The 144,179-nt window shown below is 47.9% G+C and overlaps 1 protein-coding gene across 1 annotated transcript; it reads right to left on the bottom strand.

The window, feature by feature from the left end:
- Positions 1 to 83,967: 83,967 nt before the first annotated feature.
- LOC142311220 (uncharacterized) lies at positions 83,968 to 133,142 on the bottom strand. Its single transcript, XM_075349431.1, has 7 exons — positions 133,068 to 133,142; positions 120,240 to 120,381; positions 110,770 to 110,958; positions 100,062 to 100,173; positions 95,820 to 95,920; positions 95,548 to 95,647; positions 83,968 to 85,142 (listed from the first exon to the last, which is right to left on the bottom strand). The coding sequence occupies exons 2-7, from the start codon at positions 120,315 to 120,317 to the stop codon at positions 84,256 to 84,258; spliced, it is 1,467 nt and encodes a 488-aa protein (XP_075205546.1). The 5' UTR covers positions 120,318 to 120,381; positions 133,068 to 133,142; the 3' UTR covers positions 83,968 to 84,255.
- Between the last annotated feature and the right edge of the window lie 11,037 nt (positions 133,143 to 144,179).

Raw genomic sequence — 144,179 nt, 5'->3', positions numbered from 1 at the left:
GGATTATGGAGGCTACTGTGCTCTCAGGAACCTTGAGTATTGCAGAAATTCTTTTGTAACCTTGGCTAGATCTGTGCCTTGCCACAATTCTGTCACGGAGTTCCTTGGACAGTTCCTTTGACCTTATGATTCTGTCATTTGGTCTGACATGCACTGCGAGGTCTTATATATAGTGTTGAGTGGATCCAAACTGTAAAAATCCGGATCCTCGTGGTTTCAGCATCCGATCCGGGTCCGACCCGGTCGCGGGAATCCGGCTGCACGATCCTTAATTTTTTTTTTCTCTCTCTCTTTCTCTCCTTCCCATTCACATACATTGGTCCGGATTCCGGATCGGATCCGGACTTCTTTTCCAACCCGCGACGGATCCGCCAGACCCGGATTATTAGAAATCCGCTCAACTCTACTTATATAGACAGGTGTGTGCCTTTCCAAGCCAAGTCCTATCAGTTTACCTAAACACAGCTGGACTCCAATGAAGGAGTAGAACCATCTCAAGGAGGATCACAAGGAAATGGACAGCATGTGATTTAAATATGAGTGTCTGAGCAAAGGGTCTGAATACTTATGACCATGTCATATTTCAGTTTTTCTTGTTTAATAAATTTGCAAAAATTTCTACATTTCTGGATTTGTTCTTTCAAGATGGGGTGCAGAGTGTACATTAATGAGAAAAAAATTAACTTATTTGAATTTACCAAATATCTGCAATGAAACAAAGAGTGAAAAATTTAAAGGGGTCTGAATACTTCCGTACCCACTGTATATAATATATAGTTATACAATAAGGGTGCATACATCCAAAGTGCCTAATTACTCAAAGACATCAGAAAACCTGAAGGCCATGTGGACTCCATAAGTAAAACCATGGTACCATAATCATGACCAAAATATACCCATCCTGAAGAAGATAGCGCCTAAACACACGTGTCGGGGTGGGCGTCACAGTCACTGACCTGGTGCTTCTGTCGTGCTTAAATATTTGCTGGTTATCTATACTGCTACTGCATGCCGTCTCTTGTGTTGTTATCTACCATCACATACAGTACCTCCATTGATAGTCTGCACAGTTACTGTTATCTGCCAGGGGTTAATGTCCTCTGCCTTATATACTGCCACTGTGAGGGATTCTAGCCACTGTACTGATGTTTATGCCCTCTACTGGTACACTGTCACTACGTATCTGTATATTAACCCTATATGGGTATATTTCTTTAGGTGTATGATTCTGTGAGTGTGTGATATACTACTTACAGGGGAGGCTGTGAGAAGTGGCTGTTATCCAAAAAGGGTTCAGAACATACGAATAGGGGCCTTCTGGTTCCGAAAAGTGACCCATGGGTGGAGCTTTCGGCCAGGATCTGTTACCTGTTGTTGTCAATAAATACGGACACCCACCGAGACTGATGTGTAGAGTAGTTGAAATTGAAGGTCTGAAACTTTCACATTCATGTACAAAGACCTACATGGATAGATTGGGTTTATTGCCCTCACTGGGGGGCCCCTGGAGCATGTGCTTGAAGGATTTGATAGACCAGGTTTGTCACTTTCATTTATGTGCAAAGAACTGCTCGGCCAGATTGGATTTATTGCCCTCGCTGGGAGGCCACATGGCATGTGGTTATTGAGCTTCAGAGACTAACTCAGAAGAGACTGAGGTGAGTATAAGATCTAGATACACATCAACATAGGCAGAATAACGATCATACACTATTTCAGGGTTCCACTCAAAAGGAACAAAACTGCTGGGTACTAGCCAGGAAGCGGATCATCATGGCCATTTCTGCATGAATGACTGAATGTTTTGCTGACAGGTTGTGATTCCTGTGAGGGGGGTGTCTTAGAGAGTGTCACAACGATGTGCAAATGCCTTGTCATTTGTGTATGAGCACTATCACTTTGGTGAAAGCACCTCATTTGGGACATATTTTTCTTGGCGAGGTCATCCGATATTTTCTTCATCCATATTACTAGGTTGCATAGACATCATCATAAACTACCATGCTCTAGTCCCCAGGTTACTGGATTGGCAGACGATCGTATGACATTGAACAATTTGCCTTTGACGAGACTGGCAGATATTCTGGACATAGTAGCATAAGTGAGGACGAGTTGGACCCTGGCTACTGACACTGACCTCACAAAACTAATGTCTGAGAGTTGCATGATTTGTGAGTTTGAAAGAACTGACATTGCTCACTCTGGAGGAAGACAACCCTTTGTTTGCAAGCAAATGCTTGACTTGCTCCAATTCACTTTTCTTATTTTACAATACCCTGCTCATGCTCACATCCTAAAAGAAATTGAGAGATATAACCTTTCTGTGCACACATCATACACTGTGTGGGCTCAGTTGTACTACGCAACCCTAACCAGCCTATCTCTAGCAAAGAAATTCAATTTACCTACAGACAGATGCTAGAATATGTTGAGATCATAACATGCATTTTGATAACACACTGCTTGTTATAGTCTTCTTTTTAGCTCATTTTGGTGCTGTCCTGGTGTTATGCATGCAATATCTTTAGGCGCTGTTTATTATCCTTATCTTGGTCTGCTGGAAGTGTGGGTCCTTTTTTGACCATTTTTGGTAAAGATGCACTGTGTCTTTAAGGAACTCAACTTTTGAATTGGGGTCTGGAAATCGTAGTATAGCTCCGTCAGGATGCCCTGATAAGATTCCAAGGGTGTTTTTGGCAAATTGTGGGGATTTTGCTATAGGTGCGCTCTTAAACTTTTGAATTGGGGGCTGGAAATAGCAGTGCAGCTCCATTAGGTCACCCTGCTAAGATTCCCAGGGTGTTATTAGGGATTTGTGGGGGTTTGCTTGTTGAGGTCTTCTCTTTAGCACTTTTTGCTGCTGTCTCGGATGTATTCAATACCTAACATGTCTCCTGACTGGGCATTGTTTATAGTCATTACCTGCAAAGCAATGTTTGCTTGCTTCCTGTGCCATAGGAAAAACATTGAGAGCTTTAAAAGTTTTTCTGGTGTAATGCTCTATACAACTGCTCACGTGAGAAAACCAAGGGGTAGAAGGACCCTAAATGATTTACTCTGTGGTACTGGTATCCTCATTACAAGAAATGAAACTACTGCAGTAAAAGTTGAGTGGCAGCTGCTTTGCCCCAGACGTGAGGTACCGGAGTAGCAGTAACTGTTTTACCTTGCGGGGTTCTGGGTGATGCAGTGTCGATTGACAGAGCCCGCTTGGAGGTGTATCCAGCTCTGTGGGGGGGTATTGTGACTACCAGACACCTTAGGTGTTGGGTGATGCGGTGTTAGTCGGCAGAACCTGCGAGGAGGTGTATCCAGCTTGGTTAGCGGTACTGTGACTGCTGGATACCTTGGTAAGCCAACATTCTACCCTCTGAAAACAATTTGTTGTTTGGGTAGAGAATTCTCTCCTGGGTATAGAGAATTGTTCGTTCCCAACCTACTCGGTGGAGATGGGGACTGTACAGAGTATACGCTCCTCCAATAAGGCCATGTGCCCATGAGAAAATGTACATGCAGAATTTTCTGCATTTATTTCCGCAGGTTCACACAGCAGCTCCCCTGAATCCGCAGCTATGCGTTGTTGCGGAATTGATGCGTAAAATGTGCGGAATTCGTGCGATTTTCCTACAAACATCCTCCCCTGTATCTCCATAGTAGAAAGGCAGGAAATCCGCAGTAAATTCTGCATGAATAATTGCAGTTCTTTGTGGCTGCGGAAAATCCGCAGCATTTTCCGCAGGTGCAAATTCGACAGCATTGAAACAGCACTCCGCAAATCCCATAGGATAACATGGTGAGTGTCTGTACTTGCACAAACCTGCGGATTTATCTGAAAATCTAAAAGATCTGCAGGTTTTCCTCAACAAAATCCGTGGGTATTTACTCCCGTGGGCACATAGCCTAAGGATACAGAGACATGGCTCCCCACAATAAACATAGAACAACATGTTAAAGACACAGAGGCAATAAGTGGATGCAGACCAATGCTGAAAAAGCTCTGAATGTAGGTGTGAATGGACCACTGGATGAAAAAACATGGCAGAAGTTTCTCACTAACTGCAAGGGATGGCTGGAGGACTAAAATAAGCATGACCAGGCCGCAGTGTGATATGAAGTAACCCAGGGAAGGACTTTCATAAAAATCACGAGAGACGCACAGAGGGACAGAGTATGACGTAAGGGAAGCTATCAATTCACCAGAAAAATGACCCATTATTCTTACTAATTGTGAGGCAGCGGGTTCTTAAAGTCAGTCAAGTGAGGCAGTGACCCAGGTTCTTGTTCACACCAACAGTCTTTTTATTCACACCAAACAGTTGTTACAAACCTGAAAACCAGGAACCCAGCCGGTTCACGTAGATGCAGTCCAATAAATGTCCAGATCGCCTGCTGCACCACTGTAGGAATCCTGGGTGAAGGGGTCCACTTATACCACTTATAATGTCCAGGTTTCTTAGTGCTTGCTCCACACAGCCAGTTCACACAGTACCAGCTATTCCAACAGCCTGGATCCCAAGTGAGACACACAGAATTACACAGAATTCTCCAAAAATAAAAGCCCTAACAGGTTCATTTAAACCCAATACTTGGTCAAAGAGCTTGACCAAGTTCAAACTTTTATTTTGCAAAAAAATCTACAATTTTGGTCACTACTCAAAACAATGAGCCACCTGACTAATCAGAAAAGAGTAATTCACAGTGACATAAATATAAACCTACAAGAACTACTCAAAAATTCATAAAAGCATATAATCTTTATTAGAACATAATAAAAATCTATATATATAATTGCCTTATTCTGTCTGTCTGTCTTGCTCCAAAATTGTGTCCTTACGGTGACACAAAGCTGATTGGCCGCTGGGCTCGCCATGGCCCCGCCCCCCGCACAGATTGGCCGCTCGCCCAGGCTGCGCCCCCACACGGATTGGCCGGCCGCTCGCCCAGGCTCCGCCCCCCCCCACAGATTGGCCTCTCGCCCCGGCACCCTGCAGGCATTGGCAACTCGGCCACGCCCCGCCCCCCTCACGCAATGCACGCTAGCTCTGGCCCCGCCCCCCCCCCACGCATTCCTTGAACCGACACGGTCAGGGAGCCACGACTACCAGGTGAGTACTGTACCCCTGGGAGCCCACATCAGCGTACGCCGCCAAACCAGCCAACACATACCCTCACATTGCTGAGGCTGGCCGGCGTATGCTGGTGTGGGCTCCCGTGCGAGCGGGGGACGAGATATGCTGGTAACCATGGTAGCATAGTTACCAGCGCATCAAGGTCCTGCAGCGGCGGAAAATACACACACGCACACACATAACAGCACACACACACACACCAGATCACACTCGCTCTCACACACACACACACCTCACACACACACACCTCACACACACATCACATCGCATCCACATACTCACAACATCCTGGGATATCGCTTGCTTCTCGGCGGCGATACTGTGCTGTGAGCTTCCAGGACCTGCCGGAGGATCACATGGCCAGAAGCATGTGGTATCTCCGGATGTTGTGAGTATAAGCGCGTATGTGCGATATCGTCAATGTGTGTGTGCGTGAGTGTATGCGATCGGGTGTGTGTGAGTGTATGCGATCGGGTGTGTGTGAGTGTATGCGATCGGGTGTGTGAGTGTCGGCAGAGGAGCACGGCGTGCTGGAGGAGGCTGGGAGGAGAGAGGCTGATCCTGGGGAAGGCTGGGATGGGGAGGCTGAGAGAAGAGAGGCTGATGCTGCGGGAGGCTGAGGCTGGGGTAGGCTGGGAGGAGAGAGGCTGATGCTGGGGACCGAAAAGGCTGATGCTGGGGGAGGCTGAGGCTGGGGTAGGCTGGGAGGAGAGAGGCTGATGCTGGGAGGAGAGAGGCTTATGCTGGGGGAGGCTGAGGCTGGGGTAGGCTGGGAGGAGAGAGGCTGATGCTGGGAAGAGAGAGGCTGATGCTGGGAGGAGAGAGGCTGATGCTGGGGGAGGCTGAGGCTGGGGTAGGCTGGGAGGAGAGAGGCTGATGCTGGGAAGAGAGAGGCTGATGCTGGGAGGAGAGAGGCTGATGCTGGGGGAGGCTGAGGCTGGGGTAGGCTGGGAGGAGAGAGGCTGATGCTGAGAGGAGAGAGGCTGATGCTGGGGGAGGCTGAGGCTGGGGTAGGCTGGGAGGAGAGAGGCTGATGCTGGGAAGAGAGAGGCTGATGCTGGGAGGAGAGAGGCTGATGCTGGGGTAGGCTGAGGCTGGGGTAGGCTGGGAGGAGAGAGGCTGATGCTGGGAAGAGAGAGGCTGATGCTGGGAGGAGAGAGGCTGATGCTGGGGGAGGCTGAGGCTGGGGTAGGCTGGGAGGAGAGAGGCTGATGCTGAGAGGAGAGAGGCTGATGCTGGGGGAGGCTGAGGCTGGGGTAGGCTGGGAGGAGGGAGGCTGATGCTGGGAGGAGAGAGGCTGATGCTGGGAGGAGAGAGGCTGATGCTGGGGACAGAAAAGGCTGATGCTGGGAGGAGAGGCTGATGCTGGGATGAGAGAGGCTAATGCTGGGGACAGAGAGGCTGATGCTGGGGACAGAGAGGCTGATGCTGGGGACAGAGAGGCTGATGCTGCGGGTAGAGAGGCTGATGCTGCGGGCAGAGAGGCTGATGCTGGTGCAGCATGGGGGATGGAGCACGATGGGAGGTGCGCAGCATGGGGAATGGAGCACGTTTGGGAGTGCGCAGCATGGCGGATGGAGCACGTTTGGGAGTGCGCAGCATGGCGGATGGAGCACGTTTGGGAGTGCGCAGCATGGCGGATGGAGCACGTTTGGGAGTGAGCAGCATGGCGGATGGAGCACGTTTGGGAGTGCACAGCATGGCGGATGGACCACGTTTGGGAGTGTGCAGCATAGCGGATGGAGCACGTTTGGGAGTGCGCAGCATGGCGGATTGAGCACGTTTGGGAGTGCACAGCATGGGAGATGGAGCACGATGGGGGGTGCACAGCATAGGGGATGGAGCACAATGGGGAGTGCGCTGCATGGGGGATGGAGCACGATGGGAAGTGCACACCTCCCCCCAACACACACACACGCGCGCGCGCACTGCACAACACACCACACACACACACTGGGAACCACAAACAACTGCCCTACACAGACACCCACACACAGACAACGCTGCACACACACAACACACAAACACCGCGGCACACACAAATATACGCACATACCGCACAACACACACATTGCACAAAACATACCTCCCCCCAAAACACACCACACACACACAAACCGCGCAACACACACACACAACGCTACAGACACACAGCGCTCCACAAACAACGCAACACACATACAACACCGCTCTCACCCCCCGTCACACCCAGACAACACCCAGAACATGTACAGCCCCTACACAAACACTTGGTAACTACACACAACAACATCTATATATATATATATATATATATATAACAAAAATCATACATGAACTACACAATACATAAATTCTAGAATACCCGATGCGTAGAATCGGGCCACCTTCTAGTCTATATATATATAATTGCCTTATTCTGTCTGTCTGTCTGTCTGTCTTGCTCCAAAATTGTGTCCTTACGGTGACACAAAGCTGATTGGCCGCTGGGCTCGCCATGGCCCCGCCCCCCCGCACGGATTGGCCACTCGCCTCGCCTCGGCTCCTCCCCCCGCATGGATTGGCCGCTCGCCTCGCCTCGGATCCGCCCCCCCGCACGGATTGGCCGCCACTCAGACGCACACTCAGACTCACACTCACTCAGACTCACACTCACTCAGACTCACACTCACTCAGACTCACACTCACTCAGACTCACACTCACTCAGACTCACACTTAGACTCAGACTCACACTTAGACTCAGACTCACACTCAGACTCACACTCAGACTCAGACGCACACTCAGATGCACACTCAGACTCACACTCACTCAGACTCACACTCAGACTCACACTCACTCAGACTCACACTTAGACTCAGACTCACAGACTCAGACTCACACTCACACTCAGACGCACACTCAGATGCACACTCAGACTCACACTCACTCAGACTCACACTCACTCAGACTCACACTCAGACTCAGACTCAGACTCAGACTCACACTCACACTTAGACTCAGACTCAGACTCACACTCAGACTCACACTCAGACTCAGACGCACACTTAGACTCAGACTCACACTCAGATGCACACTCAGACTCAGACGCACACTCAGACTCACACTCACTCAGACTCACACTCACTCAGACTCACACTCAGACTCACACTAAGACTCACACTAAGACTCACACTAAGACTCACACTCAGACTCACACTCAGACTCACATTCAGACTCACACTCAGACTCACACTCAGACTCACACTCACACTTAGACTCAGACTCACACTCAGACTCACACTCAGACTCACACTCAGACTCACACTCAGACTCACACTCAGACTCACACTTAGACTCAGACTCACACTCAGACTCACACTCAGACTCACACTCAGACTCACACTCAGACTCACACTCAGATGCACACACAGACTCAGACTCACACTCACTCAGACTCACACTCAGACTCACACTTAGACTCACACTTAGACTCAGACTCACACTCAGACTCACACTCAGACTCACACTCAGACTCACACTCAGACTCACACTCAGACTCAGACTCACACTTAGACTCAGACTCACACTCAGACTCAGACGCAGACTCAGATGCACACTCAGACTCACACTCACTCAGACTCACACTCACACTCAGACTCACACTCAGACTCACACTCAGACTCACACTCAGACTCACACTCAGACTCACACTCAGACTCACACTCAGACGCACACACAGACTCACACTCAGATGCACACACAGACTCACACTCACTCAGACTCACACACACTCAGACTCACACTCACTCAGACTCACACACACTCAGACTCACACTCAGACTCACACTCACTCAGACTCACAGACTCAGACTCACACTCACACTCACACTCAGACTCACACTCAGACTCACACTCAGACTCACACTCAGACTCACACTCAGACTCACACACAGACTCACACTCAGATGCACACACAGACTCACACTCACTCAGACTCACACTCACTCAGACTCACACTCAGACTCACACTTAGACTCAGACTCACACTTAGACTCAGACTCACACTCAGACTCAGACGCAGACTCAGATGCACACTCAGACTCACACTCACTCAGACTCACACACACTCAGACTCACACTCAGACTCACACTCACTCAGACTCACACACACTCAGACTCACACTCAGACTCACACTCACTCAGACTCACACTTAGACTCAGACTCACAGACTCAGACTCACACTCACACTCAGACGCACACTCAGATGCACACTCACACTCACACTCAGACTCACACTCACACTTAGACTCAGACTCACACTCAGACTCACACTCAGACTCACACTCAGACTCACACTCAGACTCAGACGCACACTTAGACTCAGACTCACACTCAGACTCACACTCAGACTCACACTCAGACTCACACTCAGACTCACACTCAGACTCAGACGCACACTTAGACTCAGACTCACACTCAGACTCAGACGCACACTCAGATGCACACTCAGACTCACACTCAGATGCACACTCAGACTCACACTCAGACTCACACTCACACTTAGACTCAGACTCACACTCAGATGCACACTCAGACTCACACTCACTCAGACTCACACTCACTCAGACTCACACTCAGACTCACACTCAGACGCACACTCAGACGCACACTCAGATGCACACTCAGATGCACACTCACACTTAGACTCCGACTCACACTTAGACTCAGACTCACACTTAGACTCAGACTCACACTCACACTCAGACGCACACTCAGACGCACACTCAGATGCACACTCAGACTCACACTCAGACTCACACTCAGACTCACACTCACACTTAGACTCACACTCAGACTCAGACTCACACTCAGACTCACACTCAGACTCACACTCAGACTCACACTCAGACTCAGACTCACACTCACTCAGACTCACACTCAGACTCACACTCAGACTCACACTTAGACTCACACTCAGACTCACACTCAGACTCACACTCACTCAGACTCACACTCACTCAGACTCACACTCAGACTCACACTCAGACTCACACTCACACTCACTCACACTCACACTCACACTCACTCAGACTCACACTCACTCAGACTCACACTCAGACTCACACTCAGACTCACACTCAGACTCACACTCAGACTTACACTCAGACTCACTCAGACTCACACTCACTCAGACTCACACTCACTCAGACTCACACTCAGACTCACACTTAGACTCAGACTCACACTTAGACTCAGACTCACACTTAGACTCAGACTCACACTCAGACACACACTCAGACTCAGACGCAGACTCAGATGCACACTCACACTCACACTCAGACTCACACTCAGACTCACATTCAGACTCACACTCAGACTCACACTCAGACTCACATTCAGACTCACACTCAGACTCACACTCACACTCACACTCAGACTCGGATGCACACTCAGACTCAGACTCACACTCAGACTCAGACTCGGATGCAGACTCAGACTCACCCTCACAGACTCACACTCAGACTCACACTCAGACTCACTCACACACTCAGACTCAGACGCACACTCAGACTCACACGCACACTCAGACTCACACTCAGACTCACACACACACTCACACTCAGATGCACACTCAGACTCACACTCACTCACACACTCAGACTCACACTCACACGCACACTCAGATTCAGACTCACACGCACACTCAGACTCACACGCACACTCAACGCCGCAGACACACAACACCCAACACACAAACACCGCGGCACACACAAATATACGCACATACCGCACAACACACACATTGCACAAAACATACCTCCCCCCAAAACACACACACACACCACACACAAACCGCGCAACACACACACACAACGATACAGACACACAGCGCTCCACAAACAACGCAACACACATACAACACCGCTCTCACCCCCCGTCACACCCAGACAACACCCAGAACATGTACAGCCCCTACACAAACACTTGGTAACTACACACAACAACATCTATATATATATATATATATATATATATATAACAAAAATCATACATGAACTACACAATACATAAATTCTAGAATACCCGATGCGTAGAATCGGGCCACCTTCTAGTCTATATATATATAATTGCCTTATTCTGTCTGTCTGTCTGTCTGTCTGTCTTGCTCCAAAATTGTGTCCTTACGGTGACACAAAGCTGATTGGCCGCTGGGCTCGCCATGGCCCCGCCCCCCCGCACGGATTGGCCACTCGCCTCGCCTCGGCTCCTCCCCCCGCATGGATTGGTCGCTCGCCTCGCCTCGGATCCGCCCCCCCGCACGGATTGGCCGCCACTCAGACTCACACTCAGACGCACACTCAGACTCACACTCACTCAGACTCACACTCACTCAGACTCACACTTAGACTCAGACTCACACTTAGACTCAGACTCACACTCAGACTCACACTCAGACTCAGACGCACACTCAGATGCACACTCAGACTCACACTCACTCAGACTCACACTCACTCAGACTCAGACTCAGACTCAGACTCACACTCACACTTAGACTCAGACTCACACTCAGACTCACACTCAGACTCAGACGCACACTTAGACTCAGACTCACACTCAGACTCACACTCAGACTCAGACGCACACTCAGATGCACACTCAGACTCACACTCACTCAGACTCACACTCACTCACACTCAGACTCACACTCACACTCCGACTCACACTTAGACTCACACTTAGACTCAGACTCACAGACTCAGACTCACACTCACACTCAGACGCACACTCAGATGCACACTCAGACTCACACTCAGACTCACACTCACACTTAGACTCAGACTCACACTCAGATGCACACTCAGACTCACACTCACTCAGACTCACACTCACTCAGACTCACACTCAGACTCACACTCAGACTCACATTCAGACTCACATTCAGACAACAGACTCACAGACTCACATTCAGACTCACACTCAGACTCACACTCAGACTCAGACGCACACTCAGATGCACACTCAGACTCACACTCACTCAGACTCACACTCACTCAGACTCACACTCACTCAGACTCACACTCACTCAGACTCACACTCAGACTCACACTAAGACTCACACTCAGACTCACACTCAGACTCACACTCAGACTCACACTCAGACTCACACTCAGACTCACACTCAGACTCACACTCAGATGCACACTCACACTTAGACTCAGACTCACACTCAGACTCACACTCAGATGCACACTCAGACTCACACTCACTCAGACTCACACTCACTCAGACTCACACTCACTCAGACTCACACTCACTCAGACTCACACTCAGACTCACACTAAGACTCACACTCAGACTCACACTCAGACTCACACTCAGACTCACACTCAGACTCACACTCAGACTCACACTCAGACTCACACTCACACTTAGACTCCGACTCACACTCAGACTCCGACTCACACTTAGACTCAGACTAACAGACTCAGACTCACACTCACACTCAGACGCACACTCAGATGCACACTCAGACTCACACTCACACTCACACTCAGACTCACACTCAGACTCACACTCAGACTCACACTCAGACTCACACTCAGACTCACACTCACACTTAGACTCAGACTCACACTCAGACTCACACTCAGACTCACACTCACTCAGACTCACACTCACTCAGACTCACACTTAGACTCAGACTCACACTTAGACTCAGACTCACACTTAGACTCAGACTCACAGACTCAGACTCACAGACTCAGACTCACAGACTCAGACTCACACTCAGACTCACACTCAGGCTCACACTCAGGCTCACACTCAGACTCACACTCAGACTCACACTCAGACTCAGACGCACACTTAGACTCAGACTCACACTCAGACTCAGACGCACACTCAGATGCACACTCAGACTCACACTCACTCAGACTCACACTCACTCACACTCAGACTCACACTCACACTCCGACTCACACTTAGACTCAGACTCACAGACTCAGACTCAGACTCACACTCCGACTCACACTTAGACTCAGACTCACAGACTCAGACTCAGACTCACACTCAGACTCACACTCACTCAGACTCACACTCACTCAGACTCACACTTAGACTCAGACTCACACTCAGACTCAGACGCACACTCAGATGCACACTCAGACTCACACTCACTCAGACTCACACTCACTCACACTCAGACTCACACTCACACTCCGACTCACACTTAGACTCAGACTCACAGACTCAGACTCACACTCACACTCAGACGCACACTCAGATGCACACTCAGACTCACACTCAGACTCACACTCACACTTAGACTCAGACTCACACTCAGACTCAGACGCACACTCAGACGCACACTCAGACTCACACTCACTCAGACTCACACTCACTCAGACTCACACTCACTCAGACTCACACTCACTCAGACTCACACTCAGACTCACACTCAGACTCACATTCAGACTCACATTCAGACAACAGACTCACAGACTCACACTCAGACGCACACTCAGATGCACACTCAGACTCACACTCAGACTCACACTCAGACTCACACTCACACTCAGACTCACACTCAGACTCACACTCAGACGCACACTCACTCAGACTCACACTCACTCAGACTCACACTCACTCAGACTCACACTCACTCAGACTCACACTCAGACGCACACTCAGACGCACACTCAGACGCACACTCAGACGCACACTCAGACGCACACTCAGACGCACACTCAGATGCACACTCACACTTAGACTCAGACTCACACTCAGACTCCGACTCACACTTAGACTCACAGACTCAGACTCACACTCACACTCAGACGCACACTCAGATGCACACTCAGACTCACACTCAGACTCACACTCACACTTAGACTCAGACTCACACTCAGACTCACACTCAGACTCACACTCAGACTCACACTCACTCAGACTCACACTCACTCAGACTCACACTCACTCAGACTCACACTCAGACTCACACTTAGACTCAGACTCACACTTAGACTCAGACTCACACTCAGACTCACACTCAGACTCAGACGCAGACTCAGATGCACACTCAGACTCACACTCACTCAGACTCACACACACTCAGACTCACACTCAGACTCACACTCACTCAGACTCACACTTAGACTCAGACTCACACTTAGACTCAGACTCACACTTAGACTCAGACTCACACTCAGACTCACACTCACACTCAGATGCACACTCAGATGCACACTCACACTCACACTCAGACTCACACTCACACTTAGACTCATACTCACACTCAGACTCACACTCAGACTCACATTCAGACTCACACTCAGACTCACACTCAGACTCACACTCACACTCACACTCAGACTCAGACTCACACTCAGACTCACACTCAGACTCACACTCAGACTCACACTCAGACTCACACTGAGACTCACACTGAGACTCACACTCACACTTAGACTCAGACTCACACTTAGACTCAGACTCACACTCAGACTCGGATGCACACTCAGACTCAGACTCGGATGCAGACTCAGACTCACCCTCACAGACTCACACTCAGACTCACACTCAGACTCACTCACACACTCAGACTCAGACTCACACGCACACTCAGACTCACACGCACACTCAGACTCACACTCAGACACACACACACTCACACTCAGATGCACACTCAGACTCACACTCACACGCACACTCAGATTCAGACTCACACTCACACTCACACGCACACTCAGATGCACACTCAGACTCACACTCACTCAGACTCACACTCACTCAGACTCACATTCACTCAGACTCACACTCAGACTCACACTTAGACTCACACTTAGACTCAGACTCACACTCAGACTCACACTCAGACTCAGATTCACACTCACACTCACACTCAGACGCACACTCAGATGCACACTCAGATGCACACTCACACTCACACTTAGACTCAGACTCAGACTCAGACTCACACTCGGATGCACACTCAGACTCACACTCAGACTCAGACTCACACTCACTCACACACTCAGACTCACACGCACACTCAGACTCACACTCAGACTCACACTCAGATGCACACTCACACTCAGACTCAGATGCACACTCACACTCAGACTCAGACTCACACTCACACAAACACTCAGACTCACACTCACACTCAGACTCACACGCACACTCAACGCCGCAGACACACAACACCCAACACACAAACACCGCGGCACACACAAATATACGCACATACCGCACAACACACACATTGCACAAAACATACCTCCCCCCAAAACACACACACACACCACACACAAACCGCGCAACACACACACACAACGATACAGACACACAGCGCTCCACAAACAACGCAACACACATACAACACCGCTCTCACCCCCCGTCACACCCAGACAACACCCAGAACATGTACAGCCCCTACACAAACACTTGGTAACTACACACAACAACATCTATATATATATATATATATATATATATATCAAAAATCATACATGAACTACACAATACGTAAATTCTAGAATACCCGATGCGTAGAATCGGGCCACCTTCTAGTCTATATATATAATTGCCTTATTCTGTCTGGCTGTCTGTCTGTCTATCTGTCTGTCTGTCTGTCTGTCTTGCTCCAAAATTGTGTCCTTACGGTGACACAAAGCTGATTGGCCGCTGGGCTCGCCATGGCCCCGCCCCCCCGCACGGATTGGCCGCTCGCCTCGCCTCCTCCCCCCGCATGGATTGGCCGCTCCCCTCGCCTCGGATCCGCCCCCCCGCACGGATTGGCCGCCACTCACACTCAGACTCACACTCACACTCACACGCACACTCAGATGCACACTCAGACTCACACTCACTCAGACTCACACTCACTCAGACTCACATTCACTCAGACTCACATTCACTCAGACTCACACTCAGACTCACACTTAGACTCACACTTAGACTCAGACTCACACTCAGACTCACACTCAGACTCAGATTCACACTCACACTCACACTCAGACGCACACTCAGATGCACACTCAGATGCACACTCACACTCACACTTAGACTCAGACTCAGACTCAGACTCACACTCGGATGCACACTCAGACTCACACTCAGACTCAGACTCACACTCACTCACACACTCAGACTCACACGCACACTCAGACTCACACTCAGACTCACACTCAGATGCACACTCACACTCAGACTCAGATGCACACTCACACTCAGACTCAGACTCACACTCACACAAACACTCAGACTCACACTCACACTCAGACTCACACGCACACTCAACGCCGCAGACACACAACACCCAACACACAAACACCGCGGCACACACAAATATACGCACATACCGCACAACACACACATTGCACAAAACATACCTCCCCCCAAAACACACACACACCACACACAAACCGCGCAACACACATACACAACGATACAGACACACAGCGCTCCACAAATAACGACACACAACGCAACACACAAACAACACCGCTCTCACCCCCCGCTACACCCAGACAACACCCAGAACATGTACAGCCCCTACACAAACACTTGGTAACTACACACAATAACATCTATATATATATATATATATATATATATATATAACAAAAATCATACATTAACTACACAATACGTAAATTCTAGAATACCCGATGCGTAGAATCGGGCCACCTTCTAGTTGCATAATAATAGTCTACAAAACAATGCACAGTAATGGGAAATGAGATAAAGGGTACAGTAGGACCGGCCCAATTATAATGTGATAAGAAAGATGTGGTGATAATATAAATAGAATAATATCAATGATGAATATCCAGGTATACTAAAGGTCTCCTCCTAAGAAAAAAAATATAAGGGTGCACAGTACAGTGTCACAAATATAAATATAAATAGTACCCCAAAAAGAATTTTTTTTCAAAGTGAAGTAACAATAATTGAAAGAGGAAGAGACAGTATATACACTGGGATAAACTTGCTCTATAAAACTGTCAACCACAAATATTGTAATTAATGGAAAACCGGTACACATGCTGAGGCTCTTTACCAATAAAGCACTTTGACGAGTTTCATCGTGGCTTTCTCCAAGGACGTCTACAACAATGAAAGCAGGGTAGGTTTTTATAGCCAAAATTCAATTAATTAATTAATGTTCATAATATGTAATGTAGGATTCAAGCAATAAATGCGAAGCATATTTACATAAACTCACCCCTGATAGTAATTAACACGGCATCTGTAACACATAAACGGCATCCGGAAAGAGGAAGTAAATAATGAGTACCGCGCATGTGCAGAGCAACGTCAAATAACCTCCTCCGGAACACGAAGCCGATGGAAGTCTGTTCTGGGTGAACCGCGCATGTGCAACGGGGCACCCGGAATAACCTCCCTGTAACGCAATTGCGCCTCACCCAAAGGATATTACAAGTAGTAATACATATTTATATGAAACGCAATGCGCTCCACAGGTGCGGAAACAGAGTACCATATTGTATCTATACTCACACTCCTAAAAATACCGTAAATACTATAAAAGAGAAGTATGGAATAAATCCCTTGAATCTAAACAGATAGAAAAGGAGAGAAAATCAGAAGGAAATCGCACTATACCCAGACGCTATTAAATATATAGAAAACTAGATAAAAATGGGGATATATGAGAAAAGTGAAGGTATACACACAATCATGATAATTTACAATAAAAATATATACAGTGTAAGGTGTCGATTCATATTGAATTGATGATGCCCTACAACTTTGTAATTCACTTTTTTTCCCTATCTCATTCAGTTTTCGAAATAAAAATGCTAACTGTGTTGTTTTCCACCAGATGGTGCTATAGGTGGTTTCATTGCGTAGCGCATTGCTACTTTTCTATACCTAGACAATATATATATATATATATATATATATATATATATATACAGTACAGACCAAAAGTTTGGACACACCTTCTCATCTCTAGAACAACTGTTAAGAGGAGACTTTGTGCAGCAGGCCTTCATGGTAAAATAGCTGCTAGGAAACCACTGCTAAGGACAGGCAACAAGCAGAAGAGACCTGATTGGGCTAAAGAACACAGGACATTAGACCAGTGGAAATCTGTGCTTTGGTCTGATGAGTCCAAACTTGAGATCTTTGGATACAACCACCGTGACTTTGTAGAAAAGATGAACGGATGGACTCTACATGCCTGGTTCCCACCGTGAAGCATGGAGGAGGAGGTGTGATGGTGTGGGGGTGCTTTTCTGGTGACACTGTTGGGGATTTATTCAAAATTGAAGGCATACAGAACCAGCATGCCTACCACAGCATCTTGCAGCGTCATGCTTTTCCATCCGGTTTGCGTGTAGTTGGACCATCATTTATTTTTCAACAGGACATTGACCCCAAACACACCTCCAGGCTGGGTAAGGGCTATTTGACTAAGAACGAGAGTGATGGGGTGCTACGCCAGATGACCTGGCCTCCACAGTCACCAGACCTGAACCCAATCGAGATGGTTTGGGGTGAGCTGGATCGCAGAGTGAAGGCAAAAGGGCCAACAAGTGCTAAGCATCTCTGGAAACTCCTTCAAGACTGTTGGAAAACCATTTCCGGTAAATACCTTTTGAAGCTCATCAAGAGAATGCCAAGAGTGTGCAAAGCAGTAATCAAAGCAAAAGGTGGCTACTTTGAAGAACCTAGAATATAAAGACTAGAGTTGAGTGCGGTTCGTGGTTCGTGGTTCTCCAGTTCGCGGCTCGAGTGATTTTGGGGCATGTTCTAGATCGAACTAGAACTCGAGCTTTTTGCAAAAGCTCGATAGTTCTAGAAACGTTCGAGAACGGTTCTAGCAGCCAAAAAACAGCTAAATCCTAGCTTGGTTTCTGCTGTAATAGTGTAAGTCACTCTGTGAATCAAACTATTATCACATTTCAGTGTATAGTGTGCGTGAACAGCGCCTTCAGATCACTGCTGTTTCTATAATGGCGATCGCCATTTTTTTTTTTTTTTTCTTGTCTTCCTTCCCTAAGCGCGCGCGTCTTGTGGGGCGGGCCAGCATGTCAGCCAATCACAGACACACACACACCTAAGTGGACTTTGAGCCAGAGAAGCAACGGCATGTGTGATAGGATCTGCATGTCACATGTCCCTGCATTATAAAACCGGACATTTTCTTCACGAACGCCATTATCTGCCTTCTGCGTCTTTGGTGTCAGACATCAGTGTCGCAGCTCCGTCCTCCTGAGTCCTATAGCCGATACAGCTGTATGCGCTGCATACACAGCGTTAGACAGCTTAGGGAGAGCACATTCTAGCAGTCCTTTTAAGGGCTCAAAGCGGCAGGGTCAGAGAGCCATAAGTGACAGGTCCTGCAAACAGCAACAGCGTCTGTGTAGCCCAGGTCAGGGATTTCCTCCCTGCATTTCACCATTAGGAGGGAATAGAAAGGCAGGCTTCCATTCCTCTACCCAGAGCACCACAATCCTGCCACTGTACCCTCTTGTCCTCTGCACACTCCAACTCATTCTAAGTAAGCCATTATACTAGCAAACATTCAGTGTACCTAGTGGCATCCTATACGTGGCTATTGGACTTTGCTATAGTCCCACTAGTGCAAAGACATTTGCAGAGCACGTCTGCCTGCATTGCACACTACAACTTTTTTAAACTAAGCAATTTTACTAGCAAACACTCAGTGTACCTAGTGGCATCCTATACGTGGCTATTGGACTTTGCTATAGTCCCACTAGTGCCAAGACATTTGCAGAGCGCATCTGCCTGCGTTGCACACTCCAACGAATTATAACTAAGCCATTATACTAGCACACACTCAGTGTACCTAGTGGCATCCTATACGTGGCTATTGGACTTTGCTATAGTCCCACTAGTGCAAAGACATTAGCAGAGCACATCTGCCTGCATTGCACACTCCAAGTTTTTTAAACTAAGCAATTTTACTAGCAAACACTCAGTGTACCTAGTGGCATCCTATACGTGGCTATTGGACTTTGCTATAGTCCCACTAGTGCAAAGACATTTGCAGAGCACGTCTGCCTGCATTGCACACTACAACTTTTTTAAACTAAGCAATTTTACTAGCAAACACTCAGTGTACCTAGTGGCATCCTATACGTGGCTATTGGACTTTGCTATAGTCCCACTAGTGCCAAGACATTTGCAGAGCGCATCTGCCTGCGTTGCACACTCCAACTAATTATAACTAAGCCATTATACTTGCACACACTAAGTGTTTTTTAGTGGCATCCTATACGTGGCTATTGGACTTTGCTATAGTCCTACTAGTGCCAAGACATTTGAAGAGCGCATCTGCCTGCGTTGCACACTCCAACTAATTATAACTAAGCCATTATACTAGCACACACTCAGTGAACCTAGTGGCATCCTATACGTGGCTATTGGACTTTGCTATAGTCCCACTAGTGCCAAGACATTTGCAGCACGTCTGCCTGCGTTGCACACTCCAACTAATTATAACTAAGCCATTATACTAGCACACACTCAGTGTACCTAGTGGCATCCTATACGTGGCTATTGGACTTTGCTATAGTCCCACTAGTGCCAAGACATTTGCAGCATGTCTGCCTGCGTTGCACACTCCAACTAATTATAACTAAGCCATTATACTAGCACACACTCAGTGTACCTAGTGGCATCCTATACGTGGCTATTGGACTTTGCTATAGTCCCACTAGTGCCAAGACATTTGCAGCACGTCTGCCTGCGTTGCACACTCCAACTAATTATAACTAAGCCATTATACTAGCACACACTCAGTGTACCTAGTGGCATCCTATACGTGGCTATTGGACTTTGCTATAGTCCCACTAGTGCCAAGACATTTGCAGCACGTCTGCCTGCGTTGCACACTCCAACTAATTATAACTAAGCCATTATACTAGCACACACTCAGTGTACCTAGTGGCATCCTATACGTGGCTATTGGACTTTGCTATAGTCCCACTAGTGCCAAGACATTTGCAGCACGTCTGCCTGCGTTGCACACTCCAACTAATTATAACTAAGCCATTATACTAGCACACACTCAGTGTACCTAGTGGCATCCTATACGTGGCTATTGGACTTTGCTATAGTCCCACTAGTGCCAAGACATTTGCAGCACGTCTGCCTGCGTTGCACACTCCAACTAATTATAACTAAGCCATTATACTAGCACACACTCAGTGTACCTAGTGGCATCCTATACGTGGCTATTGGACTTTGCTATAGTCCCACTAGTGCAAAGACATTTGCAGAGCACGTCTGCCTGCATTGCACACTACAACTTTTTTAAACTAAGCAATTTTACTAGCAAACACTCAGTGTACCTAGTGGCATCCTATACGTGGCTATTGGACTTTGCTATAGTCCCACTAGTGCCAAGACATTTGCAGCACGTCTGCCTGCGTTGCACACTCCAACTAATTATAACTAAGTTACATTGTCAGGGATATTTATTCTTTATTATTCTGCTGTTAATAAAGCTAGACCACCACTGCAATCTTCACCACCTCTCAATTTTTACTACCACATTTTCAGTCCACAATCTTGTCGCAATCAACATGAGTGGCAAAATGACAGATGCTGGTGGAAAGGGGAAGAGGCGTGGTGGAAAAGGAAAAAAAGGTTTTGTCAGTGGGGAAGGTGCCAAAGCTCCATTATCATCTGCTGAAGATAGACCATCTACTAGCAAAAGTAAGATGTCTACTACTTATTGTGGACAATCCGATGTGCTCCCTTTTTTACGGACACGAACAAGAGGAACAAAGGTAGATGATGGGCAAAAAAGGAAAATGCTTGAATGGATCTCAAGTGGTCCAACAAGTGCCCTCTCAGCCACTTCAAGTACCGCATCCAAAAAACACCATTCCTCTGAGTTGTCATCCCAATCACACTTGATTTCTCCCAGCTCTGAAGTCTCCATCAGCCCTGCACAGTATGGTGGAACTGAGATGGCTGAGTCTGCAGAGCTGTTCAGTCACACTATAGCCTGGGAATCAGAGGTCTGCTCCCAAGCTACAGTGAGTACAGAACAGGAAATGGTCTGCAGTGATGCCCAGAACCTTTGTGACTCAGATTCAGGCCGTGAGGACCAAGTTTCTGAGCATAATGTTGACCCTTTGTCACAAACTGTAACACCTGTGGTTATAGACAATGAGGAACATACTGATGAAGATGAGACGCAGATACCCGATTGGGATGACAACTTAAATATTCGGTCAGGGCAAGAAGAGGCTCGGTCTGAGGGGGAGGGGAGTGCGAACACAACAATTGATGATGACGTTCTAGATCCCACCTACTGTCAACCCCCAGTCAGGCACTCGAGGAGGTCAACAGAGGCGGTGGAGGAGGATGCAACCGACGACGAAGTTACCTTGCGCCTTCCTGGACAGAGTCGGAGCACTGGTAGCACGTCTACAACTGCATCCTCAGCCACCACTCTGCCTATGAGCATTATTCGGGGTGGATCAACAGGTCGCATGGCCTCTAAGCCTTGCCTAGCCTGGGCCTTTTTTCACATCGAAAAAGATCGCCCAACTCATGTGATATGTAACATTTGTCATGATTCTGTTAGTAGAGGTCAAAACCTCAGCAGTTTGACAACTTCTTCCATGAATCGTCACATGAATAAATATCATAAGTCCCGGTGGGAAGCTCACCGTGCTGCAATGCCGGCTAGCGGAGCGAACCATCCACCGCCCGCCCCTTCCAGTGCAACCGCGCGCTCTTCATCTTCTAGGACTGTGGGGACAGCTGTCACACCTGTTTTTCCACGCAAAACTTCCACCACTGTAACCGCAACAGGCAGTTTGCTTGTAAGGTCGTCAGTTGGTTTGGAAGGGGAAACAAGTGAGTGTGTACAGCTCTCTCAGACATCGATAGCACCAACGTTGGATGAAGGCAACATCATGTCTCCGCCTGCACTTTCCTCACAAACCTGCATTTTTCCAGGGACACCCTACTCAACACCGTCTACACACAGCAGCCAGATCTCTGTCCCTCAGATGTGGTCAAATAAAAGGCCACTTCCTCCGACCCATGACAAAGCTAAGAGGTTGACTCTATCCCTCTGTAAGCTGTTGGCTACCGAAATGCTGCCTTTCCGCCTAGTGGACACACAGGATTTTAGAGACCTTATGTCTGTCGCTGTGCCCCAGTACCAGATGCCTAGTCGCCACTACTTCTCTAAGAAAGGTGTGCCCGCGCTACACCAGCATGTCGCACACAACATCACCGCTTCCTTGAGAAACTCTGTGTGTGAACGGGTGCATTTCACCACCGATACTTGGACCAGTAAGCATGGACAGGGACGTTACATGTCGCTGACTGGGCACTGGGTAACTATGGTGATAGATGGTGAAGGGTCTGCTGCACAAGTCTTGCCGTCCCCACGACTTGTGTGTCAATCCTCTGTCTGTCCAAGTTCCGCCACAGCTTCTGCATCCTCCACCTCATCTGGGTCCTCCACCTCCGCCCCAAGCCTGCCTGGTCAGGCCACCAGCGTTCTCACTGCGCAGAAGGAATCACGCACGCCTCATTACTATGCTGGCAGCCGAGCGCAAAGGCATCAGGCGGTCTTTAGCTTGACATGTCTTGGTAATAAGAGTCACACAGCTGAGGAGTTGTGGTCAGCTCTGCGGTCCGAGTTTAATAAATGGTTGTCTCCACTCAACCTGCAGCCTGGTAAGGCCGTGTGCGACAATGCTGCAAACCTGGGTGCGGCCCTTCGCCTGGGCAAGGTGACACACGTACCTTGTATGGCTCACGTGTTGAACCTTGTCGTGCAGCAATTTTTAACACACTATCCCGGCCTAGATGGCCTTCTGAACAGGGCACGAAAACTGTCTGCTCACTTCCGGCGTTCAAGCGCCGCAGCTGAGCGACTTGCATCGCTACAGAAGTCTTTCGGCCTGCCGGTTCATCGCCTGAAATGCGATGTGGCGACACGCTGGAATTCAACTCTCCACATGTTACAGCGACTGTGGCAGCACCGCAGAGCCCTGGTGCAATACGTCATGACGTATAGCCTGGGCCAACGAGATGCAGAGGTGGGGCAGATCACCCTGATGGAGTGGTCTCAGATCAAGGACCTATGCACCCTTCTGCACAGTTTCGACATGGCGACGAATATGTTTAGCTCTGACAATGCCATTATCAGCATGACGATTCCAGTCATTTACATGCTGGAGCACACGCTAAACACTATTCGGAGTCAGGGGGTGGGACAACATGAAGGGGAGGAACTACAGGAGGATTCATATGTGCAAGGGACAACAACATCACCAAGGTCCAGACGTTCATCATCACCAACGCAGCAGGCATGGGACCATGGGGAACAGGGATCGACAAGGGCGCATAGTAGCAGGCGAAATGTTGAGCAAGGTGCAGGAGAACATGAAGAAATGGAGGACGAACTGTCCATGGACATGGAAGACTCAGCGGATGAGGGAGACCTTGGTCAAATTTCAGTTGAAAGAGGTTGGGGGGAGATGTCAGAGGAAGAAAGAACGGGTAGCACCTCTATGCCACAAACACAGCGTGGACTTGGTCCGCATGGCTGCGCAAGACACATGAGTGCCTTTTTGTTGCACTACCTCCAACATGACAGTCGTATTGTCAAAATTAGAAGTGATGATGACTACTGGATTGCCACACTATTAGATCCCCGGTACAAGTCCAAATTTTGTGACATAATTCCAGCCATAGAAAGGGATGCACGTATGCAGGAGTATCAGCAGAAGCTGTTACTCGATCTTAGCTCGGCTTTTCCACCAAACAACCGTGCAGGTGCAGGGAGGGAATCTCCCAGTTGTAACTTGACAAACATGGGACGGTCTCGTCATCTTCACCAGTCTACCCGTACCAGTAGGACCGTATCTGGTGCCGGTAACAGCAATTTTATGGAATCTTTTCATAATTTTTTTAGACCCTCTTTTGCAAGGCCACCAGAGACAACAAGTCTGACACATACTCAACGGCTGGAGAGGATGATACAGGAGTATCTCCAAATGAACATCGATGCCATGACTGTGCAACTGGAGCCTTGCTCCTTTTGGGCTTCAAACATAGAAAAATGGCCAGAGCTCTCCAGTTACGCCTTGGAGATTTTGTCGTGTCCAGCTGCCAGCGTTGTCTCTGAACGTGTATTCAGTGCTGCTGGCTGTGTGCTGACAGATAAGCGCACGCGTCTGTCCAGTGACAATGTGGACAGACTGACGTTCATCAAAATGAACAAGTCATGGATCCAGAAGGAATTTACTACCCCTGTGTCATCCTGGGGAGAGTAAATGCTTGTGGATTTGGAATGTGCTTGATGCAAATCAAAACATCCTGTTTGCAACTAGGGCCCAAGTGCTGCCACTGATGGGGTGGGTGTCTGTGTGGCCCAATTTTTGGAAAAAAGGGAGACTCCGCTTGGAGTAACCCTTGCTTACATTGTTTTTAAAAGAAGCCAAGATGAACAAGTCATGGGTCAGCAAAGACTTTGCTACCTACCCCGGTGTCATCCTGGGGACGGTTAATTATGGGGTATTTTTGAATGTGATTGATGCAAATGTAGCTGTGAAGTGTACAACTAGGGCCCAAGTGCTGCCACTGATGGGGTGGGTGTCTGTGTGGCCCAATTTTTGGAAAAAAAGGGAGACTCCGCTTGGAGTAACCCTTGCTTGATGTGTTTTTAAAAGAAGCCAAGATGAACAGAGCTGGGATCAGGAAAGACTTTGCTACCTACCCCGGTGTCATCCTGGGGACGGATAAGAATGGCGTATTTTTGAATGTGCTTGATGCAAATCAAAACATCCTGTTTGCAACTAGGGCCCAAGTGCTGCCACTGATGGGGTGGGTGTCTGTGTGGCCCAATTTTTGGAAAAAAAGGGAGACTCCGCTTGGAGTAACCCTTGCTTGATGTGTTTTTAAAAGAAGCCAAGATGAACAGAGCTGGGATCAGCAAAGACTTTGCTACCTACCCCGGTGTCATCCTGGGGACGGATAAGAATGGCGTATTTTTGAATGTGCTTGATGCAAATCAAAACATCCTGTTTGCAACTAGGGCCCAAGTGCTGCCACTGATGGGGTGGGTGTCTGTGTGGCCCAATTTTTGGAAAAAAAGGGAGACTCCGCTTGGAGTAACCCTTGCTTGATGTGTTTTTAAAAGAAGCCAAGATGAACAGAGCTGGGATCAGCAAAGACTTTGCTACCTACCCCGGTGTCATCCTGGGGACGGATAAGAATGGCGTATTTTTGAATGTGCTTGATGCAAATCAAAACATCCTGTTTGCAACTAGGGCCCAAGTGCTGCCACTGATGGGGTGGGTGTCTGTGTGGCCCAATTTTTGGAAAAAAAGGGAGACTCCGCTTGGAGTAACCCTTGCTTGATGTGTTTTTAAAAGAAGCCAAGATGAACAGAGCTGGGATCAGCAAAGACTTTGCTACCTACCCCGGTGTCATCCTGGGGACGGATAAGAATGGCGTATTTTTGAATGTGCTTGATGCAAATCAAAACATCCTGTTTGCAACTAGGGCCCAAGTGCTGCCACTGATGGGGTGGGTGTCTGTGTGGCCCAATTTTTGGAAAAAAAGGGAGACTCCGCTTGGAGTAACCCTTGCTTGATGTGTTTTTAAAAGAAGCCAAGATGAACAGAGCTGGGATCAGCAAAGACTTTGCTACCTACCCCGGTGTCATCCTGGGGACGGATAAGAATGGCGTATTTTTGAATGTGCTTGATGCAAATCAAAACATCCTGTTTGCAACTAGGGCCCAAGTGCTGCCACTGATGGGGTGGGTGTCTGTGTGGCCCAATTTTTGGAAAAAAAGGGAGACTCCGCTTGGAGTAACCCTTGCTTGATGTGTTTTTAAAAGAAGCCAAGATGAACAGAGCTGGGATCAGGAAAGACTTTGCTACCTACCCCGGTGTCATCCTGGGGACGGATAAGAATGGCGTATTTTTGAATGTGCTTGATGCAAATCAAAACATCCTGTTTGCAACTAGGGCCCAAGTGCTGCCACTGATGGGGTGGGTGTCTGTGTGGCCCAATTTTTGGAAAAAAAGGGAGACTCCGCTTGGAGTAACCCTTGCTTGATGTGTTTTTAAAAGAAGCCAAGATGAACAGAGCTGGGATCAGGAAAGACTTTGCTACCTACCCCGGTGTCATCCTGGGGACGGATAAGAATGGCGTATTTTTGAATGTGCTTGATGCAAATCAAAACATCCTGTTTGCAACTAGGGCCCAAGTGCTGCCACTGATGGGGTGGGTGTCTGTGTGGCCCAATTTTTGGAAAAAAAGGGAGACTCCGCTTGGAGTAACCCTTGCTTGATGTGTTTTTAAAAGAAGCCAAGATGAACAGAGCTGGGATCAGCAAAGACTTTGCTACCTACCCCGGTGTCATCCTGGGGACGGATAAGAATGGCGTATTTTTGAATGTGCTTGATGCAAATCAAAACATCCTGTTTGCAACTAGGGCCCAAGTGCTGCCACTGATGGGGTGGGTGTCTGTGTGGCCCAATTTTTGGAAAAAAAGGGAGACTCCGCTTGGAGTAACCCTTGCTTGATGTGTTTTTAAAAGAAGCCAAGATGAACAGAGCTGGGATCAGCAAAGACTTTGCTACCTACCCCGGTGTCATCCTGGGGACGGATAAGAATGGCGTATTTTTGAATGTGCTTGATGCAAATCAAAACATCCTGTTTGCAACTAGGGCCCAAGTGCTGCCACTGATGGGGTGGGTGTCTGTGTGGCCCAATTTTTGGAAAAAAAGGGAGACTCCGCTTGGAGTAACCCTTGCTTGATGTGTTTTTAAAAGAAGCCAAGATGAACAGAGCTGGGATCAGCAAAGACTTTGCTACCTACCCCGGTGTCATCCTGGGGACGGATAAGAATGGCGTATTTTTGAATGTGCTTGATGCAAATCAAAACATCCTGTTTGCAACTAGGGCCCAAGTGCTGCCACTGATGGGGTGGGTGTCTGTGTGGCCCAATTTTTGGAAAAAAAGGGAGACTCCGCTTGGAGTAACCCTTGCTTGATGTGTTTTTAAAAGAAGCCAAGATGAACAGAGCTGGGATCAGCAAAGACTTTGCTACCTACCCCGGTGTCATCCTGGGGACGGATAAGAATGGCGTATTTTTGAATGTGCTTGATGCAAATCAAAACATCCTGTTTGCAACTAGGGCCCAAGTGCTGCCACTGATGGGGTGGGTGTCTGTGTGGCCCAATTTTTGGAAAAAAAGGGAGACTCCGCTTGGAGTAACCCTTGCTTGATGTGTTTTTAAAAGAAGCCAAGATGAACAGAGCTGGGATCAGGAAAGACTTTGCTACCTACCCCGGTGTCATCCTGGGGACGGATAAGAATGGCGTATTTTTGAATGTGCTTGATGCAAATCAAAACATCCTGTTTGCAACTAGGGCCCAAGTGCTGCCACTGATGGGGTGGGTGTCTGTGTGGCCCAATTTTTGGAAAAAAAGGGAGACTCCGCTTGGAGTAACCCTTGCTTGATGTGTTTTTAAAAGAAGCCAAGATGAACAGAGCTGGGATCAGCAAAGACTTTGCTACCTACCCCGGTGTCATCCTGGGGACGGATAAGAATGGCGTATTTTTGAATGTGCTTGATGCAAATCAAAACATCCTGTTTGCAACTAGGGCCCAAGTGCTGCCACTGATGGGGTGGGTGTCTGTGTGGCCCAATTTTTGGAAAAAAAAGGGAGACTCCGCTTGGAGTAACCCTTGCTTGATGTGTTTTTAAAAGAAGCCAAGATGAACAGAGCTGGGATCAGGAAAGACTTTGCTACCTACCCCGGTGTCATCCTGGGGACGGATAAGAATGGCGTATTTTTGAATGTGCTTGATGCAAATCAAAACATCCTGTTTGCAACTAGGGCCCAAGTGCTGCCACTGATGGGGTGGGTGTCTGTGTGGCCCAATTTTTGGAAAAAAAGGGAGACTCCGCTTGGAGTAACCCTTGCTTGATGTGTTTTTAAAAGAAGCCAAGATGAACAGAGCTGGGATCAGCAAAGACTTTGCTACCTACCCCGGTGTCATCCTGGGGACGGATAAGAATGGCGTATTTTGGAATGTGCTTGATGCAAATCAAAACATCCTGTTTGCAACTAGGGCCCAAGTGCTGCCACTGATGGGGTGGGTGTCTGTGTGGCCCAATTTTTGGAAAAAAAGGGAGACTCCGCTTGGAGTAACCCTTGCTTGATGTGTTTTTAAAAGAAGCCAAGATGAACAGAGCTGGGATCAGCAAAGACTTTGCTACCTACCCCGGTGTCATCCTGGGGACGGATAAGAATGGCGTATTTTTGAATGTGCTTGATGCAAATCAAAACATCCTGTTTGCAACTAGGGCCCAAGTGCTGCCACTGATGGGGTGGGTGTCTGTGTGGCCCAATTTTTGGAAAAAAGGGAGACTCCGCTTGGAGTAACCCTTGCTTACATTGTTTTTAAAAGAAGCCAAGATGAACAAGTCATGGGTCAGCAAAGACTTTGCTACCTACCCCGGTGTCATCCTGGGGATGGATAAGAATGGCGTATTTTTGAATGTGCTTGATGCAAATGTAGCTGTGAAGTGTACAACTGGGGCACAACTGCTGCCACTGAAGGGGTGGGTGTGTGTGTGGCCCAATTTTTGGAAAAAATGGAGACTCCGCTTGGAGTCACCTTGCGGTGTTTTACATGATTTTAGAAGGGCGTGCCATGCCTATATCTGTGTGTCCTCCTCTTTTTCCTTGTCCAGCTGTTTTGTTTTCGCATGAGTATATGTCCTTGTCACTTTCCAATGTGTTTGAGTTGTTTGTCACCTTTAGGACACCTTTGAGGGTGTTTTCTAGGTGTTTTTCTGTGTTTGTGATTGCCTGCCATTGTTTCCTATGCAGTTCAAGTTCGGTTCGTCGAACGTTCAACGAACCGAACTCGAACGGGAGGTCCGTTCGGCGAACCAGCCTCGAGCCGAACCGCGACCGGTTCGCTCATCTCTAATAAAGACATATTTTCAGTTGTTTCACACTTTTTTAAGTATTTCATTCCACATGTTTTAATTCATAGTTTTGATGCATTCAATGTGAATCTACCTTTTTTAAAGTCATGAAAATAAAGAAAACTCTTTGAATGAGAAGTGTGTCCAAACTTTTGGTCTGTATTGTGTGTGTGTGTGTGTATATATATATATATATATATATATATATATATATATATTTATATTGTGTATGCAGATTTTGAGTTTAGCTCGTATAGATGGAGTAGATACTGGTCAATTCTGCACTGGACATGCTGCTGTTGTACAACATGAAGTAAAATAATCTGAATAAAAGCACTTTGCAGTTGCTGATTGTGTGTAATGGCAGAAGGATAAACTGTTCAAACGTGTATATAGGCTGTCACATTAAAAACGTAACAAAAAAAACTACAAAGGCCTACAGTTGAGTCTCCTACCAATTCAGATCGATGATATCTGTCACCTCTGTGGCATTTGTCACTCCTGGAGGATGAGGCCATGGAAGAAGAAAAAGGGCTGCCACGTATGGAGCAGCAGATCACTGTGGTGGGAGAAGTATGTATGCCACAGCTGATGACTAATCTGTGTTTTTTGTCAAATAACCTTCAGGGTATTGCAGAATAAAAAAATAATTTTCAGGCTCGACCATCTTTTTCTCTATGCCTTCCCAAGCAAAAAGCTGTTCAATATCCTTACCCATATGCATAGCCGGCTTTACCTATGTGCGAGTGGTGCGGTCGCATAGGGTGCTGGCTGGCAGACAGCAGAGGGGACGCCCAGGGAGCAGGAATGCACTTTCACTTTGCTGCTCCTTCTGTGCACAAGCTCCAGCAGGGAGTGCCCCACCCCCTCCTCTCGGCTATGCATAGTGTCTGCTTCCTGCACAGGCTCCAGCAGGGAGCGCCCTCCCCCTCCTCTCGGCTCTGCATAGTGTCTGCTGCTCCCTGTGCACAGGCTTAAGCAGGGAGCGCCTCTCCCCCTCCTCTCAGCTCTGCATAGTGTCTGCTCCCTGCACAGCCTCCAGCAGGGGGCTCTCTCTCTTGCTCTCGGCTCTGTGTCCTCTCTCCTCCCGACTTTACCAGAGAGAGGGGGAGGGGCAGCAGCACTGCCGGAGATGCTGTTACAAAAGCCCCACTGAAATCCTGGAGCCCAGGAAGTAACTGTATGTGAGTATAATGTGTTGTGTGTCATCTGTAGTGTATTATGTGCTGTCTGTGTGTGTTATACATAACATGTGTGTCCTGTATACTGTGCAATATCTGTCTGCCTATCTCTCTATTATATATCTGTCTATATCTAAGTATCTCTATTATCTATCTATCATATATCTGTCTATCCCTCTATCTATCTTTCTATTACTTATCTATTGATCTGTCTGATATGTATTTGTCTATCTATCATCTCTACAGCGTTAGTCTGGCACACAGGCACCAGTCAATGTCCCAGATGGCTCTCTAGAGCTATGTGCGTTTTTCGCGGTGGTTTTGCGCGTTTTTCGGGTGCGTTTTTGTGCATTTTTGTGCTCATAACTGCATGACTTTGCTTCCCCAGCAAAGTCTATGAGTTTTTATTTTTGCTGTCCGCACACAACTTTTTTTTTTTCAGCTGCGTTTTTGACCTTAAAAAAAAAAAGTCAATGACATGTCAATCCTCTCCTGCGTTTTTTTGCGTTTTTCCCCCCATGCAATGCATTGGAAAAATGCAGAAAAACGTAGAGATCAAAAAAGCCACAAAACGCAGCCAAAAACGCACCAAAACGTGGTAAAAAAAGCAGCGTCAAAAAAATGCTGTGTGCGCACATAGCCTAACTGGACATAAAAGGGACCCACTGGCAGGATTGCAGCTGGCATCAAAGATCCAGAACTCCGGCCCAGAACTTCTTGGCCGGAGCCCTGAATCTTCTGCAACCACCGCACTGAACTATGTCGGCGTCGCACCGATACAGTTCAATCCTGTGACAGAGCAGAGAGCTCCCTGCTCAATCACTGCCCGTCTCCTAAGCCACAGACGGCTGCAGACCTGTGTCTTAGGAAACCGAATATCAACAAGGGCAGAGCAGTGACATCATTGCATCGCGCTGCCTCTGCAGGCCACCATAGAAGAGAAGATGGAGGCTGCGGTTCTGGGAATCAGGATTAGATAAGTAGAATTTTTTTTATGTATTTATGGGAACTGTGAGGGCTCCTGTTTATAAGAGGCTACGTGGAGGCCACTGGTGTATATGGGAGCCTGTGTGAGGGCTCCTGCTGTGCATAGGAGGCTGTGTGAGGGCTCCTGCTCTGTGTGGAAGACTGTGTGTGGGCTCCTGCTGTGTATAGGAGGTTGTGCGGGGGCTCCTCTGTGTAAGAGGATGTGTGGGGGCTCCTGCTGTGCATAGGAGGCTGTGTGAGGAGTCCTGCTCTGTGTAGAAGACTGTGTGGGGGCTCCTGCAGTGTGTAGGAGGCTGTGTGGGGGCTCCTGCTGTGCATAGGAGGCTGTGTGGTGCTCCTGCTATGCATATAAGGCTGTATGGGGGCTCCTGCTGTGCATAGGAGGCTGTATGGGGGCTCCTGCTGTACATAACATGCTGTGTGGGGGCTCCTGCAGGTATTTACATATAGTTGTAGTGTGGCCTCTAGAGTTAACTGCTCCTGTGGACCCCAGACACCCCAGTCTGACCCTGCATCCATCTCTCTGTGTCTCTGTTTCTGTGTGTCTCTGTCTCTGTATTAGACTCTGTGTCCCCGTGTTTGTCTCTGTGTGTCTCTGTCTCTGTGTGTGTCTGTCTCTATATCAGTCTCTCTGTGTCTCTGTGTGTCTCTGTCTCTGTACCAGTCTCTGTGTGTTTCTGTCTCTGTGTGTGTCTCTGTCTGTGTGTGACACTGTGTGTCTCTGTCTGTGTGTCTCTGTCGACATCATATTATCTGACACATTACCTGTCTTATACTAAGAATGTTCTTTGTTGCCTATAGGAACCAATTACAGCTCCTATTAATGACCTGTAACTCCCAGCTCCATTGATTTTAACCCCTTAACGACCTTGGACGTACTGAGTACGTCATGGTGACATGGTGCTAAAGGACCCATGACGTACTCAGTACGTCCTGGCGAAATCGCGGTCCCGGAGCCCCGGGGAGTGAAATTTATTTACTTAAACGGTGGATTCGGGAAGGAGGGGACCTCTGCCTGACCTCAGGAGGGGTGGTGCCTCCTCCCCGAACCTACAGAGGCTGTGATTGGCTGACGAACGCCGCTCAGCCAATTACAGCCACTGTAATGTTCCAGCCATTGAAAATGGCTGGAACATTGAAATTCAGCCCTGATCAGTGCTGCTGTAGCACTGGCCATTGGCTGGAGCTGGGTGATCGATGCTTCACCCGCCCCCAGCTCTGATTGGAGAGACCGGTCTTGTGACCGCTCTCTCCAATCAATGTGGATCTGCGGCCTGTGACCGTCCCTGGAAGCCGAGGAGAGCGGTAAGTTGTTGTCCCCGCCGCCCGCCCCTGTCCCCGATCGCCCCGCCGCCCGCCCCTGTCCCCGATCGCCCCGCCGCTGCTCCCGCTTCACCGCTGTCCCCGCCGCTGCTCCCGCTTCACCGCCGCTGTCTCCGATCGCCCCGTCGCTGCTCCCGCTTCACCGCCGCTGTCTCCGATCGCCCCGCCGCTGCTCCCGCTTCACCGCCGCTGTCTCCGATCGCCCCGCCGCTGCTCCCGCTTCACCGCTGTCCCCGCCGCTGTCTCCGATCGCCCCGCCGCTGCTGCCGCTGTCTCCGATCGCCCCGCCACTGCTGCCGCTTCACCGCTGTCCCCGCCGCCATGCTCCCGATGCACCGCTGTCCCCGCCGCCATGCTCCCGATGCACCGCTGTCTCCGCCGCCATGCTCCCGCTCCACCGCTGTCTCTGCCGCCATGCTCCCGCTGCACCGCTGTCTCCGCCGCCGCTCCCGATCCACCACCGTCCCCGCCGCCATGCTCCCGCTGCACCGCTGTCTCCGCCGCCGCTCCCGATCCACCGCCGTCCCTACCGCCATGCTCCCGCTGCACCCGCCGTCCCCGCCGCCATGCTCCCGCTGCACCGCCGTCCCCGCCGCCATGCTCCCGCTGCACCGCTGTCTCCGCCGCTGCTCCCGATCCACCGCCGTCCCCGCCGCCATGCTCCCGCTGCACCGCCGTCCCCGCCGCCATGCTCCCGCTGCACCGCCGTCCCCGCCGCCATGCTCCCGCTGCACCGCCGTCCCCGCCGCCATGCTCCCGCTGCACCGCTGTCTCCGCCGCCGCTCCCGATCCACCGCCGTCCCCACCGCCATGCTCCCGCTGCACCGCTGTCTCCGCCGCCGCTCCCGATCCACCGCCGTCCCCGCCGCCATGCTCCCGCTGCACCGCTGTCTCCGCCGCCGCTCCCGATCCACCGCCGTCCCCGCCGCCATGCTCCCGCTGCACCGCTGTCTCCACCGCCGCTCCCGATCCACCGCTGTCCCCGCCGCCATGCTCCCGCTGCACCGCTGTCTCCGCCGCCGCTCCCGATCCACCGCCGTCCCCGCCGCCTCTCCCGATCCACCGCCGTCCCCGCCGCCATGCTCGCCACTGTCCCCGCCGCCGTCGCACCCACCTTTTTCAGCCGCTGCTGCCCCCGATCGGCGGCGGCCGCCGCCTCCTTCATCGGCTGCCCCTTCTCCATCGCCACACCACCTATCCCTCCATGTGCTGCAAGCCACCCTCCCCCCACGTGGGGGGAGGGTGGCTGGCTTGCAGCACATGTGGGGGGAGGGTGGCTGGCTTGCAGCACATGTGGGGGGAGGGTGGCTGGCTTGCAGCACATGTGGGGGGAGGGTGGCTGGCTTGCAGCACATGTGGGGGGAGGGTGGCTGGCTGGCTTGCAGCACATGTGGGGGGAGGGTGGCTGGCTGGCTTGCAGCACATGTGGGGGGAGGGTGGCTGGCTTGCAGCACATGTGCTGCAAGCCACCCTCCCCCTACATGTGCTGCAAGCCACCCTCCCCCTACATGTGCTGCAAGCCAGCCACCCTCCCCCTACATGTGCTGCAAGCCCCCCTCCCTCCCCCTACATGTGCTGCAAGCCCCCCCCTCCCCCTACATGTGCTGCAAGCCCCCCTCCCTCCTCCCTCCCCCTACATGTGCTGCAAGCCCCCCTCCCTCCCCCCTCCCCCTACATGTGCTGCAAGCCCCCCTCCCTCCCCCTACATGTGCTGCAAGCCCCCCTCCCTCCCCCTACGTGTGCTGCAAGCCCCCCTCCCTCCCCCTACATGTGCTGCAAGCCCCCCTCCCTTCCCCTACATGTGCTGCAAGCCCCCCTCCCTCCCCCTACATGTGCTGCAAGCCCCCCTCCCTTCCCCTACATGTGCTGTAAGCCCCCCTCCCTTCCCCTACATGTGCTGCAAGCCCCCCTCCCTCCCCCTACATGTGCTGCAAGCCTCCCTCCCTTCCCCTACATGTGCCATCTCTCTCTCCCATCAGACTCTGCCCCCCTCCCCGATCTGCTGCCTGCTCTCTCCCATTTTCCATCTACTGCCCCCTCTCACCCTCCTCGATCTGTTGCCTCCTTCATCTGCTGCCTCTTCTGTCTGCTGTGATCCTGCTGCCTAGATCCATCCTGTAAGGTAGGTATCCCCATCTCACCCCCCCATCCGCTGCGCCATTTCCCATCTTCCATCCGCTGCGCCCTTTCTCATCTGCCGCCCCGCCCTCTCGCATCGCATTATCCAGCGCAGTTGCTCGCTTCCAGACTGCAGTGGATGATGCGATGCGAGACTCGTGCATTGCTCTCACGTTTGGCACTGGTCTTGGCAGGCGCTCATTTTTTTTTTTTTTCTACTGATGTCTGTATTTTTTATTTCGCCAAACTAATTTTTTTTGTATGGGGGGGGTCTAGTTTCCAAAATGGGATCACATGTGGGGGAGCTCCATTGTTTAGGCACCTCAGGGGGTCTCCAAATGAAACATGGCGTCTGCTAATAATTCCAATCAATTTTACTGTGAAATGGCGCTCCTTCTCTTCTGAGCCCCGCCGTACGCCCAAACAATTGATTTCCACCACATATGAGGTATCGTCGTACTCAGGAGAAATTGCACAATACATTTTATGGTGCATTTTTTCCTGATACCCTTGTGGAAAAAAAGCTACCTGTTTGAAAAAACAATTTTGTGGTAAAAAAAATAAAATATTTTCACGGCTCAACATTACAAACGTTTGTGAAGCCTCCAGGGGTTCAAAGTGCTCCCTAAACAGCTAGATAAATTCCATGAGGGGTCTAGTTTCCAAAATGGGGTCAATTGTGGGGGAGCTCCATTGTTTAGGCACTTTAGGGGGTCTCCAAACGCAACATAGCGTCCGCTAATAATTCCAACCAATTTTGCTGTGAAATGGCGCTCCTTGCCTTCCGAGTCCTGCCGTGCGCCCAAACATTTGATTTCCACCACATATGGGGTATCTGCGTACTCAGGAGAAAATGCACAATACATTTTATGGTGCATTTTTTCCTGATACCCTTGTGATAAAAAAAGCTACCTGGTTGAAGCAACAGTTTTGTGGTAAAAAAAAAAATTTTTCTTTTCACGGCTCAACGTTATAAACTTCTGTGAAGCCCCCAGGGGTTCAAAGTGCACATAAAACATCTAGAAAAAATATTTGAGGGCTCTAGTTTCCAAAATGGGGTCACTTATGGGGGAGCTCCATTGTTTAGGCACCTCGGGGAGTCTTCAAACCCGACATGGCGTCCGCTAATGAGTGCAGCTAATTTTGCACTCAAAAATTCAAATGGCGCTCCTTGCCTTCCGAGTCCTGCTGTGTGCCCAAACATTTGATTTCCACCACATATGGGGTATCTGCGTACTCAGGAGAAAATGCACGATACATTTTATGATGCATTTTTCCTGATACCCTTGTGAAAATACTAATTTTTATGGCTAAAGTAACATTTTTGTGTTAAAAAAGTAAAATTTTCATTTTTTCGTCTACATTGCTTTGGTTGCTGTGAAGCTCCTAAAGGGTTAATAAACTTCTTGGATGTGGTTTTGAGCAGAGTGAGGGGTGCAGATTTTAGAATTGGGTCACTTTTGGGTATTTTCTGTCGCCTAGGTTTCTCAAATCACTCCAAATGTGATGTGGTACCTAAAAAATTTTTTTTTGTAAATTTTGTTGGAAAAATGAGAAATTGGTGATGAACTTTGAACCCTTCTAACTTCCTAACGGAATTTTTTTTTTTTTCAAAAATTGCGCTGGTGTAAAGTAGACATGTGGGAAATGTTATTTAGTAACTTTTTTGTGTGACATATCTCTCAGATTTATGGGCATAAAATTTCAAATTTTGAAAATTGCAAAATTTTCAAAATTTTCGCCAAATTTCCGAAATTTTCACAAATAAACGCAAAACATATCTGCCTAAATTTACCACTGACATGAAGTACAATATGTCACGAAAAAACTATCTCAGAATCGCCAGGATCCGTTGAAGTGTTCCAGAGTTATAACCTGTCAAAGTGACACTGGTCAAAATTGCAAAAAATGGCCGGGTCTTTAAGGTGAAAACAGGCTGGGGGCTGAAGGGGTTAATGTAAGCAGGTTTTTCGGCAAATAACTGTAAAGTGCGGGGTTAAGATTTCGCCTCAAAACATAGTCTATGATATTCCCTGAGTCACATGGGGCGTCTGTGCAAAATTTTGTGATTATAAATGCGACGGTGCGGATTCCTTTAACATACACATACACACACACACATACATACACTCAGCTTTATATATTAGACTAGCTGTACTACCCGGCTTCGCCCGGGTTAATAACTGTTGTTAACAAAATAGAATGTATTAATATTCCCGGGATAGAATGTATAAATAGAATGTATTAACGCCCGGGATAGTAACTGTCTCTCTGTTTCTTTCCCATTCTCTGTCTGTCTCCCCCTCTGTATATATCTCTCTGTCTCTCTCTTTCCCTGTCTGTCTCTGACTGTATCTGTCTCTTTCTCTGTCTGTCTCAATCTTTTTCCCTGTCTGTCTATCTATCTCTTTCCTTGTCTGTCTATCTCTGTCACTTTCCTTGTCTGTCTCTTTCCCTGTCTGTCTCTTTCCCTCTCTTTCCCTGTCTGTCTCTTTCCCGCTGTCTCTTTCCCTGTGTCTGTCTCTTTGTCTCTTTACCTGTCTTTGTCTGTCTCTTACCCTGTCTGTCTCTTTCCCTCTCTTTCCCTGTCTCTGTTTCCCTGTGTCTGTCTCTGTCTCTTTGTCTGTGTCTGTCTCTTTACCTGTCTGTGTCTGTCTCTTAACCTGTCTCTCTCTTTCCCTGTCTTTCCCTGTCTGTCTCTTTCCCTGTCAGTCTGTCTCTTTGTCTGTGTCTGTCTCTTTGTGTCTTTCTCTTACCCTGTCTATGTCTGTTTTTTTCCCTGTCTGTGTCTGCCTCTTTCCCTGTCTGTGTCTGTCTCTTTCCCTGGCTGCATTGTGACAAGCCAACATTCCATATAAGGCCGTGGCTGCGCATTCTTCTGAAGTTCTGGCTGCACTGTGGCTCCCAGCTCCATTCGCTTTAATGGAGGCAGGTATTTTGGTGAATAACTGTAAAGAGCGGGGTTAAAATTTCCCCTTAAAACATAGCCTATGACGCTCTCGGGGTCCAGAAGTGTGAGTGTGCAAAATTTTGTGTCTGTAGCTGCGACGATACAGATGCCAATCTCGGACATACACACACACACACACACACACACACACACACACATTCAGCTTTATATATTAGACTAGCTGTACTACCCGGCTTCGCCCAGGTTAATAACTGCTGTTAACAAAATAAAATGTATTAACAAAAATGTATTCTGCACACAAAAACCACAAAACAAATAGCTATAAATGTAATTATGTCTGTCTCCCCGTCTGAATATATATCTGTCTCTCTCTTTGTCTGTCTGTCTCTTTCCCTGTCTGTCTCTTTCTCCATCTGTCTCAATCTCTTTCCCTGTCTATCTATCTCTTTCCCTGGCTATCTATCTCTTTCCCTGTCTATCTATCTCTTTCCGTCTGTCTCTTTCCCTCTTTCCCTCTGTCTCTTACCCTGTCTGTCTCTTTCCCTTTCTTTCCCTGTCTGTCTGTTTCCCTGTGTCTGTCTCTTTGTCTGTGTCTGTCTCTTAACCTGTCTCTCTCTTTCCCTGTCTGTCTCTTTCCCTGTCAGTCTGTCTCTTTGTCTGTGTCTGTCTCTTTGTGTCTGTCTCTTACCTTGTCTATGTCTGCCTCTTTCCCTGTCTGTGTCTGTGTCTTTGTGTCTGTCTCTTACCCTGTCTGTGTCTGTTTCTTTCCCTGTCTATGTCTGTCTCTTTCCCTGGCTGCATTGTGACATGCCAACATTCCATATAAGGGTGTGGCTGCGCATTCTTCTGAAGTTCTGGCTGCACTGTGGCTCCCAGCTCCATTCGCTTAATGGAGGCAGGTTTTTTGGTGAATAACTGTAAAGAGTGGGGTTAAAATTTCCCCTCAAAACATAGCTTATGACGCTCTCGGGGTCCAGAAGTGTGAGTGTGCAAAATTTTGTGGCTGTAGCTGCGACGGTGCGGATGCCAATCCCAGACATACACACACACACACACATACACACACACATTCAGCTTTATATATTAGATTACACACCCTACATAGGCCCTGTACATATCACATATAGTGTGTAATAGAATGTAATTCTGAATATTGACCTGCCATATCCTAAAGGTGTGTAATATGCGCTCTGTTAGGATTTCACTTGTCGATTCGAGTAGTTGTCATCTGATTACTCATATGTGACTTGTTATGTATTATCATCTGCAGAATGACGTCTCCTCCTGTTTCTCTCAAATTGAAAATTATAACAATGAGAGACGCAGGAGGAGACGTCATTCAACAGATGACACAGAGTCTGCAAATCACTTGTGAGAGATCACGTGACCACTCAAATTGGCAAATGAAATCCAAACACATTTTGGGGGTTCGACCAGTCTATGTGCAGAATGTCACACAGGGGAGGTACCGGTCAGTCCAGGGCAGCAGAGCAGGGGGAAGCCGTTGGGCATCGGCCTCCCGGATGCCTCATCCTGACTGCATCGTCCTCGGCCAGAGATAAAATATGTTTTATCTTAAATGTGGAAGCATTAGAGTAAAATATACACGACTGCAATAATGGAGCCGGTGTCTGATTCCTTGAACTCGGAGGTCGTCCAGGAGGAATCAGCTGTCAGATTAATTACTCGGTAGCAAAATAACATTGGAGTCTCATATGTTACATGGCGTCACTGCCATCTGGACATCACATGGAATGGTTTAGGCTATGTTCACACGGGGCATCTTTTTTCTTACCACAAATATGCAGCGTTTTTGTCCCAAGAATGCACCAAAAAAGCACTGCGGCAAAAACGCATAAAAAAATACAATGTGTTTTTTAGGCGTTTTTGACGCGTTTTGCTCAATGCGTTTTTAAGTCTAATCTATTGACTGGAAGGGTTAAAAAACGAAAACGCAAAAAGAATTGACAGCTGCATCTTCAAAAACGCAGCCAACAAAAGATGCCCAGTGTGGACAGCAAAATCGAAATCCTATAGGCTTTGCTGGGAGGAGGAAATGCATGCATTGAGGGGGCATCTTTGTGACCTCAAAAATGCAACAAAAGTGTCCTGTGTGAACTTAGCCTTAGTGTCGTTATGAAGGCCATTCTATCAGTGTAATGCATCATCAGCAGCTGAGGTGTATTATGAGGTTCTGCAGCAGATGAGGTGTATTATGGGGTTCTGCAGCAGCTGACGTGTATTATAAGATTTTGTAGCAGCTGAGGTGTGTATGATGAGGTTCTGCAGCAGCTGAGTTGTGTATTATGGGGTTCTACAGCAGTTGAGGTATATTATGAGATTTTGCAGCAGCTGAGGTGTGCATTATGAAGTTCTGCAGAATATTACATTATTCGGCGTGGATTTATCTTACAAATTTTCCAACAAAATTATTTGCAGCATTGCCAAATGGGGTGAGCCCAGACTGGTTAATAAAGGGATTACAGTATATATGCCATAGTTCTTCCATACACCATGCCCCTCCCTCGGGTGTGTATGTGGTACTGCAGCTCAGTTTGTTCAGGTCATTTTAGCTGAGGGGCAGCGACACATACACACCATGAGGACGGGGGGGACACTGTGTATGTGGTGCTGCACCTCAGTCTGTTCAGGGTAGTAGAGCTGAGAGGCAGTGACACATACACAGCGCTCCCCATCCTTATGGTGTGTATGTGGTGCTGCACCTCAGTCTGTTCAGGTCAATGGAGCTGAGAGGCAGTAACACATATAACTTGAGAACTCTTTATTATGTATAAAACAGAGATTGTTTCTAATTTCGTACATTCCCCTTCAACAACTGTATTTTGGACTTTTTGGTCCAGAGTACACGCAGCATCGGATGCTGGCCCCATGGTGCCTTGTCTGGTATCATCTGTTACATTTATCCACAGAATTTATTAGTAGATGTTGATCCCACCATTGGGACCACAACCTGCGCGACTCTAAGGCGGGCTTTGCACGTTGCGACATTGCAAGCCGATGCTGCGATGTCGCACGCGATAGTCCCCGCCCCCATAGCAGGTACGATGTCTTGTGATAGCTGGCGTAGCGAAAATTATCGCTACGCCAGCTTCACATGCACTCACCTGCCCTGCGTCCGCCGCTCTGGCCGGCGACCCGCCTCCTTATTAAGGGGGCGGGTCGTGCGGCGTCACTGCGACGTCACACGGCAGGCGGCCAATAGCAGCGGAGGGGCGGAGATGAGCAGGATGTAAACATTCCGCCCACCTCCTTCCTTCCGCATATCCTACGGAAGCCACAGTGACGCTGGTAGGAGATGTTCCTCGCTCCTGCGACTTCACACATAACGATGTGTGCTGCCGCAGGAGTGAGGAACAACATCGGACAGTCGCGTCAGCGTAATTATGGATTACGCCGACGCTGCACCGATGATACGATTACGACGATTTTGCGCTCGTTAATCGTATCATCTAGGCTTTACACACTACGATGTCGCATGCGATGCCGGATGTGCATCACTTTCAATTTGACCCCACCGACATCGCACCTGCGATGTCGTAGTGTGCAAAGCCTGCCTAAGTATATAGGAATTTATACCATCTCTCCGCGAAAAGCGGCAGCGCCTCATTCTGCAGATACATGTGCGCCCCATTGGGGGGATCCATATGTACAATCTGTGACGCCCTGGACTAGCCAGGTAGTCACAGGTAGGCCCTTACACAAACACCTTCCCCTAAAAAGGCACCATCAGCCAACCTTAAAACCCTGAGTCACCCCTCTCAGGTTCTGACGTCCACACCCGGGGGCAGAGCCAGGTGGTTGGCCACTCCCACCGAGGAGTTCGGATGACCTGAGGCGGGAAAACAAGCAGATGAGATGAGATCTGTTAGGAGAGTGGAGTGGAGTAGAGAGGAGTAAAGTCTGTCAGGGATCTGGGTCGGTGCCCGGATACCCTGTGGCCAGGAGGCAGACGGTTGTGGCCGCCTGCAGGAGCTCGGATTACAGCCGGTGGAACCGTAAGGGACCGGGACCGGATAGTAGCCCAACCAGAAGGATAGAAAGCCACCGCCCAGGCATAGAGATCTCACGAGCCAGTGTCTGCGGACAAACGGGCTCTTCCGGCACATACAAAGCCGGGGAGTGGACTACCGTTGCTGAGGCATAGGAGTCACCATTCTACTAAAAGTGAGGTGCAGGAGAAAGGCGGAAACCACCAACCTGAAAAAGGGGAAAAGCGCAGCCGGCTGCGGGCACCGTCCACCATCTTGTTTGGTTTACCAGAGACTCCAGTGTGTCTGTAATAGTGAGTACAACAGTGCCCTCGGGCCCCAGGACCACCACCCACGGAGGGGTCAACACCAAGCTGCGCAACACCGTCCCCGGGAGCCTAGTCAACAGCAGCGGTGGTGTCCATCCATTCACCACAACCCGTGGGTGGAGTCACGAACTTAACCCCCAAACAACCACGGCCTCGGCCGTGGACCTCCCCACCGAACACCACCCCTCATGTAGCGCCAGCATTCCCTTCAGAGCAATGTGACCCCCGGGTCCGGGAGGAGCTCGAGCCACCCACCGACGAGCATGGATCCAAGCGGCTTGGCAGCCGGCCGAGCCCCGAGGCGTTACACATCGACTCTTCTGGCGTCACAGGATTGAACCCATCCACTTACCAGTGGAAGTGCACCTTGAAGTTAAAGTCAGCCGTGTCCCGTTGAAAAAAAATTGCAGAGTCCGCCTTCTTTGGGCGCGAAGTTCTCCGCCAAAGCCGTCTTCTCCAAGAAAAGAGCGGGAGAGTGAGCCCCGCCCCCTGGGAACAGAGCGGTGCAGAAAGAAAGCAGAGTGCCCCGAAAAGACCAAGGGGGGGCGAGTGAAGCTGCCGTGCCATGTGACCAAGTTGATAAAGAGCAGGGACTCCAGGACTTTGCCACCCGTCTGGTTCCTGGACCTCGAGAATGCACCATGTCTGCCCCGTCTGGAGAGCCAGAATTCCCGGAACCCATGCCTGGGACAGCGGCGTGGCTGAAGGCTCAGATGATACTGCTGTGCTGCCGCAACCGAGTCCAAGTGTGTCTCCTGATGGAACAATGGACAGCTGAAATGGAGGAGCTGGCTGCGGGCGCACGAAGTGGAGACCATCTTAGCGGAGCTGGTAGGTGACCCACGCCCCTGTGTCCCTGAGGGACCGGCCGCTGCGGCTGAGGGACCCGGCCTGCCCCCAGCCCCTATAAGGCCTCCCCCGTCGCCCGTGCCGGTCGCCGCTGCTTCCCTGCTCAGCCTGCTGCCAGCGGAGTCCGCGGCACTGCCCCGTGAGGACCCAGATACTGGAGAGACCACCTGCCAGCTGGAAGTTGCAGTTCCCACGTGGGCTGAAGGAGCGGCAGACTCGGAGGTGCTGGTGGCGACCCCCCATGCGACAGCTGGCGGCGACCCTCCTGCCGCAGAGAGGGTGTTGGCCCCGGCCACCCGCCCGTCCAAGACAGAGATGGAACCCGGTCCACGAGATCCCGCCGCCAGCCGCATGGAGTCAGATGGTAGTGGCTCAGTGGACAGGTTCCTTAACACCCACACTGACCTTTCCTCTCCCAAAAAAGAGTTCTGTCTGGATATGCTCGAGGTGGTCCTTACCCATAACTTCTTCCTCTTCGAGGACCAATTTTTCATGCAGTGTAGGGGGACCGCGATGGGTTCTAACGTCGCGCCCCCCTATGCAAACATCTTTATGGACCACTTCAAGCATTGCTACGTTTACCCCCATCCGCTATTTGATAGCCAGGTGACACTGTGGAAACGATATATTGATGACATCTTTCTCATCTGGACAGGCGACGTCATATCACTTAACTCTTTTTTCACCGACATCAATAATGCCACCAACAATATCTCATTCACCCTCCATCACAGTGACCACTCCATCAATTTTCTCGACACCACAGTAATCATCAATCCTGACCATACCCTCTCGACAGACCTGTACACTAAGCCGACTGACAGAAATAGTCTCCTCCTACATTCCAGCTGCCACCCACGGCACATTAAAAAGTCTCTACCTCACTCTCAACACTGCCGGGTTGACCGGATTGTTTCAGATCCTCCCACCAGGGATGCACGCCACATTGACATGGACATGAAATTTTCAGCAAGGGGTTACCCACCTTATGTGAGACCCCCGCCCTCCGTCTCAACTCCCAGCTCACGGGGTCATAAGAGTGTCCCCTTCGTGACCACATACTATCCGTTCAGCCCTCTCATTAATGGCGTCATCATCAAACATTGGCCTCTACTCCATCAAGCATACCCCTCTATCCCTGAATTTGACTCCCGGCCACTTATTTGCCATAAACGGCCCCACAACCTGAGGGACAGCCTTGTCAAAGCTGACATTGGCCCCTCCAAGCCATCAGCTAGACAGACCCTCCTCTCGTGCCAGCGCAAGGGCACCTTCCCTTGCCTACATTGTCTCCAATGCTCGCACATCATTAAAGGCGATTCTTTCACACATCCACGCACTGGCAAGAAATTCTCGATCCGTGGATATTTCACCTGTGAGTCGAACTTTGTTGTCTACCTAATCAAGTGCCCCTGCGGTCTCGGATATGTGGGTGAGACTACCCAACATATCCGAGACCGCATTAATAAACACAAATCTACCATACGCTGCAAACAGACCACCTTAACCATCCCAGCCCACTTTAGTGCCGCAGTCCACACTATACCACAGCTTAGGTTCCAAGTACTTGAACATGTCGACCAACCCCGCCGTGGCGGTAATCGCATTAAAACACTCAGAGAACGCGAGGCTTTCTGGATTCATACCCTCCAAACTCTAGAGCCACTAGGGCTTAATAGAGAGTATGAGGCCCCCCGCTAAATCTGTTATGGGTCTTGTGTTTTCATGTCCTTTTTATTGTAACATTTAGCAGCATATTGTTGAGGTTTCAATTTACCATTATGTCTCTGAGTCCTCTCCTATAGATGTATATAGTCATGCATTCATATTCCTCCATTTTCTGTGTATTATCATACATTCTTATCCTCTATGTCTTTACATGCCTCCTGTCAGCCTTTTAAAATTAACCCCCTGTCTTTTTCCTTACAGATATCGCACAACTGACCTTCACCCATCCCTCACATCCTCCTACTGGCACACCCCCATTCACGCTCTGCAGCAGGTAACCCCTGTTTCAACGCCCCTCTAGTTCACTGCCTCCTCCCCACCTACTGTCCGGCCCATAGTCACATGACCGCGCGCGTCACAGACATGCGCTCTCTGTGCGTTCCACGCGTGCGTTCCATCGCACGCGACCGGAAGTGACGCGCCTCCCATCACACTGCCGGCTTCCTTAAAATGGCGCCGCACGGCAGGTATTACCACGTCGCTGCAGCCACTCTCCCTGCCATTGTGCTAGCTCCGGACCTCCACTGCAGGTAGCGTTTCTGCCCTGCACTCCCCTGCCACCACTGATGCTAGAAACCAACTCATCTCACCATGCTGCTTTGTTTTTCCAGGCGTCCATTCACCTCACATTGTGATCCTGTCACCCCTTCACCTACGGTATGTAGCACCTGCCTCTCTGCTGTTGCCAACCATGTTTACCTGCTGTGCTCCTCTTTTCCCTTTTTCCCTCCACCTCTCACTGACTTCCTCCTTTGCTTCCCTTTTGTCTCTCTCTCTCGCCCTTTCCCTCTTTTTTCTTTCCTTTTTTTCTTCTTTTTTTTCTCTCTCTCTCCCTCTTCCTTTTTTCTCTCTCTCCCTCTTTCCCTTTCTCTCCCTCTCTTTCTCTCCCTCTCTTTCTCTCCCTCTCTTTCTTTCCTCCCTCTCTTTCTTTCCTCCCTCTCTTTCTTTCCTCCCTCTCTTTCTTTCCTCCCTCTCTTTCTTTCCTCCCTCTCTTTCTTTCCTCCCTCTCTCTCTTTCCTCCCTCTCTCTCTTTCCTCCCTCTCTCTCTTTCCTCCCTCTCTCTTTTCTCCCTCTCGTCCTTTCCTCCCTCTCTCTCTCTTTCCTCCCTTTCTCTCTTTCCTCCCTCTCTCTCTTTTCTCCCTCTCGTCCTTTCCTCTCTCTCGTCCTTTCCTCCCTCTCGTTCTTTCCTCCCTCTCGTTCTTTCCTCCCTCTCGTTCTTTCCTCCCTCTCGTTCTTTCCTCCCTCCCTCTCTCTTTTCCTTTCTCCTTCTTTCTCCATTTTCCTTGGTATAGATACCAGCTTCGGCTGTTTAGTCTGGCTTGTACAAGCAATTTACCTATGTCACTTGACCAATACTATCTTCCATGGTACGAAATATGTTACTTTACCTGTACCAATTATTCTTTTTCCATGTGATTAAGAGCACACTCTGCAATACGTGTGGAACCTTACCTCTATTTGCCAAACCTCCGGTTGTCCTTCGAGACCCGTGTTTCCTTACTCTGACCAGTGATGTACGTTCCATCCGCAATATTCCTTCATGAATATTTGTATTATTTGTATATATATATTCTGTGTATCACCTGTACATAATGCACTCACTATTGTTATTGTCTTCACACCTTTTCAGGCAACAACCTTGAGAAAGGCTCTATGCCGAAACGTTGGTGCTGTTGCTCTGGTTAGGTTCCTTTTGCAGTGTGTCAGTCAATAAATTCCCTTACGCATATTCCCCTTTTGTCTTCATTTGAGTGCTGGGGTTTACTTTACTATACTATATGACTCTTTACCCCCAAAGCACCTATATTGTGTGTGGTAAAGCCTTTAATCTCCAAGTATTGGTAGTGGCTCAGAGGCCGACACGGAGCCGGTCTCGGAAGATGAGGCCCCCGGTGTTGTCGACATGGAAGCCATGTACATCCCGCGGTGTGGCGGGAATGGATACCGGATGGCTCTCTCCCGCTGCGCCTGCTGTGTGCTGGAACTTTTTGAGGGCGAGGTAGAGTCTGCCTTAGAGGCTGAAACCCCTTGCCCCAGACCGGAACAACATGATGAGTAGAGGGTAGCGGATGCGGCTGCCAAGTTGGAGGTCCCCGTTGGGATCATACTGCCCGTCCCCGTTGGGACTTTGTTGATTTACCCCTTTTCATTTACTATGAACATGGCTGAGAAGTTGCAGGCCACCCAAAAACTTTTGGGCTTGTAAATAATCCAGGACTGGCCTGTCCCGTTTCACAGTCTCCGGAGAGGCAGATTGGAGGATGGGCCTGCGGGAAAGTGATGGCCGAGGCCCCGCCACCAATGCGACCGGTGGCGATCCTCCAGGTCCGGGGGTCCCCTGGACGTGGGGCCCCTGAGAGACAGCCTGGTGTGGAACTCTGTACCCGTCCCGTAAAGCAATACCTGGGCCCGTTCCTGGACTGGGGAAGAGGGGTGCTGCCCATTTCTTAGGGGCAGCAGCAAGGTTCAGGTTGCTTGGGTGGGCAAGCAGAAGGACCCGGTCCCGTTACCGTTATTGCTAAGAATGTTTTTATGTGTGCAACGGTTAAAGAATGTGCCTCCCGCAAGGGAAGATTCAAAAATATGCTTAATTGTACAAAAGTTATAATTGTAAATATATTTTATCTTTTACAGTTTAAAGCAACAAAATAAACCGGTGGTGGACGGGCAGCCCGCGGACGGTCTGCATTAAACCAAGGGGGAATGTGATGCCCTGAACTAGCCAGGTAGTCACAGGTAGGCCCTTACACAAACAGCTTCCCCTAAAAAGGCACCATCAGTCAACCTTAAAACCGTGAGTCACCCCTCTCAGGTTCTGACGTCCACACCCGGGGGCGGAGCCAGGCAGGTGGCCATGCCCACCGAGGAGTTCGGATGACCTGAAGCGGGAAAACAAGCAGATGAGATGAGATCTGTTAGGAGAGTGGAGTAGAGAGGAGTAACGTCTGTCAGGGATCTGGGTCAGAGCCCAGATACCCTGTGGCCAGGAGGCAGACGGTGGTGGCCGCCTGCAGGAGCTGGGATTACAGCCGGTGAAACCGTAAGGGACCGGGACCGGGTAGTGGCCCGCCGGTACCGAACCAGTGAACCGATTGGAAACCGGAGCACCAGGAGGGATACCCAGACCCAGTACGAGGCCCAGAAGCCACTGGACCGAGTCAAATTCACTGAATGGGGTCTGGACTTTAGGTCCTTTCCAACCCAAGACCCGACTGAAGACAACAGCCCAACCAGAGGGATAGAAAGCCACCGCCCAGGCATAGAGATCCCACAGGCCAGCATCTGCGGGCAAACGGGCTCTTCCGGCACATACAAAGCCGGCGAGCGGACTACCGTTGCTGAGGCATAGGAGCCACCATTCTACTAAAAGTGAGGTGCAAGAGAAAGGCGGAAACCACGAACCTGAAAAAGGGGAAAAGCGCAGCTGGCTGCGGGCACCGTCCACCATCTTGTTTGGTTTACCAGAGACTCCAGTGTGTCTGTAATAGTGAGTACAACAGTGCCATCGGGCCCCAGGACCACCACCCCCTACCCACGGAGGGGTCAACACCAAGCTGCGCAACACCGTCCCCGGGAGCCTAGTCAACGGTAGCGGTGGTGTCCATCCATTCACCACAACCCGTGGGTGGCGTCACGAACTTAACCCCCAAACAACCGCGGCCTTGGCCGTGGACCTCCCCACCGAACACCACCCCTCACGTAGCGCCAGCATTCCCTTCAGAGCGACGTGACCCCCGGGTCCGGGAGGAGCTCGAGCCCCCCACCGAAGAGCACGGATCCGAGCGGCTCGGCAGCCGGCCGAGCCCCGGGGCGGTACACATCCATAATGTAATATCCAGGCATACAGCATGTACGAGATGAGAAGACCCCAATAAGAATAATTTCAGATGTGGTGGAATTAATGTGGATTTGAGAAACAGATTCTCCAGCACAAATCTGGAGAAGTTTATTGTACATTTGAAGAGATTATTTTCTTAGGATATAAAAAAATGGCCTCTGGTCCTCATTTGTTTCCTGGAAACTGGGTAAAAAAAATTTGTAGGGGGGGCACCAAAGGGCAGTTTTGCACAGGCCACCATTCAGGCTAAGGCCGGCCCTGCTCATAATACACCTCAGCTGCTGCAGAACCTCATAATACACCTCAGCTGCTGACGATGCATTACACTGATAGAATGGCCTTCATAACGACACTAAGGCTAAGTTCACAAAGTGCATCTTTTGTTGCATTTTTGAGGTCACAAAGATGCTCCTGCATGCACTTCCTCCTCCCAGCAAAGTCTATGGGATTTCTCTTTTGCTGTCCACACTGGGCATCTTTTGTTGGCTGCATCTTGGCTACGTTTTTGAAGCTGCAGCATGTCAATTATTTTTGCGTTTTCATTTTTGAACCCTTCCAGTCAATAGATTAGACTTAAAAAACGCATTGGGCAAAACGTGGTAAAAACGCGTCAAAAACACATTGCGTTTTTTATGCGTTTTTGCCGCGGTGCGTTTTTGGTGCATTCTTGGGACAAAAACGCTGCATATTTGTGGTAAAAAGATGCCCCGTGTGAACATATCCTAAACCATTCCATGTGATGTGCAGACGGCAGTGACGCCATGTAACATATGAGACTCCAATGGTTTTTTGCTACCAGAAAACCACATAAACTAAACCTCAAAATAAATATCTTTATTAATAGTATTGATTTAAAATATAGACACCATATGTCATCCAGACAACAATAAACAAATACAAAGTGAGTGAAAGCTTAGTTGAAAAATAGAAAGGTGTGAGAGAATGAGTAATAGATCAGTGATAGGTATCGGGTTTCATAGAACCTAATCTAGATCCCTAAATAACCCTTCCTACCAGCGGAGGGTGTCATAATGTTTAGGACCCCCCCCGCTCCAGATGGCTGGCCCTCACTATCCCTATTTTCTACTGGCTTGTGTCCACCACCAACAAACAGGTGCAAAGTGTATTTAAGACAAACTACATGTAATACACAATAGCGTTAAATGTAGGTTTTTTCACTGAATAAATATTCAATCTGTAAACTTGATATTTGTTAGAAGGGAGCGACAGGGTCTGCCAAGCAGGCTCCTGCGGCTCCTCCCGACGCGTTTCCCCCCCTTCTAACGCAATGAAAGGGGGTTCATCAGGGGTACTAAGTAGAAGACACCTGTAAGAAAGACAGACATGTGTCACTATTCAAATTCAGGAATATACATGCTTCCTTGAACCAATGTGTGCAGCGAAGATGACTTACTTAAAAAATGGTTAAAGCCAGTGACTCAATAAGTCTTCTGACCAGGATAAGTGCGACAAGCATTACTGTATCCTTTTTCACAAGATCCCCTATTGTTCCATCAGGATAAATGGACTTATAGGAGGGGTTATGTCTTTGGGCTTACTACAAAACAAAAAGAGTAAAAAGGAAAAGTCTCTTAGGGCAACATACAGATGGCACAGAGTCACTATGACATGGATGGTAATAAACAAATGGAAAGAACCTGATTCCTCCTTAATGAACAATGGCCCAACGGATGTATATTAGTCTCCAATTTACGTGAAGAGAGAATCTGCAATGTATAATCAAAATTTCACCGTTAGAGCCATGATAGAGCAGGGGGCCATACCCCCAAAAAGCAATTATATCTACCCTTTGCAACCAATGAGTCAAGGTAGGGGTTGTTCCAGCCTGATTCCTGGAGAATTTTCACCACAAGGTTCCTGTATGTAAAATAAAGGAGTCTACATCATACCCCCATTTAATATATCAACATGCGTAAATTCTTGAATAGCACATATGGCATAGGATCACTATGATATGGATGGTAATAAAAAATGCAGAAAGAACCTGATTGTTCCTTAGTGAGCAGGGGCCCAACGGATGTATTTTACTCTCCAATTTAAATGAAGAGAGAATCTGTAATGTACAATCAAGATTTCTCCGTTAGAGCCATGATGGAGCAGAGGGCCATACCCCAAAAGGCAATTATATCTACCCTTTGACATCAATATGTCAGGGTCGGAATTGTTCCAGCCTAATTCCTGGAGAATTTTCACCACACGGCTCCTATATGTGAAACAAAGGAGTCTCCATCATACCCCCATTTATATATCAACATGCATAAATTCTCAAATAGCAAAACATATACCTGCAAGAGAAAAGATACCATCCAGGGACCATCTATGTAATAACCTGCTGCAATCAGCAATAAATGATAGGCCACCGATAGAAGGGAGATAAAAAATAAAGATAAAAAGATAAAGAGGTACTAAGGTCCCACCTGTTATAGGTCAGACCTACAAAAGCAGACTAAATCAGTATCAATGGGGAGCCCCTTTGAACATACAAAACATTCACCCCTCCTGGTTTGGGGGGAAGGTACATACCCAAAGAAGTCCTCTAGACAACTCCACCTGCAAAGACCCTATCCGGGTCCCGAGTGCCGATACACATCTGAAACGCAGGGAGTGATGCTGGAAATCCAGTGTATTGCCTGTATCCTGTGTGATGTCGGTGTCCTGCACATGGATCCATTATGAAGGGGTATTTAAACTCGCCGCGTCCCGGAAGTTGGGGGCGGAGTCATCGTCCCTTCCCTGCTCGCTTTGAGAGTGACAGGAAAAGGGACCTATGGAGACACAGGATCTCCTGATGATATGAACGATCACGCCCACTTCCTGTTCGCGTTATGATTGAAAGGAGAATGATCCTATCAAGACCAAGAGTCTAACTCTTGGCATGATGGTAACGCCCACCTCTTGTTCCCAATCAGTTTTAGCAGGGAAAATGCTAATCGTCTATGCAAAAAAGACATGCCCGGAAGTATGCGTCATCTGAGTGACGCTGTGACGAATGACGCTGCGTTAATGCCCCCCTCTTGTTCCCAATCAGATTTAGCAGGGAAAATGCTAATCGTCCTATGCAAATAAAGACATGCCCGGAAGCATGCGTCATACAAGTGACGCTGCGTTAAACCAAACTGCTTATTTTGCTGGATTGACTGGCAAATATGAAATCACCCCATATGTCTCACATTATGGAATGCCTATTATAATGTATACATAATATGACAAGCAGGGATGAACGTCATCCCTAATCAGATTAAGCATTCCAAGATCAATAAGGACCACGGATTGAGGCGGGTAATAGGAATGATAGATAATACGTGCTGAGGGGAGCACAACAGTGTTGGGGATTATTTCCCCGTTGGTAACAACTCTTGTCAGATATCCCCCACATATCTCCAGTGCTTATAAGAGAGACCCTTAATCTTGCCCTTTAGTGACCTATTGCTTATTACGGACCCCCCCCCCTCATTTTTGTTAATTAATTTTATATATATATCTATAGAAGCACTAATCCTTCAAACACTACATATGGTCCAAGGAAAATTAAAATATAGTATATAAAAAATGAAAAAGAAACAAGGTGGGTATGGATGACCTACATAGAATTTGATATCAAAGCTTTCTATCAGTTATAGCAACCCTTTTTCCGATTAGATGAAGCTGACATAACTAATGTTTTCATTCAAACCCCCCGGGGAGACTACACCCAGCAAAAAAATCCATCTTGCTTCACGTTGCAAGATGGTTCTGTCCCAGTCTCCTCCACGTACCGGTTTTTTGACCACCTCTATGACCTGAAAAGAGATGTTTCTAGTGTCGCCATTATGGTACTCATTCACATGCCGTGAGATGGCCGTATCCCTTTTGTGGCTGATATCACCTAGGTGTTCTCCAATCCTCACTCGCAGCTGCCTCCTGGTTTTGCCAACATATCCCAGGGGGCAGCTGCAGGTACAGAGATAGACCACCCCCTGGGTCCTGCAATTAGCAAAGTCTCTAATCTTAAAGACCCTGCCAGTCCCCAGATTGGAAAATTCTTTGGTCTGATTTATAAAGATGCAGTAACTGCATCTACCACATATAAAAGTCCCCTGTGGTTTTCGGTCCAGCCAAGTCCCCTCCCCTCTTGGGGGTATGAAATGGCTGTGCGTGAGGTGATCCCTAATGGATTTCCCCCTCCTAAAGGTAACACTTGGGTGTGGAGAGATGTATTTACCTATATCCGGGTCTGATCTTAGAATGGGCCAATATTGTCTGAGTATCTCCATAACCCTAGGGTTTTGGTCGTCAAATGTAGCCACTAATCTTGTGGTCTCATTGTCACCCAGTTTTTCTTTTGGCCTGAGTAATTCCCTCCTTGACTGAGACTGCGCATGTTTATACGCAGGTTCAATAACCCTTGGTGGGTAACCTCTCTGCTGGAATCGTCTTTTCATCTCTTGTGCCTGACCTTCAAAATCACTAAGGGAGGAACAGTTTCTTCTTAATCGAAGAAACTGTCCATTAGGGATACCTCTCCTGAGGGGTGCTGGGTGGTAACTTTCCCACCTCAGGAGACCATTTGTGGCTGTAGGCTTTCTATAAATGGTTGTAGCCAAATTCCCTTCCGAATCCCTAGTGATTTTCAAATATAGGAATGCCAAGGAATTAAAGCTCATCTCGAAGGTGAATCTCAGACCGATATTGTTTAGGTTCAATTTGTCCAAAAATTGCACAAACAATGACTCACCCCCTGTCCAGAGGACGAGGATGTCATCTATATAACGCCCCCAAAATTGTATATGGGGGGGAAAAGATGACATCCCCGTCCACGAACACGTGGGTATCCTCCCACCAGCCCAGGAACATGTTGGCGTATGTGGGAGCACAAGGGCTCCCCATCGCCGTGCCCCTGAGCTGGTGGTATATCTTGCCGTCAAAGGAGAAGTAGTTATGTGTCAAAATGAAACGTAGCAAATTGGTAATAAATCTGCTGTGTTCACGGCATTGGTTTCTACGCGTAGAGAGGAAGAATCTACTCATTTTTTAGGGGGACGAGATCCCTACAATCTACGACATCAAAAACAGAGGACTACCCGGAGAAAGTAGACCTCCATTCCGATGTAGAGAATCAGATTATCAATCTGTCTAGTTACCATCTGTCTAATATTGAGAGACGGAGTCCTGGGTTATGGACTTTCCTTTGTTCCAACTGTCAGGTTTGACCCCTTCACCTGGGTGAAAGACATTGAATTGTTTCTTAGAAAGCTAAAATTGAAAAAATTCTTCGCACACAATGATGAGGCTGAATGTGCCCGTCTGGGCATCCCCCTTGAGATGCTAGAAGATGTTCGTTTACTATCTAGCTTGGGTGAGTTGAGCGGGGAGAACCTAGGATTAGGACCCTTTACCAACCTTAAGCCCAAAAATAAAAAGATGCCACCTAGTATGGACTTTAGCAGCCTTGATATTTTTTCTAAATTGGTGGAAAATGATCTCCGTGCCATTCAACCTAAATTAAGATCGGTTAAGTCCAATCTTACTATGGAGGAATGGCGGGCTTTGTCGGATTTGGAGAAAAACACACAGATTACCATCAAGCCATCTGATAAAGGTGGGAACCTGGTGGTAATGAATACTGTGGATTACCCAGGTATGTGTAAGAGAATTTTAGCGGACAAAACCACATATGAAATTCTCGCCAGGGACCCCACAGGGGAATATCTGGGAGAACTTTTAGCCCTCCTAAATGAAGCCCTGGAATCAAGACTTATCTCTGATAAAGAATTTGAATTTCTGTACCAGAAATTCCCTGTTTCCGCCACTTCTTATGCGATCCCCAAGATCCATAAGGGGTTGCACCCACTGAGGGGTCGCCCTATTGTTTCAGGAATTGACGCCATCGCCCAGAATTCCAGCATATACTTGGACACGATCCCGCGTCCCTTTGTTACTAGCTTGCCTTCATACATAAGGGACACTAGTGATCTCATATCCAAGCTAGAGGGCATTGTATTAGAACCAGATACCATACTAGCATCTATTGATGTAGAGCAGCTCTACAGTAGTATTCCTCACGACAAAGGGTTGGAGGTGGTGCAATTCTTTCTCTCTACGCGCAGAAACCAATGCCGTGAACACAGCAGATTTATTACCAACTTGCTACGTTTCATTTTGACACATAACTACTTCTCCTTTGACGGCAAGATATACCACCAGCTCAGGGGCACGGCGATGGGGAGCCCTTGTGCTCCCACATATGCCAACATGTTCCTGGGCTGGTGGGAGGATACCCACGTGTTCGTGGACGGGGATGTCATCTTTTCCCCCCATATACAATTTTGGGGGCGTTATATAGATGACATCCTCGTCCTCTGGACAGGGGGTGAGTCATTGTTTGTGCAATTTTTGGACAAATTGAACCTAAACAATATCGGTCTGAGATTCACCTTCGAGATGAGCTATAATTCCTTGGCATTCCTATATTTGAAAATCACTAGGGATTCGGAAGGGAATTTGGCTACAACCATTTATAGAAAGCCTACAGCCACAAATGGTCTCCTGAGGTGGGAAAGTTACCACCCAGCACCCCTCAGGAGAGGTATCCCTAAGGGACAGTTTCTTCGATTAAGAAGAAACTGTTCCTCCCTTAGTGATTTTGAAGGTCAGGCACAAGAGATGAAAAGACGATTCCAGCAGAGAGGTTACCCACCAAGGGTTATTGAACCTGCGTATAAACATGCGCAGTCTCAGTCAAGGAGGGAATTACTCAGGCCAAAAGAAAAACTGGGTGACAATGAGACCACAAGATTAGTGGCTACATTTGACGACCAAAACCCTAGGGTTATGGAGATACTCAGACAATATTGGCCCATTCTAAGATCAGACCCGGATATAGGTAAATACATCTCTCCACACCCAAGTGTTACCTTTAGGAGGGGGAAATCCATTAGGGATCACCTCACGCACAGCCATTTCATACCCCCAAGAGGGGAGGAGACTTGGCTGGACCGAAAACCACAGGGGACTTTTATATGTGGTAGATGCAGTTACTGCATCTTTATAAATCAGACCAAAGAATTTTCCAATCTGGGGACTGGCAGGGTCTTTAAGATTAGAGACTTTGCTAATTGCAGGACCCAGGGGGTGGTCTATCTCTGTACCTGCAGCTGCCCCCTGGGATATGTTGGCAAAACCAGGAGGCAGCTGCGAGTGAGGATTGGAGAACACCTAGGTGATATCAGCCACAAAAGGGATACGGCCATCTCACGGCATGTGAATGAGTACCATAATGGCGACACTAGAAACATCTCTTTTCAGGTCATAGAGGTGGTCAAAAAACCGGTACGTGGAGGAGACTGGGACAGAACCATCTTGCAACGTGAAGCAAGATGGATTTTTTTGCTGGGTGTAGTCTCCCCGGGGGGTTTGAATGAAAACATTAGTTATGTCAGCTTCATCTAATCGGAAAAAGGGTTGCTATAACTGATAGAAAGCTTTGATATCAAATTCTATGTAGGTCATCCATACCCACCTTGTTTCTTTTTCATTTTTTATATACTATATTTTAATTTTCCTTGGACCATATGTAGTGTTTGAGGGATTAGTGCTTCTATAGATATATATATAAAATTAATTAACAAAAATGAGGGGGGGGGGTCCGTAATAAGCAATAGGTCACTAAAGGGCAAGATTAAGGGTCTCTCTTATAAGCACTGGAGATATGTGGGGGATATCTGACAAGAGTTGTTACCAACGGGGAAATAATCCCCAACACTGTTGTGCTCCCCTCAGCACGTATTATCTATCATTCCTATTACCCGCCTCAATCCGTGGTCCTTATTGATCTTGGAATGCTTAATCTGATTAGGGATGACGTTCATCCCTGCTTGTCATATTATGTATACATTATAATAGGCATTCCATAATGTGAGACATATGGGGTGATTTCATATTTGCCAGTCAATCCAGCAAAATAAGCAGTTTGGTTTAACGCAGCGTCACTTGTATGACGCATGCTTCCGGGCATGTCTTTATTTGCATAGGACGATTAGCATTTTCCCTGCTAAATCTGATTGGGAACAAGAGGGGGGCATTAACGCAGTGTCATTCGTCACAGCGTCACTCAGATGACGCATACTTCCGGGCATGTCTTTTTTGCATAGACGATTAGCATTTTCCCTGCTAAAACTGATTGGGAACAAGAGGTGGGCGTTACCATCATGCCAAGAGTTAGACTCTTGGTCTTGATAGGATCATTCTCCTTTCAATCATAACGCGAACAGGAAGTGGGCGTGATCGTTCATATCATCAGGAGATCCTGTGTCTCCATAGGTCCCTTTTCCTGTCACTCTCAAAGCGAGCAGGGAAGGGACGATGACTCCGCCCCCAACTTCCGGGACGCGGCGAGTTTAAATACCCCTTCATAATGGATCCATGTGCAGGACACCGACATCACACAGGATACAGGCAATACACTGGATTTCCAGCATCACTCCCTGCGTTTCAGATGTGTATCGGCACTCGGGACCCGGATAGGGTCTTTGCAGGTGGAGTTGTCTAGAGGACTTCTTTGGGTATGTACCTTCCCCCCAAACCAGGAGGGGTGAATGTTTTGTATGTTCAAAGGGGCTCCCCATTGATACTGATTTAGTCTGCTTTTGTAGGTCTGACCTATAACAGGTGGGACCTTAGTACCTCTTAATACCTAGGACTAATAAGGGAGTCCTTTTCATTACAGGCATATTTTTTATCTCCCTTCTATCGGTGGCCTATCATTTATTGCTGATTGCAGCAGGTTATTACATAGATGGTCCCTGGATGGTATCTTTTCTCTTGCAGGTATATGTTTTGCTATTTGAGAATTTATGCATGTTGATATATAAATGGGGGTATGATGGAGACTCCTTTGTTTCACATATAGGAGCCGTGTGGTGAAAATTCTCCAGGAATTAGGCTGGAACAACTCCGACCCTGACATATTGGTGTCAAAGGGTAGATATAATTGCCTTTTGGGGTATGGCCCTCTGCTCCATCATGGCTCTAACGGAGAAATCTTGATTGTACATTACAGATTCTCTCTTCATTTAAATTGGAGAGTAAAATACATCCGTTGGGCCCCTGCTCACTAAGGAACAATCAGGTTCTTTCTGCATTTTTTATTACCATCCATATCATAGTGATCCTATGCCATATGTGCTATTCAAGAATTTACGCATGTTGATATATTAAATGGGGGTATGATGTAGACTCCTTTATTTTACATACAGGAACCTTGTGGTGAAAATTCTCCAGGAATCAGGCTGGAACAACCCCTACCTTGACTCATTGGTTGCAAAGGGTAGATATAATTGCTTTTTGGGGGTATGGCCCCCTGCTCTATCATGGCTCTAACGGTGAAATTTTGATTATACATTGCAGATTCTCTCTTCACGTAAATTGGAGACTAATATACATCCGTTGGGCCATTGTTCATTAAGGAGGAATCAGGTTCTTTCCATTTGTTTATTACCATCCATGTCATAGTGACTCTGTGCCATCTGTATGTTGCCCTAAGAGACTTTTCCTTTTTACTCTTTTTGTTTTGTAGTAAGCCCAAAGACATAACCCCTCCTATAAGTCCATTTATCCTGATGGAACAATAGGGGATATTGTGAAAAAGGATACAGTAATGCTTGTCGCACTTATCCTGGTCAGAAGACTTATTGAGTCACTGGCTTTAACCATTTTTTAAGTAAGTCATCTTCGCTGCACACATTGGTTCAAGGAAGCATGTATATTCCTGAATTTGAATAGTGACACATGTCTGTCTTTCTTACAGGTGTCTTCTACTTAGTACCCCTGATGAACCCCCTTTCATTGCGTTAGAAGGGGGGGAAACGCGTCGGGAGGAGCCGCAGGAGCCTGCTTGGCAGACCCTGTCGCTCCCTTCTAACAAATATCAAGTTTACAGATTGAATATTTATTCAGTGAAAAAACCTACATTTAACGCTATTGTGTATTACATGTAGTTTGTCTTAAATACACTTTGCACCTGTTTGTTGGTGGTGGACACAAGCCAGTAGAAAATAGGGATAGTGAGGGCCAGCCATCTGGAGCGGGGGGGGTCCTAAACATTATGACACCCTCCGCTGGTAGGAAGGGTTATTTAGGGATCTAGATTAGGTTCTATGAAACCCGATACCTATCACTGATCTATTACTCATTCTCTCACACCTTTCTATTTTTCAACTAAGCTTTCACTCACTTTGTATTTGTTTATTGTTGTCTGGATGACATATGGTGTCTATATTTTAAATCAATACTATTAATAAAGATATTTATTTTGAGGTTTAGTTTATGTGGTTTTCTGGTCATTCTACCTCGAATTTCTATTATTTGTGGTTTTATATTTTTTTGCTACCAGGTAAGGAATCTGACAGCTGATTCCTCCTGCACGACTCCCGCGTGGAAGGAATCAGACACCAGCTCCATTATTTGCATCATTTGTCCTTAGACCATAGCCCCTGTATCAAGGGGTCACACCTATAATTCTATATAACCACAAAAGACAATATGGGACGGTGTATAACCTTAAAATCTCAATTTTATTCTATCAATTATAAAAAGTCATTTAACAACCATATGTGTCAACAATGGAGTCATCAGAAATATCACACTGTACATATCATTATGCCAAAATTAACACAGTGATAACTAGCTGCCTGATCACATAACTAATATCTAGCCCAATAACAATTATAGTCATTCTATGTAATTTATACACTTATATAGGATATGTGGTGTTGGCAAATTTGCCCCCCCTGGGTGCTCCCGCTAGAGCAATGTTTAAGTCCCCCAGCAATGTCTATTGCACTTCTATATTTAGTGTTATGGGCCCAGAGTTTAACAAAAGGGTGCTCCCCCTGTACCAATCGCTGAATCACCTATTTTTAACGATCTAAATGCAGCGTTTTACTGACCTGAATGCTGTAATGGTTGGCTTGAGTGTCCTTTATCCCGACGCGCGTTTCCCATTTCTTCAGGGGACGTTTGTAGGCATCTTTGAAAAGTACGCCTTTTTATAGCGATACATGTGACTCAGGATTGATATCACGTCTGTAATGACGTGTATATGGCCAGCTCCATTATTGCAGTCGTGTATATTTTACTCTGATGCTTCCACATTTCAGATAAAACACATTTTATCTCTGGCCAGGGACGACGCAACTAGGATGAGGCATCCGGGAGGCCGGTGCCCAATGGCTTCTCCCTGCTCTGCTGCCCTGCACTGACCCGTGTCTCCCCTGTGTCTGACATTCTGCACATTTAATGGTCGAACCCCCAAAATGTGTAAAATACACGGTTAGGATTTAATTTGCCAATTTGAGTGGTCGTGTAATCGCTCACCAGTGATTTGCCGACTCGGGGTCATCTGCAGAATGACGTCTCCTCCTGCGTCTCTCATTGTTATCATTTTCTCATTGTTATAATTTTCAATTTGAGAGAAAAAAGGAGGAGACGTCATTCTGCAGATGAACACACATTGCAAATCACATGTGAGCGATCAGGTGACAACTACTCGAATCGGCAAGTGAAATCCTAACAGAGTGCACATTACACACCTATAGGATATGGCAGGTCAATATTCAGAATTACATTACATTACACACTGTACGTGAGAGGTACAGGGCATATGTAGGGTGTATAATCTAATATATAAAGCTCAGTGTAAGTGTGTGTGTACGTATGTGTGTATGTATGTCCGCTAAAAGAATCCGCACAGTCGCATTTACAATCACGAAATTTTGCACACACACTTCATGTGACTCAGGGAACGTCATAGACTATGTTTGGGCGGGAAAATTTAACCCTGTGCTTTCCAGTTACTCTACAAAAATCCTGCAGCCATTAAACTGAATGGAGCTGGGAGCTATAGACTATAAATAGCAACTGTCAGTGGTTGCTATAGGAACAAAATAAACTGTTAGTATAAGATAGGAAGGAGAGAGAGAGAGAGGGAGAGAGAGGGAGAGACACACACACAGAGCGGGAGAGAGAGAGACACACACACACAGAGCGGGAGAGAGAGAGACACAGAGCGGGAGAGAGAGAGACACAGAGCGGGAGAGAGAGAGAGACACAGAGCGGGAGAGAGAGAGAGACACAGAGCGAGAGAGAGAGACACACAGAGAGAGAGAGAGACACACAGAGAGAGAGACACACACAGAGCGAGAGAGAGACACACAAAGCGAGAGAGAGACACACAGAGCGAGAGACACACACAGAGAGAGAGACACACAGAGAGAGAGAGACACACAGAGAGAGAGACACACAGAGCGAGAGAGAGAGACACACAGAGCGAGAGAGAGAGAGACAGAGAGAGAGAGAGAGAGAGACACACACACAGAGCGGTAGGAAGAGAGAGAGAGACACACAGAGCGGGAGAGAGAGACACAGAGCGGGAGAGAGAGACACAGAGCGGGAGAGAGAGACACAGAGCGGCAAACAGACACAGAGCGGCAAACAGACACAGAGCGGCAAACAGACACAGAGCGGCAAACAGACACAGAGCGGCAAACAGACACAGAGCGGCAAACATACAGATATTGAGACAGATAGACTAATGCAAGTACAGAGAGATAGAAATAGACAAACAAGGAAAGAGACAGACAGCAAGACAGACAGACAGCGACACACAGACAGAGACTGGGAGAGAGACAGTTACTATCCCGGGCAATGCCCGGGTACTACAGCGATAGATAGATCGTGTGTGTGTGTGTGTGTGAGTGTGTGTGTGTGTGTGTGTGTGTGCGTGTGTGTCCGTTAAAGGAATCCGCACCGTCGCTTTTACAATCACAAAATTTTGCAAAGACGCCTCATGTTACCCAGGGAACGTCATAGACTCTGTTTTGAGGGGAAAATTTAACCCCGCACTTTACAGTTATTTGCCGAAAAACCTGCTTACATTAAAATCAATAGAGCTGGGAGCTACAGGTCATTAATAGAGCTGTAATTGGTTGCTATAGGCAACAAAGGGCATTCTTAGTATAAGACAGGTAATGTGTCAGATAATATGATGTTGATAGAGACAAACACAGACAGAGACACACACACAGAGACACAGAGAGACTGATATAGAGACAGAGACACACAGACAGAGACAGACACACAGACTGATACAGAGACACACAGGGACACAGGGACACAAAGAGAAACACACACAGACTGATGCAGAGACACACACAGACTGACAAAGACACACACAGAGACAGAGACACAGAGACAGACAGAGACACAGAATCACAGAGACTGATATAGAGACAGAGAGAGACACAGAGACACACACAGACTGATACAGAGACACACACAGAGAGATATAGACACAAAGACTGATACAGAGACACACAAACACAGACACACAGAGACTGATACAGAGACACACAAAGACACACACAGAGACAGACTAATAGAGAGACTGATACAGAGGCACACAGACATAGACACACAAAGACTGATAACTGGTACAGAGACACAGAGAAAGAGACGGAGACACAGACAGAGATACACAGAGACAGACACACACACAGAGACACAGACACACACAGAGACACAGACACACAGACAGGCACATAGACAGAGATACACAGAGACAGACACACACCGAGACCCACAAAGACAGAGACACGCAGAGACAGACACAAAGAAACACAGATATAGACACAGAGACACACATAGATAGAGATACACAGAGACAGAGAGAGGGAGACAGACAGACACAGAGGGACACAGAGGGTGGGAGAGAGGGAGAGGGAGAGAGACAATTACTTTCCCGGACACCGCCAGGTACTACAGCTAGTAAATATATATATGTATCTATTACCCCCTACACATGCTCTGCACCCACTCTGGCCGCAGCTGCAGGGCCCACAGGCATCACGTCACAGGTTTCCCCTGATGTCATTACAGCTATTCGGAGCCCACCGCTGCAGACCAAGGGCGAAACAGAGAGCCAGTGGCCAACTGCTCCTCAATGGTGTTCAACCATGCATCCGAGAAAATAGCAATAGCCCCCATCACCCACAGGCCCAGTCATTTTGCCACTGCATAAATTACACCATATACATGACACACACATAGATACTATAGAAAAGATAGATGGGTTGGACTGGGGTGTCTGGGGTCCATAAGAGGCGTTAACTCTAGAGGCCACACAACAACTATATGCAAATAGCTGCAGGAGCCCCTCACAACCTCCTGCACACAGCAGGAGCCCCCACACAGCCTCCTGCACATAGCAGGAGCCCCCACACAGCCTCCTGCACACAGCAGGAGCCCGCACACAGCAGGAGCCCCCACACAGCCTCCTGCACACAGCAGGAGCCCCCACACAGCCTCCTGCACACAGCAGGAGCCCCCACACAGCCTCCTGCACACAGCAGGAGCCCCCACACAGCCTATTACACAGAGAAGGAGCCCCCACACAGCCTATTACACACAGCAGGTGCCCCCACACAGCCTATTACACACAGCAGGTGCCCCCACACAGCTTATTACACACAGCAGGTGCCCCCACACAGCTTATTACACACAGCAGGTGCCCCCACACAGCCTCCTGCACACACCAGGTGCCCCCACACAGCGTCCTGCACACAGCAGGTGCCATCACACAGCCTCCTGCACACAGCAGGTGCCCCCACACAGCCTCCTGCACACAGTAGGTGCCCCCACACAGCCTCCTGCACACAGATGCCCCCACATAGCTTCTTATATACAATAGGAGCCCCCACAGATCCCATATAGACATAAAAAAAAAAAAATTATACTCACCTAATCCGGATTCCCAGCACCGCAGCCTCCGTCTTCTCTTCCATGGTGGCCTGCGGAGGCAGCGCTATGCAATGATGTCACTGCTCTGCCCTTGTGGATATACAGTCTCCTAAGACACAGGCCTGCAGCGATCTGTGGCTTAGGAGACGGGCAGTGATAGAGCATGGCGCTCTGTGCTCTGTCACAGGATTGAACTGCATCACGGTGACGCCGACATAGTTCAGTGCGGTGGTTGCAGAAGATTCGGGGCTCCGGCCAAGAAGTTCTGGGCCGGAGCTCCGGATCTTTGATGCCAGTGGTGCCCCTGCCGGCGACTCCCCTCTATGTCCAGTTGGAGAGCCCTCTGGGGCATTCACTGGTGTTTGTGTGCCAGACCGACGCTGGGTAGATGATAGACAAATAAATATCAGACAGATAGATACATAGATAGATAGATAGCTAGATGATAGATGGAGGGATACATAGATAGATAGATATATGATAGATAGATAAATATATGATAGAGAGATAGATAGAGAGATAGATAATAGGCAGACAGTCAGTATACAGGACACACACGTTATACATAATACATAACACACACACACACTTCCTGGGCTGCAGGAGTTCAGTGTGGCTGTTGTAGCAGCATCTCCAGCATTGCTGCTGCCCCTCCCCCCGCCCTCTCTCTGGTAAAGACAGGAGAGAGGACACAGAGCCGAGGTCAGGTGAGGGCGCCCCCTGCTGGAGCCTGTGCCGGGAGCCGACAGTGCGCAGAGCAGAGCGGATGGGGGCACTCCCTGCTGGAGCCTGTGCAGGGAGCAGACAGTACGCAGGGCGGAGCGGAGGGGGCGCTCCCTGCTGGAGCCTTTGCAGGGAAAAGACAGTACGCGGAGCGGAGGGGGCGCTCCCTGCTGGAGCCTGTGCAGGGAGAAGACAGTAGGCAGAGCGGAGCAAAGCAGAGGAGAGCAGAGCGGAGCGGAGGGGAGCGCTCCCTGCTGGAGCCTGTGCATTAGGAGCAGCAAAGTGAAAGTAAACAGCTGCTCCCTGCGGCGCCCCCTATGCTGTCGGCCTACCGGCGCCCTGTGCGGCCGCACAACTCGCACATGGCTAAAGCCGGCTATTGTAATAAATATGCCCTAAACTATTCTCTCTCACATTATTCTGGCATTTGGCACAAATAAATAATTTTGGTAATCCTAATTGACCTAATGACCTAAAACGGGAAAAGTTTATTCTGATTTCATGTCAGTTAGTGAGAACAACATGCTTATGTGTCTTTTTAGGTAGTGTATGTAAACTTCTGGTTTCAACTGTACCCATACTGAACTACATTGAGCAGGATGTCCAAAAAGTTTATTTCATATCTTCCAGTTTTGAAAGGTAAGTTTCATATTGAGACCATTTGAATTTAGGCATGTAAATCATCCTTGGAGTCTTTCCACAAGAAAATTATGTTGTCCCAGAATGATATCTTGTCAGTCAGAGGTATCAGATCATCAAAAAATAAACTCCTCTCCCACAGCCCCAGGAACAAATTAGCATATGATGGGGTGCATGTTCTCTACATAGCTCTGCTACGAAGCTGTAGGTAGAAGTGGTTGAAAAGAAAAAAAAAATAATATGTGTAAGCACAAATCTTAAGAGGGTGAGGGTGAGACTGCACATCTTCAAAAAGGAATCCATGGCTTTCATACCATCATCATGTCAGAGGACACTTATATGGGTCAGGTAACAAGCTCCAATGACTACTTCCACTAAAATTGCTACCTTTTTCAATTCCACAATTAGTTATAGAATCACTCATTGCAGACCATTTATACAATACAATGGACATATAGCGATATTCATCCCTGACGTCCTATATTTTAAATGTCAGATTCAAGGACAGTAATGGAAATTGATGTACTGTAGCTTAACTATAATGGTAGCTATTTGGTTTCAATTAAGGTGTTCAGCATTTGATGGGTACCCCTAATGGAAACTAAGAAGATCCCATTGTAGATCAGGGAATACATATGCTGTTTTTTACATTTATTGTGCGATGAAATACAGCTTGCAACAAAACTAATGGGGGTTCTGATGCCATATTTCAGTACTGATGGTGGTTCTGGTGTTGTATTCCTTTACTGATGGTGGTTCTGGTGTCGTACGTATGTACTGATGATGGTTCTGGTACCGTATTCCTATATTAATGGTGGATTTGATGGTAAAATCAATAACTAATGATGGCTCTGGTGATGTATTCATGCAGTGATGATGGTTCTAGTAATGTATTCATTACCGCTCTGTAGTATATAAATACAAAACCAAAATCATAATCAGTACATAAATAGAACACTGGAGCCATCAATCTAATATATAAGAGTAGTGTATGTACAGTATGTGTGTATGTCCGCTAAAGGAATCCACACTGTCACATTTACAATCACAAAATGTTGCACAGACACCCCATGTGACTCAGAGAATGTCAGGGAACTATGTTTTGAAGGGAAAATTTAACCCCGCCCTTTATAGTTACTCTCCAAAAAACCTGCCTCCATTAAAGTCAATGGAGCTGGGAACTACAGGTCATTAATAGGAGATCTGATTAGTTGCTATGGGAATGAAGGACATACTTAGTATAAGAAGCTTATGTGTGAGGTAATATGATTTCTGTGGAGAGACAGACACAGACAGACAGACATAGGCACAGACAGACATAGGCAGAGATACAGACAGACAGACAGAAACAGACAGACATAGACACAGGGAGAGGCAGACAGGGAAAGAGGCAGACAGGGAAAGAGACAGACAGGAAAAAGGCAGACAGACAGGAAAAAGGCAGACAGACAAGAAAAAGGCAGACAGACAAGAAAAAGGCAGACAGACAAGAAAAAGGCAGACAGGGAAAGAGACAGACAGAGGCAGGCAGGGAAAAAGACAGATGGGGAAAGATACAGATAGACAGGGAAAGAGGCAGACAAAGAGACAAACAGACAAAAGACAGACAGGCAAAAATACAAAAGAGACAGACAGAGACAGACAAAACAATACAGAGAGACAGGGATAGAGACAAACAGAGAGAGACAGACAGAGAGAGACAGATAGAGACACACAGACAGAGAGATAGAGAGAGACAGATAGAGACTGGGAGAGAGACGGATACTATCCCTGGCAACGCCAGGTACTACAGCTAGTAGTACATAAATATTGCACCAGAACCAACATCAGTAAATAAATATGTCACCATAACCACAATCAGTACACCAAAACGGCACCAACCTCAGTACATGAATATGGGACCAAAACTATCAGTACAGGTATAATCACTAGAACAACCAAAAGTGCTTAAATACAACGAGCAAGCTAAGAACAGAAATCAATTGCAGTATATCAAGTCTGCTCCACACACATTCGTATTAAATAAACCTACACCTCCCAGTATGTCCTAAACAATGACAAGGAGATTCTGGGAGTTGTTGCTATCAGTGGACTGTGGATCATATATTAACCATGGAATTGATGATACACATGAAGGATCACAAAAACATTTACACTCAGGTACCTTATAGATGACCTCTACTCTGATTGAGTTGATCTCTTTCTCTTCATCTCTATCTTATTCAGGCTCCGTGATGACTTTTCATATCCACAGTTCGTCTCTGAAGACTTCCATATTCTCTGGTCTTCTGCAGTGTATGCCGACACAATGCCCTTAAAAATAAGAGTGTTTATAAAATATGCCTTCTGCACAAAAATATCTGTTCATACTATGCCCTAAATAAACCTCCTATGGCAGGGATATTGAACCTCCAGCCCGCGGGCCATTTGCTGCCCGCAATGATGACTTTTTATGCGGCCCCTGTGCACATTCCTGGAAACCACAGCGCTCAAGCGGCAGCTAGTGCTCTCTCCATGCTGCCTCCTAGTGCTCTCAGTGCTGCCACCTACTGCTCTCTCAGTGCTGCCACCTAGGGATCTCTCCGTGCTGCCTCCTAGTGCTCTCAGTGCTGCCACCTAGTGCTCTCAGTGCTGCCACCTAGTGCTCTCTCAGTGCTGTCACCTACTGCTCTTGGTGCTGCCTCCTAGTGCTCTCTGTGCTGCCTCCTAGTGCTCTCTGTGATGCCCCCTAGTGCTCTCTGTGATGCCCCCTAGTGCTCTCTGTGATGCCCCCTAGTGCTCTCCGTGCTGCCACCTAGTGCTCTCCGTGCTGCCACCTAGTGCTTTCCGTGCTGCCACCTAGTGCTGTTCGTGCTGCTACCTAGCGCTCTCCGTGCTGCCACCTAGCGCTCTCCATGCTGCCACCTAGCGCTCTCTGTGCTGCCACCTAGTGCTGTCTGTTGTGCCACCTAGTGCTGTCTGTTGTGCCACCTAGTGCTGTACATGCTGCCACCTAGTGCTCTCCGTGCTGCCACCTACTGCTGTTCGTGCTGCCCCCTAGTGATGTCTGTGCCACCGCCAGTGGTGTCAGTGCCCCAGCATCTCCTGTAATGTATATACCCCTCCTGTGATATATACACTCCTCCTGTGATGTATACGCCCCTCTTGTGATGTATACGCCACCACTCCCTCCTCTGATGTATACGCCTCAACCTCTCCTGCGATGTGTATGCAACAGCCTCTCCTGCGATGTATACCCCCCAGCCTCTCCTGTGATGTGTATGCCCCCAGCATCTCCAGCCCAAGACAAACCTGGAAAAGCAGTTGTGATAAACAACATGGTCAATATCACCGAACATCACAGCTGCACCAAAGAGAAGCAGTTCCGGCCACCACAGTAGGGGGGAGTTAATTAATTGTTTGACCAAATATAGCAGGGTAGTTTTCAAGTTGATAATTTGGTGCAGCCCCTGAAGGTTGGTAAAAAATTCAAAATGGCCCCAGCAATAAAAAGGTTCCCTACCCCTGTCCTATGGTATATCACCAACACACTGTTGACCTCAAGAAGCCATAGCTATCACACTGACTGCCATTATCACATATAACTACCACATCATCTGCCCTCATGAACCACAGCCTACATGATGGGTGTCCCCTCTCCACTGTTTTCCCGTTACACTCACTATATCTTCATATAACCTCTCTGCATACTGTGCCTCCACTTCACACTGCCCCCTCTCTATATCCATCCTCTTCACGCTATGCCCTCATTCTACCCACCACCTTGCCCTCTGCACAGTATACCCCATCCTCACACTGTTCTCCTACATGGTATAATGGTCACCACAGCAACCCATACAGTATACGGACCACTGCAGCCCCATTATATAGTATGGTCACCACCACAGCTTGCCCATGTATGATAGACCCCAATATAGTAATATGGCTGTTGTATACAGTATAATGTCTCCCACAACACAGTATAAGACCCCCTCCTGCTTTAGAGTGTGCTATGTCCTTTGTAATACGTATTAATTGCTGATTTCGCCAAAGGACCCATGAATCCAAATCATCTTGGGAGGGGGTTTCTGTACTTATATTACAGTCATATGAAAAAGTTTGGGCACCCCTATTAATGTTAACCTTTTTTCTTTATAACAATTTGGGGTTTTAAACAGTTATTTCAGTTTCATATATCTAATAACTGATGGACTGAGTATTTCTGAATTGAAATGAGTTTTATTGTACTAACAGAAAATGTGCAAGCGGCATTTTATCAAAATTTGACCAGTGCAAAAGTATGGGCACCCTTATCAATTTCTTGATTTGAACACTCCTAACTACTTTTTATTGACTTACTAAAGCACTAAATTGGTTTTGTAACCTCATTGAGCTTTGAATTTCATAGGCAGGTGAATCCAATCATGAGAAAAGGTATTTAAGGTGGCCACTTGCAAGTTGTTCTCCTATTTGAATCTCCTATGAAGAGTGGCATCATGGGCTCCTCAAAACAACTCTCAAATGATCTGAAAACAAAGATTATTCAACATAGTTGTTCAGGGGAAGGATACAAAAAATTGTCTCAGAGATTTAAACTGTCAGTTTCCACTGTGAGGAACATAGTAAGGAAATGGAAGAACACAGGTACAGTTCTTGTTAAGCCCAGAAGGGGCAGGCCAAGAAAAACATCAGAAAGGCAGAGAAGAAGAATGGTGAGAACAGTCAAGGACAATCCACAGAACACCTCCAAAGACCTGCAGCATCATCTTGCTGCAGATGGTGGCAATGTGCATCGGTCAACAATACAGCGCACGTTGCACAAGGAGAAGCTGCATGGGAGAGTGATGTGAAAGAAGCCGTTTCTGCAAGCACGCCACAAACAGTGTCGCCTGAGGTATGCAAAAGCACATTTGTACAAGCCAGTTACATTTTGGAAGAAGGTCCTGTGGACTGATGAAACAAAGATTGAGTTGTTTGGTCATACAAAAAGGCGTTATGCATGGAGGCAAAAAAACACGGCATTCCAAGAAAAGCACTTGCTACTTACAGTAAAATTTGGTGGAGGTTCCATCATGCTTTGGGGCTGTGTGGCCAATGCCGGCACCGAGAATCTTGTTAAAGTTGAGGGAGATTTGCCAGTGTCACCGGAGCCAGATACGACTCTTGATGGAGCGGTGCACCGCAGAGGTAGAGGCGCTGGCTGCGACCGCCTGGGTGTATGAAATGGAGGCCGAGTTGGAGGAGCTGGTGAGTGACCCACGCTTCTGTGCCCCTCCGGGCCGGCCGCTGCGGCTGAGAGGCCCGGTCTACCCTTAGCCCCTATACGGTCTCCGCTGTCACCCGTGGGAAGTGTCGCGGCTGGTCGACCTGGCCCGCTGCCTCCTGCCATGGTAGCGGGACCCGAAGAGCCGAGTCCGGAAGGCCCGGAGGTTAGGGTGGTTGGAAGAGCAGCCGGCCCAGAAACTACCGCAGCTGCTGGCAGCTCGCTGGCTGCAGAGAGAGCCATAGTCCCGGCAGCCCGCCCGGCCCAGAGGGAAGTGAGGCCCAGCCGAGTGGGGACCGATAGCAGCGACTCCGGTCCCGACCCCGAGCAGGTCTCAGGGTCAGAGGAAAATAAGAAAGCCGCGGAGACACCATCACGTGTTTCTCAACGCTGGCAGGAAACTAGCCAGGTCTTTCACCGGGAAGGAACAACCACGGGAAGGGCAGTCTCCAGTCAAGGAGACCACCTATACCAAACATGGTATCCATCCACAGACAGCCGTTTCGGGGTATTTGCCCCTCATCAGTGTGGAGTAGGAATCTGGCTAGTGGGGGCAATGCCTAGTAAAAGACTACTTAAGCAAGCATTGTTGACCTTAGGGAGATCAACATATCCACTGCGGAGACACCATCACGTGTTTCTCAACGCAGTGATTCTAGAGCATTGCCCCCTGGAAGTATGCAAATAAGAAAATGCAAAATGCATAAAAGAATAATTTTTATGCATTTTGCAAAATTTGCATAAAAGAATATGCAAAAATGTTGATCTCCCTAAGGTCAACAATGCTTGCTTAAGTAGTCTTTTACTAGGCATTGCCCCCCACTAGCCAGATTCCTACTCCACACTGATGAGGGGCAAATACCCCGAAACGGCTGTCTGTGGATGGATACCATGTTTGGTATAGGTGGTCTCCTTGACTGGAGACTGCCCTTCCCGTGGTTGTTCCTGCCCGGTGAAAGACCTGGCTAGTTTCCTGCCAGCGTTGAGAAACACGTGATGGTGTCTCCGCGGCTTTCTTATTTGCATACTTCCAGGGGGCAATGCTCTAGAATCACTGCGTTGAGAAACACGTGATGGTGTCTCCGCAGTGGATATGTTGATCTCCCTAAGGTCAACAATGCTTGCTCAGGGTCAGAGGAGGCCGACGAAAGTCTCCTGGATGGCAGTGCTCCGACGGCCACGTACATCCCGCGATGCGGGGGGAACGGATACCGGATGGCCCTTTCCCCTTGGGCCTGTTGCGTTCTGGAGATGTTTGAGGCGGAGGGTGAATCCGTATCGGAGGTTGAGGAAGAGGAACCTCCCGCTGAGTGAAATGGAAATCTGATTAGCTAAAAGGACCCGTCCCCGTTGGGACTTGTGTGATGTTAAAACCCCTGTTGCGTGAGTGACTGCTCATGGACAAGGCCGTGGACTTGCCGGCCACCCAAAAACTTTTGGGCATGTAAATATTGCCCTATCCTGCCCCTTTATCATGCCTTCCCGTTCCGTTGGCCTCCGGAAAGGCAGATTGGAGGTAGGACCCGCAGCAGAGCAGTCTGGGGTCCGGTCACCACCGGGACCGGTGACCATCCTCTGGGGAGCCCTTTAACAACTGCCGGGTGCACTGCACTGTACCCGTTCCCGCCTGGGAGACCTCCCATGTTCCTGTTTCCGGACTGGGGAAAAGGGGTGCTGCCCATTTCTTAGGGGCAGCATCAAGGCTAGGTTGATTGGGTGGGAAAGGCGGAAGGACATGGACCCGTTCCCGTTTAATATAGTTTGAAACGTTAAAGTAAAATGCCTCCCGTTAAGGGAAGACTTTCAGTAACCATAGTTTGTACAAATGTTATTATAATTGTAAGTGTTTTTCCCATTTTTCTTTCCCGTTTTACAGTTTGAAAAAACAGAAAAATAAACCAGAGTTGGTCGGGCAGCCCACGGACGGTCTGCATTAAACCAAGGGGGTATGTGATGCCCTGGGCCCCAGGGGTCACAGGTAATTACATCAGCCACATACTTTCACACCCACACCCCCTGTGAGGTCACACACATGTCACCCGATAGGGAGACCTCATGCCTCCCCCAGGGCAAGTAGAGCACACCAGGTGGGCAGAGTCAGGCGGAAAGACACGCCCACCAAGGAGACTACTGTCCTGGGGCAGGAAGTTCAAACAGAGAAAGTTGAGAGTTGACAGTGACAGGAGGTGAAAAAGGAGAGAAACTGTCAGGGACCCGGGTAGGAGCCTGGGCCCCTTGGAAAACGTCAGGCAGGCAGGCAGTGGTGGCCGTTTGCAGGAGTACCGGTACAGCAACCGGCGGAACCGTACGGACCGGGCTGGGTTGTGGCCCGCCGGTCCCGAACCAGGGAGTCAAATGTGTACCGGAGCACAAAACAGAAGGGTACTCAGACCCCGTCCTAGCTTAGAAGCCACTGAGTATAGGTGAATTGACTGATTGCTGGCCGGACCTCAGGGGTTCATCCACAACCAAAGTCCCGAAAGAAGGCAAAAGCCCACCGAGACCGGGTGAGCGCCACCGCCAAGGGCCAAACACCCGACGGGCCAGCGCCTGCGGGCAACCGAGGGCTCCTCCGACAGCTCAACGCCGGGGAGCGGGCTACCACTGCTTAGGCAGGGGGGGCCAAAACGCAAACATCCAGAGGTGCATGGGAAAAGGGGCCACCATCAACCCCACAGGGGACATCAGCAGCCGGCCGCGGGGACCGACCACTACCGAACTTTGGTTTACCAGTGACTCGGTGTGAATTAATCGTGAGTACACCAGTGCCATCCGGGCACGACACACTACATCGCGGCACGGCGCCCTGCACCCCGACTACAACAACCACCAACCCTTACAGTCCCCCACCGGGCCCCGGGACACACCGCCTCTACCCACGGAGGGGCTAACATCTCGGCTGCGGCCGCAACACCGATCCCGGACAAGCCTGCCATTACTTCAGCTGCAGCGGTGGTGCTTCTCCCATCACCACAACCCGTGGGTGGCGTTGCGACCCATTACACGACCACCATCCTCCCACCGCCTACTTCACTTAACAAGAGTGACGTGGCCCCCGGTCCGGAGGCACTCGTGCCACCGACAACCCGAGCCCGGACCTCGAGCGACTTGGCCCGAGCAAGCGGAGGAAGCGGCCGGGCCCCTCTCAGGGTGGTACACATGCATAAGCTAGTTTTATTTTACACCCCTCAATTTTAAGTGCCTATAGTTTCTCATGGCAGTAAAATAACATTTTTTTTTCTCTGAGAAAATAATATAGCTACAGCAATTACGTGGCACTGGCATATACAAGGGCTGTGGGAAGATATTTCTTCTATTGTTCTATTTCTGTGTCCTGTGCCTTTAATTGTTCAGTCTACTATGTGTACAAAAAAGGTCATATCCCTTGCTGAGTCTTATAATGCTGCATGAAAATTTAGAAAAGGCAAATGCAGTGGAACACTTCAAAAATTATAATGCTTGACTATAAATTGGCACAATGTATGTAAAATCTAATATATAAAGCTGAATGTGTGTATGTGTGTATGTATGTATGTCCAGGATTGGCATCTGCACCGTCGCAGCTACAGCCACAAAATTTTGCACACTCACACTTCTGGACCCCGAGAGCGTCATAGGCTATGTTTTGAGGGGATATTTTAACCCCGCGCTTTACAGTTATTCACCAAAAAACCTGCCTCCATTAAAGCAAATGGAGCTGGGAGCCACAGTGCAGCCAGAACTACAAAAGAATGCGCAGCCACACCCTTATATGGAATGTTGGTGTGTCACAATGCAGCCAGGGAAAGAGACAGACAGGGAAAGAGGCAGACAGGGAAAGAGGGAGACAAGTTAAGAGACAGACACAGACAGGGAAAGAGACAGACACAGACAAAGAGACAGAGACAGACACAGGGAAAAAGACAGACAGGGAAAGAGAGGGAAAGAGACAGACAGGGTAAGAGACGGACAAAGACAGGTACAGAGACAGACAGAGGGAAAGAGACAGAGGGAAAGAGAGGGAAAGAGACAGACAGGGAAAGAGACAGGGAAAGTGACAGTGTTACGGGGGGCTGTCTGATAATAACCGAAAGGAGTATCAGACAGTCAGGGTCCACCGTGCAAAGACTTTGCTGCAGACTATGGCAGAGTGCAATACCTCTGTTAACTCACAGAAGGATATAATAAGAAAGTAAAGCAATTCCTCCCTTACTTGGAGGGTGTGTGGAATGATCTCTGTTAATAATCACAGAGACAAAGGCAATGTGTGCGAAATGGCACCTACCTAGGTCCGCTCTTCTAGTGGTGCAAAAGAGACGAACAGCAGCGTAAGCCGCACAAAGCTCCTACCTGCGTTCGCTCCACTAGTGTGCGAGGACACGAACCACTAGATATGGCACCTGCCTAGGTCCGCTCTTCTAGTGGTGCAAAAGAGACGAACAGCAGCGTAAGCCGCACAAAGCTCCTACCTCTGTTCGCTCCCCTAGTGTGCGAGGATACGAACAACTGCCAGACGCAGTATAAGGAACGTTACCCTAGCGGCAACGTCCACCTACGAGTACAATCACAAGGCCCAACCAGACCATGTGCCTCAGGCACCTGCCTATGTCCGCTCCCCTAAGAGGTAAGGATACGGACAGCAGCCGAAGCTGTAAGGTATAAGAACGCTACCCTGCCGGTAGCGCTCACCTAGCATAGACAGAGGAATGCCTAGAGGAACGCGCACAGAGCGTCTACTCATATGCATGAACCAAGAGGACTGAGCACCATGCGGCGTGTGTCAGGGTCTTATATAGACTCTGTGCCTCATCCAAGATGGAGGACACCAGAGCCAATCCGCTTCCAGAACGACAGGAGTGACGTCATGCTGGCCTATCACCGAGCAAGACGTCACAAGCACATGACCAGCGACCAATCGGCATAGAAGGTGTCAGAGACATGTGACCTCGTGTCAGCGATGATGTCACCCGCACATGTGCAATGGCTCCAAGATTGGACTTAGTCTCCGGCGCTCGCACATGTGCAGTAGCAAGAAATCTGGACTTAGTCTCCAGCGCTCGCACATGTGCAGGAGCAAGAAATCTGGACTTAGTCTCCAGCGCTCGCACATGTGCAGTAGCAAGAAATCTGGACTTAGTCTCCAGCGCTCGCACATGTGCAGTAGCAAGAAATCTGGACATAGTCTCCAGTGCTCGCAGCAACCGTAACAGTACCTCCCCCTCAAGGGCCCCCCTCCCGGCGACGCAGATAATCGGCAACTAAGTCGGGAGCATGGACAGCCTCCTCAGGCTCCCAAGAGCGATGTTCCGGGCCATAGCCCTCCCAATCTATCAAGAAGAACCTGCGCCCTCTAACCATCTTAGAACCAACTATGGCTCGTACCTCATAGCTAGAGCGAGAGGAATCAGAGGCAGGAGAGTGCACTTCACGAGCGTGAGGTAAAATAGCCGGCTTTAGCAGTGAGACATGGAATTTGTCATGAATCCTAAGATGGACAGGTAACTTCAATTGATAGACTACAGGATTTACCTGTCGAAGAACCTCATAAGGACCCAGGAAGCGAGGAGCAAATTTGACAGAGCTCACTCTAAGTCTCACGTGTTTTGCAGAGAGCCACACAAAGTCCCCTGGAGAAAAGACAGGAGCCGGGCGACGAAACCGATCGGACACCGTCTTCATACGGTCCTTAGCTGCTTGGATCGACTCTTGAGTCCGATCCCAAACCTCTCTGGCATTAGTTGCCCAGTCGGCCACAAGAGGAGGAGGTGCAGCAGCGGGAAACGGTACCGGTACCCTAGGGTGTTGCCCATTATTGAGTACGAACGGTGTCTGCCCAGTGGCCTCAGCCAGCGAATTGTTAAGGGCAAATTCTGCCCAGGGTAGGAGGGAGGACCAGTTATCGTGGTTCTCAGCAACAAAGTGTCGAAGGTATATAATCATAGATTGATTGGTACGTTCAACCAAACCATTAGTCTCCGGATGGTATGCCGAAGAGAGATTCAACTCAATTTGCAGAAGGCTACAAAGATCTCGCCAGAAACGGGAAGTAAATTGCGGGCCTCTATCACAAATGATACGATCTGGCATCCCATGAAGCCTAAAGACATGCTTGAGGAATAGTTTGGCTAGTACCCTGGAAGATGGGATTCTCGATAACGGTACGAGATGAACCATCCGGGAGAAATGGTCCGTAATGACCCACACAAATCTATGTCCCTGTGAACATGGAAGATCACCCACAAAGTCCATGCCTACCACCTCCCATGGTCTATCTGGCACTGGTAAAGGATGCAAGAGCCCAGCCGGTCTCTGCCGTAATGGACGGTTGCGAGCACACGAGTAGCAGGAACCGACATATCTCTTGACGTGGCTGGCTAAGTGCGGCCACCAATACCACCTCTCCAGTAACTCTCGTGTCCGCCTAATACCAAAATGCCCACCCACCTTTGAGGTGTGGGCCCATGACAGTATATCATTCTGTCGATCAGGCGGAACAAATGTCTTGCCCGGTGGGATTTGGTCTAACGTCACAGGGGAGAGCGTATGAAAAACCCTGGAGGGAAGGATAAGACGAGGTTCGTCAATCTCTTCCTGGGTAGAAAGCATAGAGCGAGACAGGGCGTCTGCCTTGTTATTCTTACTCCCAGACAAATAGTTGATGGAGAAGTGAAAGCGGGAGAAAAACAAGGACCAGCGGGCTTGGCGAGGATTCAGACGCTGAGCGGTTTGTAAGTATGTCAGATTCTTATGGTCTGTATAGACCTGGAAAGGATGTTTCGCTCCTTCCAGCAAGTGACGCCACTCCTCCAAGGCTAATCTCAAGGCGAGCAGTTCCCTATCCCCAATGGTATAGTTTCTCTCTGCCGGTGAAAAGGTTTTAGCAAAGAAGAAACACGGCCTTTTTCTACCTGCACCGTTCTTTTGATACAAGACCGCACCAGCACCCACTGAAGAGGCATCAACCTCTAAGAGGAAGGGCTTACTCTCATCGGGTCTTTGAAGAACGGGAGCAGTTGAAAAGTGTCTTTTTACTGCCTCAAAAGCCTGAGATGTCTCAGTAGACCAGGCTTTGGGATTAGCACCTTTCTTAGTCAAGGCCACCAAAGGGGCCACCAAAGTAGAAAAATGGGGTATGAACTGCCTGTAATAATTTATAAATCCTAAGAAGCGTTGCACCGCCTTCAAGGAATGAGGTTCGGACCATTGCAGGACAGCAGAGAGCTTCGCAGGATCCATAGCCAGACCCTCTTGTGAGATAATGTAACCCAAAAAAGGCAATGAGGACTGCTCGAATACACATTTCTCGAGTTTAGCAAACAATGAGTGCTCCCTTAAACGGGAAAGGACACGAACGACATCCTGACGATGAGTCTCCAGATCAGGAGAAAAAATCAGGATGTCGTCCAGATACACCACTACTGAGGATAACAGTAAATCCCTGAACACATCATTTACGAAGAAGTCCTGAAATACTGCGGGTGCATTACATAACCCAAAAGGCATGACGAGGTATTCATAGTGACCGTCTCGGGTGTTAAAAGCGGTCTTCCATTCGTCACCCTTTCGAATTCGTACCAAGTTATACGCACCCCGCAGATCCAACTTCGTAAAAACTTGAGCTCCTCTCAGTCTGTCAAAGAGCTCCGAAATTAAAGGTAATGGGTATTTGTTCTTTATTGTGATTGCGTTGAGACCCCTGTAATCTATGCAGGGACGCAAATCACCCTCTTTCTTCCGAACAAAGAAAAACCCAGCTCCCGCGGGAGAGACAGACTTACGAATGAACCCCTTCTCTAAGCTCTCTCTTATATAGGTCGACATGGCCTCCGACTCAGGTATCGACAGGGGGTAAACCCTGCCTTTAGGTGGAACCGAACCTGGGATAAGGTCTATGGCACAGTCATACGGCCTATGGGGTGGAAGAACCTCAGCACCCTGTTTGGAGAACACGTCAGCGAAATCCAAATAGGGTGTAGGTATGGGAGAGAGATCAGTTGATGCAACTGCAACGACCTTAGGTGGTAAGGGAAGACATCGGGACTGACATTTCGAACCCCAACTAATAATGCTGTCAGACTCCCAGTCAATGTGAGGAGCATGAGTCCGAAGCCATGGAAGACCCAGAAGGACGTCGTCTATACCCTCAGGCAAAACAAGAAAAGAAATCTCCTCTATGTGACCCTGAGACAGGGAAAGGCGCAAGGGAACTGTCCTCAATGTAATGGAGTCAGACAACATAGTTCCATTAACAACACGGACAGGAATAGGCGCCTCTAACATGATAGAGGGAATATTGTGTCCCTTTACAAATCCTGAGGACACAAAAATCCCGTCAGCTCCGGAATCCACAAAAGCCATAATAGGCCATGTATTCTCAGATAACGAGAGCTGACCTGGGATACAACACTTAGAGGGTGCAGAAGACGTCTCTAGTAACCCCCCTCTAATGGTTACTAGGCCAGGGAGTTTCCCTGACGACTAGGACACTTGTTGGCATAGTGCCCAGCCTGACGACATACGTAACATATAGGAGGACCAGACTTGCGTAGTCTGGAGAACGTATGACCTAACTCCATAGGAGTGGGAGATGTTTCAGATGCTGAGGAAGATGGTAGTGGACCCTCAACAACTGGAATAGCCCGATGCTTAGGGCGTGAAGAAGAGACCTCGAGTCTACGTTCCTTATGGCGTACATCGATCCTCGTTGCTACTGTGATCAAGTCCTCCAGAGAAGCAGGGACTTCACGAGTAGCAAGGGCATCCTTGACATAACCAGCCAACCCTCTCCAGAAGATAGGAATCAACACCTTCTCTGGCCAATCTAGTTCTGCCACCAGAGTTCTAAAAGCAATGGCATAAGAACTAGTGGATAACGAACCCTGAGATAGATCTAACAGTCTCAGGGCCGCATCATGGGTAACCTGCGGACCCATGAATACCGCCTTAAGAGCATCAAGAAAGTCTTGATGTCTCAGAGTAACCACATCAGAGCGCTCCCATAGGGGAGTAGCCCATTCTAAGGCTTTGTCCTGAAGTAAGGAGATGATAAAGCCTACTCTGGACCTCTCCGTAGAGAAGCGAGAAGAGTTAACCTCTAGGTGTATCTGACACTGACTAATGAAACCACGACATGATCTGGCATCGCCAGAATATCTGTTTGGTAGAGCAAGTCGAGGATCATGTGCAGATGTCACCATGGTCTGAGGTTTATCCTCTATACTCTTGAGCCGTGACTCAAGTACTTGTATGTAACGGTGTAACTGCTGATATTCTGCCATAACTGCCAGACCCTTGGCTCAGTCCTAATGTTACGGGGGGCTGTCTGATAATAACCGAAAGGAGTATCAGACAGTCAGGGTCCACCGTGCAAAGACTTTGCTGCAGACTATGGCAGAGTGCAATACCTCTGTTAACTCACAGAAGGATATAATAAGAAAGTAAAGCAATTCCTCCCTTACTTGGAGGGTGTGTGGAATGATCTCTGTTAATAATCACAGAGACAAAGGCAATGTGTGCGAAATGGCACCTACCTAGGTCCGCTCTTCTAGTGGTGCAAAAGAGACGAACAGCAGCGTAAGCCGCACAAAGCTCCTACCTGCGTTCGCTCCACTAGTGTGCGAGGACACGAACCACTAGATATGGCACCTGCCTAGGTCCGCTCTTCTAGTGGTGCAAAAGAGACGAACAGCAGCGTAAGCCGCACAAAGCTCCTACCTCTGTTCGCTCCCCTAGTGTGCGAGGATACGAACAACTGCCAGACGCAGTATAAGGAACGTTACCCTAGCGGCAACGTCCACCTACGAGTACAATCACAAGGCCCAACCAGACCATGTGCCTCAGGCACCTGCCTATGTCCGCTCCCCTAAGAGGTAAGGATACGGACAGCAGCCGAAGCTGTAAGGTATAAGAACGCTACCCTGCCGGTAGCGCTCACCTAGCATAGACAGAGGAATGCCTAGAGGAACGCGCACAGAGCGTCTACTCATATGCATGAACCAAGAGGACTGAGCACCATGCGGCGTGTGTCAGGGTCTTATATAGACTCTGTGCCTCATCCAAGATGGAGGACACCAGAGCCAATCCGCTTCCAGAACGACAGGAGTGACGTCATGCTGGCCTATCACCGAGCAAGACGTCACAAGCACATGACCAGCGACCAATCGGCATAGAAGGTGTCAGAGACATGTGACCTCGTGTCAGCGATGATGTCACCCGCACATGTGCAATGGCTCCAAGATTGGACTTAGTCTCCGGCGCTCGCACATGTGCAGTAGCAAGAAATCTGGACTTAGTCTCCAGCGCTCGCACATGTGCAGTAGCAAGAAATCTGGACTTAGTCTCCAGCGCTCGCACATGTGCAGTAGCAAGAAATCTGGACATAGTCTCCAGTGCTCGCAGCAACCGTAACAGACAGATAGACAGACAGGGAAAGAGATCGATAGACAGATAGGGAAAGATATTGAGACACACGGAGAAAGAGACAGAGACAGACAGGGAAAGAGACAGACAGACAAAGAGATAGAGAGACAGAGAGATATATACAGAGGGGGAGACAGACAGAGAATGGGAGAGAAACATAGAGACAGTTACTATCCCGGGCAGCGCCGGGTGCTATGTTGTTAGGCGAAATTTTAACCCAGCGCGTTCCAGTTTACCAATCAATTTTGCCCCTATTTACATAATGGGGAAAAAGTGAAACGAAAAGTGTTGGGGGCAAATTGACAGCTGCCAGATGTGAACAAGGGGGACTTAAAGAATGAGAGCGATGGCGCCAAAGAGTATATACCGTACAGTTGCTATGGTGGGGCCCTGACATGGGATACTCACCACACTCGGGGATATGAACACACACAAAAAATGCGCCACACACTACCACATGCTTGAACACATATACCACCCTCAGCACACATTTCACTACACATACACCAACCTTGCCACATAATCGCCCTAAAACACATAAGTCTGGTATTATCCTTCAAAAATAAAAATCTGATTAATAAGCAGACAAACTACAAGAACAACAAATGTACCATATAGGAAATACGGCAGCTGTCAGTCAAATGACCTGTCTATATGTGTATGTGTGAGCTAATATATACTGTCAGGGGGGAGGGCTTTCTGTTGCCTGGAGATTTATCAGGCTGCCAATAGCAACCAATCACAGCTTAGCTTCTATTTTGCTACAGTTAATTAATCTGAGCTCTGATTGGTTAATATAGGCAACAATTTAATAATTACATTTATATCTATTTGTTTTGTGGTTTTTGTGTGCAGAATACATTTTTGTTAATACATTCTATTTTGTTAACAGCAGTTATTAACCCGGGCGAAGCCGGGTAGTACAGCTAGTGTCTTAATATAGCTGAACTTTTATAAAGCGTGTAATTACATAGCAAGGTCCCATTCAGTGCATGTGTGAGGAGGTTATCTGGGATACTTGCGGCTTCAGATCAGTGGAGCGCAACAAGTTTTTAATGAAAGTTGAATTATTGTTTGCCAATGAAAATAGTTCTTTCTAATGGTGGTAGGTGGTGCACTAATATTTACATTATCAGGGATAGTGCTGACAGCAAACACTGCTTTACGGAAAACGTACCCAATTCAGAATATATTCTATATAACAGGAGTATAGAGACAGCTCTGTAGAATGACTCAATACGTTACCAATTGGAAATGTACTATATGCAAAAGGATATGAATATAGTAGAAAAGTTAGAATTCTTTACTAATATTGTTTATCTATTATAGTTCAACATCGACCATGTCAAAGAAGATTTCACCGTGCACCAGAAAACACAGCAAGAAGTTTTCTTCTATTTATATTGTCGTGCATTGGGGTGTGCCCAGAGGAAGGGGACTTCACCTCTGTTCAGGCCCCTCCATTACCTCTATGTGTTTTTTACTTATCCTTAATTAAGTTTTGCACTGGCACCATCCTGGCAGCGGGCAGTGCTTGCGCAGATTGATCTCTGGGGATTCTTCAGGAAATGGCGCTGGTGGCTGCGCATGTTGCTCAGTGCTACCGGTGCCATTTTACTGAAATCCACCATGAGGTCAATTTGCACAAGCGCCGCCTGCTGCAAGGATGGCGCCAGCGCAAAATTTAAATTTAACTCCTTTACCTCATGGACCACATAAAATGATGTGGCAAGCCAGATTTGGGCCGCAGTTCTTGAGTTTGACACCTCTGCCTTAAGGCCGCTTCACACGCTACAATTTATCTGACGATCTCAGTAGCGATGTGACACGCCCAGATCGTAGTTATGATTTGCCGAGATCGCACATAGGTCGTTTTGTAGCGGTCACACGTATACATCTCACCAACGATGCAACAGCGATCAGCGATATATTGCTTGACCAAGGCGGTCGTGTGGATGTTGTTCGTCGTTTGCAGGGTGTCAAACGTAGCAATATGTCTGCTGCGTTCCAAACGACAACCAATATTTTAAAACTGAACGGCGTGTCAGCAATCAACGATTTTCAACCTATTTGCGATCGTTCGGAGTCGCATGTAGGTGTCACACACAACGACGTCGCTAACGATGCCGCATGTGCGTCATGGAATCCATGACCCCGATGACATATCGCCAGATAAATCGTAGCGTGTAACGCCGCCTTTAGAGGAAGCATGGGCTACAAGCGAAACAACTTTTATTCTATACATTCCCGTATTCCCTGGCATTATGTAAAGGCACAATAAAGAAGTTTTTCATATTCATCTGGTGGCGAGTGTCCCTAATACCTCTTGGATTGTGGACTTGTATCAACCTATCAGTGCGATTAAAACACAACTTAAGATGTTTTTGGCTTGCTGTTCACATACGACTCGTATGTGACTTTAGGCAGTGCCAGTGTTTTTCTACTTGTTAAAGTAAAAACTAACTGGGTCTGTAAAGATATAGATTGTAAATTTTGTTTTGGAAAAAAAAATGACAAATTGCTGCTTAACTTAACCTTTCTAACATACTAAAAAAATAAAATGATATTTAAGAAATTCCAGTGAAAAGGAGATAAAATGGCAAATGTTAATCATTTTGAGCTGTAGAACGTTTTGATATGGGTATACAAATTCACAACTTGATAATTGCTAATTTTTCAAACTTTTCCTAAACTCAAATTTTTGTAACAGAATATTATCACTACCATAACGTGCAAAAGTGTCACAGAAAAACTCAATCTCTAGGATTGGAAGAAGCATTCCAAAGTTACCACATGAAGGCAAATGTTAGATCTGAAAAATCTTTAATGGTAAGGGGTTAGCTCCTTAGACAAAAAAACATGATTTGCTAATTTTAGGTACTTTGGAACTTATTTTATTATTACATTTGTACCACTTTTTTCTCGGAGAACCTCTTTCAGTAGCTGAGCGTACATGATACAAGGAGATGAGGGTTTGGAAACCTGTATAAAAAATATTCTTTGTGTTATTTCAAGACAAATGCGCCCATGCCGAGTGATCTGCCCTCCGAATTACCCATTTATGTGAATGTTCTCATTACAAAATGTGACTGGTAGAAAAAAAATAAAAATAATGCCCCATTTCTAACACAAAAATGGTTTCTGTTTTGTGTGAATTTTCTCATGTCTAACAAGAGCTCTTTTGTGAATAAAACTTTTGCCGCATTCAGAACATGAGAATGGCTTCACTCCTGTGTGAATTTTCTCATGTAAATGAAGACAAGATTTCCGAGCAAAACATTTCCCACATACCGAGCATGAAAATGGTTTTTCCCCAGTGTGAATTCTTTGATGTTTGACATATACTGATCTCTGTGTAAAACGTCTCCCACATTCCTGACATAAGAACGGTTTCTCCCCTGTGTGAATTTTCTCATGGTCAATAAGAACTGATTTTCTGGTAAAACATTTCCCGCAATACAAGCAAAAAAATGGCTTTTCCCCGGAGTGAATTTTCTGATGGGTAAAAAAAGCCGATTTATAAACGAAACACTTCCCACATTCATTACATAAAAAAGGCCGTTCTCCTGTGTGAATTCTCCGATGCTCAACCAGAACTGATATGTGGTTATAACCTTTCCCACATTCAGAACAGGAATATGGTCTCTCATTTTGGTGAAGTCTCTGATGTCTCTTCAGGTGATCCTTACGTTTGAAGCTTCGCCCACATTCTAAACATGGAAATGGCCATTCGTTTTTGCTAATTCTCCAGTGTTCGGAAAGACTCAAGCTTTTTTCATGGTCTCTGCATTCAGAACTTAGAAAAATGTTGCCTCCATCACCATCTGTGCTTTCACTAACAGTATGTGATGGATAAGGAGCAGGTTTCTTGTAGTTTTGTGATGGCGCTCTGCTATGATGGACTGGAGACATACTGGGGTATTCTTCACACTTAACTTCAATGAAACTGTTGTCTTTTGATCCACAATCTGGCGATAAGAGAGATTTCTCCTTATCTCCTGTGAAGTCATCTGCTTGGGAAAAAAAAAAAATATATATTATTTAGCATTCTGCCAAAACAGTGTTTTTATACATTGTGTTTCTATCAAAGACCTGTACAAAAGAAAGTTACTATACCATTTTATTTTGTCTTTCATCCAAATAACAAATCTCACTAGATCTCCTTATAGGAATACAGAGAAAAATATTTCAGAAAAATACATTGAACCCTATTGAATAAACTCTACTCATCACTACCCAAATATATGGCTGAAGTCAATGAGGACCTTTTGTGCTTTTAAATTAGTAGAGTCAGTTCTGGCCGAGTGGCACCCTTAGCTAAAGTTACCCAAGATCATATAGGGTTAGCCTATAATTATGTTTCCATATGCCGTTAAACTCTAAATCCTCAGTCCCCGGGCTGTATGGATTCTCTTATATCTATTCTAGACCAGGGGGGGCAAAACCTGAAGCCCTGGGGCTTGGAGCAGCCCGCAATACCACTCCCTAAACCATCTGCATGGCCATATGTACTTTCCAGGTCATGATGAAGACCAATAGAACAGTAGGTACGGCTAATTATAAATGGGGTTCTGTGTGGTCACTTCTGGGACAGCCATATTTTGGCTCAATCCTGACTCTTGTAGCACAAAAAGGAGTAGATGATGTGAAGATGTTGCCATGTATGAGAGATGGTATATTCAATGTAGTTTCTGGGAGACATGAAACACTTGACTGCTTCAGTCTCATGATTACATGGTCTCTTCCTTTCTAGGCTGTCACCCATAAGAAGGGCACCTCTACCTTCCTGATAGGTACCGATTCTAGTTTTAGGACCCCAACTATTATTAATGGCACATAATTAAAATATAAAGCACCTTCTTAAAAGGTAATACTTTTGGTAATATTGCAGACCATGGGGTTGCGTCGATCTGGCACTGTTGTGCACGCTTGTTCTGGAGGTTTTACAGCTATGAAAAGCTCCACAACTCTACACGTGTTGTAGGAACATTCAGGAGAAAAATCCCATAAATTGCGATATACTTAAAAGAGGTTGTCCAGGCTTGGGGCTCAAGTCTACAGTCAGTCTACGTTACTGTAGATTTCTGACTGCGCACACCATCAGGATTATCTGGTGCCAGTGCTACTCATGTGCCAACTAAATGTGTGAAGCCTTGCTCAATGCAAGTGAATTAGTATATTTGGAATGTGGCCAGATTGTGATTTTATGTGATATACCAACACAAAAGAGCAAATATTTGTGAAGTTTAAAAGGAAAGAACACATGGTTTTCTAAAGTGTTAAAAAAATATAAATTTGAATATTGTGACGTGCATTTGTATTCATCCCGCCTGAGTCAATACTTTGTAGGACCACCTTTTACTGCAATCACTTGTACAAGTCTTTTGGAATACAGTGGCATGCAAAAGTTTGGGCACCTCCTGGTCAAAATTACTGTTATTGGATACAGTTAAGCAAGCTGAAGATGAAGTGATCTCTAGAAGGCATAAAGTGACACATTTCCTTTTTATTTTAGGCAAAAAATAAATAATTTTAAAATATAAAAGATGAAAAATAAATGTAACAAAAAAAGAATATGGTCCGATGTAAAACTTTAGGCACCCTGCATGTACGGTACCTAATAGCACCCTCTTCTGATGGTTCTTCCATGAAGGGCATATGTGTGCAGGTGTCTCAGCAAAGTAGAACAATGTACCCCAACTCCAGAGTCTGCTAAATCTCCCTGAAGGTCTTTTGCAGGCAAGTGGGGGATTTGATTTACCTCTCTAGCAATCCCTTGAGCAGCTTTCACAGACCTTATCTTGACCTCCACTGTTAACTGCCATTTCTTAATTACATTTCGAACTAAGGAAAGGGCAACTTGAAAACACTTTGCTTTGTGGGCCTCCACCATTTTCATTTTCAGAGTGCAAGGCAGCTTCTTCAAAGTACCCATGTCTGCTGTTTTTTTGGCACAAGGTTAGAGGAGGCTGAGTTTTTATAAAGCTGAGAAATTGATATCACTTGGCTTTTCCTAACAATGATAGTGAACAAACCATAATCGTAACAAGCTAATTAAGATCTGAAACCTTGGTCAAAGTTATCTGCGCACACAAATCTCCAAGGGTGTCCAAACTTTTGCATCAACCCATTTTCCTTTTTTTAATTTTAAAAATGTAAAAGATGAAAAAAAAATGTTTTCCCTAAAATACAAAGGAAATGTGTCATCTTTGTCTTTTAGAAATCATTTCATCTTCAACTTGCTTAACTGTTCACAATAAAAGTAATTTTGACCAGGGGATCCCAAACGTTTGCATGCCACTGTAGGTCTACCAGCTTTGCACATCTAGGAGGTTGAAATTTTTGTCCATTGTCTTTGTAAAATAGCTGCAGCTCAGTGATATTGGATGGAGGAGTCTGAACAGTAATTTTCAACTATTGTCACAGATTCTAAATGGGATTTAGGTCATCTGGACTGTGACAGGACCATTCATTTTAGATCAAAATGTATTCATGTGTGTGAATGGCACATTGAAATTCCAGACTTTAATCTCATTGAGAATTTGTGACAAGACTAGAAAATTGCTGTTCACAGACGCCTCCATCCAATATCACTGCTAGAGCTAGTTTGCAAAGGGAATGGGCAAAAACTTCAACCTCTAGATGTGCAAAGCTGGTAGAGGCATCCCCCAAAAGACTTGCTGCAGTATTTGATGCAAAAGGTGGTCCTACAAAGTATTGACTCAGGGTGTGAATACAAATAAATCTCACAATTTTCAGATTCATATTTTTTAAATATTTAGAAAACCATGTATAATTTCCTTTACACTTCACAAATACTTGTTCCTTTGAATTGGTTTATCACATAAAAGCTCAATAAAATACATTTAGGTTTGTGGGTGTAATGTAAAAAAAAATATTAAGAAAAGTTCATGGGGTATGAATACTTTTACAAGGCACAGTCCATGGCCTGTTAAAAGAATTGTCCACTATTAGGACAACCCCTTCTGATTCCGCATGTTTGCTTCAGGTAAAATAATAAAGACTATACTCACCTCCCGTACCAGCACCCTTTCAGCGGTGTTCGGAATCACAGTGCTGGGACTCACATGGGGTTGTGATATACACAAGCCCCGCACCTAACAATGCCGGCTTCTATCTGCCTTTGGACCAAATCAGGTAATCAACAGGAAGTGAGGACTGTGGGGACAGACACGATGGCTTGGAAAAGGAACCTGCCTATTACCATTTTCGTTCAAGATGCTATTTTCTCAACTTAGGTAACAACAGTTTTTGATACCGTTCTCTTTCTGTAGGTCTTCCCGTGACTCAACAATGTATTCATAAGTTGAAGAAGCCACTAGTATGGCCAGAAGTCCAAGTGGGAGGCAAACAGTGACTAAAGTTCCACCTCCATTCAATTGAAATCCAATCTTTTAGTGATGTCCCATCACTCTTAATGTAGTGCAACAATGATTGGATTTAAAAGGAACCTGTCACCAGGCTTTTCCTTATGAGCTTCAGCCACCACCAGTGGGCCTTTATATACAGCATTCTGGAATACTGTACATAAGTGCCCCCTGCCGCTCTTTATAACATAAAAAAAGAGAATTTTGTTACTTACCGTAAATTATTTTTCTTATAGTTCCGTATTGGGAGACCCAGACCATGGGTGTTTAGCTTCTGCCTCCGGAGGACACACAAAGTACTACACTTAAAAGTGTAGCTCCTCCCTCTGAGCTTATACACCCCCTGGTAGCCAGTCCTAGCCAGTTTAGTGCAAAAGCTGAAGGAGAATAGCCACCCACAAGTAGAACCGAGTAAGAACCGGAACAACCGGAGACTCTGTCCACGACAACAGCCGGTGATAACACACGGAACAAGAAAATTGCCAACAGGCAACAGGGAGGGAGCTGGGTCTCCCAATACGGAACTATAAGAAAAAGAATTTACGGTAAGTAACAAAATTCTCTTTTTCTTTATCGTTCCTTTGGGAGACCCAGACCATGGGACGTTCCAAAGCTGTCCATGGGTGGGAATAAACAGAAAAAACTAAGAAGTAGGCGGAGCCTAACTTCACAAGTGGGCGACAGCCGCCTGAAGGATGCGTCTGCCCAAGCTCGCATCTGCCGAAGCATGAGCATGCACTTGGTAGTGCTTCGAAAAGGTATGCAGGCTAGTCCAAGTGGCAGCCTGACAGACTTGTTGAGCCGTAGCCTGGTGCCTAAAAGCCCAAGAGGCACCGACAGCTCTGGTCGAGTGTGCTTTGATCCCCGGCGGGGGAGGCACCCGAGTACTCTGGTAGGCGTCCGAAATGGTCGATCTAATCCAACGGGCCAAGGTCGGCTTAGAAGCAGAGAGACCCTTGCGCCGCCCTGTGGTTAGCACAAAAAGAGAGGTGCACCGCCTAAGCGCAGCGGTGCGAGACACATAGATCCGGAGAGCACGCACCAGATCTAGAGTATGCAGCGCTTTCTCAAAGCGATGAACAGGGGCCGGACAGAAGGAAGGCAAGGAAATATCCTCGTTAAGGTGGAAGGGAGAGACCACCTTAGGAAGAAAGTCCGGGGTCGGACGGAGAACTACCTTGTCTTGGTGAAAAACCAAAAAAGGTGACTCCGAGGAGAGCGCAGCCAAATCAGAGACTCTCCTGAGAGAAGTTATAGCAACTAGAAAGGCCACCTTTTGAGCAAGACGATACAAAGAAACCTCCCTAAGGGGCTCGAAAGGGGGTTTCTGCAATACCGTGAGGACCAAGTTAAGGTCCCAGGGATCCAAGGGCCGCCGATAAGGCGGAATGATGTGAGACGCACCTTGCATGAAGGTGCGGACCTGAGCCAGCCGGGCGAGACGCCGCTGGAACAGCACTGATAGAGCTGAGACTTGTCCCTTGAGAGAGTTGAGGGACAGTCCTAGCTGCAGACCGGACTGTAAAAAAGACAGAAGGGCCAAGGAAAATGGCCGGAAGAGCGACACCAGGACAGGAAAATTTTCCAAGTCCTGTGATAGATCTTGACGGAGGAAGACTTACGGGCCCGAGTCATAGTGGAGATGACTTCAGGAGGAATATCAGAAGCCGTCAAAATCCAGGACTCAAGAGCCACGCCGACAATTTGAGTGCTGCAGAATTTGGGCGGAAAAACGGACCTTGCGAGAGCAGGTCTGGACGGTCCGGAAGATTCCACGGCATCTCAACGGACAGTTGGAGCAGGTCCGGATACCAAGTTCGCCTGGGCCAGTCCGGTGCAATGAGGATGACTCGACGGCCCTCCATTCTGATCTTGCGCAGGACACTGGGCAAGAGAGCTAGAGGGGGAAACACGTAGGACAGACGAAACTGGGACCAGTCTTGAACCAGAACGTCCGCGGCGAAGGCCTGAGGATCGTGGGAGCGAGCCACATAAACCGGAACCTTGTTGTTGTGACGGGATGCCATTAGGTCCACGTCCGGAGTGCCCCACTTGCGGCAGATTGACTGAAACACTGCCGGGTGCAGGGACCACTCGCCACCGTCCACGGATTGACGGCTGAGATAATCTGCCTCCCAGTTTTCTACGCCAGGGATGTGGACTGCGGATATGGTGGACTTGGAGTCCTCCGCCCATTGAAGAATGCGTTGGACCTCCAACATTGCCAGGCGGCTGCGTGTCCCGCCTTTGTGATTGATGTAGGCAACCGCTGTCGCGTTGTCTGACTGGACTCGAATGTGCCTGCCCGCCAACAGGTGGTGAAAGGCTAGGAGAGCTAGAAGCACAGCTCTGGTTTCCAGCACATTGATTGAAAGGGCTGACTCGGACGGAGTCCAAGTGCCCTGTGCTCTGTGGTGGAGATGTACCACTCCCCATCCGGATAGGCTGGCATCCGTGGTGAGAATCACCCAGGACGGAGTCAGGAAGGAGCGCCCTTGGGACAGGGAGAGGGGTCGAAGCCACCACTGAAGAGAGCTCCTGGTCCGTGGCGACAGAGCCACTAACCTCTGTAAGGAGGAAGGCCGCTTGTCCCAACAGCGGAGAATGTCCAGCTGCAGAGGACGCAGATGGAACTGGGCAAAGGGAACCGCCTCCATGGAGGCCACCATTTGACCCAGCACCTGCATCAGACGCCTGAGGGTATAACGGCGGGGCCTCAGGAGAGAGCGCACCGCCAACCGGAGAGACTGCTGTTTGATTAAGGGCAACTTCACAAGTGCCGGCAAAGTCTCGAACTGCATCCCTAGGTACGTGAGACTCTGGGTCGGAGTCAGAGTGGATTTGGGAAGATTGACAATCCACCCGAATTGGGCTAGGGTGGCGAGAGTGAGCGAAACACTCCGCTGACAGTCTGCGCTGGATGTACCCTTGACCAGAAGGTCGTCCAGATAAGGAAGCACTGCTAACCCCTGGAGGTGCAGGACCGCAATCACTGCCGCCATGACCTTGGTGAATACCCGAGGGGCCGTGGCTAACTCGAAGGGGAGAGCCACGAATTGGAAATGATCCTCTCCTATCGCAAAACGTAACCAACGCTGATGTGACACAGCGATTGGCACATGTAGATAGGCATCTCTGATGTCGATGGACGCCAGGAACTCCCCTTGGGTCATAGAGGCAATGACTGATCGCAGAGACTCCATGCGAAAATGCCGCACCCGGACATGCTTGTTGAGAAGCTTGAGATCCAGGATGGGCCGGAAGGTACCGTCCTTTTTTGGAACTAGGAAGAGATTTGAGTAAAAACCTCTGAACCGTTCCTGAGCGGGAAGTGGGGCAATCACTCCGTTTGCCTGCAAGGACGCCACGGCCTGCGAGAAGGCGGCGGCCTTGGAGCAGGGGGGAGTTGAGAGAAAAAATCTGTTTGGAGGGCTGGAAGAGAATTCTATCCTGTAGCCGTGAGATATGATGTCTCTCACCCACTGATCGGAGACTTGCTTTAACCAAGCGTCGCCAAAGTGGGAGAGCCTGCCACCGACTAAGGACGTGGCTGGAGCGGGCCGAGAGTCATGAGGAAGCTGCCTTAGTGGCAGAACCTCCTGCGGTCTTCTGCGGACGCGCTTTTGGGCGCCAGTTGGATTTCTGATCCTTGGCTGAGTTAGCGGACGAGGCGGAAGGCTTAGAGGATGACCAGTTGGAGGAACGAAAGGAACGAAACCTCGATTGATTCCTACCCTGGGCGGGTTTCCTGGTCTTGGTTTGTGGCATGGAAGTACTCTTCCCGCCAGTAGCTTCTTTAATGATTTCATCCAGCTGTTCACCAAACAGCCGTGAACCAGCAAAAGGGAATTAGCTGAAGCCACCGCAGAACGGTGAGCAGCCTCTAGCATGGCAGACATGGCATAGGATGAAAAAGCTGAAGCCTGAGCAGTTAAGGTAACCATCTCAGGCATAGATTCCTTGGTGAGGGAATGCATCTCCTCTAGAGAAGCAGAGATGCCTTTGAGAGCCCACACTGCTGCAAAAGTCGGGGAAAACGCGGCCCCCGCAGCTTCATACACAGATTTGGCCAGAAGGTCAATCTGACGGTCAGTGGAATCTTTAAGTGAGGTGCCGTCAGCCACCGACACAACGGTCCGGGCTGATAGCCTAGACACCGGAGGGTCTACCTTTGGGGAGTGAGACCACTCCTTGACCACCTCAGGTGGAAATGGAAACCGGTCATCAGAACCACGCTTTGGAAAGCGTTGGTCAGGGCAGGCCCTGGGTTTGGTCACAGCGGTCTGAAAACTGGAGTGGTTAAAGAACACACTCTTCACTCTCTTAGGCGAGGTAAACTGATGTTTTTCTGCCAAAGAGAGTTGCTCCTCTGACACTGGCGGATTGAGATCCAGCACAGAATTAATAGAAGCAATCAAATCACTAAGATCTGAGTCACCCTCAGAGAAATCGAAGGGATACATAGCCTCCGAGCCCCCAGTGAGGGCATCCTCCTCATCTTGAGAGTCAGCTCTTGAGACAGAGCTGTTGGATGGGGAGGGGGAGGAAACCCTGCGCCTTCTCTTAGAAGGACGGGGTCTGGGATCAGATGATGAATCCTCCGTGAGCTTCAATGGACTGAGGTCAGAGGATAGGAGTCCTCTGTCAAGAGTATTAGAGGCACCCTGTGAGGGGGGCTGATGCATATTCATCAAAGTCCTGGACAAAAGTCCCATGGACTCAGCAAATGACTGGGATATGGACCTAGAAAAGGACTCTACCCAGGCCGGGGGTTCAGTCACAGGTGCAGCAGCAGCCTGAGAGACCACTGGGGGTGAGACTCCAGGCTGTGGCACCGCCAAGTTAGAGCAGACATCACAATGTGGATAGGTGCTCGGCTCAGGCAGCAGGAGCTTACATGCAGTGCATGCAGAATAAAGCTTTGGAGCCTTGCTCCTTGTGTGAGACATGCTGCTGGAGTGGGGGCTTTGCAGAGAATGAACCCCAGGGAGAATATACAGAGGTCCACAACCGGAGACCGGCTGTGGCTTACCAGACCGCTGAGCGCGGTGTTGTGTGCCCTCCAGATCCCGAAGCCCGGTCCCCCAGTCGCAGCACCTCAGCAGAGATGCAGAATGCAGGATGTCCCAGAGCAGAGTGAACTCTGCCTGAGAAGAGGGCATTCCTATAAAAGAGCGGGAACTGGAGGGCTATAGAGACCTGCAGGGAAGGAGGGATGCCCCAGCAGTGGGGAGTGTCCCTCCCCTGTGTAGAACGGCCGCCGGGATGAGCCGAACCTGTCCCTCTGCATGAGTGACATGCGAGGGCAGGAAAATGAAACTAGGCCTCCGGCGAAGCCAGGGCCTAAATTTAAGCGGCGAGGCCGACAAGCAGGCACCATCGGCGCGGTTCTCAGGTAAAAGCTAGAGAACCCGCCGGAAAAGTTAAAACAATCACATACAGCATACTCTCCCCTTACAATAAAGAACCGGGACCCCCAACATAAACGTCTCAGGTACTTAGCTGCTGAAACGCAGGGCCATGTCCCTGGGGATGAGTGCTCCGGTCCAACAGAATCCTCAAGGGGCTGTGGATGGAGACCGGACTCCTGCCAGGCATGGAGACCGTGCTGGCTCCCACTTCAAGCCAGAGCCCAGAAGGGATGGTGAAGGAGCGCGGCATGTAAGGCTGCAGCCTTGTAAATCAACCTTAACAACACCGCCGACACAGTGGGGTGAGAAGGGACATGCCGGGAGTCCAGAGATGGACCAGCTTTTCTTCAAACTCTTTCCAAAAGTCAAACAAATCAGATGAGAATGCATGTGTGGATGTATGCCTCCTGAACACAAAGCGATAAACTGGCTAGGACTGGCTACCAGGGGGTGTATAAGCTCAGAGGGAGGAGCTACACTTTTAAGTGTAGTACTTTGTGTGTCCTCCGGAGGCAGAAACTAAACACCCATGGTCTGGGTCTCCCAAAGGAACGATAAAGAAAACATCTTTATAATACTTACCTAGGGGGCGTTCTGGCCGGAGAGGTCTCACTGCTCTTGGTCCAGCGCCTCCTGCATCTTGTGCAATTGCCGGCTTCCTGCCCAGCCCTGTGTGCATGATGCATCCTGCTTCATCCACACAGAGGCCCCCATAGCGCTCCTGCGCATGTGCACTTTGATGTGTCCTCCTGAGGGCAGAGCAAAGTACTGTAATGCACAGGCACGAGGAAAGGTTAAAGACCGCCCGCGCATACGCACTACAACACTTTGAGCCATTATTTCCACAGTGCTTTACAGACTCCATGATCGTAATGATACATAACTCAGTTCTGCTGTATCTGTACATGGTAGCTGCAGAGTTCTCAGATCAGGGATGGTTTGTAATAATACAGAACTCTAGAGCGGTTATGTGTTACACATGTTTATTACACACTCCCAAGTCAATCATGCAGGGGAGAAAAGAACCCACCCTTCTTTCCTCACTGATCTCTGTAGCTTCTGTGTAGAGAAATAGCAGAGCTGATGTATGTATATCTACAAACCCATATCTCATTTCTAAGTGCATCAGCTCACACCCTCACTGATTTTGCTGTTCTATGCATCATTACAAACCTATATCCTGTCTCAAGTGCTGTCAGCCATCAACCTCCCCAAGACTGACTGCTGTAAAATGAGATCTGGAAGGGTTTGTAATGATATATTTCACAGCAATCAGTGAGGGGGAGAGCTGACAGCTCAGAAATTAGATATGGGTTTGTAATTATACATACTTCAGCTCTGCTATATCTCTACACAGAAGCTACAAATATCAGTGAGGATATGAGGGTGGGTTCTTCTCTCCCCTGCTTGAGCTGTCTGGGGTGTGTAACAAACATGGGTATGGGCAGTTTGGAAGTAACAATTGGATGAACAAGTGTTTGGCTGACAATTATTGGAGGTAAATTAATAACTTTTCAAAACCGAGTGAACTGGGTATTTATCTCAAGGGTGGGGTGGGATGAAAGGTGTTCTAATAGTTGAATCTAGGCAATATGTCACTCTTGGTTGTTACTCACCTTGGCTTACATCTATAGGAATTTCCTCCAATTTATAGTAAGAAGAGTCACAATCTTCTTCTGGGACAAGCTCGACTTTGATAGCTTTCAGATCTTCACCCTGGTTCAGTACGTACAAAAATTGTGATCACATCAGACCAGCTAGAGAAGCACAACTGTAAGCACTAAGTTTACTAACAAAGGTTATATTTAATGAGCTTAAAATGTGCAGTAGATCAATACAGCTCCTAAATATCAAAAAGGGGCTTTGGTCAGACTTCAGCTTCAGTCACCTGAGAATGCTGCGGGGTGCTGCAATACCTCCTCTCTTGCCAATCTTGCGCCGAGAAAGAAGACATGCATTGCTCAGGAACACAGCAGTCACTGGGCCCATCTGCAGAATACAAACACATTACAAAAATGGGTGCATCTATTTGTCCCTCCAGCCTGCCCCCTACGTTTCACTACAGAGTCCACTCTCACCCAGTGATCTGCGTGGAATAGCTATTATCAAACATTGGCAGATCAAGCTAAAGGTCCCATACACTTTAGATGCATGAAGAAGAAAATTCAACAAACATTCGCGAACGAATGAATCAAGCCGCATACAAGGTTATCCTGAAAAAACAGTTGCCTCCTTCTGCTCAGGCAATGTTCCCCAACTCTGAGGACTGTTTTTTCAACCAGGACAATGTGCCATGCCACACGGCTAGGTCAATGAATGTGTGGATGAAGGACCACCACATGAAAAGCCCAATCTCCAGACCTGAACCCCATTGAAAACCTCTGGAATACAATCATGAGGAAAATGGATAGTCACAAGCCATCACACAAACAAATTTCGTTCAACTTCATAAATGTGTCCCACTTGTTGTTGATTCTTCACCATAACATTAACATTTTTATCTTTATGTTTGAAGCCTGAAATGTGGGAAAAGGTTGAAAAATTCAAGGCAGCCAAATACTTTTGCCAGGCCACTGTATGTGTTCTAACCTAATTTTTGCCACAGCTGTATATGCACAGTGTTTCCCTGAAAAAATGACGGGGTCTTATATTATTTTTTGCTTTTGGGGTAGGTTTTATTTTTGGGGAAACATGGGTTAAATTTTATACAATGTGTATTACTAAGTTTATCCCCCAAAAAACAGATCTCCCCCCAAAACAATCACACTTAGCAGGCCCCAATTAGAGTTGGCAAGTGAATGGTCTCTCACATACAAATCTGCATCGTTGTCAGGTCTTCCTGCATTCCACAGCAGTTCGCTCCCCCAGCTGGCCGGAAGCAGTATCACTTGGGCAAAGTTAGTGAGGTCAGAGTGATACAGCAACCCAATGTATGTGTGTGTGTGTGTGTGAGCGTGAAGTGATACTGCAACCTGATCTGTGTGTGAGAGGGAAGTGATACTGAGACTTCTTCTGTGTGTGAAAAAGTGCAGTAATACGAGTACCCAATGCATGTGTGAGAGTGGAATGGCGAGGGACCTGATGGCTACACGGATCTCTGTGTGAGAGCTTATCCATCGTCAACACTTGCCAGCTGTAATTTTTTATGGTCTGGTGAATGCAATTTCTTGAGGGGTTGTCTTTTCCTTTTGAGGTTCTCTGCTTTTTGTGGGGCTGTCTTTTCTCATTTGGGGGTGTTTGCTTTTTTTAATGAAGTGGCCTGCTGTATTCTTTAACTTTTTTAGCTACATGGACACTTCTGTATTGACTACGACTAGGGCTTATTTTTGGAATAGGGCTGAAAATTCCTGCTGGGGCTTATTTTCGGGTTAGGTTATTCTCAAGGAAACATGGTGTATATTTATTTTTTTATATTGTCTGCAGAAATCTGTACAGGGGTGTCTCTTGCCATCCGCTCTTCCTTTATTGCCACTAGCAAATGATAGGATTAGTTAATGTCAGTTGTGGCCCCAAAGGGTGCAGGGAGCCTGAAGAAGTACGTTACTTATAGGAAATAGTTTCCCAATGATCCCATGGTTAGCATTTCACACTGAGCAGCGTCACAGTAAGGCTATGTTCAGAGCGTTTTTGCAGCTTTTTTTTTCCTGACCATCTGCAGAATTTGCTGCGCTTTTTGTGGTGTTTTTGCAGCCGTTTTTCTACAAAGTGGGTTGTTTCAAAGCAAAACTGTTGCAAAAATGCTCATGCTCAATCTTTTAAAAATACTGCAAATACGCAGGTATTTGACAAAAAACAGTCAGGAAAAAATCTGCAGGTGTTTTTGTGCGTGTGAATGAGCGTTCAGAAATCTCAGACTTTGCTGGAACTGTGAAAAGCAGCTTTTTATTAGAATGGATTTGCATAAAGCCAAGCCAAAAACGCTGCAAAAACGCCCTGTGTGAACATTGCCTTAGGCTTCACACATATATGACATGTCCTAGTGCTGTCAGTTTTTTTTCTCTGACAGCACACTGAGCCATAATTTCATTAAGTTCATCAGTTGTAAGGCTATGTGTGCACGTTGCGTGTTATCATGCTTTTACGCTGCGTTCTGCACCGCAGCCTAAAAGCATGCGTCCAGCGTCCCCAGCACAATGTATGAAGATTGTGCAAATTCCATCCGCACGTCGTGTTTTAGAATGCAGCGTTTCGGCTGCTGCCAAGACGCTGCGTTCTAAAAAGCAACATGTCACTTCTTTTGTGCGTTTTGGTTGCATTTTCCACCCTCTCTCTCTCTGTCTGTCTGTCAATGTTGGTCTCTTTCTCTGTCTGTCAATGTCGGTCTCTCTCTCTGTCGGTCTCTCTGTCTCCCTATCGGTCAGTCTCTCTCTCTCTCTGTCGATCTATCCCTCTCCCCCCCTCTCTCATACTCACCGATCACTGGCGTGGCGCTGCACGGCTGTCACACTGCGGCGGCTTCTCCAGCTTTTGAAAATGCCGGCCGCTCATTATTCCATCTTATATTCACTGCTTCCCCCGCCCACCGGCGCCTATGATTGGTTGCATTCAGACACGCCCCCATGCTGAGTGACAGCTGTCTCACTGCAACCAATCACAGCCGCCGGTGGGTTTTTACTGCACTATGTAGTGCAGTAAAAAAAAAAAATAATTTAAAAAAAAACGGCGTGCTGTCCTCCACAATGTTGATACCAGCCAAGATAAAGCCACACGGCTGAAGGCTGGTATTCTCAGGATGGGGAGCCCCACATTATGGGGAGCCCAGCCAGTCTGAAAATATCAGCCAGCAGCCGCCCGGAATTGCCGCATCGATTAGATGCGACAGTCCAGGGACTCTACACGGCTCATCCAAAATTGCCCTGGTGCGGTGGCAATATGGGTAATAAGGAGTTAATGGCAGCCCATCATAGCTGCCACTAAGTCCTACGTTAATCATTGCAGGAGTCTATGAGACCCCCCCCAATTATTAACCTGTAAGTGAAAGTAAATAAACACATACACCGAAAAAAATCCTTTATTTGAAATAAAAGACAAAAAAACACCCTCTTTCACCACTTTATTAAAATCCCCAAACACCCCTCCAGGTTCGGCGTAGTCCTCACGAGGTCCCACGACGTATCAAGCTCTGCTACATGAGGCTGACAGGAGCGGCTGTAGAACACCGCCGCTCCTGTCAGCTCCACGCAGAAACTGAAGTAAGTCGCACTGTCAGTGGAGACGTCACTCAGGTTACCCGCGGCCACAGGTGTGACGGCACCGCTGATCGCGCGGCTCACTTCAGTCACTCAGGGGATTTGCGGTCACCGTTGAGTGCTTCACCTGTGATCGCAAATGAAGCCGCGGCACACGCACAGAGTCGCGCGATCACAATGAAGTCGGGTGAAGTTCATCCGAGTTCATTCTGATTGTGCGGCTCTGTCTCGTAGCCAGCCATGCTCTTTTTGACAGTGCCGTCCCACTCGGCTCTGCTGAAAGTCTATGGGGATGCTGCAGAGCCGAGTGGGACCGCACTGTCAAAAATGTGTGTTCTGGATGCAGGAATTCTGCAGTAACATTGCGTCTCAGAACGCAGCTTTTCGGCTGCGTTCTGAGACGCACATGCAGTGACTTACACGCTGCGGAATAGAACGCAACGTGCGCACATAGCCTTAAAATGGATCCATATCTCTGTTTATGAGAGTAGCATAATATAGGGATGTGTCACTTATTAGACTGTTTGTTGTAGCTTCAATACAATCAGTATTTTACCAGCAGGAGTTTATCACTGCCTTACTAGGTCTCACACGCAGAGCAGTCATGCTAATTTGTGTAACTCCTCTCTCACCACTGATTAGCAACTTGCTGACAATTCACAGTGTATACAGGTAGCTGCCAATGAGGGATGTCGAAGTATACACAGTCCAGAAGCTCTGCTACATCCACATCAGATAAAACAAGCTCTGCAGGGAGTGTGAAATGATTATTTTCTTAAATAGGTATTTCGCATGTAAAAGTTGTATGATCAATAACAAACAATGCAAAATTGTAGTGCATGGGATGCAGTTTTGCCACATGGTACATAATTGCTTGTGTGAACACAGTCATACTGGATGAGGTGGTTTCCTGAAAAGAGGAAATTTAGCGCTATACTCACCTGAGCTGATAATATCTTCAGGGATTTCCTCTAGATCACACTCATGACCGCTGCTCCTGCTCTCGTCATCTCCATTTAGTACCTCAACTTTAATATTAGTCACGTCTTCACCCTAATTCAATATTTGGGGAAAGACAATTTTAATGACCAAGAAAACAACAACTCAATTTAAAGGGGATTATCATATAAACAAAGTACATTTTAATCAATGGATTCTGAAACCTAACAAATTTACACAATTGGATGTGTTAAAAATGTTCCTGTCCTGAGATAATCTTGTCTTTGCTTCTACTCTGTGATGGCCATGTCTGATCATACAGGGATATAGTCTGACCATATCACATCTCCTAGGCAGATGAGGAAGACAAAGTAATTATATAAACAGTACAGCATAGGATCGCGTCCAATTCTTTCTGTGAGGTAAATCCTTCCTATTCCTGTTTCTAAACATGTTTTACCTCACAGAAAGCAGCAGCTGTGATCCCGTGCTGTCCTGTCTTTATACGTTTTTGCTTCTTCCCCAGCCTAGGAGATGTGGTATGATCAGCCCATATCTCTGTACAGTCAGACACGGCCATTACACAGTACACAGCAGGGACACATATAAGATTATCTCTGTACAGGAACATTTTTTAATACATCCAATTGTGGAACTTATTATTATTCAAAGATCTATTGATTAAAATGTACTTTGTTCGTGGGACAATCACTTTAAGAGTGGAAAATTTAGCTGAAAACATGTATGAGACTCATATTGGATATATAAGTGCGAACTTGTGATAACTTAGAGCAGCAACTACACAGTAAATAGTGCGGTGCTGTTCCATTCCCCATGTGCACCTCATCCCACTTGAGCAGAAAACAACCAATCAGTGTTGGCCAACCATTGATCTGATATTGATGCACCAATGTCCAATAAAGGAAAATATTGTGTAGCCAAAAAAGATAAAAGTGTATCATTTTATAAAAAAAAAATAATAAAAATGCAAGAGAAAACAGCGAACAAAAATTAGAGGGCACCGCACAGTGGGGGAGATGCAATACATCCTGTAACAAGGGGTCACTACAAAATTTATATACATATACATACATACATATTATATATATATATATATATATATATAATATATTATATATATATATATATATATATATATATATATATAATTGCCTTATTCTGTCTGTCTGTCTGTCTTGCTCCAAAATTGTGTCCTTACGGTGACACAAAGCTGATTGGCCGCTGGGCTCGCCATGGCCCCGCCCCCCCCGCACGGATTGGCCGCTCGCCCAGGCTGCGCCCCCACACGGATTGGCCGGCCGCTCGCCCAGGCTCCGCCCCCCCACAGATTGGCCTCTCGCCCCGGCACCCTGCAGGCATTGGCAACTCGGCCACGCCCTGCCCCCCTCACGCAATGCACGCTAGCTCTGGCCCCGCCCCCCACGCATTCCCCGAACCGACACGGTCACGGAGCCACGACTACCAGGTGAGTACTGTACCCCTGGGAGCCCACATTAGTGTACGCCGCCAAACCAGCCGACACATACCCTCGCATTGCTGGGGCTGGCCGGCGTATGCTGTTGTGGGTTCCCGTGTGAGCGGGGGGCGAGATACGCTGGTAACCATGGTAGCATAGTTACCAGCGCATCAAGGTCCTGCAGCGGCGGAACATACACACACGCACACACATAACAGCACACACACACATACACACACACACACACATCAGATCACACTCACTCTCACACACACCTCACACACACATCACATCGCATCCACACATCAAGGTCCTGCAGCGGCGGAACATACACACACGCACACACATAACAGCACACACACACACATACACATCAGATCACACTCACTCTCACACACACCTCACACACACATCACATCGCATCCACATACTCACAACATCCTGGGATATCGCTTGCTTCTCGGCGGCGATACCGTGCTGTGAGCTTCCAGGACCTGCCGGAGGATCACATGGCCAGAAGCATGTGATATCTCCGGATGTTGTGAGTATGAGCGCGTATGTGCAATATCGTCAATGTGTGTATGCGTGAGTGTATGCGATCGGGTGTGTGTGAGTGTATGCGATCGGGTGTGTGTGAGTGTATGCGATCGGGGGTGTGTGTGGGTGTGTGAGTGTATGCGATCGGATCTGTGAGTGTCGGCAGAGGAGCACGGCATGCTGGAGGAGGCTGGGAGGAGAGAGGCTGATCCTGGGGAAGGCTGGGATGGGGAGGCTGAGAGAAGAGAGGCTGAGGCTGGGGTAGGCTGGGAGGAGAGAGGCTGATGCTGGGGACCGAAAAGGCTGATGCTGGGAGGAGAGAGGCTGAGGCTGGGGGAGCCTGAGGCTGGGGTAGGCTGGGAGGAGAGAGGCTGATGCTGGGAGGAGAGAGGCTGATGCTGGGAGGAGAGAGGTTGATGCTGGGAAGAGAGAGGCTGATGCTGGGAGGAGAGAGGCTGATGCTGGGAGGAGAGAGGCTGATGCTAGGAAAGGCTGAGGCTGGGGGAGGCTGAGGCTGGGGTAGGCTGGGAGGAGAGAGGCTGATGCTGGGGACAGAAAAGGCTGATGCTGGGAGGAGAGAGGCTGATGCTGGGAGGAGAGAGGCTGATGCTGGGAGGAGAGAGGCTGATGCTGGGGGAGGCTGAGGCTGGGGTAGGCTGGGAGGAGAGAGGCTGATGCTGGGATGAGAGAGGCTGATGCTGGGACAGAAAAGGCTGATGCTGGGAGGAGAGAGGCTGATGCTGGGGACAGAAAAGGCTGATGCTGGGAGGAGAGAGGCTGATGCTGGGATGAGAGAGGCTGATGCTGGGATGAGAGAGGCTGATGCTGGGATGAGAGAGGCTGATGCTGGGGACAGAGAGGCTGATGCTGGGGACAGAGAGGCTGATGCTGGGGACAGAGAGGCTGATGCTGGGGACAGAGAGGCTGATGCTGGGGACAGAGAGGCTGATGCTGGGATGAGAGAGGCTGATGCTGGGATGAGAGAGGCTGATGCTGCGGGTAGAGAGGCTGATGCTGGGAGGAGAGAGGCTGATGCTGCGGGAAGAGAGGCTGATGCTGCAGGTAGAGAGGCTGATGCTGGTGCAGCATGGGGGATGGAGCACGATGGGAGGTGCGCAGCATGGGGGATGGAGCACATTTGGGAGTGCGCAGCATGGCGGATGGAGCACGTTTGGGAGTGCGCAGCATGGCGGATGGACCACGTTTGGGAGTGCGCAGCATGGCGGATGGAGCACGTTTGGGAGTGCGCAGCATGGCGGATTAACCACGTTTGGGAGTGCGCAGCATGGCGGATGGAGCACGTTTGGGAGTACGCAGCATGGCGGATGGAACACGTTTGGGAGTGCGCAGCATGGCGGATGGAGCACGTTTGGGAGTACGCAGCATGGCGGATGGAGCACGTTTGGGAGTGCGCAGTATGGGGGATGCAGCACGATGGGGAGTGCGGAGTATGGCGGATGGAGCACGTTTGGGAGTGCGCAGCATGGCGGATGGACCACGTTTGGGAGTGCGCAGCATGGCGGATGGAGCACGTTTGGGAGTGCGCAGCATGGCGGATGGAGCACGTTTGGGAGTGCGCAGCATGGCGGATGGAGCACGTTTGGGAGTGCGCAGCATGGGAGATGGAGCACGATGGGGGGTGCTCCCCCCAACACACACACACACGCGCGCGCGCGCACTGCACAACACACCACACACACACACACTGGGAACCACAAACAACTGCCCTACACAGACACCCACACACACACAGACAACGCTGCACACACACAACACCCAACACATAAACACCGCGGCACACACAAATATACGCACATACCGCACAACACACACATTGCACAAAACATACCTCCCCCCAAAACACACCACACACACAAACCGCGCAACACACACACACAACACTACAGACACACAGCGCTCCACAAACAACGCAACACACGCAACACACATACAACACCGCTCTCACCCCCCGCCACACCCAGACAACACCCAGAACATGTACAGCGCCCTACACAAACACTTGGTAACCACACACAACAACATCTATATATATATATATATATATATATATATATATATATATATATATATATATATATATATATATATAACAAAAATCATACATGAACTACACAATACGTAAATTCTAGAATACCCGATGCGTAGAATTGGGCCACCTTCTAGTATATATATATACATACAGTTAGGTCCAGAAATATTTGGACAGTGACACAATTTTCGCGAGTTGGGCTCTGCATGCCACCACATTGGATTTGAAATGAAACCTCTACAACAGAATTCAAGTGCAGATTGTAACGTTTAATTTGAAGGTTTGAACAAAAATATCTGATAGAAATTGTAGGAATTGTACACATTTCTTTACAAACACTCCACATTTTAGGAGGTCAAAAGTAATTGGACAAATAAACCAAACCCAAACAAAATATTTTTTTTTTCAATATTTTGTTGAGAATCCTTTGGAGGCAATCACTGCCTTAAGTCTGGAACCCATGGACATCACCAAACGCTGGGTTTCCTCCTTCTTAATGCTTTGCCAGGCCTTTACAGCCGCAGCCTTCAGGTCTTGCTTGTTTGTGGGTCTTTCCGTCTTAAGTCTGGATTTGAGCAAGTGAAATGCATGCTCAATTGGGTTAAGATCTGGTGATTGACTTGGCCATTGCAGAATGTTCCACTTTTTTGCACTCATGAACTCCTGGGTGGCTTTGGCTGTATGCTTGGGGTCATTGTACATCTGTACTATGAAGCGCTGTCCGATCAACTTTGCGGCATTTGGCTGAATCTGGGCTGAAAGTATATCCCGGTACACTTCAGAATTCATCCGGCTACTCTTGTCTGCTGTTATGTCATCAATAAACACAAGTGACCCAGTGCCATTGAAAGCCATGCATGCCCATGCCATCACGTTGCCTCCACCATGTTTTACAGAGGATGTGGTGTGCCTTGGATCATGTGCTGTTCCCTTTCTTCTCCAAACTTTTTTCTTCCCATCATTCTGGTACAGGTTGATCTTTGTCTCATCTGTCCATAGAATACTTTTCCAGAACTGAGCTGGCTTCATGAGGTGTTTTTCAGCAAATTTAACTCTGGCCTTTCTATTTTTGGAATTGATGAATGGTTTGCATCTAGATGTGAACCCTTTGTATTTACTTTCATGGAGTCTTCTCTTTACTGTTGACTTAGAGACACATACACCTACTTCACTGAGAGTGTTCTGGACTTCAGTTGATGTTGTGAACGGGTTCTTCTTCACCAAAGAAAGTATGCGGCGATCATCCACCACTGTTGTCATCCGTGGACGCCCAGGCCTTTTTGAGTTCCCAAGCTCACCAGTCAATTCCTTTTTTCTCAGAATGCACCCGACTGTTGATTTTGCTACTCCAAGCATGTCTGCTATCTCTCTGATGGATTTTTTCTTTTTTTTCAGCCTCAGGATGTTCTGCTTCACCTCAATTGAGAGTTCCTTAGACCGCATGTTGTCTGGTCACAGCAATAGCTTCCAAATGCAAAACCACACACCTGTAATCAACCCCAGACCTTTTAACTACTTCATTGATTACAGGTTAACGAGGGAGACGCCTTCAGAGTTAATTGTAGCCCTTAGAGTCCCTTGTCCAATTACTTTTGGTCCCTTGAAAAAGAGGCGGCTATGCATTACAGAGCTATGATTCCTAAACCCTTTCTCCGATTTGGATGTGAAAACTCTCATATTGCAGCTGGGAGTGTGCACTTTCAGCCCATATTTTTTATATATATATATATATATATATATATATATATATATATAATTGTATTTCTGAACATGTTTTTGTAAACAGCTAAAATAAAACTTGTGTCACTGTCCAAATATTTCTGGACCTAACTGTATACATACACATATATATATATATATACATACACATATATATATATATATACATATACATATATATATATATACATACACATATTATATATATATATATATATATATATATATATATATATATATATATATATATATATATATATATATATATATATATATATATATATATATAAAAACACCCAAAGATATAGCTCTGACAAAAATGAAGACATCACTGCACATTTTTATAAAAATCAGCTCCTCTTCATGTCTGGCAGCCATTCCATTCCAGTGTCAGTTGAATTCCAACAAGAGTACAGACCGCGAAAGCGACTCTCTACTGACCGGGATGACCGTCATCTTATTTGAATGTCACTCAGCAACCTCAGGATGACATCAAGTGACCTACAAAAGGAATGGCAAATGCCAGCTGGGGTGAAGTGCACGGCATGAACAGTTCGTAATAGGCTCCTAGAGGTAGGGCTCATGTCATGTAAAGCTAGAAAAAAAGCCTTTCATCAATAAGAAGCAAAGGAGAGCCAGGATGAAGTTTGCCAAAGACCATAAGGATTGGATCATAGAGAACTGGAGTAAGGTAATTCTGATGAGTGTAATTTTCAGCTTTGCCCAACACCTAGTTGTCTAATTATTAGACGGAGACCTGGAGAGGCGTACAAGCCACAGTGTCTTGCACTCAATGTGAAATTTGGTGGAGGATCGGTGAATATATGGGGATCCTTCAGCAAGGCTGGAATTGGGCAGATTAAACTTTGCGAAGAATGTATGAATCAAGCCGCATACAAGGTTATCCTGGAAAAACAGTTGCTACCTTCTGCTCAGGCAATGTTCCCCAACTCTGAGAACTGTTTTTTCCAGTAGGACAATGCGCCATGCTACACAGCTAGATTAATCAATGTGTGGATGAAGGACCACCACATTAAAACCCCGTCATAGCCAGCCCAATCTCCAGACCTGAACCCCACTTAAAACCTCTGGAATGTTATCAAGAGGAAGATGGATAGTCACAAGCCTTCAAACACAGAAGAACTGCTTAAATGTTTGTGTCAGTAGTGGCATAAGGTCACCCAAAAGAAGTGTGAGAGACTGGTGGAAAGCATGCCAAGATGCATCAGAGCTGTTAATAAAAAATCATGGTTATTCCACAAAATATTGATTTCTGAATCTTCCTGAGTTAAAACATTATTAGTATTGTTGTTTCTAAATGATTATGAACTTGTTTTTTTTGCATTATTTGAGGTCTGAAAGCAATGCTTTTTTTTGTTATTTTGACCATTGGTATCATTAAAATTGTCAGCTCAAGACGCAAAAAATAAGCCATTACTGAGCCATAGATCCCGAAAAATGAGGACTCTACAGGTCTTGAAAAATGGCGACAGACGCGCTATTCTTTTTTTGGACAAACTTCTGATTTTTTTTTCATCCCTTAGATCAGGGGTGGGCAGTTAATTTTCTCATGGAGCCGCATGAGAAATTGGGATGGTTTTAGAGGGCCGGACTAATATAATTAACTCAGTTCTACCCAATACTGTATGTAGTATATATACTATCCCTTCATAAACAAACAGTAACTTAAACAATACAAAGATGCAATGAAAATATGGAGGTCAGTGGGGGGCATAGACATTACTGGGGCCAGTGGGGGGCATAGACATTACTGGGGCCAGTGGGGGGCATAGACATTACTGGGCCCAGTGGGGGGCATAGACATTACCGGGGCCAGTGGGGGGCATAGACATTACCGGGGCCAGTGGGGGGCATAGACATTACTGGGGCCAGTGGGGGGCATAGACATTACTGGGGTCAGTAGGGGGCATACACATTACTGGGGCCTGTGGAACATACATGCTGGCCCTGGTGGCCAGTGGAGCATACATACTGGCCCTAGTGGCCAGTGGAGCACACACACTTGCCCTGGTGGCCAGTGGAGCACACACACTTGCCCTGGTGGCCAGTGGAGCACACATACTGGCCCTGGTGGCCAGTGGAGCACACATACTGGCCCTGGTGGCCAGTGGAGCACACATACTGGCCCTGGTGGCCAGTGGAGCCCACATACTGACAGTGGTGGCCAGTGGAGCACACATACTGACAGTGGTGGCCAGTGGGGCATACATACGGACAGTGGTGGCCAGTGGGGCATACATATGGACAGTGGTGGCCAGTGGGGCATACATATGGACAGTGGTGGCCAGTGGGGCATACATACTGACAGTGGTGGCCAGTGGGGCATACATACTGACAGTGGTGGCCATTGGGGCATACATACTGACAGTGGTGGCCAGTGGAGCATACATACTGACAGTGGTGGCCAGTGGAGCATACATACTGACAGTGGTGGCCAGTGGGGCATACATACGGACAGTGGTGGCCAGTGGGGCATACATACGGACAGTGGTGGCCAGTGGGGCATACATACTGACAGTGGTGGCCAGTGGAGCATACATACTGACAGTGGTGGCCAGTGGAGCATACATACTGACAGTGGTGGCCAGTGGGGCATACATATGGACAGTGGTGGCCAGTGGGGCATACATATGGACAGTGGTGGCCAGTGGGGCATACATATGGACAGTGGTGGCCAGTGGGGCATACATATGGACAGTGGTGGCCAGTGGGGCATACATATGGACAGTGGTGGCCAGTGGGGCATACATATGGACAGTGGTGGCCAGTGGGGAATACATACTGACAGTGGTGGCAAGTGGAGCATACATACTGACAGTGGTGGCCAGTGGGGCATACATACTGACAGTCGTGGCCAGTGGAGCATACATACTGACAGTGGTGGCCAGTGGGGCATACATACTGACAGTGGTGGCCAGTGGGGCATACATACTGACAGTGGTGGCCAGTGGGGTATACATACTGACAGTGGTGGCCAGTGGGGCATACATACTGACAGTGGTGGCCAGTGGGGCATACATACTGACAGTGGTTGCCAGTGGGGCATACATACTGACAGTGGTGGCCAGTGGGGCATACCTATGGACAGTGGTGGCCAGTGGGGCATACATACTGACCGTGGTGGCCTGTGGGGCATACATACTGGCCCTGGTGGCCTATGGTGCATACATACTGACAGTGGTGGCCTGTGGGGCATACATACTGACAGTGGTGGCCAGTAGGGCATGCATACTGACATTGGTGGCCAGTGGGGCATTCATACTAGCCCTGGGGGTGCTGAGGGCTCCTCTGGCTGTTTTCTTTGAGTCCTCTGTGTGTCTGCTTCTTCTATTGCAGGCACAGGGAGGGGACCTGAGAAGACACAAGTGCTGCTCCCCCTCCTGCAGCCACTCTGTTCTCTCCCTGCTGCTACTGGTGCACTTACCTCAGTTGCAGAACTGACGTTTTTGAAGCAGCTGCTGTGGAGATGAGCCGGTCACATGTAAGGATACTGGGTAGAAGAGGCAGGCAAAGGGGGTGTGGCCAGCATCGAGAGAGCAGCAGGAGGGGACAAGGAAGGCATCAAGGAGTGTGTGTCCAGCATTGAGAGGGGGTGTGGACGACAGCAAAGGGGCGTGGCTAGCATCATAGATGCCATAGAAGGCATCCAGAGAAAGGGGGCATGACTGGCAGCAAGAGGGGGCGTGACCGACAGACTGGGGGCGTGGAGCTGCTTATCACTGCACTGCGGGATACATAGCTCCCGGCAGTGAGAGTAGGGCTGAGGCATAGATCAGGCCACGCCTCCAACTCTCAGCAAGATGGCCGGGCCGGTCACAGACAGTAGGCGGGCCGCCCCTTACCCATGTCTGCCTTAGATAAAAGTAATAGTATATATTTTTGGTATCTACAAACTCATACTGACCTGAGGCATCACACGGACACATCAGTTTTACCATATAGTGAACACTATGAATAAAACACCCCAAAAACTATTGTGTAATTGCACTCTTTTTTGCAATTTCACAGCCCTTGGTATTTGTTCCCCGTTTTCCAGTACACTATGTGGTAAAACTTATGGTTTCATTCAAAAGTAGAACTCGTCCCGCAAAAAACAAGCCCTTATATGACAAGATAGACGGAAAAAGAAACAAAGTTATGGCTCTTGGAAGAAGGGGAGGAAAAAAGTAAAATGAAAAAAGAAAAAAAAAAAACAAAAACACAGAAAATCACCTGTTGGTAAAGCTGATCAGGCGATGGCTGTATGATCTCAGCCAGGTATGTTTGACTCTGAAATGCTATGGTGTTTCAGAGAAAAACAGACTTTAAAAGCCGCCAGGACCGAGCTTGCGCTGAAGTCTAGTTAGACAGGCAAGTCCCTGGGTTTTTTCCCCACCTGCTGCCCTGGATTGACAGGTTTTTCCCTACATGTGCATATAGGGATATATCTGTCATGTATTACCTGTCAGAGCATGTATCAACTGTCAGAATACCTTTAAAAAGGGATATTCTCATCTCCAAGATCCTATCCCAATATGTAGTAGCTGTAATATTAATATTAGCACATACCTCCAATTAGAAATGTAGTATAGTTCTCCTGATATAGCCATGTAATTTATCTAATGTGCAGGGCACTGCAGCTTAGGTATACATGGTTATGACCACACATATAATCACAGTTAGATATTTAGTTAGTTGCTCGTTGTCATAGCTATCTATACCTAAGCTACAATGCCCTGCACATGAGGTAAGAGATCTGGCTATATCAGGAGAACTATACTACATTTCTAATTGGAGGCATTAGCTAATAATATTATTATTACGCCTACTACATCTTGGGATAGGATCTTGGAGATGGGAGTACCCCTTTAATAACCCTCACCAGTTATTCCAAGGATTTATTATACAACGTCCCAGCAGCGCTCACCTCTCCAGTCAGCAGCTCAATTAATTTGTTGGTGAGGTCCAGGATCTTCTCATCATTGTTCTCACGTATCAGTGAGCGAGGCGGAGGACCTGTGTTGAGGGTCTGGGTTTTGCTCTGTCCTCTTGGCACCTGAGGACAGCTTCTGGAGGTCACACACTCTCCAGATGTCTTCTTCACTACTGTGTAGTCCTGTGTATGGAGCAAGAATATGACAGAACATCACTATATACATTTCCAGAATCCCTCCAGTAATGTACTTGTGTTATTAAAAGGAAGCCCCCAACAAAACTAGTTTCCCGGGTGTGCATTCAGCAATGTGGTTAGGCATCAGTGGCATGCCTGTGCTGCTCCTTGCTACTTCAATCACTTGCTGTCTCACCTTGCTATTTTCATAAGTCTTATGCTTTGTGCGCACTGGAAAACGGAATTTTCTTAAAAAAATTCCGCAGGGTCTGAAAGATTACCGCACCCGCGGTAAAAAAACGCGGCAAACAGCATGCGGTTTGCCGCAGTTTTACCGCAGTATTGCTCGCGGTATTGCCGCGTGCGGGTTGGTACATGTGTTTTATTGTATTCAATGCAATAAAGCACATTGAAAAAAAAAAATTATTTCCTTCTGAGATAAATAGCAGACAGATAAATAGATAAATATACAGATAGAAGAATAGATAGAGGGATAGATAGATATAGGACAGATCGCTGCATTTCTCCCGAGCGGTAGTGAGTTCACATTACCGGCCGTGAGAAATGACCTGTGGTTACCTCTGCTGTCTCGCTGCGAGGCTGCATTCAGCGCTGTGTGTCAGTCGCAGCTGGTTGCAAGAATCGCAGAACGTGGATTACGCCGGAGCTGTGTGTTTCGGGGGGGTTAATAAAAGGGTGAACGAGGAGGCTTATTTGTGTTTTATTTAAAATAAAGGATTTTTCGGTGTCTGTGTTTTTTCACTTTACTTATGGGTTGATCATGTCAGCTGTCACATAGACGCTGCCATGATCAAGCCTGGACTTAGTAGCGGCGATCCGCCACCATTAACTCCTTATTACCCTTACTGCCACCGCATCACGGCAGCAGGAAGAGCCGGGGACACTCCGGTACTGCCGCATAATAGATGCAACAGTGCCGAGGCAGCTGCGGCTGATATTCTCGGCTGCGGGAGGTGGGAGGGAGGCGGGGGACATTAACCCTGCCCCTCTCCCTCCCCAGCCTGAGAATACCGGGCCGCCGCTGTGTGTTTACCTCGGCTGGACGGTAAAAATACAGCGGAGCCCACGTGTTTTTTTTTTTTTCTATATTTCCGTTAGCTTTCTATGTGTATTCTATATGTCTGTGTGTGAGTGTGATGTGTGTGTGTTCTATGTCTGTGTGTGAGTGCGATGTCTGTGTTCTATGTCTGTGATGTGTGTGTGTTTTTACTCTCTGCTCTGCTTCCTCTTCCTGTAATGACATCACTTCCCTGCGGGATTTCACGATTACATGGCAGTCAATGGAGTGAAATCCCGCAGCGACGTGCGGAAAAGAATTGACATGCAATTGTTTTTGCTGCGGGAATCCCGCAGCAAAACATGCAGCTGTCAAAATCCGCATAGTGCGCACAGCATTTTTTTTCCCATAGGTTTTGCTGGTGAATCACTGCAGAGATGTTATGATGTTATTTACTGCAGTGAAACATGCAGCAAAACCGCAGGCAATCCGCGGGAAAAAAACGGTAAGTGCGCACAGGGCCTTACCAAGGATTTGGAGAAGAAGGGAATTTTGTTACTTACCGTAAATTCCTTTTCTTCTAGCTCCTATTGGGAGACCCAGACGATTGGGTGTATAGCACTGCCTCCGGAGGCCACACAAAGCAATTACACTAAAAAGTGTAAGGCCCCTCCCCTTCTGGCTATACACCCCCAGTGGGATCACTGGCTCACCAGTTTTAGTGCAAAAGCAAGAAGGAGGAAAGCCAATAACTGGTTTAAACAAATTCACTCCGAAGTAACGTCGGAGAACTGAAAACCATTCAACATGAACAACATGTGTACCCGAAAAACAACCAGAAATCCCGAAGGACAACAGGGCGGGTGCTGGGTCTCCCAATAGGAGCTAGAAGAAAAGGAATTTACGGTAAGTAACAAAATTCCCTTCTTCTTCGGCGCTCCATTGGGAGACCCAGACGATTGGGACGTCCAAAAGCTGTCCCTGGGTGGGTAAAGAAATACCTCATGTTAGAGCTGCAAAGACAGCCCTCCCCTACGGGGAGGCAACTGCCGCCTGCAGGACTCTTCTACCTAGGCTGGCGTCCGCCGAAGCATAGGTATGCACCGGATAATGTTTGGTGAAAGTGTGCAGACTCGACCAGGTAGCTGCCTGGCACACCTGTTGAGCCGTAGCCTGGTGTCGTAATGCCCAGGACGCACCCACGGCTCTGGTAGAATGGGCCTTCAGCCCTGATGGAACCGGAAGCCCAGCAGAACTGTAGGCTTCAAGAATTGGTTCTTTGATCCATCGAGCCAGGGTGGCTTTGGAAGCCTGCGACCCTTTGCGCTTACCAGCGACAAGGACAAAGAGTGCATCCGAGCGGCGCAGGGGCGCCGTGCGGGAAATGTAGATTCTGAGTGCTCTCACCAGATCCAACAAATGTAAATCCTTTTCATACCGATGAACTGCATGCGGATAAAAGGAAGGCAAGGAGATATCCTGATTAAGATGAAAAGAGGATACCACCTTAGGGAGAAACTCCTGAATGGGGCGCAGCACTACCTTGTCCTGGTGGAACACCAGGAAAGGAGCCTTGGATGACAGCGCCGCTAGTTCGGACACTCTCCGAAGAGACGTGACCGCTACCAGAAAGGCCACTTTCTGTGAGAGTCGAGAAAGTGACACATCCCTCAGAGGCTCGAAGGGCGGCTTCTGTAGAGCAACAAGGACCTTGTTTAGATCCCACGGATCTAACGGCCGCCTGTACGGAGGTACGATATGACAAACCCCCTGCAGGAACGTGCGCACCTGAGAAAGTCGTGCTAGCCGCTTCTGAAAAAACACGGATAGTGCCGAGACTTGCCCTTTAAGGGAGCCGAGCGACAAGCCCTTTTCCAACCCAGATTGCAGGAAGGAAAGAAAGACCGGTAACGCGAATGGCCAGGGAGATACTCCTTGTGCAGAGCACCAGGATAAGAAAATCTTCCACGTTCTGTGGTAGATCTTAGCAGAAGTGGACTTCCTAGCCTGTCTCATGGTGGCCACGACCCCTTGGGATAATCCTGAAGACGCTAGGATCCAGGACTCAATGGCCACACAGTCAGGTTCAGGGCCGCAGAATTCCGATGGAAAAACGGCCCTTGGGACAGTAAGTCTGGACGGTCTGGTAGTGCCCACGGTTGGCCGACCGTGAGATGCCACAGATCCGGGTACCACGACCTCCTCGGCCAGTCTGGGGCGACGAGTATGACGCGGCCGCAATCGGATCTGATCTTGCGTAACACTCTGGGCAAGAGTGCCAGAGGTGGAAACACATAAGGGAGCCGGAACTGCGACCAATCTTGCACTAAGGCGTCTGCCGCCAGAGCTCTTTGATCGCGAGACCGCGCTATGAAGGTCGGTACCTTGTTGTTGTGCCGAGACGCCATTAGGTCGACGTCCGGCACCCCCCAGCGGCGGCAGATTTCTTGAAACACATCCGGGTGAAGGGACCATTCCCCTGCGTCCATGCCCTGGCGACTGAGGAAGTCTGCTTCCCAGTTTTCTACGCCCGGGATGTGAACTGCTGATATGGTGGATGCTCTTTCCTCTACCCACATCAGAATCCGCCTGACTTCCCGGAAGGCTTGCCGACTGCGTGTCCCTCCTTGGTGGTTGATGTATGCCACCGCTGTGGAGTTGTCCGACTGAATTCGGATCTGCTTGCCTTCCAGCCACTGCTGGAAGGCCAATAGGGCAAGATACACTGCCCTGATCTCCAGAACATTGATCTGAAGGGTGGACTCCTGCTGAGTCCACGTCCCTTGAGCCCTGTGGTGGAGAAACACTGCTCCCCACCCTGACAGACTCGCGTCTGTCGTGACCACTGCCCAGGATGGGGGCAGGAATGATCTTCCCTGCGATAATGAGGTGGGAAGAAGCCACCATAGCAGAGAGTCCTTGGCCGTCTGAGAAAGGGAGACTTTCCTGTCTAGGGAATTTGTCTTCCCGTCCCATTGGCGGAGAATGTCCCATTGAAGAGGACGCAGATGAAACTGCGCGAACGGGACTGCCTCCATTGCTGCCACCATCTTCCCTAGGAAGTGCATGAGGCGCCTTAAGGTGTGCGACTGACCCTGAAGGAGAGACTGCACCCCTGTCTGTAGAGACCGCTGCTTGTCCAGCGGAAGCTTCACTATCGCTGAGAGAGTATGAAACTCCATGCCAAGATACGTTAGTGATTGAGTCGGTGCCAGGTTTGACTTTGAAAGGTTGATGATCCACCCGAAAGTCTGGAGAGTCTCCAGCGCAACATTCAGGCTGTGTTGGCATGCCTCTTGAGAGGGTGCTTTGACAAGTAGATCGTCCAAGTAAGGGATCACCGAGTGTCCCTGAGAATGCAAGACTGCTACCACTGCCGCCATGACCTTGGTGAAAACCCGTGGGGCTGTCGCCAGACCAAATGGCAGAGCTACGAACTGGAGATGGTCGTCTCCTATCACGAAACGTAGAAAACGTTGGTGCTCTGTAGCAATCGGCACGTGGAGATAAGCATCTTTGATGTCTATTGATGCAAGGAAATCTCCTTGAGACATTGAGGCAATGACAGAGCGGAGGGATTCCATCCGGAACCGCCTGGCGTTCACATGCTTGTTGAGCAACTTTAGGTCCAGAACAGGACGGAACGAGCCGTCCTTTTTTGGAACCACGAAGAGATTGGAGTAAAAACCTTGCCCTTGTTCCTGCAGAGGAACAGGGATCACTACTCCTTCTGCTTTTAGTGAGCACACCGCCTGCAGAAGGGCATCTGCTCGGTCGGGATGTGGGGAGGTTCTGAAGAACCGAGGCGGAGGACGAGAACTGAATTCTATCCTGTACCCGTGAGACAAAATGTCTGCTACCCACCGGTCTTTGACCTGTGGCAGCCAAATGTCGCAAAAGCGGGAGAGCCTGCCACCGACCGAGGATGCGGAGGGCTGAGGCCGAAAGTCATGAGGCAGCCGCCTTGGAAGCGGTTCCTCCGGTTGCTTTCTTGGGGCGTGACTGAGCCCGCCAGGAATCTGAGCTCCTATGCTCCTTCTGAGTCCCTTTGGACGAGGAGAATTGGGTCTTGCTGGAGCCTCGAAAGGACCGAAACCTCGACTGCCACTTCCTCTGTTGAGGTTTGCTTGACCTGGGCTGGGGTAAGGAGGAGTCCTTACCCTTGGATTGCTTAATGATTTCAGCCAATTGTTCACCAAACAGTCTATCCACAGATAGCGGCAAGCTGGTTAAACATTTTTTGGAAGCAGAATCTGCTTTCCATTCCTTTAACCACAAGGCTCTGCGCAAGACAACAGAGTTGGCAGACGCAATTGAGGTACGGCTTGTAGAGTCCAGGACAGCGTTGATAGCGTAAGTCGCAAACGCCGACATTTGCGAGGTTAGGGACGCTACTCGCGGCACTGCTGGACCTATGAAAGAGTCCACCTGTGCCAGGCCAGCTGAAATAGCTTGGAGTGCCCACACGGCCGCGAATGCTGGAGCAAACGACGCGCCAATAGCTTCATAGACAGACTTTAACCAAAGGTCCATCTGTCTGTCATTGGCATCTTTAAGTGAAGCCCCATCTTCCACTGCAACTATGGATCTAGCTGCAAGCCTGGAAATTGGGGGATCCACCTTTGGACACTGGGTCCAGCGTTTGACCACGTCAGGGGGAAAGGGATAACGTGTATCTTTAAGACGTTTCGAGAAACGCTTATCTGGGTAGGCATGGTGTTTCTGGACTGATTCTCTGAAGTCAGCGTGGTCCAGAAAAGTACTCAGTTTAGGCTTGGGATACCTGAAATGGAACTTCTCCTGCTGTGCAGCTGCCTCCTCTGCAGAAGGGGCAGGGGGAGAAATTTCCAATAGACTATTGATGGCCGCTATAAGGTCATTTACCACGGCGTCACCATCAGGAGTATCCAGATTGAGAGCGGTTTCAGGATTAGACTCCTGATCACCCTCCTCTGTCTCATCATGTAGAGACTCCTCTCGCTGAGACCCTGATCCGCGTGAAGACGTGGGGGGTCTCTCCCAGCGAGCACGCTTAGGCTGCCTGGGACTGTCATCTGAATCAGAGCCGTCAGGCTGAGATGCCTGGGACCCCCTTGAAGCACTGATTAACTCCAACTGAGGGGGACCGGGGAACATTGCCACAGCAGTGTCCATGGACTGAGTAACTGGCCTGGCCTGCAAGGTCTCTAGGATTTTTGTCATAGTGACAGACATCCTGTCAGCAAAAACAGCAAACTCTGTCCCCGTCACCGGGACAGGGTTCACCGGCGACTCTGCCTGGGCCACTACCACCACAGGCTCCGGCTGACGAAGTGGCACAGGGACCGAACATTGCACACAATGGGGGTCATTGTAACCTGCCGGTAGATTAGCCCCACAAGCGGCACAAACAGCTTTCACAGCCTGTGTCTTGGCACCCTTGCGTTTTGCAGATGACATGTTGTCGTCTCCTCAGAGCAATAGGGGTATACAGCCAAGAAGCGACCTTATAGTGCAATATATATAGATCTATCTGGTACAGGAAAAAGTACACCAAATAACACTGTGGCACTAGTGGGGCCAGCACGAATGTGCTGCTTACCGCCCGCTTAACGCGGGTGTGTGGTCGCCAGAAATCCCTTGTCTGGGTCTCCCAGAGCCTGTGTCCGTTCCCCAGCCAGACTGCATGCAGGAATGGCTGCCGGCGTCTCTGTGGAGGGGGGGCGGGCCCTGGGTGTGCTCAGACAAAAAGCGGGAAACCTGCGTCCCACTGTGCCCAGTGAGAGGGCTGGAGCATGTAAATAAGGCTCCAGCCCTCGGCGCTGATGATTGCACAACGCCTGTCCCCTTCCCTGAGTGACAGGGAGGGGGCGGGAACGAAGCGGAGCTAGGCCGCAAAAGCCGGGGACTAGATTTATAAGCGCCGCCGTCGTAAAAGCACGGTCGGCGCTAAGTCCCCGGCGCACTACAAGTCCCAGCCGCGCCTCCGCTCCCGGAGCGGCCGGCGCGGTAGTTCCCAACACATAAAGTCACTCAGCTAAGCTGCAGTGACTCAAACCCCAGCGCGCAGCGCTACTGTCCCCGGCGCACTAGCACACCCAGCAAGTCTGGAGCGTGCGCGGCCAGTCCATAGGGGGACACAGAGTACCTAAATGTTGCAGGGCCTTGTCCCTGAACGGTACCCCGGCTCCTTATCCAGCAGGTTCAATGGGTCTGTGGACGGAGCCCGGCCTCAGGACTTGGAGGCCGGTGAGATCCCACTTCCTCAGAGCCCCTTAGGGGGATGGGGAAGGAAAACAGCATGTGGGCTCCCGCCTCCGTACCCGCAATGGGTACCTCAACCTTACAAACCGCAAGTGGGGTGAGAAGGGAGCATGCTGGGGGCCCTATATGGGCTCTCTTTTCTTCCATCCGATATAGTCAGCAGCTGCTGCTGACTAAACAGTGGAGCTATGCGTGGATGTCTGACCTCCTTCGCACAAAGCAGAAAACTGGTGAGCCAGTGATCCCACTGGGGGTGTATAGCCAGAAGGGGAGGGGCCTTACACTTTTTAGTGTAATTGCTTTGTGTGGCCTCCGGAGGCAGTGCTATACACCCAATCGTCTGGGTCTCCCAATGGAGCGCCGAAGAAAGGCTTTTTTTTATCTTGAGTAAAAAGGAGATAAGTATGTCACCGACACACAAACCAAAACTTACTGCATAGACTTTCCTACATAAAGTATCCATGGGGGACCACCAATGTACAGGCAAGTCCCACAGGCCAATGATTAGCCAAATGTCCCCCAAGCAATGCACATTTACCATCTATTTAAAAGGGAACCTGTTACTAGATTGATGCTGCCTGAACCAAGCGCATGAATAAGATCCTGGTTGTGCAACTGCAGCTAGGTATGTATCAATCGGTAATTCAGAGAAAACATAGGCCCGGAATCATTAAATCTGGTGTTTACTGGCCTGTCTTACTGAGAGCAGAGCTGGAGTCAGATGGACCTTATTCCTTAAAGCGAATCTGTCAGCAGGTTTTTGCTATATAATCTGAGAGCAGCTTAATATAGGGCAAAATACCCTGTCTTCAGGATGTGTCACTTACTGGGCTGCTTGGTGTAGTTTTCATGGAACACCTGTTTTGTCTGATGTAGCAGAGCTAAGACCTCTGGGCTGTGTATTACCCCACCCACACCCCTGACTAGCAGCTTCTTGTGTATATAGTTAGCAAGCTGTTAATCTCTGGTGGGGGCGGGGTTACACAGATCAGTCTGACTGAGCTGCAGGTGAGATGTAGTCAAGCAGTGATAATCTCCTGCTGAGAAAATACTGATTGTATTGAAATTATGACATCGCTGTAATCAGGCTCTCATGCCATATATCATGCTTAAAGGGAATCTGTCAGCGGTTTTTGCTATGTAATCTGAAGACAGCATGCTGCAAGGGTTAAAAGAGAGAATTCATGGATACCTGTCTTGTCAAAGTCCAATCTGTTGTTTATTTGCTATGTTTGTTTAAGCAGCAGGACTTCTCATTGTTTGTGCTACAATGTCACATGCACAGCAGTCTGGAAAGCCGCAGCCACTGATTGACACCTCACAGTCAATGTACAATCTCCATAGAAAGCCTGGTGTGGCGTGCACAGCTCTCTCAGCTCTGCTGTATGGCTACATCTAAAAATTCTGATTGTCTCAGAACAGCTGCACCTAGTAATCTAAGTGATACATTGTTGGACTCAGGATGTCTTTGCCTACATTATGCTGCTCTCAGATGAGGTCGTAAAAACCAGCTGACAGATTCCCTTTAAGTAGCAAAAACCTGCTGACAGATTCGTATTCCTTCCTAAAGCGCTGTGGACTTAATAGTGCTATATAAATGAATAAAATTATTATTATTATTATTATTATTATTATTAAATCAAGCGCATCTTATATTTAGGGCTTGGTTTTTTGTGTGTGGGGGTGGGGCTTAAAGGGGTGGTCCAAAATTAACATTTATTATAATTCTAAATGTCTGTCTGTTTAATGCAACAATCTAATCTTATTTCTAATATACTTTAATTAAAAAGTCGCTATCATTGCCTCACTATGCTATCTAACTGCTTTACTTTCTCTTTCACCTACTTCCTGTTTGATGACATTTTGTTTGAGAACCCCAGTGCATGCTGGGATACTCAAATGACTTTGCTGAGCTTTGCTCTGGCTGTTAATAGGGTTAATGAAGACAGTGTATGAGAGCTGACCAAGGCTCTGGCAGACACCAAGTCCTGATCCCCCACCCCTGACTGCTCCCAGCATGGCTCACCTCTCCAGTCAGCAGGTAGATGATCTCCAGGGTCAGGTTTAATACCCTGTCAGCTAATTCTTTTCTGTCCTTGTCCATCCTCAGTTGGTCAGACAGAAAGAGGACCACTGCCTCATGGGAGACTTCAGCAGGACAAGTCTTACTGAAGAGACAAAGGTAGATATATCATATTAGCCGCAATATTCTGACTCACATGCATTGATCAGCCATAATATGACCGGTGAAGTAAACATGGAATATCTTGAGACAACGAAAGAGTTGGATATATTGGGCAGCCTTAAAATTTATTTAAAAAAAAAGCCTGAAAAAGGAGCTTGTGTGAAGACCTGAGTGACTTTGATAAAGGCCAAGACGAGGGTGTCAGGGCATCTCGGTTGTCTGGGGTGGGGGAGGTATGCAGTAAGTTAGTACCTACCAAATGAAGTCAAGGAAAGACAGAATCGTGGCCACTCAAGGATTATGGGATGTGAAGGTTGTCCTATCCATATTCGCTATTGAGGCACAAATTGCGGATATGGGCATATCAAAAGCACATTTAATGGGGTCATGAACATTAGCACACAATAGAGTAATGGAAGAAGATGGCCTGATCTGATCAATCACACTGCTCCATGCTTTAGGCAGCAATGGGTGTAGCAGACATGCCATTATACACCTCTTTCCTTAACTACTACTGTATAATAATAAAAATACCAGCTCCTATAAGCCAAAAAGTGCTAACATTATATAAAGATAAAAATACGACTAAAGTGCACATAAATAATACCGCCATAAACAAATAATGCCAGTAGGTAATTGTAGTCCCCAACAGAAACCGCCATATACTGTAGACACAAATTTTGCAGCCAAATACAGCATGTAAAATCTATGCAAACAAACTAATCTAATCAGCTTCCATGAGAAGGCAAGTTCCAGGTTGGACTAAGGGTACCTTCACACTTAGCGATGCAGCAGCGATCCGACCAGCGATCTGACCTGGTCAGGATCGCTGCTGCATCGCTACATGGTCGCTGGTGAGCTGTCAAACAGGCAGATCTCACCAGCGACCAGTGAACAGCCCCCAGCCAGCAGCGACGTGCAAGCGACGCTGCGCTTGCACGGAGCCGCCGTCTGGAAGCTGCGGAGACTGGTAACTAAGGTAAACATCGGGTATGGTTACCCGATGTTTACATTAGTTACCAGCGCACACCGCTTAGCTGTGTGTGCAGGGAGCAGGGAGCCGCGCACACTGAGCGCTGGCTCCTTGCTCTCCTAGCTACAGTACACATCGGGTTAATTAACCCGATGTGTAATGCAGCTACATGTGCAGAGAGCAGGGAGCCGCGCACACTGCTTAGCGCTGGCTCCTTGCTCTCCTAGCTGCTGTACACATCGGGTTAATTAACCCGATGTGTACAGCAGCTACATGTGCAGAGAGCCGGAGCCGGCAGCACAGGCAGCGTGAGAGCTGCAGAGGCTGGTAACTAAGGTAAATATCGGGTAACCACCTTGGTTACCCGATGTTTACCCTGGTTACAAGCTTACCTCAGCTGTCAGACGCCGGCTCCTGCTCCCTGCTCGCTTCATTTGTCGCTCTCTCGCTGTCACACACAGCGATCTGTGTGTCACAGTGGGAGAGCGCCTTTGAAGAAAACGAACCAGGGCTGTGTGTAACGAGCAGCGATCTCGCAGCAGGGGCCAGATCGCTGCTCAGTGTCACACACAGCGAGATCGCTAATGAGGTCACTGCTGCGTCACAAAAAGCGTGACTCAGCAGCGATCTCGGCAGTGAGCTCGCTGTGTGTGAAGCACCCCTAAGGTGGTTGTTATCTATCTGGACTTTTCAAAGTTGTTTAATACAGTGCTACATAAAATAAAAGGTTGATAAATAAAATGAGAGCAATAGGACTTGGAGAAAATATGTGTAACTGGGTTAGCAACTGGCTCATTGAGGGATAAGTATTGGGCCCTCTTCTTTTTGACATATTAACCCCTTAACGACCGCGGGCCGTAAAATTACGTCCTTGCGGTCATAACATTACTGCCCGCGGTCTGCCGGCGGCAGCATGCTGCGATCGGCACAGATCTCAGCTGATTTTCACAGCTGAGATGTGTGCCTGCTAGGCACGAGCAGAATCGTTATCTGCTCGTGCTGTTTAACCCCTTATATGGCGCTGTCAATATGTGACAGCGCCATTATAAGCGCGATCGCGGTACAGTTTTACTTACCGCCCGATACCGGAAGTCACGTGACACGATCACGTGACTTCCGATAGTTGTCATGGTAGCACAGGGTCATGTGATGACTCCTGTACCACACCTGACTTGCTTTCACTTTCGCTGTGCCAGCGGCACAGCAAAAGAGAAAGAGAGCGTATCTGCTGTTTACAGCCTTGTAGCTGTGATCAGCAGATACTGCAGAGCGATCGGAATGCTGATCGCAATAGCCCCCTAGGGGGACTAGTAAAATTTAAAAAAAAAGTTAAAAAAAAAGTTTAAAAAAAATTTAAAAAAAAAACAAAAAAACCTAAAAGTTGAAATCACCCCCCATTCACCCCATTGAAAATTAAAGGGTTAAAAAAATAACAAATATACACACATTTGGTATCGCCGCGTTCAGAAACGCCCGATCTATCAAAATATAAAATCAATTAATCTGATCAGTATACGGCGTAGCGGCAAAAAAATTCCAAATGCCAAAACGACTTTTTTTTGTCGCCACAACTTTTGCGCAAAATACAATAAGAGGCGATCAAAACGTAGCATCTGCGCAAAAATAGTACCGTTAAAAACGTTCAGCTCGAGACGCAAAAAATAAGCCGTCACTGAGCCATAGATCCCGAAAAATGAGAACGTTACGGGTCACGGAATATGGCGTAAAACGTGCGCCACTTTTTTCGGACAAACTTCCGATTTTTTTTTAACCCCTTATATAAAAGTAAACCTATACATGTTTGGTGTCTACGAACTCGCACTGACCTGAGGCATCACACCGACACATCAGTTTTACCATATAGTGAACACAGTGAATAAAATATCTCAAAAGCCATAGTGCTATCGCACTTTTTTTGCAATTTTTCTGCATTTGGAATTTTTTTGCCGTTTTCCAGTACACTATATGGTAAAACTGATGGTTTCATTTAAAAGTACAGCTCGTTCCGCAAAAAATGAGCCCTCACATGACCATACTGACCGAAAAATAAAAAAAAGTTACGTCTCTCAGAAAAAGAATGGCGAAAAAAAAACGGAAAGCAAAAAAATCGGCCGGTCGTGAAGGGGTTAATTAAATGGAATCTGCTACCACTTTGACCTTTTTAAACTGTTAATATGGGCAGACAGGTTATAGAATGCTGGAAAAAGCCATACTTGTCCGCCTCATATCAGATGCCTTCTCGTGGATAAATCATCTTTTATCAATTTATGTAAATGAACTCTTCCTGGCTATGGGGCGGATGCTGCCTGGAAGATAACTCCGCCTACAGAGCTCATTTTAAATAAAAGGGGCGTTTCTAGTGTGAGACAAGTAACTGACACAGATCACCAGAAACAAACTTTGGCCCCATGCGCACGCTGCGTTTTTTGGTGCAGTTTGTTCCCCAAAACTGCATGCCTTTCCTTCTCTCAGCAAAGTCTATGAGAAATCAGAAATGCTGAGTGCACATTGCTTTTTTTGCCTGCAGTTTGGGGTTGACTAAAATCTGCAGCATATCAATTCTTTGTGTGTTTTTGTTCAACTTTTTTTTTAGCCCTTCCAGCCCTTGGTTTCACTAAAAAAAATGCTTGAGACAAAAACATGGCAAAAAACGCATGTGGATTTTTGTTGCATTTTCTGGCACAAAGTGTGTATTTCTGCCAGAAGGTGCAATTTTGTTGTTAACAAATAAACTGCAGCGTGCGGACACAGCCTTTGACTTCTGGCAAATACAATTTTTGCAGCTCACTGAGCTCTGCTTTAATGAAACAATGTTGCAACACTGTCTGCCTGTGAGATGTAGGCTGAAGCTGAGAGGAACCTGCAGAAGTGTCAGTTATAATCACATACAGCTCTGCAGTCAAAGCAGAAAGTGGCCATCACACATCACACTGGTAACGCCCCTTTTATTTAAAGCAATCTATGGAGTTATCTTCCAGGCAGCATCCGCCCCATAGCCTGGAAGAGCTCATTTACATAAAGTGATAAAAGATGGTATTCCACAACAAGACATCTGATATGAGACATGGGACACACTTAGGCCGGCTTTGCACACTACGACATCGCAGGTACGATGTCGGTGGGGTCAAATCGAAAGTGACGCACATCCGGCGTCATAGTCATGCGTCATAGTGTGTAAAACCTTTTTGATACGATGAACGAGCGCAAAAGCGTCGTTATCGTATCATCGGTGTAGGGTCCGACATTTCCATAATGCCGGTGCAGCGACAGGTACAATGTTGTTCCTCGTTCCTGCGGCAGCACACATCGCTGTGTATGAAGCCGCAGGAGCGAGGAACATCTCCTACCTGCGTCCCGGCTGCTATGAGAAGGAAGGAGGTGGGCGGGATGTTTACATCCTGCTCATCTCCGCCCCTCCGTTGCTATTGGCCGCCTGCCGTGTGACGTCGCTGTGACGCCACACGGCCCACCCCCTTAGGAAGGAGGCGGATCGCCGGCCAGAGCGACGTCGCAGGGCAGGTGAGTGCATGTGAAGCTGGCGTAGCGATAATGTTCGCTACGGCAGCAATCACAAGATATCGCACGTACGACGGGGGCGGGGACTATCGCACTCGACATCGCAGCATCGACATGCGATGTCGTAATGTGCAAAGCCGGCCTTAGAATACTGTGTACAATTTTGGGCTCCAATGTACAGCTCTGGCAAAAATGAAGAGCCACTTCCAAATTTCAGTTTTTCTGATTTTTCTCTTTATAGGTATATTTTTGAGTAAAATGTAAATTGTTCTTTTATTCTATAAACTACTGACAACGGCTCCGAATTTCCAAGCAATACATTTTGTATTTATTTTCTGAAAATGAGAAATGCTCAAAATAAGAAAAAATGCCTTGCTTTCAGACCTCAAATAATGCAAAGAAAACAAGTTCATCATCATTTAGAAACAACAACAATACTAATGTTTTCCCTCTGGAAGAGTTCAGAAGTCAATGTTTTGTGAAATAACCATGATTTTGCACCATGCCACACAGCTAGGTCAATCAATGTGTGGATGAAGGACCACCACATCAAACCCTGTCATGGCCAGCCCAATCTCCAGACCTGAACCCCATTGAAAACCTCTGGAATGTAATTAAGAGGTAGAAGGATTGTCACAAGCCATCAAACAAAGAAGAACTTCTTACATTTTGCACCAGGAGTGGCATAAGGTCACCCAAAAGTAGTGTGAAAGACTGGTGGAAAGCATGCCAAGACGCATGAAAGCTGTGATTAAAAATCATGGTTATTCCACAAAATATTGATTTCTGAACTCTTTCTGAGGTAAAACATTAGTGTTGTTGTTTATAAATGATTAATACCTTGTTTTCCTTGCATTATTTGAGGTCTGAAAGCAATGCATTTTTTTGTTATTTTGATCATTTTTCATTTTCAGAAAATAAATACAAGATCTATTGCTTGGAAATTCGGAGCTGTTGTCAGTAGTTTATAGAATAAAAGAACAATTTACATTTTACTCAAAATAGACCTATAAAGAGAAAAATCAGAAAAACTGACAATTTGGAAGTGGTCTCTTAATTTTTGCCAGAGCTGTATATAACGGGAATGGGTTATCCGCAGTACCAGGGTTATTAAACTTGGGTTTAATCAGTGTTGTAAAAATTAAAACTTAGCGGCGATCTTATTTTGTTACAATGTACAAATATATGACAGAACCGTTTACAGATCTTTCCAATGATATTTTACACCTAGGCTTGCAACAGTAACAAGGCGCATCTTTTACAGTCAGAGGAAAGGCGGCTAATCATAAGCATAGAAGCGGATTCTTTACTGTAAGAGCAGTGAGACTATAGAATCCGGCCACATGATGTTATAAAGCACCATTGCAGAGATGTGTTATCTTTTTATTGCACCGCTGGAGTGGTGCTTAATATGTAAGTCCCCAGTCGGAAGTCACGGGCACATTGGCTATATGAGGTCTTGTTTCACAAGAGGAGTTGACGTTTTTATTGGTACCATTTATGAAGAAAGTAAGAGGCTGATTTTATACAGGTTTTCTGGACACAGAATGAACAAGAAAAACAGGAATTCAGGAATTGGTTTTAGTTTTTAATGCTATTTACTCTGAGGTAAAAGTGATAAGTCGAGGTGATGGAGAAGACTCAGTGATTGGCTGCAGTGGTGATGTGCACTATAATAGGGAAGTCACGCTGCCCCAGACTTTGGTGACATCACGACCATAGTGCACATCACCGCTACAGCAAAACATAAGCTGAGCCGCTCTGCTGATGGAGAAGACTCAGTGATTGGCTGCAGTGGTGACGTGCACTACAGTAGGGAAGTCACGACTGCGCCAGTCTTTGGTGACATCACGACCATAGTGCACATCACCGCTACAGCCAATCATAAGCTCATGCTCCATGCTGATGGAGAAAGCTCAGTGATTGGCTACAGCCAGAAAACACAGATTGAAGCAATGGCTGAATCCTGGGAGAGTAACATCTGCGTTTGATATTTTACAGTTATAAGGCTACTAGCTGTAGTACCCGTCTCTCTTCCAGTCTCTGTCTGTCTCTGCTTGTATATTTCTGTCTGTCTGTCTCTTTCTGTCTGTGTGTCTGTCTTTCTGTTTCTCTGTCTCTTTCCCTGTCTGTCTCTATCCATGTGTGTCTGTCTGTCTGTCTGCCTCTCTCTGTGTCTGTCTCGTTCTCCGTCTCGTTCTCCGTCTCGTTCTCCGTCTCGTTCTCCGTCTCGTTCTCCGTCTCGTTCTCCGTCTCGTTCTCCGTCTCGTTCTCCGTCTCGTTCTCCGTCTCGTTCTCCGTCTCGTTCTCCGTCTCGTTCTCCGTCTCGTTCCCCGTCTCGTTCCCCGTCTCGTTCCCCGTCTCGTTCCCCGTCTCGTTCCCCGTCTCGTTCCCCGTCTCGTTCCCCGTCTCGTTCCCCGTCTCGTTCCCCGTCTCGTTCCCCGTCTCGTTCCCCGTCTCGTTCCCCGTCTCGTTCCCCGTCTCGTTCCCCGTCTCGTTCCCCGTCTCGTTCCCCGTCTCGTTCCCCGTCTCGTTCCCCGTCTCGTTCCCCGTCTCGTTCCCCGTCTCTTTCCCCGTCTCTTTCCCCGTCTCTTTCCCCGTCTCTTTCCCCGTCTCTTTCCCCGTCTCTTTCCCCGTCTCTTTCCCCGTCTCTTTCCCCGTCTCTTTGCCCAGTCTCTTTGCCCAGTCTCTTTGCCCAGTCTATTCTCCTGTCGCCCAGTCTATTCTCCTGTCGCCCAGTCTATTCTCCTGTCGCCCAGTCTATTCTCCTGTCGCCCAGTCTATTCTCCTGTCGCCCAGTCTATTCTCCTGTCGCCCAGTCTATTCTCCTGTCGCCCAGTCTATTCTCCTGTCGCCCAGTCTATTCTCCTGTCGCCCAGTCTATTCTCCTGTCGCCCAGTCTATTCTCCTGTCGCCCAGTCTATTCTCCTGTCGCCCAGTCTATTCTCCTGTCGCCCAGTCTATTCTCCTGTCGCCCAGTCTATTCTCCTGTCGCCCAGTCTATTCTCCTGTCGCCCAGTCTATTCTCCTGTCGCCCAGTCTATTCTCCTGTCGCCCAGTCTATTCTCCTGTCGCCCAGTCTATTCTCCTGTCGCCCTGTCTATTCTCCTGTCGCCCTGTCTATTCTCCTGTCGCCCTGTCTATTCTCCTGTCGCCCTGTCTATTCTCCTGTCGCCCTGTCTATTCTCCTGTCGCCCTGTCTATTCTCCTGTCGCCCTGTCTATTCTCCTGTCGCCCTGTCTATTCTCCTGTCGCCCTGTCTATTCTCCTGTCGCCCTGTCTATTCTCCTGTCGCCCTGTCTATTCTCCTGTCGCCCTGTCTATTCTCCTGTCGCCCTGTCTATTCTCCTGTCGCCCTGTCTATTCTCCTGTCGCCCTGTCTATTCTCCTGTCGCCCTGTCTATTCTCCTGTCGCCCTGTCTATTCTCCTGTCGCCCTGTCTATTCTCCTGTCGCCCTGTCTATTCTCCTGTCGCCCTGTCTATTCTCCTGTCGCCCTGTCTATTCTCCTGTCGCCCTGTCTATTCTCCTGTCGCCCTGTCTATTCTCCTGTCGCCCTGTCTATTCTCCTGTCGCCCTGTCTATTCTCCTGTCGCCCTGTCTATTCTCCTGTCGCCCTGTCTATTCTCCTGTCGCCCTGTCTATTCTCCTGTCGCCCTGTCTATTCTCCTGTCGCCCTGTCTATTCTCCTGTCGCCCTGTCTATTCTCCTGTCGCCCTGTCTATTCTCCTGTCGCCCTGTCTCTTCTCCTGTCGCCCTGTCTCTTCTCCTGTCGCCCTGTCTCTTCTCCTGTCTCTTTTCCTGTCTCCCTGTCTCTTTTCCTGTCTCCCTGTCTCTTTTCCTGTCGCCCTGTCTCTTTTCCTGTCGCCCTGTCTCTTTTCCTGTCGCCCTGTCTCTTTTCCTGTCGCCCTGTCTCTTTTCCTGTCGCCCTGTCTCTTTTCCTGTCGCCCTGTCTCTTTTCCTGTCGCCCTGTCTCTTTTCCTGTCGCCCTGTCTCTTTTCCTGTCGCCCTGTCTCTTTTCCTGTCGCCCTGTCTCTTTTCCTGTCGCCCTGTCTCTTTTCCTGTCGCCCTGTCTCTTTTCCTGTCGCCCTGTCTCTTTTCCTGTCGCCCTGTCTCTTTTCCTGTCGCCCTGTCTCTTTTCCTGTCGCCCTGTCTCTTTTCCTGTCGCCCTGTCTCTTTTCCTGTCGCCCTGTCTCTTTTCCTGTCGCCCTGTCTCTTTTCCTGTCGCCCTGTCTCTTTTCCTGTCGCCCTGTCTCTTTTCCCGGCCATGTCTCTTTTCCCGGCCATGTCTCTTTTCCCGGCCCTGTCTCTTTTCCCGGCCCTGTCTCTTTTCCCGGCCCTGTCTCTTTTCCCGGCCCTGTCTCTTTCTCTGTCTCTAAAAAGAGGTTCCTGTGCTGAGATAATCTTATATACGTAACCCTGCTATGTACTGTGTAATGACAGTGGCTGACCGTAGAAACATGGTCTGATCATACCACATCAACTGGGCAGGGGAGGACACAAAAAAAAAAGGAGTATAAAGACAGGACAGCATGGGGTCGTATCTGATTCTTTTTGTGAGGTAAAACATTTCCCTGCCTGTTTTTTAAAAAAATGTTTTACCTCCAAGAAAGAATCATTTGTGATCCCAGCTATCCTATCTGTATACTCTCTTTTATGTTTCCTCCCCAGCCCAGGAGCTGTGGTATGATCAAATCATGTCCCTGTACGGTCAGACAGCCATTACACAGTATATAGCAGGGGGACATATATAAGATTATCTCAGCGCAGGAACATTGTTTTTAATTACATCCAATTTTGATATGTATTATTATTCCAAAATCTATTGATTAAAATCAACTTTGTGTGATAAGGAGTTTTATTACAACAGATCTGTATAACTTAACCAGAGAATACATAGTATATGATCAGTGGGCTACTTTTCCACAGTTTTTAGTGGGCTTTTGACACTGTATTTTCATCAAAAAGGCAGCCTTTATACAAATCTCCTGCCCACTGTGCTTTTTATTCAGCATTATCTGACCTGTGGTGTGTGTTTCTAATTCACAACGTGTCAATTTCTCCTGTGCGTACGCTGAGTTTTATGTGCAGGTTTTCCCCATAGACTTGCATTAGATGCAGAAAATCCGCAGGTATAAATCACACATGCATTTTAGGCCTTGTGTGCACTAGACGGAATTTCCTGTGGATTTCCTGCGGTTTTGCTGCATGTTTCGCTGCAGAAAATGTTCATAACATCTCTGCAGTGATTCACCAGCAAATCCTATCCGGATTTTGACAGCTGCATGTTTTGCTGCAGGATTCCCGCAGCAAAAACAATTGCATGTCACTTCTTTTCCGCAGGTAGCTGCGGGACTGGCTACCGGAGGAATCTCCAGTAATGCCAGGCCTGGATTCAGTTACATGCACTGAACTCCGGAGCTGTCACCTGAGCTCCTGAGTGCAGCCTAGACTAAACTGCGTGCACCGAGTGATTGTTTCCCCGTTGATTTCAGTTTAGTTCAGGCCGGACTGATCTCCGGAGCTCAGGTGACAGCTGTAGAGAGGCCGGGCTGCACTCTGGAGCTGTCACCTGAGCTCTGGAGATCAGCCTGGCCTGAACTAAACGGCAATTGCCGGGGAATCAATCACTCGGCGCTCGCAGTTTAGACTAGGCTGCAATCGCCGGGGAATCAATCACTCGGCGCTCGCAGTTTAGTCTAGGCTGCAATCGCCGGGGAATCAATCACTCGGCGCTCGCAGTTTAGTCTAGGCTGCAATCGCCGGGGAATCAATCACTCGGCGCTCGCAGTTTAGTCTAGGCTGCAATCGCCGGGGAATCAATCACTCGGCGCTCGCAGTTTAGTCTAGGCTGCAATCGCCGGGGAATCAATCACTCGGCGCTCGCAGTTTAGTCTAGGCTGCAATCGCCGGGGAATCAATCACTCGGCGCTCGCAGTTTAGACTAGGCTGCAATCGCCGGGGAATCAATCAATCACTCGGCGCTCGCAGTTTAGACTAGGCTAAAATCGCCGGGGAATCAATCACTCGGCGCTCGCAGTTTAGTCTAGGCTGCACTCCGGAGCTCAAGTGGGAGCTCCGGAGTTCAGTGCAGGTAACCGCGGCCAGGCCTGGTATTTCTGGAGATTCCTCCAGTAGCCAGTCCGTCGTTGGCTGCGGCATATCCGCACGAAATCCGCAGCAAAACGCAACAAGCCGCATGCGCATTTGGATGCGGATTTCAGTGCGGTATTTTCCTGCAGGTGCGGAAATCTTAATGAGCCTCCGGAATCTTCTTAAGAAAATTCCTTTTTCTAGTGCGCACAGGGGCTTAGTGAGTTTCCGAAACAGAAGCGCATCAGAAACTCACGTAATCTGCTCCTCAGTAAATGAACAAAGTTTTGTCAAAGCCAAATACCAGGATGTATCAAAAACAAAGCATAGTAAAAAATGCAAGTAACTCAATCTACATAATAGGGGCAGAGATTCTGCAACATCAAAACCTCACCGAAAGCTCATGGCGGGAACAGAGCCTGAGGCTGGAGTCACACTTGCCATTGACTCGCGCGAGTCTCACATCACAGCGGGTGATGTGATACGAGAATCGCAGGAGTCACGCGCGTGTCAGTCCAAGTGTGACTCCAGCCTAGATCACACTCCCACCCCCTTTCCTCATAACTACACATATTCATGTATAGGCAGAAAGGGCAGATTATATATGTGGGGGTGGGGTAATGTTATGCCTGAGAGTGTGCACAGAGGAACTGCAACATATTTGAGTGGATGATCTGACCTCTTTAAATAGATTAAAGGCAAGACATGCCACATGTAGCAAATACATGAGGTATCCAGTATAGTGAGGGCAATGGAGCCACCCTGTGTATAGGTGTGGGCAGAGGCATCTTTAGTGTTGGGGTAGAGACATTATACTGTATATGGCTGATGATGCAGCAGCCCTATTCTTAGGGGGACCGTGGCTGATGACAGCACACATTAGTATAATGAGGGCAATGGAGCCACCCTGTGTGTAGGTATGGGGTGCGGGCACACGAGGCATATTGTATATAGTGTTGGATATAGGGCAAAGGAGACTTTATATATGGGTATTGTGGCTGCTGACAACAGCGACATTAATATCATGGGGCAATGAAGCCTGTGTGTAGGTGTGGGATGTGGACACTCGAGGCATCTTGTATATAGTGTTGGATATAGGGCAGAGGAGACGTTATATATGTCTAATGATGCAGCGGTCCTACTCTCAGGGGTACCATGGCGGATGACAGCACACATTAGTATAATGAGGGCGATGGAGCCACCGTGTGTGTAGGTGTAGGATGCGGGCACACGAGGCATCTTGTATATAGTGTTGGATATAGGGCAGAGGAGACGTTATATATGGGTGATGATGCAGCGGTCCTACTCTCAGGGGTACCATGGCGGATGACAGCACACATTAGTATAATGAGGGCGATGGAGCCACCGTGTGTGTAGGTGTAGGATGCGGGCACACGAGGCATCTTGTATATAGTGTTGGATATAGGTCAGAGGAGACGTTATATATGGGTGATGATGCAGCGGTCCTACTCTCAGGGGTACCATAGCTGGTGACAGCAGAGACATTGTATCATGGGGGACCCTGTGTGTAGGTATGGGGTGCGGGCACGCGTGGCATCTTATATATAGTGTTGGATATAGGGCAGAGGAGATATTATATATGGCTGCTGATGCAGCGTCCCTACTTTCTGGGGTACCATAGCTGATGACAGCAGAGACATTAGTATCATGGGGGAATGGAGACACCCTGTGTGTAGGTATAGGGTGCGGGCACGCGAGGCATCTTATATATAGTGTTGGGGTAGAGGAGACGTTATATATGGCTGATGATGCAGCGGTCCTACTGGCAGGAGGACCATGGCGGATGACATCCAGTATACAGGAGGCTGTGGAGACATTCTGCATAGGAGTGGGGGACATAGCAACACCCGTCCTGCCTTCTTGCCTGTGTGGGCTTCAGGGCAGACATTCTGTGCCAGACCAGAACTACCGTAGCGCAGCCACTAGGGGCAGCGGTGGTTCCGGGCACCCGTGGCGGCTCCACAGACACTGCGCAGTGCGGGAGGACACGGGGTGTTCTGGGGATTTCTATGGAGCGGCAGCCTCTCACAAGCACCAGCACACCGGTCACACACACTGAGCACTCACTGAGCCGCCGGAAATCATCCGTCCGTCTGCTCTATTCTTCCCCGAGTCGCATTTCTCCCTAGAACCCACGTGACCTTGCCAGTCTGACAAGTCGCTAGAGATGTTGCTATGACCACCGTACTGCTGACGGGATGGCCGCCATTGTTTTGTAGCCCTGTAGTATGTGCGGCAGCCATTTTGGAGGCTCCTGGGGTCTCAGTTACTTTGCTAGTAGGAAACCTCAGAACCAATACTCTTTACAAATACAATAAAATGACCACAATATTCCCCCATGAGGGCCCCAACTCCCCCCCCCCCTGACCCCAGCATGATAACTGCTCACAGACTAAATTCCAGTCAGAAAAAACTAATGTGCTCATCAAGTTCTGCCAAAAAGATGACTTATTTCTAATACAAAGCATGAAAATGCATATACACTAGATGGAGCTATTATACAGAAGCACATTTATACATGTCCATACACTTATTGTAACTGGACAACGCACTCAAGAAAACATCTGTATGTGCAGAGCGGACATTAAGCTTTGTCAAAGGACGCCGGACTGTCTGAAATGCGGAGCGTATTCATCACCACTCATCGTCTACTGCCACAGCAAATCATTTATTATGGAATCGGTTAGGACTTTGTCACATTTTTCACTGCTAGTTTGGTCATGGATTTTAATGTCACAATAAAGATATAAAGCTCTGTTGCGCCTCATCTCTGGCCTCAGCCGCCACAGGCCAAATCTAGTATATAAAGGTGTGTGTGCGTGTGTGGGTGTGTGTGGGTGTGTCCCCGCTAAAGGAATCCGCACCGACGCATTTACAATCACAAAATTTTGCACAGACGCCTCATGTGACTCAGGGAATGTCACTAAGTTTTGAAGGGAAAATGTAACCCTGCGCTTTACAGTTATTCTACAAAAATCCTCCACTAAAAAGTCAATGGAGCTGCAAGTCAAAGGTTATTAATAGGAGCTGTGAGTGGTTGCTATAGGAACAAAATAAACTGTTAGTATAAGAAGCTTATGAGTGAGATAATAAGATGTCGGTGGGAAGATGAATAGAGAGAGACAGACATAGGCACAGACAGGGAAAGAGGAAGGAAAAATAGACAGACAGAAACAGACAGGGAAAGAGACAAACAGCAAAAGAGACAGTGAGGCAGACAGACAGGGAAAGAGACAGAGACGATGAAAGAGACAGAAGGTGAAAGAGACACACGAGGAAAGAAATAGGCAGGGAAAGAGACTGACAGACACAGAGATAGAGAGAGACAGACAGAGACTGATACAGAGACAGAGATAGACACAGACAGACACGGACAGAGAGACAGACAGAGACAGACAGACGGGGAGACAGACAGAGACAGACAAGGAGACAGACAGACAGTGACAGACGGGGAGACAGACTGGGAGAGACAGACAGACTGGGAGAGACAAACAGAGACAGGCAGAGACTGGGAGAGACAAACAGAGACAGCCAGAGACTGGGAGAGACAAACAGAGACAGCCAGAGACTGGGAGAGACAAACAGAGACAGGCAGAGACTGGGAGAGACAAACAGAGACAGGCAGATACTGGGAGAGAGACAGAGACAGTTACTATCCCAAGCAACGCCCGGGTACTACAGCTAGTATGATAAGGAAAAGTCTCTAGCGTCCGCTCTTCTAAAATCAATTTTATTCCAAAATTCTTTTAAAAAGATGTACAATCACTGGTGCATGAAGGATAAAAACAAATTCATGATACAAGCATCCCCGGGATGCCTGAAATCTGTGTACACACAGACATCTTTCGGACATGCGTCCTTCCTTGATGTCCTTCCACAGACTTCAGGCATCCGGGGGATGCTTGTGTCATGAATTTGTTTTTATCCTTCATGCACCAGTGATTGTACATCTTTTTAAAAGAATTTTGGAATAAAATTGATTTTAGAAGAGCGGACGCTGGAGAATTTTCCTTATATTACTTGTGCTGGAGTCACACTGAATCCATGATGGCTACTCTTCTAATATTACTGGTGAACTGACTTAAACCCATTTTTTTCTTTGTACAGCTAGTATGTGTTATATATTGCTACACCATGATCAGACTGCATATTGCCACCGAATAATACCTCATACAAAAGACAAATACCGCCACACCATGACCAGACAACATATTACCACCACATAGTGACGGAATAGTGCCATATATAAGGAACAAATAACACCACACCCTGATCAGATCCCATATTACCACCACATATTGACTGAATAATACCACATACAAGGGAGAAATACTGCCACACCATGACCAGACCACATAATGACTGAATAATATCACATAGACCACAGTTCAAAAGTTTAGGGTCACTTAGATATTTCCTTATTTTTGAAAGGAAAGCACTTTTTTTTTTTTTCTTCAATGAAGCTAATATTAAATTAAACAGAAATACACTCTATACATTGTTAATGTGGTAAATGACTGTTCTAGCTGCAAACGTCTATTTTTAATGCAATATCTACATAGCTGTATAGAGGCCCATTTCTAACAACCACCACTCCAGTGTTCTAATGGTACATTGTGTTTGCTAACTGTGTTAGAAGGCTAATAGATGTTAAGAAATCCCTTGAAAACCCTTGTATAAGTATGTTAGCACAATTCTGCTGATTAAAGAAGCTATAAAACTGACCTTCTTTTGAGCTAATTGAGAATCTGGAGCAATACATTTGTTGGTTCCACTAAACTCTCAAAATGGCCAGAAAAAAAAAAAGAGAACTTTCATGTGAAACTTGACAGTCTCCTCTTGTTCTTAGAAATTAAGGATATTACATGCGAGAAATTGCCAAGAAACTGAAGATTTCCTAAAATTGTGTGTACTACTCCCTTCAGAGGAGAGCACAAACAGGCTCTAACCAAAGTAGAAAAAGAAGTGGGAGGCCCCGCTGCACAACTGAGCAACAAGACAAGTACATTAAGCTGGCTTTACACGCAACGACATCACTAACGAGATGTCGTTGAGGTCACGGAATTCGTGACGCACAACCGGCCTCGTTAGCGACGTCATTGCGTGTGAAACGCACGAACGACCGTTAACGTTCAAATTTGCTCACCTAATCGTTGATCGTTGACCGGTCTTTCTAATCCCGATTATCGTTGCTGTTGCAGGACGCAGATTGTTCATCGTTCCTGCGGCAGCACAGATCGCTATATGTGACACCGCAGGAACGAGGAACATTACCGTCCCTGCGACCGCCCGCAATGAGGAAGGAAGGAGGTGGGTGGGATGTTACGGCCACTAATCTCCGCCTCTCCGCTTCTATTGGGCGGCCACTTAATGACGCCGCTGTGACGCCGCACGAATCGCCCCCTTAGAAAGGAGGCGGTTCGCCAGCCTCAGTGACGTTGTTAGGCAAGTAAGTCCATGTGACGGCTCCTAACGATATTGTGCGCCACGGGCAGCGATTTACCCATGGCGCACAACCGATGGGGGCGGGTGCTTTCACCAGCGACATCGCTAGTGATGTCGCTGTGTCTAAAGCCGCTTTAGAGTCTGTAGTTTGAGAAATTGAGGCCTCACAGGTCCTCAACTGGCAGCTTCATTAAATAGTACCCGCAAAGCGCCAGTGTCAACGTCTACAGTGAAGAGGCGACTCTGGGATGCTGGCCTTCAGGGAAGAGTGGCAAAGAAAAAGCCATATCTGAGACTGGCTAATAAAAGGAAAAGATTAATATGGGCAAAAGAACACACACATTGGACAGAGGAAGATTGGAAAAAGTATTATGGACAGACAAATCGAAGCTTGAGGTGTTTGGATCACACAGAAGAATATTTGTGAGACGCAGAACTACTGAAAAGATGCTGGAAGAGTGCCTGACACAATCTGTCAAGCATGGTGGAGGTACTGTGATGGTCTGGGTTTGCTTTGGTGCTGGTAAGGTGGGAGATTTTTTACAAGGTAAAAGGGATTTTAAATAAGGAAGGCTATCACTCCATTTTGCAACGCCATGCCATACCCTGTGGACAGCGCTTGATTGGAGCCAATTTCATCCTACAACAGGACAATGATCCAAAGCACACCTCCAAATTATGCATGAACTATTTAGGGAAGAAGCAGGCAGCTGGTATTCTATCTGTAATGGACTGGCCAGCCCAGTCACCAGATCCCAACCCTATTGAGCTGTTGTGGGAGCAGCTTGACCGTATGGTACGCAAAAAGTGCCCATCAAGCCAATCCAACTTGTGGGAGGGGCTTCTGGAAGCATGGAGTGAAATATCTCCAGATTACCTCAGCAAATTAACAGCTAGAATGCCAAAGGTCTGCAAAGCTGAAATTGCTGCAAAGGGAGCATTCTTTGAGGAAAGCAAAGTTTGAAGGCGAAAATTATTATTTCAAGTAAAAAAATCATTATTTCTAACCTAGTCAATGTCTGGACTAGATTTTCTATTCATTATGCAACTCATTTGATAAATGTATGATTTTTCATGGAAAAAAACAAAATTGTCTGGGTGACCCCAAACTTTAAACTGTAGTGTACAAGGCACAAATAACGGTGTATAAGTAATACAGAGATCACTGGTGACATTATACACAGGAGCTCTGTATATAGTGTACAGGTAATACAGTGATCACCGGTGACATACACAGGAGCTCTGTCTACAGTGTCAGTGTACAGATAATACAGTGATCACATGTGACATTATACACAGTTGCTACTTATATAGTCTCCAAGTAATACAGTGATCACCGGGACATTCTACACAGGAGCTGTGTACAGTGGGGGAAATAATTATTTGATCCCATGCTGATTTTGTAAGTTTGCCCACTGACAAAGACATGAACAGTCTAAAATTTTAAGGGTAGGTTAATTTTAACAGTGAGGGATAGAATATAAAAAATAAAATCTAGAAAATTAAATTGTATAAATTATATACATTTCTTTGCATTTTGCAGAGAGAAATAAGTATTTGATCCCCTACCAACCATTAAGAAATCTGACTCCTTCAGACACTTAGACGCTCCTAATCAACTCGTTACCTGCATTAATGACAGCTGTCTTACATTGTCTCCTGTATAAAAGACTCCTGTTCACAGACTCAATCAGTCAGACTCTAACCTCTACAACATGGACAAGACCAAAGAGCTTTCTAAGGATGCCAGGGACAAGATTATAGACCTGCACAAGGCTGGAATGGGCTACAAAACCATAAGTAAGACGCTGGGTGAAAAGGAGACAACTGTTTTTGCAATAGTAAGAAAATGGAAGAAATACAAAATAAGTGTCAATCGACATCGATCTGGGACACCATGTAAAATCTCACCTGATGTGGTATCCAGGATCATGAGGAAGGTGAGAGGTCAGCCTAAAACTACACCGGTGGAACTTGTTAATGATCTCAAGGCACCTGGGACCACCGTCATTAAGAAAACCATTGGTAACACATTACGCTGTAATAGCTTAAAATCCTGAAACCAGCAAAGTACACTGACCAGTGATGTCAGTAGTTTAAGACATTCATCTTTGTTTTTCCTCTTCATCCGGTGTAGACTGCTATAAAGTCCACCAGCCAGAACTAGTGTCTGTAGAAAATAACGCAGTCATTTATAGCTGATTGTTTTTGGGGCACATTACCCATTTTTTTCCCCCTGACATCTGCACTGTGCCAGATAATGAAAAAAGCGACATAGTGCTGCCCTTCACTGTAACAGGACCTCTTTTTTTTTCCTTCATGGAAAAAAAAAGATCCTCATAAGTAAAATACAGTATATTACAGCAGTAAAAATGTCCCCTAATTGGCCTATACCGTAATTATGTCCCCCACTTACCAACATAAATTATGTTCCTCGTTCTAGCCGACATAAAGTAATTATGTCACCCATCCTGGCTTCTTCCTGTAATAATGTTGCCCATCCTATAATAATTTCCTCTGTTCTGGCCCTTTTCAATAATAATGTCGCTCATCTTGGGTCCTTATGTGACATAGAAGCCAAGGATGGGTGATATATGGACCCAGGATGGGTGACACAAGGGCACAGGATGGGTGATATAAAGGCAGTGGATGAGGGACATAAGGGCTGGGGATGGGTAACATGAGAGTCCAGGATGAGTGTCATAAGGGTCCAGGATGGGCGACATACAGTATATAACTCGTCCTGTGCCTTTATGTCACCCATGGTCCCCTTTATCCCCCATCCTGGGCCTGTATGTGTCACATTTTGGGCCCATATCTTCCTCATCCTAGGCCCCTATGTTCCCTATCCTGGGACCATATCTTCCTCATCCTGGTCCCCTCTGCAAAAAACACACACACACACACACACACACACACACACACAAAAGATTCTTTATACGCACGGTTCTTCTTCTATCTTCTTGCTCCATTGGAAGAGGTCAGCAGCCGATGGCTCACACACCAGCGAAATTCGTCACTGCCATGTGCTGGCGACATGCATGCCAACAATCGCTGTTAGGTCAGCCGTCATTTTACCTACTGTAGTGCAGGAAGCCGGTGGCCTTCCGTACCACAATACAACTGAATGTGCGCCTGAGGACACACATTTAGAACCAGATCAGGTCACTGCTTTTCGCTAGTTCAGGTAACCAGCGATAAATGTAACAATCAATTTCCGTGAACTGTAGAGAACTAGCTGAATCCGACACCTGCATGTACCCCTTTATCTCTGTGATCTCTATATCTTTGGATATCTGAAACACCTATACCATACCTCCCAACTTTTGAAGACCAAAAGAAGGGACAAATTATGTGGTGGGCTACATTTTGACCACACCACTAGCTACACCCATTTACTATTTCTTTCTACCCTGGCAGGAGGAGATGTCAGAGGGTCGGTGGCAGTAAGGGACATTCAGCAGATGTCAAGGACTGCAGGGTATAAACCCAAATCCAGGACTGTCCTGCTGTATCCAGTATGGTTGGAACTAAAGAAGAGCAGATCGACTCACGAGACTCCGGTCCAGGTCAGTGGTACCTGGCAGCTTGGCAGGAGGTTGTAAATATCTTAACTTCTGGCATCCCCAGCCGGCTTTTCATTAGCCAGGACTGGCGAGATGTCTTCTGTAGATCACGCTCATCACTAGTTGGGACCTTTGCGTTTATTGTTTGTTCATTCATTGTTGTAGTAGTCAGAACTATCTCATTTTACATAAGCCTTGCTATATGCCATGTTGCTTTTTTGTGTCAAACAGTGTTCACATATTGCATAAATTCAGTGTTTTTTGTTTTCTCGCAGAGTCTGCACCAAACTACACAATAACAATTTTCTCTGATTATTGCATTTAAGGCTGCATTTTTTATGTCTTTTCCATATTATTTAATGAGCTTTTGGTGCAGATGTGAATCCACAGTTTTTTTTTAAAGTACAGCAAAGCTTTAATGCTTCACTTAAAAAAAAGTATCTGCACACACAGTATGATGCCAAGGGCACATTCCCCCACACACAGTATAATGCATCCACACACTGTACCTCACCCACACGCAATATGATGCATCCACTGTACGTTACCTGCATGTTTCCTCACACACAGTATAATGCCCTCAAGTGCACATTCCCCCCACATACAGTATAATGTATCCACACACTGTACCTCACCCACACGCAATATGATGCATCCACTGTACGTTACCTGCATGTTCCCTCACACACAGTATAATGCCCTCAAGTGCACATTCCCCCCACATACAGTATAATGTATCCATACACTGTGCCTCACCCACACGCAATATGATGCATCCACACACTGTACATAATCTGTATGTTCCCCCACACACACAGTATGATGCCCCCAAGTGCACATTCCTCCACACACAGACGCATCCACACACTGTGCCTTACCCACACGCAATATGCTGCATCCACACACTATACGTTACCTGCGTGTTCCCCCACACACAGTAGGATGCCCCCAAGGGCACATCCCCCCACACACAGTATAATGCATCCACACACTGTGCCTCACCCACACGCAATATGATGCATCCACACACTGTACGTTACCTGCGTGTTCCCCCACACACATTATGATGCCCCCAAGTGCACATTCCCCCCACATACAGTATAATGCATCCACACACTGTGCCTCACCCACATGCAATATGCTGCATCCACACACTATACGTTACCTGCGTGTTCGCCCACACACAATATGATGCATCCACACACTGTACGTTACCTGCGTGTTCACCCACACACATTATGATGCCCCCAAGTGCACATCCCCCCCACACACAGTATAATGCATCCAAACACTGTGCCTCACCCACACGCAATATGATGCATCCACTGTACGTTACCTGCAAGTTCCCTCACACACAGTATGATGCCCTCAAGTGCACATTCCCCACACACACAGTATAATGCATCCACACACTGTGCCTCACCCACAAACAATATGATGCATCCACACACTGTACATTATCTGTATGGTCCCACACACACACAGTATGATGCCCCCAAGTGCACATTCCCCCCACATACAGTATAATGCATCCACACACTGTGCCTCACCCACACGCAATATGCTGCATCCACACACTATACGTTACCTGCGTGTTCCCCCACACACAATATGATGCATCCACACACTGTACGTTACCTGCGTGTTCACCCACACACATTATGATGCCCCCAAGTGCACATCCCCCCCACACACAGTATAATGCATCCAAACACTGTGCCTCACCCACACGCAATATGATGCATCCACTGTACGTTACCTGCAAGTTCCCTCACACACAGTATGATGCCCTCAAGTGCACATTCCCCACACACACAGTATAATGCATCCACACACTGTGCCTCACCCACATGCAATATGCTGCATCTACACACTATACGTTACCTGCGTGTTCGCCCACACACACAATATGATGCATCCACACACTGTACGTTACCTGCATGTTCCCTCACACACAGTATGATGCCCCCAAGTGCACATTCCTCCACACACAGACGCATCCACACACTGTGCCTTACCCACACGCAATATGCTGCATCCACACACTATACGTTACCTGCGTGTTCCCCCCCCACACAGTAGGATGCCCCCAAGGGCACATCCCCCCACACACACAGTATAATGCATCCACACACTGTGCCTCACCCACATGCAATATGCTGCATCCACACACTATACGTTACCTGCGTGTTCGCCCACACACAATATGATGCATCCACACACTGTACGTTACCTGCGTGTTCCCCCACACACAGTATGATGCCCCCAAGGGCACATCCCCCCCCCACACAGTATAATGCATCCATACACTGTGCCTCACCCACACGCAATATGATGCATCCACTGTACGTTACCTGCATGTTCCCTCACAGACAGTATGATGCCCTCAAGTGTACATTCCCCCCACACACAGCGCCTCACCCACACGCAATATGATGCATCCACTGTACCTGTACGTTACCTGCATGTTCCCTCACACACACACATTATGATGCCCCCAAGTGCACATTCCCCACACACAGTATAATGCATCCACACACTGTGCCTCACCCACACGCAATATGATGCATCCACTGTACGTTACCTGCATGTTCCCTCACACACACATTATGATGCCCCCAAGTGCACATTCCCCACACACAGTATAATGCATCCACACACTGTGCCTCACCCACACGCAATATGATGCATCCACTGTACGTTACCTGCATGTTCCCTCAAACACAGTATGATGTCCTCAAGTGCACATTCCCCCCACACACAGTATAATGCATCCACACACTGTGCCTCACCCACACGCAATATGATGCATCCACTGTACCTGTACATTACCTGCATGTTCCCTCACACACACGGTATGATGCCCTCAAGTGCACATTCCCCCCACACACAGTATAATGCATCAACACGCAATATGATGCATCCACTGTACGTTACCTGCATGTTCCCTCACACACAGTATGATGTCCTCAAGTGCACATTCCCCCCACACACAGTATAATGCATCCACACACTGTACATTATCTGTATCTTCCCGCACACACAGTATGATGCCCCCAAGTGCACATTCCTCCACACAGACGCATCCACACACTGTGCCTCACCCACACGCAATATGCTGCATTGCAATCACACACTATACGTTACCTGCATGTTCCCCCACACACAGTATGATGCCCCCAAGAGCACATCCCCCCACACACAGTATAATGCATCCACACACTGTGCCTCACCCACATGCAATATGCTGCATCCACACACTATACGTTACCTGCGTGTTCGCCCACACACAATATGATGCATCCACACACTGTACGTTACCTGCGTGTTCCCCCACACACAGCATGATGCCCCCAAGGGCACATCCCCCCACACACAGTATAATACATCCACACACTGTGCCTCACCCACACGCAATATGATGCATCCACACACTGTACGTTACCTGCATGTTCCCCCACACACATTATGATGCCCCCAAGTGCACATTCCTCCACACAATATGATGCTCTCAGTGTCTCCTGCATACAGTATTATGCCCCCACATACACTTTGATGCCCCCAGTACACACCCCATACAGTATGCTGACCCCACACAAGCATCCCATTTGCTCGTTTCTTGCTTCTCTGCTGCCAGTCAATTGACCTGAAAATGTCATGTGACCTGAAGGCCCTTGCAGGGCTTTAAAGTGGTTGTCTGGGGCTTTAATATTGATGAACTATCGTTAAGATAGGTCATCAACATCTGAGTGGTGGAGATTGAACTGTCCCTGTGTGCTGACAAAGTCCCTCTAAATGGGTTGTCTGGGCATCTAATATTATTGACCTAGCTTTATGATAGCTTAGTGAACAAAGATGGTGGGTAGGTAACAGGTGGCAGTAGGCAAGTAATGTTCATTTTGACAAGCAGACTAAGTTATAGGGCAACTTATATGTGAAACTGGTAAACTCCATTTACCATACAATCACCTGAGATATATAGTAAACCACACTAGTGTAGCGCAGAGTATATACTGGACCGTGGAAGAAAAAAAAAAGACAGGCATCCGGCAGGACCCTAATAGTATAGAGATGGCGGACAGCCCTGGCTGCTTTCATTAGGACTCAGGCTGCCATGGAAATTCAATGACACCCTGACGTTGCATCACTAACATACAGGTGTATAAAG

This window comes from Anomaloglossus baeobatrachus, chromosome 5, assembly GCF_048569485.1.
Source record: "Anomaloglossus baeobatrachus isolate aAnoBae1 chromosome 5, aAnoBae1.hap1, whole genome shotgun sequence".
Lineage (NCBI taxonomy): Eukaryota > Metazoa > Chordata > Amphibia > Anura > Aromobatidae > Anomaloglossus > Anomaloglossus baeobatrachus.
The sequence above is the reverse complement of the archived record's forward strand: the minus strand, read 5'-3'. Positions and strand labels throughout refer to the sequence as shown.

Excerpts from the sequence above, each read along its gene's own strand:
- LOC142311220 (XM_075349431.1), bottom strand. The coding sequence starts at position 120,317 with ATGGACAAGGACAGAAAAGAATTAGCTGACAGGGTATTAAACCTGACC. Across the intron at positions 110,959-120,239 it reads TCTACCTGCTGACTGGAGAG|GACTACACAGTAGTGAAGAA; the intron begins GTGAGCCATGCT and ends CTCCATACACAG. Across the intron at positions 100,174-110,769 it reads TTGAGCTGCTGACTGGAGAG|GGTGAAGACGTGACTAATAT; the intron begins GTGAGCGCTGCT and ends ATATTGAATTAG.